At 44.1% G+C, this 129540-nt stretch overlaps 9 protein-coding genes, 1 long non-coding RNA gene and 1 pseudogene across 14 annotated transcripts; 10 read left to right on the forward strand and 1 right to left on the reverse strand.

Moving 5' to 3' along the window:
- The first annotated feature begins 21944 nt into the window (after positions 1-21944).
- Positions 21945-24180, forward strand: LOC146970129 (tripartite motif-containing protein 16-like). The gene has a single exon (XM_085804933.1). The coding sequence runs from the start codon at positions 21951-21953 to the stop codon at positions 23634-23636; it is 1686 nt and encodes a 561-aa protein (XP_085661059.1). The 5' UTR covers positions 21945-21950; the 3' UTR covers positions 23637-24180.
- A 2273-nt stretch (positions 24181-26453) lies between these two features.
- LOC146970130 (tripartite motif-containing protein 16-like) lies at positions 26454-28219 on the forward strand. Its single transcript, XM_085804929.1, has one exon. It carries the CDS (start codon positions 26454-26456, stop codon positions 28161-28163), a length of 1710 nt encoding a protein of 569 aa, XP_085661055.1. The 3' UTR covers positions 28164-28219.
- A 20679-nt stretch (positions 28220-48898) lies between these two features.
- LOC146970131 (tripartite motif-containing protein 16-like) lies at positions 48899-50681 on the forward strand. Its single transcript, XM_085804931.1, has one exon. The coding sequence runs from the start codon at positions 48899-48901 to the stop codon at positions 50588-50590; it is 1692 nt and encodes a 563-aa protein (XP_085661057.1). The 3' UTR covers positions 50591-50681.
- A 2188-nt stretch (positions 50682-52869) lies between these two features.
- LOC146970132 (tripartite motif-containing protein 16-like) lies at positions 52870-54855 on the forward strand. Its single transcript, XM_085804934.1, has one exon. It carries the CDS (start codon positions 52870-52872, stop codon positions 54532-54534), a length of 1665 nt encoding a protein of 554 aa, XP_085661060.1. The 3' UTR covers positions 54535-54855.
- A 2135-nt stretch (positions 54856-56990) lies between these two features.
- On the forward strand, positions 56991-59185 carry LOC146970133 (tripartite motif-containing protein 16-like). Its single transcript, XM_085804932.1, has one exon. The coding sequence runs from the start codon at positions 57123-57125 to the stop codon at positions 58812-58814; it is 1692 nt and encodes a 563-aa protein (XP_085661058.1). The 5' UTR covers positions 56991-57122; the 3' UTR covers positions 58815-59185.
- Positions 59186-59962: 777 nt separating this feature from the next.
- On the forward strand, positions 59963-62131 carry LOC146970134 (tripartite motif-containing protein 16-like). 4 transcript variants are annotated; one of them, XM_085804936.1, is made up of 2 exons: positions 59963-60600; positions 60814-62131. In XM_085804936.1, exons 1-2 carry the CDS (start codon positions 60304-60306, stop codon positions 61981-61983), a joined length of 1467 nt encoding a protein of 488 aa, XP_085661062.1. In that variant the 5' UTR covers positions 59963-60303; the 3' UTR covers positions 61984-62131. The 4 variants fall into 4 exon arrangements, with proteins under 4 accessions (XP_085661062.1, XP_085661063.1, XP_085661065.1 ...); XM_085804937.1 differs by having other exon boundaries at positions 59963-60560; positions 60867-62130; XM_085804939.1 differs by having other exon boundaries at positions 59963-60511; positions 60878-62129.
- A 16059-nt stretch (positions 62132-78190) lies between these two features.
- Positions 78191-80312, forward strand: LOC146970135 (tripartite motif-containing protein 16-like). The gene has a single exon (XM_085804940.1). The coding sequence runs from the start codon at positions 78191-78193 to the stop codon at positions 79880-79882; it is 1692 nt and encodes a 563-aa protein (XP_085661066.1). The 3' UTR covers positions 79883-80312.
- A 20056-nt stretch (positions 80313-100368) lies between these two features.
- Positions 100369-102402, forward strand: LOC146970136 (tripartite motif-containing protein 16-like; annotated as a pseudogene).
- Positions 102403-104508: 2106 nt separating this feature from the next.
- On the forward strand, positions 104509-114472 carry LOC146970137 (tripartite motif-containing protein 16-like). Its single transcript, XM_085804941.1, has 2 exons — positions 104509-104725; positions 112611-114472. The coding sequence occupies exon 2, from the start codon at positions 112616-112618 to the stop codon at positions 114323-114325; it is 1710 nt and encodes a 569-aa protein (XP_085661067.1). The 5' UTR covers positions 104509-104725; positions 112611-112615; the 3' UTR covers positions 114326-114472.
- LOC146970138 (tripartite motif-containing protein 16-like) lies at positions 104725-106449 on the forward strand. 2 transcript variants are annotated; one of them, XM_085804943.1, is made up of 3 exons: positions 104725-105242; positions 105315-105373; positions 105821-106449. In XM_085804943.1, exons 1-3 carry the CDS (start codon positions 104767-104769, stop codon positions 106447-106449), a joined length of 1164 nt encoding a protein of 387 aa, XP_085661069.1. In that variant the 5' UTR covers positions 104725-104766. The 2 variants fall into 2 exon arrangements, with proteins under 2 accessions (XP_085661069.1, XP_085661068.1); XM_085804942.1 differs by having other exon boundaries at positions 104725-106449.
- A 4457-nt stretch (positions 114473-118929) lies between the features above and the next one.
- On the reverse strand, positions 118930-120244 carry LOC146970139 (uncharacterized). Its single transcript, XR_015038063.1, has 3 exons — positions 120187-120244; positions 120006-120033; positions 118930-119925 (listed from the first exon to the last, which is right to left on the reverse strand). It is a non-coding gene; the product is annotated as an uncharacterized LOC146970139 (long non-coding RNA).
- Positions 120245-129540: the final 9296 nt, after the last annotated feature.

Here is a 129540-nt window from a genome sequence, read left to right on the forward strand (position 1 = left end):
CTTTTAAACTCCTGGCCTTCTGACCTCCACTTGCTTCTTCCTCACTATGCCTTCCAGGAAGCTACAGCTCAATCAACACATTCACTTATGCTACACAGTCGACAAAGGGTTAGTCTATAAGAGGAATGCATGTGATACATGCTAAAGAGGGATACATGTGGTGTACAATCAGTTCTGTGTTCACTTAGATCAGGGTCAAGTGTAGGGTAATCTCAGTGTTCTTTAATGCATTTCTAATTGTACGTGTTTCTCAATCAACGAGGTAGTATGTGTATGGCAGAACAGCAGAATAGATCAGAGGTATTGATTAATGTCTAGATTATATATCAGAGGTAATCATCAGTGTCTGAATAAGAGATCAGAGGTAGAGGTAATCATCAGTGTCTAACTAGAGGATAGATCAGAGGTAGTAATCAATGTTTGGATTATACATGTATATCAGTGGTGATCATCAAGGTCTAAATTGAATCTAACCTAACAGCTATATTACTTTATATATATATATATATATATTTAGGCCCCCCCGACGTGCGCCGCATACGTTCCGGGACCTGTGCCCGTTTCGTCATCCCTGAGCTGTCATATGTACTTTGCATTCCGGCACCTTATGATTTACAAATTAAGCACTGGGCGCATGGACACGTGCTTGGCCGCTAATGTAAACAATGTAAACAACCTGTGTCTCGGAGGAGGAGGGAGGAGGGAGGAGGGAGGAGGAGGGGGGTGGGTGGGTAAGTGGAAAGAGGAGAGGAGGAGGAGAAATAGCAATAGACTGTCAGGACAGTGATCAGATATTGATCAGTGATCAGAGAGTGAGCTGCTGTGTTGAGTGAAGTTGGTAACAAGACAACAGTGGCATAACGTAGCGAATACGTGAGGGATAATTAACAGATTAAAGACATGATGTGGAGGCGAAGAACCACCCGTCGCAAAGCGAAACTTTGGAATATAATTGTCGCATCTGTCGCATATTCGTGTCGCTGCCGGTGTGAATGGTTTTGATGCGAAATATTCTCCGCCGAATATTTCGCAATTTCGTGTCGTTTATTCGTTACGTCCGCGGTGTGAAAGGGCCTTAAAAATTTATTTTTTTATTCTTCTTTCTTCTTCTAACAGGTGACGCCGTGCCATGGATGTTCCATTAGTCCTAAGGTAAGTTCAACATGTAGGTAACACTTTCCATTGAAATTAATGTATTTCTGCAACACTTGTCCCCAGGATAAGTGTTTCCTTCCACAGGGTGTGGTACTTTGGATGAAATGATAATTTTAGTTCCCCTTAATTGACTACATCCTTATAATGCTAACAAGAAACTAACAACGATGTGTTGTGTAAGGGGATCCAGGGGAACACTTTTTCTCTCCACAGGTATTATTAAACTAATGTGAGGACCCACAGTGTATTGTCTTTCCTGTACATTTTTAAACCAGAAATACACAAGACACAATACAGCACATATAAATATATTTATTTATGAACATAACATAACGTAACATAACATTTATGAACATAACATAATGAAGTGTTGTGTAAGGGGATCCAGGGGAACACTTTTTCTCTCCACAGGTATTATTAAACTAATGTGAGGACCCACAGTGTATTGTCTTTCCTGTACATTTTTAAACCAGAAATACACAAGACACAATACAGCACATATAAATATATTTATTTATGAACATAACATAATAAAGAACGAAACTAAATCAAAATGAAAAGTGTGTTAAAATATAGAACTAAATAATATATATAACAAAACACTTTTCCATAATTTTTAGTAAAACAAAGGCACAAACACATTATATTTATTATTTAAAAACCATTAGAAATAAGTAAAAAATACAACATCATAAAGAAAATAAATAAAAATGTCACCCATCAGGGCTGGGGCGGGGAGCTGTGTCCTGGTGAAGGCCCTTCTCCGGGGTCTGACCCTCAGCCTCCTCCTTGTGGTCCTCCTCCCCCGACCCACCGCTCCGGTGTCGCCACCTGGACGGGGTGGACGACCACCACCGAGAAGTACTCATCCAGGTGGTTGATAAGGTGCCACAGCCACCCGCCGCTGTTGCCTGTCCTGGCGTAGGCGGCGGCGGGCGGCTGTGGCACGGTGGCCGACCTCCCCTGGCACCTCCTGGTCCCCCACCGGTTCCTCAAACGCATCTAAGTGCAGAGGAATTCATTATGATTTCATTAAAATTTAGGTAAATGCATTATTTTAAAACCATTTCATATTCAGCTGCAGATGCCTCACAGAGCAGAAATAAATGCAACAGCTCATAATAATAATTAAGTTAATTCAGTTCATTGCAGATTATGATTTCATTAAAATTTAGGTAAATCAGTCCCTCCAGGAACAATTAACGCAAATTCAGCCAATCCCCGCGAATTTTTACGATCTTGCAATTTTGTACAATCACCGCAACTTTTCCGCAAATTAGACCAATTGTCAGTGCTTTCCGCGAGTTTGCACAGCAGAGAGTGCGAGTCTGGACGGAGCGGTGGTTGAAAGTGAGTCCACGGAGGAACAGCGTGGCTGGGCTGATGGCAAGAAACTTGATACAACGTGCACAAAGTGACAAGTAAAAGAACACAAGCTGAGTTCAACGTGTTGAGTTTGTGAGTTGTCCTGGTTGACCACCCGAGGCTGTGCCCCCCCCCCCCCAGCACTCGCTGAGGGGGAATCCAGTGAGTGCGCCACTGCAGGGCCGGAGCGGAGCAGCCGGCGGCCAGGTGCCCCTTCCCCTATCCTAAGGCCCTGGCCCTGGACTTGAGTAGCCACCCTCCCCTTTTTATTCAAAGACTGGACTGTTTTAACGGCATTTTAAAACAGTTCTTTTACCACGATTTTTAAACAGACATTTTAATTACAAGTAAAACAACTTTCAACTCTATGTAATTTTCCTGTGCCTTTAACAAGTGGAAAATTGCTGGTATAACAGGACCTCACATTATTTTGTGACATTTCAAAATGTTCAATTTTCCTTTGATTTTTAATTATTCAGAACAAAACTGCAATTTTTTTTTTGCAACTTTCGCTGTCTCCCGCAATTTAATCCCAACAAAAGTGCGTAAAACATCGCAACACGCACCGCAATTTTTCCAATATGTGGCCGCAAAATCAGGCATTTAAAGCCGCAACAATCACAAAAAAAGCCCGCGAAATCCTGGAGGGACTGGTAAATGCATTAATTTAAAACCAATTTATATTCAGCTGCAGATGCGTCACCGAGCAGAAATAAATACAACAGTTCATAATAATAATAAAAAAGTTCATTTAGTTCATTTCAGAGGAATTCATTATGATTTTATTAAAATTTAGGTAAATGCATTATTTTAAAACCAATTTATATTCAGCTGCAGATGCCTCACAGAGCAGAAATAAATACAACAGTTCATAATAATAATAATGATAAAGTTCATTCAGTTCAGGAGGATCTGTTAAATGGTTATTTGAGAGAAACTGTTATTAATAAATGGATGTAATTATAAAATGTCTTTACCGTGAAAAGTCTCCTCTTCCTCCTGATGTTCAACAGCGTCTAAAGGCAGAGGATGTTGTTATGATGTCATGTAAAAACCTAATTGTTTGTAAAAACTACATATACAAATGAAATGTCCTTACCCACAAAGAGCTCGTCCTCATCTTCTTCCTCCTCCTCCCTCACCATGGGGTTAACCCTCTGGATTCTCATTTTCTTTCTAAGAGAACACAAGACAAACACAAAAACATAAGTGAACATATGTAATGTTAAAATAATCAACACAAATATTAAATTGTCTTATGCATTAATAATCTGTTATGGCTTATTATTGTAATTATTATTGATGGTATTATTTATCTTTTAATTGTCATTACTTTACTCACCAATCCTGTCACCTTTCCTTTAAGAAGTTCTGCAGTTGGATGAGCTTCGCAAACCATGCCAAACATTCTGTTTTACGTATTTCCGTATTGTCTTTTACAATTCCATTTAAAGAACATACACAAATTTGCGAAACAGAGGGAAGAGTGCCACTTTGGAGCTGCTGATTCATTACCTTTCCCAGTGATTCATGGACTGGAAACTTTGGCTAACAATCCTATTTTGGGGTACACTGATTCTAAAATTCGAGTTAGTTAAGCAAACCGGCCACATGGTTGCTTAACAACAGCTCAATGGGTGTAGTTTTCGATATCTGGCAGTACAGTTTGTCGGTGACTCCAAGACTGACATACATTATTAAAAATCGTAGTCGAAACTCAAATTAAAAACCCCTGCGTAAAATTAACAATGATTTATATCTGAACTCTCCCTAATGTTTCCCGTCCCCGACGTCCCCGTCTCCTGCTCATATAGTGTCAACAGTTCTATGGGTGTTGTTTTTGATATCTGGCAGTACAGTTTGTTCAGAGTCTTCCCGCTGCTCTCAATGTTTCCGTTGCGCGACTCTGCTTTGATGAGTGTCTCCAAGATTGTGCCCAGCCACAGTCTCCACGTTGCGTCTGCTTTATTATCCTGCGGGGCAAACCGGCCACAGGGTTGCTTACCAACAGCTCAATGGGTGTCGTTTTGGATATCTGGCAGTACAGTTTGTCGGTGACTCCAAGACTGACATACATTATTAAAAAACATAGTCAAAACTCAAATTAAAAACCCCTGTGAAAATGAACACTGATTTATAACCCTCCCTAATTTTTCCCGTCCCCGACGTCCCCGTCTCCTGCTCATATAGTCTCAACAGCTCTTTGGGTGTAGTTTTCGCAATCTGACATTAGAGCTTGTTCAGCGTCTTCCCGCTGCTCTCAACGTTTCCGTTGCGCGACTCTGCTTTGATCAGTGTCTCCAAGATTGTGCGCAGCCACTGGAACCATCCCTGTGGCATGTAGGGTTGGCGAGATATGGCGAGATGTGGCTTCCCCATAGACTCCCATGTTAAAATTTTGGTGCCCACAGGTGGCGCCACTGAGTGTCCAGCATGCAGCAGACCATCCAGCCAGAACATGGGACTGGTGAAGTTTAGTAAAAATGACATGTCCAGGTGTAAAAAGAAAATTAGTGAATCAAGGGATGATAAGTTCATAACTTTGGACTCTTTGGTTGTGTCCCAGTGGTGGTGTGGACTCTAGGAATTGGATCTACCCAGCTGTTCAACTACTGCCTTAACAGACAGCAGTAGATCAGCTGGGCAGAACCAATCCGCATAGTCCACACCACCACTGTGGCACAAAACTCTTTGGACTCTTTGGTTGTGTCCCAGTGGTGGTGTGGACTCTAGGAATTGGATCTACCCAGCTGGTCAACTACTGCCTTAGCAGACAGCAGTAGATCAGCTGGGCAGAACCAATTTGCAGAGTCCACACCACCACTCTGGCACAACCAAAGAGTCCAAAGGGTTCTGTGCCACAGTGGTCCTGTCGACTCTAGGGATTGGATCTACCCAGCTGGTCAACTACTGCCTTAACAGACAGCAGTAGATCAGCTGGACAGAACCAATCCGCAGAGTCAACAGGACCACCAACAGCTCTATGGGTGTAGATTTAGCTATCTGGAAGTACAGTTTGTACACTAACAGAGATTTATATATCCACCCTCCCTAATGTTTGCCGTCCCCGACGTCCCCGTCTCCTGCTCCTATAGTCTCAACAGCTCTATTCAATAAATCATTTGTTTAACATAAAATCCAACATAAATAATATATTCAAGAAGGCACAATATAACAAAACTCTAGTTTTAGCTATCTGGCAGTACAGTTTGTTGGTGACTCCAAGACTGACATACATTTTTTTTTAAAATGGAGTCGAAACTCAAATTAAAAAACCCCGCGAAAATTAACACTGATTTATATCTGAACCTTCCCTAATGTTTCCCGTCCCCGACGTCCCCGTCTCCTGCTCATATAGTGTCAACCTCTATGGGTGTAGATTTAGCTATCTGGAAGTACAGTTTGTACACTAACACTGATTTATATCCACCTTCCCTATTGTTTGCCGTCCCCGACATCCTGCTCCTATATTGTCAACCGCTATGGGTGTAGATTTAGCTATCTGGAAGTACAGTTTGTTGGCGACTCCAAGACTGACATACATTTTTAAAAAACGTAGTCGAAAATCAAATTAAAAACCCTTACGAAAATTAACAATGATTTATATCTGTACCCTCCCTAATTTTTCCAGTCCCCGACGTCCCCGTCTCCTGCTCATATAGTCTCAACAGCTCTATGGGTGTTGTTTTTGATATCTGGCAGTACAGTTTGTCGGTGACTCCAAGATTGTGCGCAGCTACAGTCTCCATGTTGCGTCTACTTTATAATCCTGCGGGGCAAACCGGCCACATGGTTGCTTAACAACAGCTCAATGGGTGTAGTTTTCGATATCTGGCAGTACAGTTTGTCGGTGACTCCAAGACTGACATACATTATTAAAAAACGTAGTCGAAACTCAAATTAAAAACCCCTGCGAAAATTAACAATGATTTATATCTGAACTCTCCCTAATGTTTCCCGTCCCCGACGTCCCCGTCTCCTGCTCATATAGTGTCAACAGTTCTATGGGTGTTGTTTTTGATATCTGGCAGTACAGTTTGTTCAGAGTCTTCCCGCTGCTCTCAATGTTTCCGTTGCGCGACTCTGCTTTGATGAGTGTCTCCAAGATTGTGCCCAGCCACAGTCTCCACGTTGCGTCTGCTTTATTATCCTGCGGGGCAAACCGGCCACAGGGTTGCTTACCAACAGCTCAATGGGTGTCGTTTTGGATATCTGGCAGTACAGTTTGTTCACAGTCTTCCCGCTGCTCTCAACGTTTCCGTTGCGCCACTCTGCTTTGATGAAAAACTCTTTGCGCTTACCAACAGCTCAATGGGTGTCGTTTTGGATATCTGGCAGTACAGTTTGTCGGTGACTCCAAGACTGACATACATTATTAAAAAACGTAGTCAAAACTCAAATTAAAAACCCCTGTGAAAATGAACACTGATTTATAACCCTCCCTAATTTTTCCCGTCCCCGATGTCCCCGTCTCCTGCTCATATAGTCTCAACAGCTCTTTGGGTGTAGTTTTCGCAATCTGACATTAGAGCTTGTTCAGCGTCTTCCCGCTGCTCTCAACGTTTCCGTTGCGCGACTCTGCTTTGATCAGTGTCTCCAAGATTGTGCGCAGCCACTGGAACCATCCCTGTGGCATGTACCGTTGGCGAGATATGGCGAGATGTGGCTTCCCCATAGACTCCCATGTTAAAATTTTTGTGTCCACAGGTGGCACCACTGAGTGTCCAGCATGCAGCAGACCATCCAGCCAGAACATGGGACTGGTGAAGTTTAGTAAAAATGACATGTCCAGGTGTAAAAAGAAAATTAGTGAATCAAGGGATGATAAGTTCATAACTTTGGACTCTTTGGTTGTGTCCCAGTGGTGGTGTGGACTCTAGGAATTGGATCTACCCAGCTGTTCAACTACTGCCTTAACAGACAGCAGTAGATCAGCTGGGCAGAACCAATCCGCAGAGTCCACACCACCACTGTGGCACAAAACTCTTTGGACTCTTTGGTTGTGTCCCAGTGGTGGTGTCGACTCTAGGAATTGGATCTACCCAGCTGGTCAACTACTGCCTTAGCAGACAGCAGTAGATCAGCTGGGCAGAACCAATCCGCAGAGTCCACACCACCACTCTGGCACAACCAAAGAGTCCAAAGGGTTCTGTGCCGCAGTGGTCCTGTCGACTCTACGGATTGCATCTACCCAGCTGTTCAACTACTGCCTTAACAGACAGCAGTAGATCAGCTGGGCAGAAACAATCCGCAGAGTCGACAGGACCACCAACAGCTCTATGTGTGTCGTTCCGGATATCTGGCAGTACAGTTTGTACGCTAACACAGATTTATATATCCACCCTCCCTAATGTTTGCCGTCCCCGACGTCCCCGTCTCCTGCTCCTATAGTCTCAACAGCTCTATTCAATAAATCATTTGTTTAACATAAAATCCAACATAAATAATATATTCAAGAAGGCACAATATAACAAAACTCTACTTTAAGCTATCTGGCAGTACAGTTTGTTGGTGACTCCAAGACTGACATACATTTTTTTTTAAATGGAGTCGAAACTCAAATTAAAAACCCCCGCGAAAATTAAACACTGATTTATATCTGAACTCTCCCTAATGTTTCCCGTCCCCGACGTCCCCGTCTCCTGCTCATATAGTGTCAACCTCTATGGGTGTAGATTTAGCTATCTGGAAGTACAGTTTGTACACTAACACTGATTTATATATCCACCTTCCCTAATGTTTGCCGTCCCCGACATCCCCGTCTCCTGCTCATATAGTCTCAACAGCTCTATGGGTGTTGTTTTTGATATCTGGCAGTACAGTTTGTCGGTGACTCCAAGATTGTGCGCAGCTACAGTCTCCACGTTGCGTCTACGGTACTTTATAATCCTGCGGGGCAAACCGGCCACATGGTTGCTTAACAACAGCTCAATGGGTGTAGTTTTCGATATCTGGCAGTACAGTTTGTCGGTGACTCCAAGACTGACATACATGATTAAAAAACGTAGTCGAAACTCAAATTAAAAACCCCCGCGAAAATTAAACACTGATTTATATCTGAACTCTCCGTAATGTTTCCCGTCCCCGACGTCCCCGTCTCCTGCTCATATAGTGTCAACAGTTCTATGGGTGTTGTTTTTGATATCTGGCAGTACAGTTTGTTCAGAGTCTTCCCGCTGCTCTCAATGTTTCCGTTGCGCGACTCTGCTTTGATGAGTGTCTCCAAGATTGTGCCCAGCCACAGTCTCCACGTTGCGTCTGCTTTATTATCCTGCTATCCGCTAATGTTTGCCGTCCCCAACATCCTGCTCCTATATTGTCAACCTCTATGGGTGTAGATTTAGCTATCTGGAAGTACAGTTTGTACACTAACACTGATTTATATATCCACCCTCCCTGATGTTACCAGTCCCCGACGTCCCCGTCTCCTGCTCATATAGTCTCAGTCCTCTTTGGGTGTAGTTTTACCGATTTGGCAGTACAGCTTGTTTGGCGTCTTCCCGCTGCTCTCAACGTTTCCGTTGTGCGACTCTGCTTTGATGAGTGTCTAGCAGCTACAGTCTCCACGTTGTGTCTGCTTTATAATCCTGCGGGGCAAACCGGCCACCGGTTTGCTTACTGTCACCTCTTTGGGTGTAGTTTTGCCAATCTGACAGTACAGCTTGTTCGGCCTCTTCCTGCTGCTCTCAACGTTTCCATTGCGCGACTCTGCTTTGTTATCCATCGGTGACTCCAAGATTGTGCGCAGCCACCGGAACCATCCCTGTGGCATGTACCGTTGGCGAGGGTTAGGGTTAAGGGTATAGAGCTAAGTGGGGGAATGTCGCAACGACATATGCGAATAACTTCCGTCAGGAAGGTCGTAGAGAGCTGAAAGTAAGAAATGAGCGCGATTCAGACAATTGACCCTTTGTCAAGGCCCCGCCCCCCACGGTTACTGTTGCTAGGTTGGACAAACAATGGTCACGGAAGGGTCAACTCCCATTGGAAACCATTGAAAATTAGGAAGATTTAAATTGCTAGTAAGGGAAATTTGAATTAACTTACATATCAGAAAAATGGTGTCCGTGATAGAAGACAGACGTACGTGGCTAAAGAGCGATTGAACGGGCATTACCTGACTTTTCCGAAAAATGGGGGAAAATCATTGTTTTGATCACTCACTAGCTAGTAGCTAACGGCGCTAGCTAAAGTTAGCTACAAGCTAATCTCCGCCGATCTCCCGTTTCTCCTCGTAAAACTTCACAAAGTTCAAAAGACATTAGTAGCTGTAATGTTACGTTTGCTAGATAACTTTGAAGGTATTAGATCTTCTCTGTTTATGAACACGACCAGAGAGTGGACTGGAGAATGAATGAGCTTCAATAGCACTTCAGTAATAGAAAACGGGCTCACTTCTCATGAGGACTGCACACAACAACAACAAACAAAACTTTGCAGTTAACCCCTGACCGGTTCCAGGGTGCCATTCCGAAGGGCTGCCACTCCGAACGCTTACTTTAATTTGTCGGAATGCCGACCCTTAATTATTTATGGGAAAAGGGTGCCATTACGAACCTGAAAGAAAGGGTGCCATTCCGAACCTGAAAAAATCTTGAATGGTTTACGGCACGGAGTAAACAAGCCTAATTGCAGTGGTAGCGTAGTGGTCAGAGCATCTGCTTTTGACGCGGTGGATCAGGGTTCGACTCCCGGGGGAGATACATATTAACTGCGATTTTATTGGCCTCTACCTAACCTTTTTACTAAACTTAACCAACTCCTTTCTACATTGCCTAAACCTAACCAAAGCACAGAGCAAGGACATTTATTTTCAGCAGGAGTGCCGCGGCTGCATCAGACCATGGATGTAATGCATCAGACTCGCACCTGGGTGAAACTTTGGAGGCGGAGGGGGAGGGGGAGGGGCCGGTCGGGCGCTGTCCCCGCGGCGCGTCGTGTCAAGCCGGGCAGGAAGTCAAACCACGAGAGAATCCGGCCAATTTTCAAAATAAAACACATTCGGAACGGCGGCCCCTTGGGAAGTTCGAAATGACGGACCTTCGGGAATTTTCGGACTGGCAGACCGTCGGAATGGCGGTCCTTCTGAATGGCGGTCGCCCCCCCCCCCTGACCTATGCCTACAGCTCCCTCCCGCTTGGACCACCCCCAAACCCTATTATTAAGCTCAACTAAATACATAACAGAAGGTTAAAGTAATATTATATACAGTACATAGGCTAAGTATGTTTATTGATGTCTTGTGTTTAGGGAATGGGATAAAAATGACTCCAATACGTTCCAGATATTGTAAGTTGCTATTGCAGGAACCCCAGGCACACATTTTAACCATATTGAAAAATTATAAAGTAGTTTTTGCCCAAATGTTGCTGTCTACCTATCTTGTTTCATAAGGTTTCATTCCAGGGTTGTCCAACCTTAGAATGTTGCGCAACACGTGACATGGGGAGAAGCGCTCTGATTGGTGGAACAGCAGACCAATCAGAAGGCCAACAAAGGGTCAATTGCCTACCTTCTATATCTCGGGACCGGAAGTAGCTAGCCGGAAGTGGGTGGTGTCCACGTGAAGGTGGGACCGAGACCTATCCATAGACAGCCGAACCATCCATGTGGGATGTACCGTTGGTGAGATAACGCGAGATGTTGTATCCCCATAGACTCCCATGTTAAATGAATGTCGCCCTTGGAAAAATGGAAAAGTGTTTTATGTATGTATGGAGTGGCGACATCCCAGAAACCACTTAGGAGCATTGGAACTTATGACAGGAGCAAAGAGAGGCTGAAAAAAGACCTTCTAAACTCCGTAAGGCAAGGCAAGGCAAGGCAATTTTATTTGTATAGCCCATTTTTACAAGCAGTTTGTCTCAAAGGGCTTTACATGGCATCGTAACAACATCCTCTGTCCTTGGACCCTCACATCTGATGTTCGTGTTCCAAGGATGAGGCCGTGTTGATAGCAAGTAACTTAGTTTAATGTCTCACGTTCTCAACAACATACATGTGGCTTCATGCAGTCTTGCTCTACCCTGTTATATGGTACGGTAAGCTGACTACTAACCAGTACTGCCGCCTAGCGGTCAAACATGTAATAACATCCAATCATAACATCCCCCCTTTTGGTAAAATGCATTAACATGAATCATCACATTAGCTGTGTCAGTTATTTCAACCATTTCTCATTCAGCATAACTCTGCAACACATAAGCAGTATAAACAGTTTATATCAGATTGCATAACTCATATCTAAGCCAACACTAGACCATTTAGAACACATTCACAACATCAATCAATATACATTTTGTTCAACATGTTTAACATGTATATTGAATTGTCTTTGTTCATAAGTTCAGTCTATCAGGCTTTCTGATTTCTCTTGTGGAACTCAGGTTCGCTTGGAGTAGGTGTGTGAGAGTCAGTGTTACAGTCCATAGCAGGTGTGGGAGATTCACCACAGGTTACACTGAGCTCACCAACAGTCCCTTGAGGAGTCTTTAATAGACTGCGACGATTGCGTCTGAGGATTTGTCCATCATCAGTTTTCACCGTGTACGATCGTGGAGCAACTTCTTGCAGGACAGTTGCTTTTGTACTCCATCCATCAGCATCCTCGATCCTGACTGCGTCGTTGGTAGTCAGTGGAGGGAGATGCTTGGTTGTTCTGTCATAGAATGACTTTTGCATCATTTTCTGTTGTCGTAGCTTATGTTCAATCTTTGAGTGATTCTTTTGCTTTAATTTGTCGTTTTGATGACTCGGCAATGTTGTTCGCAGCTTCCTCTTCATCAGCAGTTCAGCTGGTGATAGGCCGCACTGAAGAGGTGATGCTCTGTAGCTCAATAAAGCCAGATAGGGATCCGAGTCACTGTCAGCCGCTTTCTTTGGGAGTTGCTTGAGAATGTGAACTCCTTTTTCAGCTTGCCCGTTTGATTGTGCATAGTGTGGGCTTGACGCAGGGCCATAGGGAGTACCGGGAGTTTTCCCGGTGGGCCGGTCACTAATGGGCCGATAGGCGGCCGTTTTTTATTTATTTATATATTTATTTAACTTTTTTTTTCGCCATGCCTCGCCTTGCCTATTGTAACTCTCCCGGCCCGGGGAGAGAGACATGCATCGGCTCGGCCCACAGTGCTCAGCTGCAGACAGCAGAGAGGTGACGATTGGCCTAGTGGCTTGTCTACCTGGCCCAATGGCCCTATGAGAAGCTACAGAGGTCCAGGAGTCCCACCCACGCATGTTCTAGACCCCCCCTCGTCCAATCACTTTTAATGATGAGGAGTCATGACAGAGAGAGCGAGAGAGAGAAAAAACAACAACACACTAGCGCACGACAACGGAATGGTGTGGATAAACATTCATTAAAATACTGTAAATGGTCCAGAACGGTTGCTATGAACTTTACTTGACATAATAAATAGCTACAGCTAATAACTCTGATTGTGTAGTGTGTTACAGCTAAATCTAGTTATCTAAAGTATTGGAAAACAATAACTATATTCATATACTATCCTGATTAATTGATTAGTTGCTTTTATTAAAGTGCCCTCACTCAAATTTGGTCATGAAGGACATTGAGCTAACAACTTAACAAATTTTCCATATTTTTTTCAGTCAGTGTTTATGGTTTATTGTCCTTTCAACAGTTTAACATTATATAGTTAAAATTAATAAAACACTGATTAATTACTGTTACAGTAAAACATCATTCTGCATACATATTACTCATGATGCAGTACACAAATTACAAGTATTTCTTGTCATGCTTCATTGTCTATACATTATGTTGAGCTGTACTGTCTTTCTAAGATAAAATTAGTGTTTGTCCATTTTTCAGATCATTATACCATTGTTTTCCATACTTTAGCCAACTAGCCAAAGTTCTGATTGCATGCAGACTCATTATGTGCATGTAATCTTGTTCAAACGTAACCTATTCCATACTATTCCTCTACTTTGTTGTATTGTATATCGTTTAGTAGTGGTGTTATTAAGAGCTTGTGTGTTTGTATGTACAGCAACGGTGCTAGTTGGCAAAATATCCGTGTGCAGATAGTGGGCCGGCCTGGACCTAAAAGTCCAGGGCCAAATTTTTGTCCCAGTCCACCCCTGGCTTGACGTCACATGCTTGAAATCATATTGCACTGCAAACTTCTGCCATTCTTTGCTGCTGAAGCAGGGGCCATTGTCGCTCACCACGGTGTGTGGGATGCCATGCCTGGCGAAGATACTAGATTTAGCATGTGTTATGACACAAGTTGACGTTGAGCTTGTTAGTAGCGCCATCTCAGGGAAGTCTGAGTAGTAATCCATTACCACTAAATAGTCTTTACCTCTGAGATGAAACAAGTCCATTCCTACTTTGTGCCATGGTGCTGTTGGCACCTCAGCTACCACCATAGGCTCTTTGCTCTGCTTGTTCCTGTGTTTCTGACATGTTTCACATTTACTTATAAGTGTTTCAATGTCTTTGTTCAGTCCGGGCCAGAAAACCCTGTCTCTCGCCCTCCTTTTGCACTTTTCAATGCCGAGATGGCCTTCATGTATCCTGTGCAACATGTCCATTCTCAAAGCCCGTGGAATAACAATCCTGCCCTTTTTCAACAGCAGACCGTCCACAGTACTAAGCTCACCTCTGACATGGTAAAATTGTGGACACGAACCAGCTGGCCATCCCTCATCCATGTTCTTCATGACATGCTGTAGCTCAGCATCCTTTGCTGTAGCCTCAGCTATTTGTCTTGACTTTGTGTCAGACACAGGCAGTGTAGCCGACACCATGTTCACGTGACACTGTATGTCCTCGTCTGTCGCACTCACACTGTCGCCTGTAGTTTAGGTGTTTACCTGGAGTATATATCAGTTCAAAATCATACCTTTGCATCTTCATCATTAACCGCTGAATCCGTGGAGACATTTCATTCAGATTCTTTTTGATGATGGCGACCAGCGGTTGATGATCAGTTTCGACTGTGAAAGACGGCAGGCCGTACACGTAGCTATGAAACCGCTCCAAACCATACGCCAGTCCCAAACATTCTTTTTTGATCTGAGCGTATCGGCATTCAGTTTTTGTCATAGCCCGAGATGCATAGGCTACCGGTTTCCAGTGCTCACCCTCAGCCTGTAGTAGAACGGCACCAATACCATCTTTGGAAGCATCTGTAGACACTTTTATCCTCTTCGTGTGGTCATAAAATGACAACACAGGTGCTGTGGTCAGTGTGTTCTTGAGTTTTTGCCACTCATGCTCATGTTTCACTGTCCATTTAAACTCACAGTCCCTGTGCAGAAGCTCTCGTATGCATGATGTCTTTGCTGTCAGATTGGGAATGAATTTACCTATGAAATTCACCATCCCCATGATGCGTAGCACCCCTGTCTTGTCTGTGGGCCTTGGCATGTTCTGTATTGCATGTATTTTGTCTTTATCTGGTTGGACACCACGTGCAGACAGCTTGTCTCCCAGGAAGAGGATCTCTTGAACGCCAAACTCACATTTACTCTTGTTGAGTTTCAGTCCATACTTTTGTATGCGTTCCATAACTCTGTTCAGCCTCTCATTGTGCTCTTGGGCTGTGGAACCCCATATGATGATGTCATCAATGTAGACTCGAACTCCATCCAAGCCCTCGATGATCTGCTCCATCGCTCTGTGAAATATTTCAGGTGCTGACTTGATTCCAAAAGGCAGTCTGAGAAAGCAGTGTCTGCCGAAGGACGTATTAAAGGTACAGTACTTGGTGCTGCTTTCATCCAGTTTCAGCTGCCAGAAGCCTTGTGAGGCGTCAAGCTTTGTGAAGTAGTTGGCACCTGACATTTCACTGATGATCTCTTCCCGTGTAGGTATTTGATAATGTTCACGCTTCATGCTCTCATTTAAGTCTTTAGGGTCCATACATATTCTCAACTCACCATTCTTTTTCTTTGTGATGACCAGTGAGTTGACCCAGTCTGTAGGCCCATTAACCTTTTTGATCACTCCTAGCATGATCATTCTGTCGAGTTCTTTCTTTAGGCAGTCTTTCAGTGGCGCCGGAACTCTGCGTGCTGCATGCACAACTGGTTGGGCTCCTTCTTTCAACTGTATTTTATATGTGAAGGGCAAAACACCAAAACCCTTGAAAACATCTGAAAAGTTCTGAACAATTGTGTCCATAGAGTCATTTGTTGGGTTTATGGTTGGGATGATGCGATACACTCTTTTCACAAGCCCCAGTTCTTCACAGGCTCTGTCACCAAGAAGTGATTCCCATCCCTCATTCACAACAAAGAAGAATAGGTGGTGCACTTTTCCTTTAACTGTGACACTCAACCTGCATGTGCCCAAACATTTGATTGGCCGCCCATTGTAGTCTTTCAGTCCAGATTCTTTTCTTTTTATTTGTGGCTTATTTTTCATTGCCTTCACATCACACATGCTTATGAGATTTGCTTTCGCACCAGTGTCCAATCTCATGGTGACTACAGTCCCATTTATCATTGGAGGAGCTATCCACTTATCTTCTGTAGTGACATCATTTACATTGTCTGGTTTATTTATTTGTTCACTTTCACAATTCACCATTCCAACAAAGAACGTGTCACTGAGATCAGGCTCGTCTATTAAGTTTACAGTTTTTTCTTTCTTCCACTCTTTCCATTTGGAGAAGCATTGTTTAGCAAAATGATTCTTGCCTTGGCAAGTGGAGCATTGCTTACCAAATGCTGGACACTGTCTAGGCTTGTGCCGTGAGCCGCAGCGCTTGCAGTTTATCATCACGTCCTCCTGCTGTGCAGGCCGGGTCTGCGTGCGCCGTCTCCGCTGATACGACACCGCTCCAACCGCTGCCGCGCTGTCGCTCTGCGCCGAGGCGACTGCAGACATCTCGCTGAACGTCCTCACGTGCCTTTGGGACAGCTCACTGGCCTGGCAGATCTTAATGGCTCCTGCCAGCGTCAGCTCCATCTCCTAGTAGCCTCTCTCTGACCTTTTTATCCTCCACGCCGAAAACGATCTGGTCCCGTATCATGGAGTCCTTCAGCATTGCGAAGTTGCAGGACTGCGCCTTTAGCCGCAAGTCCGTCAGGAAGCTATCAAAGGGCTCATACTGCCGCTGTGTACGAGACCAAAACACGTACCTCTCGTACGTCTCGTTCTTCTTCGGAGAACAGTGAGCATCAAACTTGCTAAGCACTACATCCAACTTTTCATTATCTTCAGGACTGTCAAACACGAACGTGTTAAATACTTCTATGGCCTGTGGCCCTGCTATCGGCGCTACCTTTCTTGCTTCCGGCTTAGCCTCAAGTCCCGTAGCAGCAACATAAAGGTGAAACCGCTGTTTGAAGGTGCGCCAGTTCTCGTCGACATTCCCCGTTAGTTTCAAACTTTCCGGTGGTTTTAAATCCATGTCGCCCATTCGAGTTTACTCCTGGTACCATGTCATGTTCGTGTTCTAAGGATGAGGCCGTGTTGATAGCAAGTAACTTAGTTTAATGTCTCACGTTCTCAACAACATACATGTGGCTCCATGCAGTCTTGCTCTACCCTGTTATATGGTACGGTAAGCTGACTACTAACCAGTACTGCCGCCTAGCGGTCAAACATGTAATAACATCCAATCATAACAACATCGACTGAGGAAAAACTCCATGGAAAACCCTTTTAACAGGGAAAAATCTGAGAAACCTCAGGGTGAGCAACAGAGGAGGGATCCCTCACCCAGGACGGACAGACGTGCAATAGATGTTGTTACAGACAAGAAAACAGTTTACAGTTTATGTCACAGAATGTGCAAAATGTGGAAATGTTAGCAGGAGTTGATGAAGGCAGCCTCTGGTGAGAGGGGGGCAGGGAGAGCTGGCCAGCTCGATGGGCGGACTGGGTGTCAGACTGGTCCATGGGAAGGGAGGGGAGGCTGGTCTAACAGCAAGGGAGAGAGTGGGAGGGGGGGCGATGCAGGCAGCGGCTGGTGCAGAGAGATGGAGCTCCGGTGGATCTGCGGAAACACAGAGAGAGTGCGAGACACCAAGGCCAAACTACAAAGTACAACAGAAAATGACAGTTCAAAAATATACTGAGGAGAGGAGGGGAGGGGAGAGGAGAGGAGAGGAGGAGGAAGGAGAGGGCTGTGTGTAACCAGATGTGTCCCCAGCAGTCTAAGCCTATAGCAGCGCAGCTATAAAATGGTTCAGAGCTACTTGAACCAGCCCTAACTAAAAGCCCTGTCATAAAGGAAGGTCTTAAGTCTAGACTTAAATGTAGTTAGAGTGTCTGCCTCTTTGACCCATGGAGAGAGCTGGTTCCACAGTAAAGGAGCCCGGTAACTGAAGGCTCTACCTCCCAGTCCGTTTTTAGAGATACTGGGAGTCACTAACAGACCTGCGTTCTGGGAGCGGAGTGCTCTGGTAGGACAGTAAGGAATTATTAGTTCTTTCAGATAGGAAGGAGCTTTATCATTAAGAGCCTTATAAGTCAGCAGAAGGATTTTGAAGTATATTCTAAATCCTACAGGAAGCCAGTGGAGAGAAGCTAAAGTGGGAGAGATGTGCTCTCTCTTCCTAACTCCTGTCAAAACCCTCGCTGCGGCATTCTGGACCAGCTGGAGACTCTTTAGAGTTTTTCGGACATCCTGACAGGAGAGAGTTGCAGTAGTCTAGCCTAGAAGTGATAAATGCATGCACTAGTTTCTCAGCATCACTCTGGGAGAGGATATTCCTAATCTTAGTGATACTGCGCAGATGGAAGAAGGCGGTCCTAGTTACGTGTTTTATGTGGGAGCTGAAGGAAAGGTCCTGGTCAAACATGACTCCAAGGTTCCTCGCAGTTGTACTCGGGGTCAGGGTGATGCCATCTAGAGTAGCGATTTGATTAGAGAAAGTGTCCCTGAGATGTTTAGGTCCAAACACGATGACCTCAGTTTTATCTGAATTCAGTAGCAAGAGTAGAGTTGGTTGCCCTCTTCATAAACATTACAGTGTTTTTTATTTTTATTTTTTAAATAAAAGCCGAGCGGCTAACTAGCCGCTAGCGGCTCATTACCGATAATATAATACATCCATGCTCATTACGCTAACGGCTAGTTAGCCGCTAGCCGAGCGGCTAGTTAACCCATAAGGACCCACGGTGACACGGGTGTCACACTGCCTTCAAGTGTCCTGGAAAGCCCCTTACACATATTGATGTTGAACTTTTAACTCATGAAGTCCCTAAGTGACATCTACTCAACATCCTGGTGCAGTCACATGACTCTCTGTGAATCTCTCTATCCATGACAACATTTCCAAGATGGTGGCCAGCAGAGTTGGCACATTTCACAGAGGCAGCTACTTTTAAAAAGCTTGCTTTCTGTCAATAAAATAAGCCACCACCTATTTCACAATGCACATCCTTTTATAACATGTCCCTTGTTGTATTTAACCTGTTCTGACCTCATTTTTTGAAGAAACTCATATAAAACAACTTAAGAAAATATTGCTGTGACATATACGTCACATCGGGCCTTAGCCTTAAAAAAGTCAGGAAAAATACCATGTGACGCCTATGTCACAATCAGAAAAATGGCAAAGAACTACTCAATTAAATTAGGTGATTCAGGTATTTTGAATTAATATACTCTATGTTGTTCAATTTAAAACATAATTTAAAAATGTTGACATAAAAATAATGTCAAATTCAATCAATATTTAATAAAATGATATATCAGTCCGGAAATTGAACCACAGATTTAGCAGAGACACTCTTCTCAGTAAATGAACAAGATTTTAGTATCCCATGCTGGTCCCATATTAATGTAATTATGCTTTTTTGCTGTATTTTTTGTAACAAAATAGGATACAGTGTTCAGGATGTACTGACGATCATCAGACGCGCAATAGATGTTGTATACAGAACAACAAATACAGCAAAGAAGAATGAGAGTTTACATAAGAAAATATTAGGAAACAAATAAGAAAAGTTAACACAATCAAACAGTCATGAACCAGGTTTGAGACAAGGGTTCTGGACTGCTGTACTGATGGGAGAGAGGGTCCCATGTGGTGCATTGTGAGAGAAGGAAGATTTACCAGTTCAGTTCTGACGAATGGAATATGACCCAACAATCAGTTCTGTGAGTGGGTACCAATGTTTTGTGATTTCATAGTTAACAGAGATGATAAATAAGGAGACAATAACTGTGACAGGGCTTTAAAAATGGATAAAAACCAATGCTGTTGTCCCCTTACTGTCAGAAATGACCAGCCGACATTTTGATAAAGAGTGCCGTGATGAGTATTATATGAATCATTGGAAATGAAATGTAAGGCTGAGTGGTAAACAGCATCCAGGGGAATCAAAGTGGAACTAGCAGCTCTTCCATAGATGGCATCTCCATAGTCTAAAACTGAGAAAAAATAGTGTCTCCAATTTTTTTCCTGTGGTGAGTAGGGAAACGGTGCTTATTTCTGTATAGAAAGCCAAGTATTGTTCTTAGTTTAGCAATGAGGGTGGTGATATGGTGCTTAAAATTAAGACAACAACTGTCCATCCAGATGCCAAGGTATTTGTAGTTGCAAAGAAAATTGTGGTTGCACAGCTTTTAAGGCTTCAGTAACTGGTTAAAGCCTTCAATATGAGGCAATATTCGCATTTCTATAGTGTTTGCCCTTTTTTGTTGTGAAACTTGTCTTAAAAAGGTGTTAATAGTAACCAGCAAATTTGTAATTTTGATATATGTTATGGAAATGCAAATAAAAGGTCAAATTTGTGTTACAGAGCAAAAGAAAATGTCAAGCCCATTTATTTTCAAGTGACAATTTAAGTTACCAAAAAAGCCCGATGTGACATATATGCAACATTCCAGATCTCTGACGATAGGTGGCGCTATTTCAAAAAAAACTTCAAAAATGTGTTCCATGCATTCCACTTGGTCTGTGTTTCACCCCACTTAATTTTCCTTCAAGGATAAATGGGTCTGGGTTCTTATGGGTTAAAAAGTTATTTAAAAATTATAATTATTTTAAAAATGAAAATATAAAACACCGTAATGTTTATGAAGAGGGCAACCAACTCCACGGAGTTTAGAAGGACTTTTTTAAGCCTCTCTTTGCTCCTCATGTCTTAATTCTCCATGACTTTTCGCTAGCCGAGCGGCTAACCCTAACGGCAAATTGTGATTAATGATCTCATAATGCGATCAATGATTAATGATCACAAATACTTCGACCACTATAAAAATGCAAACGGAACCGACTATCCACCACTTTCCGGAGAATGACACTCCATTCCACCGTTACTGTATTGTTGATAGCATAGACTGGTTGATAGACATTGGCCGTGATGATTTTCATCACGTAATTTTAATGAGAACAATACGGACAAGGTTTTAGCTTTATGTCACATTTTCACATCACTATATCACCGTTGCGACTACTCTGATGTTTATGAAGTCTATAAAATGAATTGTTGAGCAAACATTTTAGCTTAGCTGGGCTAACCGTTAGCTGTTAGCCGTTAGCAGTGTCAATAAACAATAACTCAATAAACCGCCCATGAAAAAAAAAAAATTTCCAGCGGATATCCTAGTTACAACATGATTGAGCTAACCGGAGTAGTTTCATGTCATGTCCGACAACGAGAGGGTTTTGTCAGCTGACGTCCTGATGTTAATTTGCTGCTGCTGTTAGCTGTCAGCAGCAGCAAAGCTAACAACTACGACAACCATGACTGATTACAAAACGTGCACACAGAAATAGTAATGTTTGTTCAATAATTCGTTTTATAGACTTAACAAACATCAGACTTAGTCAAAACGGTTTTGGCAGCCCGGAGCCCCCACATTTGGTGCCTACACCGGTGGCTGACGCTACCAGTTAGCCCCGCTTGCTAGAATGCTACTAAAACCGGAAGTACGTCACATGAAACGCTACCAGCCACGTGTCATGACGGAAACGCCCCTGGCCGCAGCCAGACCCTTCTCAGAAATTTGGCCTTACCCCTGAATTAGTGTCTTGGGTTGTATTTGTCACCTCTAGCCTCTTTTTTCTGTAAGTATATATGTCTCCTTACTTTTAGCTCCAGAAGAGTGGAGCGGTAGACATTGGCTTTCTTGACAATGGGAATAGTTGGAACCCATTTAAAGCTGGTGATTATCATTTGTAGTTCCACCTAATTTCCCAAAACTCACCCAAAGGGTTTTCCTATATTACAAATGTATCAATGAAAGATTGGTCTTAAAAAAGGTTCTGAAATCAGAAAACTAAATAAAATCAAACTAAATAAATGATACAAACTAAATAAAGTCAAGGCTGCTGGTTCTTTTACTGGAATGTGGAAAAGCCTGACAAACTTCGTTCTTTCTTTTAATCTAGGAAAAAGCAAGGTGACTTCAGTTGGTGTATTTCCTTGTTCCGCCCTTTTAAGATTTAAAGTTAAGGCAGTGACACTCAGACAGTCGTCATTCCTGACAGGTGAAATGGCTCAGAAAGGAGTTCATCTGGACCAGGAGACCTTCTCTTGTTCCATCTGTCTGGATCTACTGAAGGATCCAGTGGCTATTCCCTGTGGACACAGCTACTGCTTCAACTGTATTAAAACCCACTGGGATGAAGAGGATGGGAAGAAAATCTACAGCTGCCCTCAGTGTAGGCAGACCTTCACACCGCGGCCTGACCTGGTGAAAAACACCATGTTAGCAGCTTTAGTGGAGCAGCTGAAGAAGACTGGACTCCAAGCTGCTCCTGCTGATCACTGCTATGCTGGACCTGAAGATGTGGCCTGTGATGTCTGCACTGGGAGAAAACTCAAAGCTGTCAAGTCCTGCCTGCAATGTCTGGCTTCCTACTGTGAGAAACACCTGCAGCCTCATTATGGAGCAGCTACATTAAAGAAACACAAGCTGGTGGAGCCATCCAAGAAGCTCCAGGAGAACATCTGCTCTGGTCATGATGAGGTGATGAAGATGTTCTGCCGCACTGATCAGCAGTGTATCTGTTATCTCTGCTCTGTGGATGAACATAAAGGCCACGACACAGTCTCAGCTGCAGCAGAAAGGACTGAGAGGCAGAGAGAGCTGGAGCTGAGTCGACAAAACATCCATCAGAGAATCCAGGACAGAGAGAGAGATGTGAAGGTGCTTCAACAGGAGGTGGAGGCCATCAATGGCTCTGCTGATAAAGCAGTGGAGGACAGTGAGAAGATCTTCACTCAGCTGATCCGTCTCATGGAGAAAAGAAGCTCTGAGCTGAAGCAGCAGATCAGATCCCAGCAGGAAACTCAAGTGAGTGGAGTCAAAGAGCTTCAGAAGAAGCTGGAGCAGGAGATCACTGAGCTGAAGAAGAAAGACGCTGAGCTGAAGCTGCTGTCACACACAGAGGATCACACCCAGTTTCTATACAACTACCCCTCACTGTCAGCACTCAGTCCATCTACACACTCATCCAGCATCAATATCCGTCCTCTCAGACACTTTGAGGATGTGACAGCAGCTGTGTCAGAGCTCAGAGACAAACTACAGGACCTTCTGAGAGACACATGGACAAACATCTCACTGACTGTGACTGAAGTGGATGTTTTACTGTCACCACCAGAGCCCAGGACCACAGCTGACTTCTTAAGATATTCACAGGAAATCACACTGGATCCAAACACAGCAAACACATGGCTGTTATTATCTGAGGGAAACAGAAAAGTAATGTTAATAAATAAAGAGCAGTCTTATTCTAGTCACCCAGACAGATTCACTACATATTATCAAGTACTGAGTAGAGAGAGTCTGACTGGACGTTGTTACTGGGAGATGGAGTGGAGAGGAGAGGAAGGAGTTTCTGTAGCAGTCGCATACAAGAATATCAGCAGAGCAGGAAATGAATGTAGATTTGGATACAGTGACAAATCCTGGGCATTAGAGTCTAACAACAACAGTTTCACATTTTGGTTCAACAAGATCCAGACTCCAGTCTCAGGTCCTCGGTCCTCCAGAGTAGGAGTGTACCTGGATCACAGAGCAGGTATTCTGTCCTTCTACAGCGTCTCTGAAACCATGACTCTCCTCCACAGAGTCCAGACCACATTCACTCAGCCTCTACATGCTGGACTTGGGTTAATTGATGACTGGGGTTGTAATAGTGGAGCCACAGCTGAGTTGTGTAAACTGAAATAGACAAAGATCATTGAAGGTGCAGTTGGTTAAAATCTGTATTTTAGTTCATCACTTTCTTTAGTCTCCATGTTTGTTGCTAAAAGCTCATTGCTGTTGTGTCTCTGCACTGCACAGAGATCAGCTGTCAATCATTAAGCATTGTGGGCGGGATTTTGACCTCTTGTCATTTCTTGTTGTGTTGATGTTTGAGTTTGTTGAGGTGGAGCTGGAGCCGTGGAGGAGATCACTGCTCATGATGTTTCTTTACTTAAACTCACATTTCTCCACATGAAAATAGAAACTTCTCTGAGCTCTAAATGTTTGTTGGATATTTGTGTTGAAATGTTTTTGTGTTGTTGTTTGGGCCTCAGCAGAGAAATCACCAGACCTTCCTTTATCACTGAGGTGTGTTCTCACTGTGGAAACTAAGAAATATAGAATCACATTGATGTTTTTGTCAGATCAAATGTTGTTGGGCCACTAATACGTTTTTTGAGGTTTAATCAAATTGTACATATAATGATAATAATCAATAAGGATATGATTGATTGATATGTATATTCATGTATTAGGGGAAACTGGGGACAGTTGCAACACTTTTTACATTTTTCTCAGTTACTCAGAGACTATTTGGACTAGGCTCACCAAACTTTTATAGATTAAACATACATTTGTCAGCTAATTAGTCATACCATTTAAAGATGGTTACATATGACACATCAATCACAATATTCATTTGAATGGAAGAATCCAGACGTTGCAACTGACCCCAAACGTGGGGACAGTTGCAACACGGATCAGGGACGGTTGCAACATATTAAACATACATTAAATTTCACTAATTAACTTTTGATTTTTGTCTCAATAAGCAAAGTATTCCTAAAATATGCATTGTCTTACAATAATTCTATAGTATTATTTAGTTATTTAGTCATATTTATCAGAGAACAGTTGGAGTTTTGTTTTGCGTAGAACATAGGCCTTGAGTCAATGTGCAGAGGTTAACAGTGGTAAAAAAAAAAAAGTCAATAGCTCAGTGTGAGACAAGAAGAATGGAACTATTTGCAATACAAGAAACTTTTATAAACATGTACTCTACTTTTGGATGATTTATTCACTGTATGACATCAAATAAATTTACTTTTCTCTAATTTTCAAAGGAAAATATATGTGGCTACGTCTGTCCCATAGAATAAGATACAACTACAAATTGCATATTTCATTATAGGAAGTTATCTGGAGAATTATTTTGAAATCTTAGTCTCTCGTGGTTTAATATAATTGGCTGTTCTATTCATCATGAGGAAAAAAATAGATATATTGTGCCTATTTTAAGCTAAAAATGATTCATTTTATACATTTGCATTTGCATAGTGCTTCCATATTCAAATGGCAGTTGTTGCAACCGTCCCCACCCTGTCAGCCATGACAAAACATCATGTACTAGCTAGACACAATGACACTGACACATGCTAACCATGTCATTTGATAGTCAACAAAACAGTGATTCAAACTAGGTAGGTTTGGATTAATCCATACAAAAGGTCAGGACAGTATGACAAAAATACAGCTCATGAAAAAAGCTACTTTCATACCCTTAAAACAACTTTGTCTCAGTACAAGCAGGAGCAGATGCTGAATATGTATTTTCTATTATTGGTGGGTAGAGGGTCTAACTGTGAATGTGCAGTGTGAGTGTCATCACTCTAGCATGTTTCTGATTGGAGAAATAAGGCTTGTTGCAACCGTCCCTTGTGGCAACTGTCCCCAGTCTCCCCTACTAAAATGTCATTGAACAGACCGTTGCTGATCAATGTGTGAACAAACTGAAGCTTCACATCATCAATAAAACTGTTTTCACCGAATAATCAATCAACTATTTTCATGTGTCTTTATTTCAGGTTCTGATTCAAAACTGACGGAGAAATGTAAAACTAATGTGAGGTTTTCCTCCTAAAACAGAAGAAATAAAGACTCAAACACTGTCAATAAATATCTGTGCGTAACCTGAAGAACAAATGGTGACAGTTTAAATGTTATTTTAGTAACTCAGACTCTTTGAAAACTGCTGACAGGTCCTGAGGAGAGAGTCTGACTACTGACTGACTGAACTGTTTTCATCCCACTTGTTCCAGGTGAGAAATCTACCTGCCTTCCTCAAACTGCTCCTGTTGTTGGAACAAATCAAAGCCTGACAGCACTTCCCTCTTCTTCTTCCTGCTCCTGTCCACATGTCTCCTCACACGTCTTCCTATTGGAGGAGTGTGACCAGGTAAATGACTCATTTACAGGTTAAACACCACAAGGAGCCACCACTGTGTTTTTATGTGGAGTCATAAGACAAACAGCTTTTCACCCAATGGGTTAATCATCAAAGGTATACTGTCTTATATCAGCTGATTAGATACTGTGTGTACTCTCAGACTACGGAGACCTTTTTTTTTATTGATATCAGGTAAATATGAAACAGCTGAGTTCAGCACAGCAGCTCTTCATCCTCAGTGGAGAACAGAGGACCAGTGTTGTCTCTGTAGAAGCTCTGGAGGAGTTTCCTCCTGGAGACATGTTGCAGTAAACACACAACGGGACACTGAAAAGAAGTAAAACACAATTTCACATGATCCAAGTCCATGCTGATAGTGCAGTTTGACTAGTGGATGATTTTCTTTTACGACGGATGATCAGTTGATCACATGGTTGTTTTGATCACATTGAAATTCATCTTATAAGCACCTGTCTTTGATGACGGGTCAGTGCACAGCAGGTGAACAAGAGCAGAAGCAGCAGAGAAGAGTTTTCCTTCAGAGGACAGAGAAAGTCAGACTGTGAGGAGGTGAAATGGCGCAGAAAGGAGTTCATCTGGACCAGGAGACCTTCTCTTGTTCCATCTGTCTGGATCTACTGAAGGATCCAGTGACTATTCCCTGTGGACACAGCTACTGCTTCAACTGTATTAATAACCACTGGGATGAAGAGGATGGGAAGAAAATTCACAGCTGCCCTCAGTGTAGGAAGGACTTCATACCGAAACCTGACCTGGTGAAAAACACCATGTTAGCAGCTTTAGTGGAGCAGCTGAAGAAGACTGGACTCCAAGCTGCTCCTGCTGATCACTGCTATGCTGGACCTGAAGATGTGGCCTGTGATGTCTGCACTGGGAGAAAACTCAAAGCTGTCAAGTCCTGTCTGACGTGTCCAGCCTCCTACTGTGAGAAACACCTGCAGCCTCATTATGGAGCAGCTCCATTAAAGAAACACAAGCTGGTGGAGCCAACCAAGAAGCTCCAGGAGAACATCTGCTCTCGTCATGATGAGGTGATGAAGATGTTCTGCCGCACTGATCAGCAGTCTATCTGTTATCTCTGTTCTGTGGATGAACATAAAGGCCACAACACAGTCTCAGCTGCAGCAGAAAGGACTGAGAGGCAGAGAGAGCTGGAGCTGAGTCGACAAAACATCCAGCAGAGAATCCAGCTCAGAGAGAAAGATGTGAAGGTGCTTCAACAGGAGGTGGAGGCCATCAATGGCTCTGCTGATAAAGCAGTGGAGGACAGTGAGAAGATCTTCACTCAGCTGATCCGTCTCATGGAGAAAAGAAGCTCTGAGCTGAAGCAGCAGATCAGATCCCAGCAGGAAACTCAAGTGAGTGGAGTCAAAGAGCTTGAGAAGAAGCTGGAGCAGGAGATCACTGAGCTGAAGAGGAAAGACGCTGAGCTGAAGCTGCTGTCACACACAGAGGATCACACCCAGTTTCTACACAACTACCCCTCACTGTCAGCACTCAGTCAATCTACACACTCATCCAGCATCAATATCCGTCCTCTCAGACACTTTGAGGATGTGACAGCAGCTGTGTCAGAGCTCAGAGACATACTACAGGACCTTCTGAGAGACACATGGACAAACATCTCACTGACTGAAGTGGATGTTTTACTGTCACCACCAGAGCCCAAGACCAGAGCTGACTTCTTCAGATATTCACAGGAAATCACACTGGATCCAAACACAGCACACACACGTCTGTTATTATCTGAGGGAAACAGAAAAGTAATATTAATGAGTGAAGAACAGTTTTATCCTAGTCACCCAGACAGATTCACTACATGTCCTCAGGTCCTGAGTAGAGAGAGTCTGACTGGACATCGTTACTGGGAGGTGGAGAGGAGAGGAGGAGTTAATGTAGCAGTCGCATACAAGAATATCAGCAGAGCAGGAAATGAATGTGGATTTGGACACAATGACAAGTCTTGGTCGTTAAGTTGTCACAACAACAGTTTTATATTTTCGCACAACAATATCAAGACTCGAGTCTCAGGTCCTCAGTCCTCCAGAGTAGGAGTGTACCTGGATCACAGAGCAGGTATTCTGTCCTTCTACAGCGTCTCTGAAACCATGACTCTCCTCCACAGAGTCCAGACCACATTCACTCAGCCTCTACATGCTGGATTTTGGTGTCCTTATCACCATGGAATCTTTTTCAATGTTGGAGCCACAGCTGAGTTGTGTAAAGTCAAATGGAAAAAGATCATTGAAGGCGTAGTTTGTTAAAATCTGTATTTTAGTTCATCACTTTCTTTAGTCTCCATGTTTGTTGCTAAAAGCTCATTGCTGTTGTGTCTCTGCTCATGATGATGTTTCTTCACCTAAACTCACATTTCTCCACATAAAAATAGAAACGTCTCTGATCTCTAAATGTTTGTTGGATATTTGTGTTGATGTGTTTGTGTGTTTTTGTTTGGGCCTTAAAGTGAAATTCCGGCGTAAGTGTAAACCATGGTCAAACACACCGTAACACCGAGTTAGACCCCCCCTCGAGAGATCAATTTGCCCGACCGCTACATTCACGAGATCCACCAACTTCAGCAAATACCGCATTATCGCCACACACGGCGCTGTCCGGATCCACTGTCTGACCGCAACCAAAACGCCACCATTTGCCCAAAATAATGCTCAGAACTGCACCAAATGTCATCAATAGTACACACAGGGTCCCAGCACGTAGTACGAGTTGTCAAACATCTGCTAGCTTTGCCTGTTTTCTTTAGCAAGGAGATGCAACTCAACTCACCTACTTCTCCTCCGGGAGCCGCTCGTTGGTGAGGAATCAATCAATCAATCAATCAATCTTTATTTATAGAGCACCTTTCATACATGGGAATGCAACACAAAGTGCTTTACACACAGAAAAATAGAAACAGAAAAACAAATTACAAGTAAAAACCCCTCCCTCCCACACCCCATACTGCACACACACACACACACACACACACCTACACACACACACACACACACACACACACACACACACACACACACACACACACACACACACACACACACACACACACACACACACACACACACACACACACACACACACACACACTCTCTCACTACTGACACTAGGGAGACATGGCATGACACTGAGGATTGAGGAAGCGCTATCTTTGGGGCCGTCCACACTGGGAGGAGTGGCAGGCCGTGCCACAGGGGGCACCAGCGCCCAGGCCCCCCGACCCCGACAGACCACAGCCAGCCGAGCCGAAGGGACCCAGGGACAGCGCCCCCAGCGGCAGCCCAGACACAGCTCCAAGCGTGGAGGACCCCCCTGAGGAAACACTGGAGTTAAAGCTAAAACTAAAAACATAAGATAGGATAAAAACATTGAAAAAATTAGTTAATAGAATAAACAGTTTAAAAAGATAAAAATATGTAAGATAATAAATAAAATAAGTAAAACAAGTAAAATTATTTAAGGTTAATAACATCTTTAAAAGCAAGATAGAAGCAGAAAAATAAGATAGAACCATAAGAAGAATTTAAGATCTAGTTAAAAGCCTGACTAAAAAGGTGTGTTTTTAACCTTCCCTTAAAAATATCAACAGTCTCTGCGGTCCTGAGGCTCTCCGGCAGGCTGTTCCACAGGTGGGGGCCATAATAGCTAAATGCCGCCTCACCATGGGTTTTGGTTCTGGGTTTTGGTATGGATAAAAGGCCGGTGCCGGAGGACCTCAGGGTCCGTGAGGGTTGATATGGTAAAAGCAGGTCAGATAAATAAGAGGGCGCAAGGCCGTTAAGACATTTAAAAACTATTAAAAGGACCTTAAAAAAAGGAAGCCCTGACGAGTCTGTAACACGTGTAACCCTTTAAAGTAAGGATAGGATTTAGATATAATAGGCCAAAAAGTCATCAGAAGCTCTAAGGTCGACTACGGAGCCCAGGATTGACCAACCGATGCACAGGAACGACACAACACAGTGTATTCTCTTTAAGAAACAATATGCTTCCCTTTTTATTACCAGGATGGGAAGACCACATTAATAACACATTAATTACAACTCTTACCCGGGTAAGTATGAAAAATAAAAAATAAAATAAAATAAAGTTCTGCAGCTGCTTTAATTTCTAGTGTTCAGTTCAGTCACTTATCACCGTATAGGTGAAATATCAGTCCCACCTCACTTGGGTGTGGGTGGTGTGTGTGTGTGTACTGGTGCAAAAGGATTCAGATTCCACGACGTCGGTTTCTCAGGATTCTCCGGGGTCTGGCTCGCCATCAACATCAACTGGCTCCAACTTCCAGGTAGGTCCGTATCTCAATGGTATCCAACGAAAAAAACCTGACCTACGATAAGTAGGATCAGAGCATTCATTGTCATTTTCTAAACTCTCAATGACTTATAGAAAATAAATCATGTTAAATCTACACTTAAACTCTACTTCAATAGAGAATAATTATTTGTACTGAATTACTGTTGTAATATGACATTACAATTATCAGTAATAAAATAAACAACATTCGAATAATCAAATTATGTCATTCATCATATTATGTTACTCATATTATTGAAATAACCTTCCAAAAACCCAATATCACATATTCTGTGCTCTTTACATGGTAATATTCACACAAACATCATTAGCCTTTAAGAAAATAAATTATATAATGTGCACAGTTGTTAAACTGTGGCTAAATGTGCTTAAAGTTCAGAAATAAAGTGCTAAACACACACAAAATACAGCTCAGTGTGCATAGAAACAGTAAACAAAAGAGAAAATAAACATCACATATGCAACCTTTAAAATATCGGATAAATGCTTCAGCATGAATGTATCTAGTGTGTCTGCACTGAAGCTAATTAGCACAGGGAGCTAGCGCTCCGACATTAGCTCGTATGCTAACGGTTAGCTCGTTCCGCTATTAGCATTAGCGATTTAGCATTTAGCATTTAGAATCGGTTGCTCACCGATGCTTTTCTCCTCCCGAGCGGCTCCTCCAACTGCACTCACGCAGGTCCTGGTCGTCCGGGGGATCTTCTCCAACAGTTTTCTCTGTGTTTTATCCGTGTTTTTTATTGTTTCCACCGTCCACAGTGTGTTTTTCGTGACTCGTGTCGGCTCGTGTTCAATGTGGCTTGCTCTCCTCCTTCCAGCAGCTTCAAGAGGAAGTGAACCTGCTCCGATCGGGTCAGTGGGAGGGAGCTTCTCCTCCGATTGGATGAAAAGATCGTCTTCCGACCAGCTCTTTCAAACTAAAACTCCACATAACTTTTGCTATTACAGTTCTGTTCTTCTTTTTAAGTGAATATTGGTATTTTAATCAATAACAAAACATTATATTTAATTAATTGATTTATCCACTATGAATTTCACTGTTTTTAGTTCAAACATCTTGGTTTTAGATATACAATGAACTAATTTACTGCTTTTAACTCAATTATGTCTGTTTTTTATACACAATAAAATACTTTTAATACACATTTTTAACCTGGGTTACACCCTCCCCTCTTGAATCTATGCACGCCTCTGTGCATGGGAACTGTTGTCCGATAACAGGTTGAAGGATGAGTTCAGGTTAGTCTGTTCGGCTTCCAATAGCACTTCGGTAAGTGCGGTGCTCAGGCCTTGAAACAGAGATTGAACAATGGATACGAGTGGACTGCCAAGACGTGAATAGTGCAGCCGTTCAGGCCTCTCTCTGTTTCTGGTTGAACGTCGCACAGTATCACTGGAATCTCCTGAGCCATTATTACTCTCTCTTTCCTTTCTTCCAACAGGGACATCCTTTCCAGCAGGAACATCTCCGGCGGATCCAGGGACATTGGTAGGTAAGTATTCACTTGATGGGTCTGTAGTCTTTACTTCTTTTTCAGGTTCTGTGCGAGACGAAGCAACAGGTAGAACTTCAGGTAGGTCTCCTGCTTCGGTGCTGCATACATCGCCACATGGATTGTCAGGTAAGTGATCGTCATTCGTTTGAGCATCAACAGGTAGGTGGTCTTCACCGACTGGAGCGTCATCAGGTAAGTGTTCTTCACCAACTGGAGCGTCAACAGGTAAGTGTTCGGATAGGTTCCTCCCCTCATTCTTTGGCGAAGGGGTCTCAAGGTGGATGTTTGGTCTAGGAACTTCATAGACAGTTGTGAATCTTGTGATTTCTTTATCAGGCTGCTCTCTGAACCACTCGTATGGAATGTCATCCTCAGAGTCGCACTGATCTTGTACATCTTCAGACTGTTCAACAGACTTTCGTGTTCGTGGTTTGCGGGGTTTTGGCAAATCTGGCCTTTCAATACTCAGTGGAAGAGAACCACAGGGAAGTACGAGGTCTCTGTGAAGGGTTCGCAAGGGGCCTTCCTTGTTCTCTGGTCTGAGGGTGTAGACTGGGAGATCTCCGGCTTGCTTCACCACCACATAGACATCCGTCTCCCACTTATCGGCAAGCTTGTGTTTGCCGCGCAGGCGGACAGCTCTCACCAACACCCTGTCGCCTGCCTCCAACTTAGAAGCAGTGACACGGCTGTCGAATCTTGCTTTGTTCCTCGCTGCTGTCTTTGCTGCGTTTTGAGTGGCTATCTTGTAACTCTCTTCCAGATGAGATTTTAGTCTTTGAACGTACTGTGAGTGGGACTTGAACTCACCGTCCTTCAAGGGTAACCCGAAGGCTAGATCGACAGGTAGCCTCGGTTGACGACCGAACATAAGTTCATACGGTGTGAACCCTGTTACATCATTCTTCGTACAGTTGTACGCGTGTACGAGAGGTTTCACAAAGTTTCGCCACTGTGATTTGTCTTTGTTGTCGAGTGTTCCCAGCATGCTCAGCAACGTTCTATTGAAACGTTCGACTGGATTCCCTCTGGGATGATAGGGTGTCGTACGGATTTTACGGATTCCAGCAATTTTGCAGAGCTCTTTGATTGTCCGTGACTCGAAGTCAGGTCCTTGGTCGCTATGCAATCGCTCCGGGATTCCATAATGGACCATGAAGTTGTCCCAAAGGCACCTGGCGACGGTCTGAGCTTTCTGATTTGGCGTTGGTATGGCAACTGCATACTTCGTAAAATGATCCGTTATCACCAGAATATCCTTCGTATTGCTTCTGTCAGGCTCCACAGACAAGAAGTCCATACAAACAAGCTCTAAAGGCCTGGTGGATGTTATGTTCACCAGCGGTGCGGCCTTTTCTGGTTGTGCTTTTCTGCGGATGCACCGTTCGCAGGTCTTGATTTTTCTTTCGACATCAGCCGCCATCTTTGGCCAGAAAAATCTGGTCCGTACCAAATCCAAGGTACGTTCGGTACCTAGGTGGCCCATATCATTGTGAAGACTCTGAAGAACAACCGTCCGGAGCTCCTCAGGTAAGACAAGTTGATATGTCACTCTGCCATTATCTTGACGTCTTCTGTACAGTACTTCATTTTGCATTTCGAGACGATTCCGCTCCCTTAAAAGGAAGGGAATGTCGGGAAGTTCTTTTCTGACCGTTGGAGGTAATTTTTCTCCACTTTCGATTTGAGCTATTACCTCTCGGAGACAGGGGTCAGCTCGCTGCACATCTCTGATTTCAACCTCGGACAGATGAGGGAGACCAGGTAAGTCACCATGCTCGACCACAAAACTGTCCGGCAGGGCTTCAGGAGAGGTTGCTAGGGATTGCACCAGCGCCATGCCTCCATCGCTGTCTCCACGATCATCTGGTGTGCCGCAAACAAGATGCCTCTCACAGATGGCGTGCACGATGTCTTGGCTCACACCACCCTCAAGTTCAGCCAAATGTGTTCGTGTGAACTGATCGATGCGCTCCTGTTCTTTCTGGGACTTCAGGTCATTCGAGAGCTCTCCGTGTGGCCTCCTAGAAAGACCGTCCGCATCACAGTTCAGTTTACCTGGCCGGTATTGGAGCGTGAAGGTGAATGTTGAGAGGGCTGCCAGCCATCTGTAACTGGTGGCGTCCAGTTTGGCACTGGTAAGGACGTATGTCAGGGGGTTACTGTCGGTTATGACAGTGAATTGGTTACCATACAGGTAATCACTAAATTTTTCGACAACAGCCCACTTTAAAGCTAGGAATTCTAGCTTGTGCGCCGGGTATCTTGACTCGCTGCGCGACAGGCCCCTGCTAGCGTACGCGATCACTCGCATGTGGCCATCTTGTTCTTGGTATAAGGCTGCCCCAAGGCCCGTCGTACTGGCGTCGGTGTGGAGGACGTACGGCACCTTGGGATCAGCGAACCCGAGAACAGGAGCTGTGGTGAGCTTCTCTATGATGGTGTTGAACGCTAGCTCACAGCTGTCGGTCCAGCGATCACCGAACGGCTTCTTTGGATCGTGGTATGTCTGGTAAGTCGGTGTCTTGTGCTTGGTGTTTTTGTGTAGTGGGGGATAACCCGATGTCAAGTCGGTGAGGGGTCTGACTATGCTGGAATAGTCTTTTATGAATCTTCTGTAGTACCCCGAAAACCCGAGAAAAGACCTTAGCTGTTTCAGGTCTTGAGGTCTTGGCCACTTTTTCAGGGCTTCCACTTTTCCGGGGTCGGTTCCCACTCCGTCCTGGGACACGATATGCCCCAAATACTTGACCGACTTTTGGAAAAACTTGCATTTCTCCGGGGAGAGCTTTAGGCCGAACTCTCGCAGACGGGTCAAAACTTTCATCAGCCTCACTTCGTGCTCTTCCAATGTTTTGGAAAAAACAATGATGTCATCCAGAAACACAAGAACTTCTTTTAGATTCATCTCCCCCATACATCTCTCCATTAGACGTTGGAACGTGCTCGGAGCGTTTGTGACGCCTTGAGGCATCCGATTAAATTCCCAAAACCCCATGGGACAGACGAAGGCGGTTTTGGGTTTATCCGCTTCTTCGACCTCTATCTGATAATAACCGGATTTCAGGTCGAGGACCGAAAACCACTTTGATCCGGTGAGTGTAGAGAAGGCTTCTTCCAGGTTTGGGAGCGCATAAGCATCCTTCACAGTCTGGAGATTGAGTTTCCTATAATCAATACAGAGACGGACGTCTCCGTTCTTCTTCCTCACCACGACTATAGGAGACGAGAATGAGGAGTCAGACTCTCTGATCACTCCAGCTTGAAGCAGTTCTTGTAGATGCTTACGGACGGCTTCCAGGTCATGGGGATGTATGGGGCGGGCTCTGTGTTTGAACGGCGTCTCATCGGAGAGCTTTATTTGATGCTTGACTTGGTCAGTTCTGCCGAAATCAAGGTCATTCTGTGCAAAAACGTCTGGCATGCTGTTCAGTTTCTTTGTGATGTGCTCTTTCCATTCGGCAGGAACGGGAGAATCACTGAAGTTGAACGTGATGTCGGACTTCTGGGGACAGTCTGATCTTGAGGTAAGTACACCATGTTCTTTTGAGAAAACTCTCTGAAAAGCACTGATCTCACCAATAATACACCTCTGAGGAACGATAACATCGTGGTCTGACTCGTTGGTAAGTATTACTGGGACTTTGCATGGCTGTTTAGTTGGCAAATCAACAAGACAGGTTTTCACCAGCAACCCACCTGGCAACGAAGATGAGGAAGGATGTTCCAGGACCACTGATTTCTCAGTAGCGAACCTACTGGCTGCAACACAACCTTCCAAGACGACGGTTTGGCCCGCTGGGACCAACTGGGGGCCTTTGCCGTGCATCTTCACCAGCCCAAGGTTTCCATCCTTACTTTGTCTCTGCCGCAGCTCAAGGACTTTGAGAACGGCTTTGTAGCCATGTGCTGTTGGTTGCTGTGTCTCAGAAGCCGTTTCACAGTACATCTCATACAATACGTCGAGCGTGTTGGTACCTATCAGCATGAGCGAATCATTGACAGCGTGAACATCTGGAACCACCAAAGCGAGTGTTGGTACCTCAATTTCCACTCCTAGGAACTCTTTGGGAAAGGTGATGTTCAGCTCAATGTATCCCAGGTAAGGTACACACTGGCCATTGGCTCCTTGAACTTCCAGTAATTCGTACAGTGGCTTTATTTCATGCTCAGAAAGGTGTTGCTGATAGAACGATTGAGGGACTGTGGTGACTTGGGAGCCAGTGTCCAATAGGGATGTCGTGAGGCTCCCTTCCACTTCCACACGTGCTGTGCTCTTTGTACCGACCAAACCTTTAGGTAGCTTGAAGGGTTGAGTTCTTGTGTGAGACTGCTTTAGCATAGCACGTTGCTTGACTTTCGGTTTGGGTTCAGTGGGACCTGGTTGACTAGTCTCAGTTCTTGTCTGTCCCGCGACAGGAACTGAACTCAGTTTAAAAGAAAAGGAGAGGTGTTCTGTGACTCCCACATCTGCTGTCGTTGTCTCAGTTCTTTTCTTTTGGCTGCTACCAGTGCAGGGTTAGCATCAGACTCACAGGTGGCAACCATGTGCCCATCCTCCCCACAGCGAAAGCAGTACCAAGGCTTTGGTTTGGAAGTTGCACTCCTATGAGAAGGTAAGTTGGTTTCTGTGGTTGCATGGTCAGGTTTTTGTTTTTCTTTCACTTTCACTTTTTCTTGGTTGGGAGATGCTGTGTTTTTCTTTTTCATGAGGGATGTTAGCTGACTCTTCAGGTCTGCAACTTGCTTCCTTAGCTCATGTATGCTACTAGCATCAGACTCAGCTTGGGTCTCACCGCAGTTGCACACAGTTTGCACGTGGGATGCAGCTTTCTGTTTTGTGGTACCCAAGTGTTGTTTCATTCTCATGACCTTGGCTTCTTGCTTTTCCTCTTCAGTGCGTAAAAGCTTTAAAAGCTCAGCAAATGATGGAGGGTTCTGTTTTTTCGGTTCTAGGTGGAGGTCAGCAAGCAGGGCGTTGTCCCAACAGCCCCTGCAAAACTGTCGGAGTAGGTGTTTGTCTCCGTCCAGTGCTGGGACACCTCCTCTGCGTACAGCGTTACCCAGGGCAACCTGAAGGCGCTGCAGGTACGTAGATGATCTTTCTCCAGAATCCTGGAATGTGCTCATGAACCGCACAAACAGTTCTTCTCCATCTTCAACCGTGGCAAACGCAGAGTCTAACAATTGCAGATAGGCCGTAGGAGGCGCTTCAGGACCGAGATGCCTGATGACATCAGAGGCTGGAACAAGAAGACTCTCAAGGATTTTACGAGTTTTATCAAGGTCAGAGACAGAAATATCTTTCATCATCAAATCAACATGGGACCTCCAAGTATCATAATCTACCTCACTGTATGGTCGAGGGATCTTCCCAGAGAAATTTCTCAGTCTCAGGGTAGAGTGAGAGTGTGGGGGTCTGTCTTCACTCCTCACGATGTGCTCCACCACTATCTTTTGCACCTCAGGTGGGTTAAGCTCACTGGGACTCAGGGTTGAAGGTGTCTTTGGGTTAAAGGTGGGAGCAGTTGTTCTATGATTAACATCAGGGGGATCAAGATCAATGAGAGGGGGAGCACCAACCAACAGCTGTGATGTAACGTCATGCTGGCTGGGCTGTGCAGGCTTCTCAGCTTCCAGTGAGTGTTGGGGGGAAGTAACAGGCTCACTAGATTCAGCACCATCGATAGATTCCTCTATTTGTGACATTACCTCCTTTAACACCTGCTCAAAATCCTTTCCACTGAGTTTGGCGATTCCTTTCAGCTTGTCCAGGTAAGTTTGTGTGACATCACTGCTTACCTTTTGTGTGTAGACACTTGCCAGGGCTCGAACATGGAAGGTGACATCAGGACTGACTGACGATGGGTGAGTACGAGGCAAAAGAGGTTCTAACGCTTGCATAGCAGTGCCATGGTTATACTCTACTATCAGGTTTGTATGAAACTCTGTAGTTGGGTCATCTATCTTCTCAGCCCTATTGATTGAACCATAGGTTTGCAAAAAGTCAAGAATCTCTTCATCTTTTTCTGATCCTGTCAACCCACTCACTATAACTGCATTTGGAACCTTAATACCTAATTTATCAATGACTTCCATTTTTTAGCAATGCGTATTATCATGAAAATAAAATGAAATGGTTTGTTCCAGGCGATCGTTTGGCAAATAACTAGGCTCCTGGCTGGCTCGCCACTTGTTGTAACACGTGTAACCCTTTAAAGTAAGGATAGGATTTAGATATAATAGGCCAAAAAGTCATCAGAAGCTCTAAGGTCGACTACGGAGCCCAGGATTGACCAACCGATGCACAGGAACGACACAACACAGTGTATTCTCTTTAAGAAACAATATGCTTCCCTTTTTATTACCAGGATGGGAAGACCACATTAATAACACATTAATTACAACTCTTACCCGGGTAAGTATGAAAAATAAAAAATAAAATAAAATAAAGTTCTGCAGCTGCTTTAATTTCTAGTGTTCAGTTCAGTCACTTATCACCGTATAGGTGAAATATCAGTCCCACCTCACTTGGGTGTGGGTGGTGTGTGTGTGTGTACTGGTGCAAAAGGATTCAGATTCCACGACGTCGGTTTCTCAGGATTCTCCGGGGTCTGGCTCGCCATCAACATCAACTGGCTCCAACTTCCAGGTAGGTCCGTATCTCAATGGTATCCAACGAAAAAAACCTGACCTACGATAAGTAGGATCAGAGCATTCATTGTCATTTTCTAAACTCTCAATGACTTATAGAAAATAAATCATGTTAAATCTACACTTAAACTCTACTTCAATAGAGAATAATTATTTGTACTGAATTACTGTTGTAATATGACATTACAATTATCAGTAATAAAATAAACAACATTCGAATAATCAAATTATGTCATTCATCATATTATGTTACTCATATTATTGAAATAACCTTCCAAAAACCCAATATCACATATTCTGTGCTCTTTACATGGTAATATTCACACAAACATCATTAGCCTTTAAGAAAATAAATTATATAATGTGCACAGTTGTTAAACTGTGGCTAAATGTGCTTAAAGTTCAGAAATAAAGTGCTAAACACACACAAAATACAGCTCAGTGTGCATAGAAACAGTAAACAAAAGAGAAAATAAACATCACATATGCAACCTTTAAAATATCGGATAAATGCTTCAGCATGAATGTATCTAGTGTGTCTGCACTGAAGCTAATTAGCACAGGGAGCTAGCGCTCCGACATTAGCTTGTATGCTAACGGTTAGCTCGTTCCGCTATTAGCATTAGCGATTTAGCATTTAGCATTTCGAATCGGTTGCTCACCGATGCTTTTCTCCTCCCGAGTGGCTCCTCCAACTGCACTCACGCAGGTCCTGGTCGTCCGGGGGATCTTCTCCAACAGTTTTCTCTGTGTTTTATCCGTGTTTTTTATTGTTTCCACCGTCCACAGTGTGTTTTTCGTGACTCGTGTCGGCTCGTACTCAATGTGGCTTGCTCTCCTCCTTCCAGCAGCTTCAAGAGGAAGTGAACCTGCTCCGATCGGGTCAGTGGGAGGGAGCTTCTCCTCCGATTGGATGAAAAGATCGTCTTCCGACCAGCTCTTTCAAACTAAAACTCCACATAACTTTTGCTATTACAGTTCTGTTCTTCTTTTTAACTGAATATCGGTATTTTAATCAATAACAAAACATTATATTTAATTAATTGATTTATCCATCTTGGTTTTAGATATACAATGAACTAATTTACTGCTTTTAACTCAATTATGTCTGTTTTTTATACACAATAAAATACTTTTAATACACATTTTTAACCTGGGTTACAAGTCGATCACCGAGTGCACCGGAGTTCCGCAGCTCTTAAAAATGCTCATTTGCGCCTATATCGTGGCCAGCACTCGATAATAATAGTTATAAAGTGATATGCAAGATAAAAAAAAAAAAAACTCTGATTGTATTTCCATGAGGTAATTGTTGATTGAGCTGCGGAACTCCGGTGCACTCGGTGATCGACTCGTCAGGGCTTCCTCACCAACGAGCGGCTCCCGGAGGAGAAGTAGGTGAGTTGAGTTGCATCTCCTTGCTAAAGAAAACAGGCAAAGCTAGCAGATGTTTGACAACTCGTACTACGTGCTGGGACCCTGTGTGTACTATTGATGACATTTGGTGCAGTTCTGAGCATTATTTTGGGCAAATGGTGGCGTTTTGGTTGCGGTCAGACAGTGGATCCGGAGAGCGCCGTGTGTGGCGATAATGCGGTATTTGCTGAAGTTGGTGGATCTCGTGAATGTAGCGGTCGGGCAAATTGATCTCTCGAGGGGGGGTCTAACTCGGTGTTATGGTGTGTTTGACCATGGTTTACACTTACGCCGGAATTTCACTTTAACAGAGAAATCACCAGACTTTCCTTTCACTATCACTGAGGTTTGTTCTCACTGTGGAAAGAGAGAAATCTAGAATCACATGTAAGATCTATGAATTTTAATAATAATTGATAATAATCAACAAGGAGATGATAGATTCAGGTGAAACAATGTGGTTGTTTAGATGAAATGAATCTGTTTATGAAATCACTGACCAAGAGTTGTTTAACAGACTTCAATGATTTAATGTGTGAAAAATGACTTAATTGTAATGACTCATATTTGTATAATTTGTCTCTTGCATGAACTCAATAAACTACCATGAATTGCAGGACCAGTGTGTTTGTTCAGTTCCTTTGTGCTCCTGTACCAGTGGCCTAACATCGCCATCTAGTGGCCTTGTTGAATGACAGCAAGCTCCTGTTAAAAAATATCTAGTCAGTGACATGAATAAATAGAAAAGGAAAACACGTTGAGTCTGAATACATTTTAACATGTTAGATTTTTTGCTCATCTTTCTGTTTTTTTTTTAAAGGCGTATGACTCTTATTAGAAAAGCTGCACTCATGTAAAAATAGGTCATTAATAGGTCATATGAATTTTTTTCCTCATTATTTCACTTTTCAGTTGAGGGAGTCTGCACAAGAAGCTTAATGAATATAGAGATAAAAATAGGTAATTTTATATATAGAAACATTTAATAAAATGTGATGCTTTTCTTTCCGTTTTCCTCTGATGATAAAAACAAAAATTTGGGGGTTTGTGACTGTATTTTGGAAAAAAATAACCCTCATGATGTCCTCCCGACAGAGTAACATTCATTGTCCTCTGGGGTCAAAATGACTCCAACTGGTTTGACTGCTAAAAAGCACAAAACATAACATTATCACACAAATTTATGTGCACATAACAGGAGAGTGAGGAAAAGTCTTCCAGGGGTCCCCGTCCTCGTCGCCACAGTCTGCTTTTCTGCATAGGCCCATCACAATCTTTACTGCAGACTCTGCTTTGCCGTTAGCCTTTGGGTGTCTTGGGGAGGACATGACATGTACGAAGCCCCACTCCCTCGCAAACACCCGAAACTCTCCACAGTCAAACTGACTTCCACAGTCGGAAATGACCCGGTCAGGGATGCCGTACCTTGCAATCTGCGCCTTGCACCTTCGGATATTCGTATTGCTGCCAGGTCTGGGAGTAGATCAATCTCCCAGAAGTCAGAATAGTGATCCACCATGAGCAGGAAGTCCTGCCTTGCGTAGCTGAACAGGTCAATGCCCATCAGCTGCCAGGGAAGCGTGGGGATCGGGTGTCTCCCAGTGTCTCCCCCTGTTGCTCATGTGCATACAGTACTCGTCGATAGCAAGTCTCACCCCCTACGTGGTTGTAGTGGATCCGTCTCAGCTTCTCAGGACGCATAGCTTTTGGAATGATGACGCGCTGGCTCCTAAAAAGCACACCGTCCTGTGCACTAATTTCATCCCTGATGGCCCAGTATTCTCTGATGGCCCTGGGACTCTCCTCTTTGTGTCCTGGCCATCCCCACAGCACAACCGACTTGAGTGTTTGAAGACACACATCCTGTGCGAGGCGTTGGCTGGTGACGGTTAGGTAGTCTGCTTGCTGAATGGCTGCCGCGTCATACTGCTCCTGCCGCATGCTGCAGACCATGTCACGTCTGTACTGAGAGTCCGTTCTCTGTGGCGGGGTGGTGGCCCTGTTGAGTGTGTCCCTGATATACATTTCAGGGCCTGGCTTATACACCCCCATATAAGTAGTAGTGGAAGCGTTGAACAAGCGAATATGATGCTCAGGCACACTTGTCGATCTGCGTGTAGTTCTGCTGCGTCTGGTTCAGCGTGCGGGAGGCAAATGCAACCGACTGTTCCCCTTGAAGCAGACAGCAGCCCACCCTGTCTGACTGGCGTCGCTCTGTATGGTGACTGGCTTGCTGAGATCATAGTACCGCAGAACTGGCACCGCCGTGACCACCGCCTTGATTTCCATTTCTGCTTATTGTGCATGTAATCTCTCAATTAAAAACTAAAAAGTATCTGCAATGCTGCTGCATCCCATCCTTGTGTGGTCACGCCCACCACCTGGCATGCAGAGCACATTCTTTTTTTTCTTTTTTTTTTTTTCTTACTTTATTTTTACAGGGACAGTGCACAATTAAGGTAATTGTACCAGAGTTAGCTGACAGCTAATTTACATCTGTTGTCCCTGGACAGGCGGACAGAAGAAACAACGACCGTCAGTACACTAAATACAATACATAAAAATGAGACAATACATAAAGTTCCATCAATGTGATCAGAGTACAGGCCTGTCAATCATAGGTGGTTACACTTTTGTGTTTCTTTTAGCCAGAGCTTTAGGCTGGACTTAAATTCTACTAGGCTTCCTGAGTCTCTTATGTGTGTAGGTATAGAATTCCACCTCCCTATGACTTTAGTGGAGAAAGCAGATTGTCCAAAAGCTGTTCTTCTGAACTGTGGCACCCAGTCACCCCGAATAGATGCTCTAGTCCTGCCAGCTCTGCCACTGCTGGGGCAGGATAGGCATTCCACGAGGGGAGGGGGTGCCAGGTTATGAATAATTTTAAACATCAGACAAACATCAGAGTAGAACATGAAATTATCAAAATCTAGAAAATCATATTTTTTAAGAATGTTACAGTGATGATAATTCTTTGGTTTTTTATCTAGTGCTTTTAAGATTGAAGTGAGTAAACAGGCTTCAGTACAGTTACACCGGCCTGTGACCAAGTTGTTATACAGTAAGACAGATGGGGAAAAATCATAGTCTGCACAAAGAGTTTTGCAGTGAATGGAAATTCTGCTCAACACACCTGCCGTCACTCGACAAGAAGAAATACAATCCAGCAGAAAAAAAAGAATGCACTACTGTTACCACTTTATCTGTGTGTAGGGTAGCTAATGCATAATCCGTAGACCAGAAAGAAGTATTTGCCTTTGGGTGGAAACATTGTACAACTTGGTCAGCTAAAACTTGACTAAAACTATCACATATAGAAATGACTAAAATTGACTATAACTAATAAGCATTTTAGTAAAGACTAAAACTAAGACTAAATCTAAAATGCCTGCCAAAAACAACACTGATAGCTTCTGCATTTTGGCCATATCAGTACTACCATGAAAGCAGACATAACAAAGCAAAAAAATAAAACCCAAAGTCACACAACTATACACACACACACAAACACACTCATTTATAGAGCTTTAAAGAAAGCAACTGAAGCGCTATCTTACTCTCAATAATTTGCCATGAGGAAACACCAGGGACTGGACAAAACCAAATAAATAAAATAAACTAAAAGTTAGCATAAGTGCAGGGACATGATAAAAATAACTAAAATTATACGATAAATAGGCTAAGACTAAATATAAATGAATAAATACAAATACAATTAAATTAAAAATAAATAAATACATACATAAATAAACAGTAAAAATCAATAAATAAAAGGAAAGCCAATAAAATAGAAGAACCTATAAGTAAAATCTAATCAAAAGCCAAGCTAAAAAGGTGTGTCTTAAATTTCCTCTTAAAAATGTCCACATTGGCAGCTGCTCTCTAGCCTCGTAAACCAGCCTCTCGCGGAAGTGCATTTCATTTCATTCTGAGGGAGAGTCTGGCCTCATCCCCATTCTAAGCGTTTGGACTGAAACCCTCAGAAGGCCGAGCCAATCAGCGTCGCCCGCTGTGATTGACACAGCACGTTGGCCAATCAGGGACCGACTGGTGCAAAGCCCCGTCACCACACCGACTTGCTGATTGGCTGAATGGGGTTGTCTGTCAACGCTACTACCAAAGATATTAAACCGTCTTTGCTACTACTCCCGCCCAGCTCCCGCCCACCCCAAACGCTTAGAGTGGGGATGAGGCCAGACTCTCCCGAGAAATAAAATGAAATGCATTTCCGCGAGAGGCTGGTTTACGAGGCTAGCTGCTCTCTGGTCTTCAGGAAGGCTGTTCCACAGTCGTGGGCCATAACAAAAGGCTGCTTCGGTTCTGACTTTAGTAAAAGGCCTCTATTTTTTTGTGACCAAAGCATGTCACAGACATGTTAAGACACTCAAGAACTATTTTAATTTGTGGAAAACGAGTATAATAGGTCCTCTTTAAGGTTACCAAAAACATACCTCTCAAAGATGACGTTTCTGGTGGGTGTCCCAGTTTGTTGAGTATCGCTCCCGCCTCTTTCTGCTCTCCCGCTGTGAGTTCCAGGTTGTGCTTGTATATGATGGCAGGCCTTCGCCTTCCCCATTAGCCTCCTGAGCGGGGTCCGCCCGCTATTCAGACATCCCGCTATTCCGACATGTCACTATTTAGACATCCCGCTATTACGACATCCCTCTATCTAGACATGCCGGTAGTCCGACACTTTTTGATACCGCTATTCCGACACGTCTTTTTTTTTTTTTTTTTTTTTTACAGCTGCGATACCCAGGCGCGTCTCTCTCTCTCTTTTCTTTTCAGCATGTCTATCACTGGTTTGATGAGGGAGTGATGTTCTTAATCTCAACAACTCAACTATCAAGCAAACAAAACTGACACATATGATAAACAAACAGAACTATGCTGCAGTTTGTTTGTCAAGTTAACCTGTGACCTTCAGCACCACGGACAGCGCCGCGGATGAGCCGCGGAGCTGCAGCTGTGAGCGTCTGGGCTCTGGGCTTAGGGCCTGGGGCCTTATTTATCAAAACTGTAAGTAAGCAGTGTAAAACTGCTGCTACTAAATCTTTTGCTTAGGCCTACGGTGAAAAGACACCCAACATATTTACACCTTTTTCAGATCTATCAAACTGTGCGTGCACAACTCTGCACCTCAACTTTGATAACTGGATCCAAGAATGGTGCGCAGTTGCGCACGTGAACACACCTCCGTCCCGGAATGCCTACACAACCATATGGTCAGCACGTGCATATTAATTAGCCATGTGCGCTCTGTGGAGCGACAACAAAGTGACAACGAAGACAACGGGCGGAGGGAGGGGGAAAGAAAGCGAGATACATGGCATCGGGCAATAAATCAGGCAAAAACCTCCCAAATCTCAACAAAAGGGAGCAGAAAAAAGAATAATCTTATGTAATCTGCCCCTTTATTCCAGACAATCTTTTTTTTCTTCTTTTACCTATGTTAAAACAATGTAAAGCAGCAGGATAAACTCAGGTGACAGAATAATAACAGTCTCAGCTCTGCAGATCAGTGTGCACTGCTGCCGGTGTTTTTAAACTTGGAGGGTATGTTTTTTCTTCTCTAATAGGCCTATGTATTTGTGTATGAGAAACAGTGTCTCAGATGAAAAAATAAAAATAAATCAGAAGGACACTCTGACTATAACGTAATCAATCAATGTCGGAAAAGAGCAATGTTTGAAAAATAGTAAAGTGCCGCTACTCCGACAATGAAAAAAAAAAATGTCGGAATAGTGGGACGCTTAAAAAATAATGTTAATGCCGCTATTCCGACAATTAGAAGTCAATGTCGAAATAGCGGCATGTCTGAATAGCAGCATGTAACCCTCCTGAGCGTTGCTGCCTGCACCAGCTTCTCTGCCTAGTCGAGCCCGGTCGCAAGCAAATAATCCTCAAACTCTGAGCGAAAGTTAACCAAGTTGCTGTGAAGACCGCCGGTCATCTTCATGGGCTCTGGTGGAAGCCATCGCCTCGACGCGATGCTAATGCTAGCAGGCTAACTGAAACTTCTAACAAAGCCTATCAAAACAAATAAACACATGCTGTTCCAGCGACAGGTAACGTCACACTCACTCTGGGTTCCAGTACAGTTTCTGACACCATGTTACAGGTGTAGGTGCATTTATAACAGACAGAGTCGAGCTGTGTCTCTCAGTAACGTGTATTCACAGGCTGTGCACATAACAAGACCGAGGCACGTTACCTGAAGCAAGTAGCCTACGTATGCATCCGTGCCACCAGGGGGAGCTGTTGGCTGCACAACACCACCCTACAACAATTCCTCTCTTGTCATGTCCATGTGAGCTTAAAAAACGGCCATAAGATTTTTCTACTAATATTACACAGTTATAAACACATAGCTACTGGATATAACTCTGCAAAAATATTTATAAACAATAAATTAAAAAGTTATTCATCAGAAATGAAATGAATGAAATCTGCATTCCTTATAAACAAGTAAACAATAACTCTGTGCCTTTTGTACAACATTTGGATCTCTTTTTGTTTTTATCTGATTCTTGAGTCTACAGTAGGCTACAGACTGTACAAGATTAAAATTGTCAATTATATTTATTAAATCCCTCACCAGGAGGTTTTCTGGACAACACACATGAATATTACAATCACCGACAATCAGGACCCGGTCACATTTCATCATGATATCTATCAAGAACACAGAAAAGTCAGATATTTGGGAGGCGGATAAACCACAGTACACAGCACTGTGTGAGAACTTCCTAGCCCTAACAAAATTAATTCAAAGCTGGCAAGAGCCGATTACTTTTTCCTCTATCTTAGATGACAATAATTCAGCTGTAAACTCATTAAACACACAAAAACGTGCAACATCGCTATTTCCAGACTTTGCTCTAATGCTGCATTAGTAAACTTCCTGAGTAGATACCATCTGTGTGTCTTTATCAGAGCACAGTGCTCTGATAAAGACACACAGATGGTGGCTGAGGGCTACTTTAACTTCAGCCACAGTTCGGTGATATTTTAAAGGAGTAGTTCAACATTGTTGGCAAATTGGCCCATTGCCATAATCGCTATAGTCATAGCAGTAGGTTCGTTACCTTTAATTGTCGGTGCAAGCTATTTTTAAAATGGTGGAGCAGCTGCTCAGAGCTATGCTATCAAACTCATCAAATACACAATCCAACAACTTCAAAACGCTAAGTTGTGACCTGCACATTCACCACGCTATGAGATAATAACGGAACATTACGAGACGGAGTTGTTTTAGAGGTGGGCCAATTTGCCAAAATGTTGAACTCTCGATTTAACAGTTATTGTTGTAGTTCACTTGCTGTTGGAAGTGTCGTCATCTCTTTTGATAAAGCTTAAATTAATATCATTGTCTCTTGTAAAGTCTTCTGCTCCATCCACATCTTTCTAATCAGACTTTCACTTTGTTGTACAATTTAGATATGTAGCCTACAGGGCCATGAGTGTTGTGCTCACATCACTGACTGTATAAAATACACAGGTTTTTATGTGCTAACATCACATCCAGGAATGTGACAGAGCCTGATCTCCCCTCCTTCCTCTGCTCTCTCACACACGGCAGATGTTTCCTCGTTCCCTCACAGATCTGACTGGACAAAGACGAACTGAAAAACCATACTCGTGATGCACTCAATGACGCAGAGAGAAAGTCTGATGGTTTTCATGTTGTTGAAGCTGCCAACCGCCGCCTGCATCGCCCCCTTCCCGCCCTTTCCCCTGCTGTTAAACCGGCCTGCCCTCCCTTCCCATGAACCAGTCTGCCATCCAGTCCTCCCATTATGCCGGCCTGCTCTCCATGCTTCTCCTCCCACCGGAAGCTGCCTCCATCAGCTCTCACATTCTGTGTTATAAACTATAAACTGTTTTCTTGTCTGTAACAACATCTATTGCACGTCTGCCTGTCCTGGGTGAGGGATCCCTCCTCTGTTGCTCACCCTGAGGTTTCTCCATTTTTTCCCTGTTAAAAGGGTTTTCCATGGAGTTTTTTCTCAGTTGATGTGAGGGTCTAAGGACAGAGGATGTTGTTATGATGCCATGTGAAGCCCTTTGAGACAAACTCTTTGAGCTTTTAGGCAAGGCAAGGCAAGGCAATTTCATTTGTATAGCCCATTTTTACAGTTATTTTTTTACATAGTGACAACCAGCGTAGATTCAAACAATATGACCCTCAATTTCGTTTCAATGAAACAAAATTACAATCGTTTCATTGTCAATGTAACGATTACAAAAAGATGCCAAAAAAAAAAAAATTATAGAGGCGTGAAAAAGTAACACAAAACGACTTAAAATTAGATTCAAAATGACCACAGGACTGTTTTCTGTTGGCTATTGAAACTGTATATATTACTGTCCAAGACTCTTGCCCACTGGCTGGAAACACTCACCAATTTTCTCAGCTGATCAGTCCGGTTCTATCCAGGGACAAAACTCTTTCCACAATTTACGACATATACAATAGAATTCATACCGCCCCCTCACCCAGTGTTCAAGATGTGATTGTTGCCTTAAATCCCCCAAAACATTTGACTGATATAGGCACGGGTTCCTCATTGTCACACTGCAGAAATTTGGCCTTTCCCCTGAAGTAGTGTCTTGGGTAAAGTTGTTGTATTTGTCACCTCTAGCCTCTTTTTGCTGTAAGTATGTTCATGTCTCCTTACTTTTAGCTCCAGCTGAGTGGAGCGGTAGACATTGGCTTTCTTGACAATGGGAATAGTTGGAACCCATTTAAAGCTGGTGATTATCATTTGTAGTTCCACCTAATTTCCCAAAACTCACCAAAAGGGTTTTCCTATATTACAGAGAGAATTATTCAAATGTATCAATGAAAGATTGGTCTTAAAATAGGTTCTGAAATCAGAAAACTAAATAAAATCAAACAAAATAAATGATACAAACTAAGTAAAGTCAAGGCAGCTGGTTCTTGTACTGGAATGTGGAAAAGCCTGACAAACCTCGTTCTTTCTTTTAATCTCAGAAAAAGCAAGGTGACTTCAGTTGTTATATTTCCTTGTTCCGCCCTTTTAAGATTTAAAGTTAAGGCAGTGACACTCAGACAGTCGTCATTCCTGAGAGGTGAAATGGCGCAGAAAGGAGTTAATCTGGACCAGGAGACCTTCTCTTGTTCCATCTGTCTGGATCTACTGAAGGATCCAGTGGCTATTCCCTGTGGACACAGCTACTGCTTCAACTGTATTAAAAACCACTGGGATGAAGAGGATGGGAAGAAAATCTACAGCTGTCCTCAATGTAGGAAGGACTTCACACCGAGACCTGACCTGGTGAAAAACACCATGTTAGCAGCTTTAGTGGAGGAGCTGAAGAAGACTGGACTCCAAGCTGCTCCTGATGATCACTACTATGCTGGACCTGAAGATGTGGCCTGTGATGTCTGCACTGGGAGAAAACTCAAAGCTGCCAAGTCCTGTCTGACGTGTCCGGCCTCCTACTGTGAGAAACACCTGCAGCCTCATTTTCAATCACCTACATTTAAAAAACACAAGCTGGTGGAGCCGTCCAAGAAGCTCCAGGAGAACATCTGCTCTCGTCATGATGAGGTGATGAAGATTTTCTGTCGCACTGACCAAAGGTGTATTTGTCAACTCTGCCTTATGGATGAACATAAAGGCCACGACACAGTCTCAGCTGCAGCAGAAAGGACTGAGAAGCAGAGAGAGCTGGAGCTGAGTCAACAAAAACTCCAGCAGAGAATCCAGGACAGAGAGAAAGATGTGAAGGTGCTTCAACAGGAGGTGGAGGCCATCAATGGCTCTGCTGATAAAGCAGTGGAGGACAGTGAGAAGATCTTCACTCAGCTGATCCGTCTCATGGAGAAAAGAAGCTCTGAGCTGAAGCAGCAGATCAGATCCCAGCAGGAAACTCAAGTGAGACGAGTCAAAGAGCTTCAGAAGAAGCTGGAGCAGGAGATCACTGAGCTGAAGAGGAAAGACGCTGAGCTGAAGCTGCTGTCACACACAGAGGATCACACCCAGTTTCTACACAACTACCCCTCACTGTCAGCACTCAGTCAATCTACACACTCATCCAGCATCAATATCCGTCCTCTCAGACACTTTGAGGATGTGACAGCAGCTGTGTCAGAGCTCAGAGACATACTACAGGACCTTCTGAGAGACACATGGACAAACGTCTCACTGACAGTGACTGAAGTGGATGTTTTACTGTCACCACCAGAGCCCAGGACCAGAGCTGGATTCTTAAGATATTCACGGGAAATCACACTGGATCCAAACACAGCAAACAACAAAGTGTTATTATCTGAGGAAAACAGAAAAGTGACATATATGTGGAAAAAACAATCTTATTCTAGTCACCCAGACAGATTCACAGGATGGTCTCAGGTCCTGAGTAGAGAGAGTCTGACTGGACGTCGTTACTGGGAGGTGGAGTGGAAAGGAGCAGTTCGTGCAGCAGTCGCATACAAGAATATCAGGAGAGCAGGGAAGTCGGATGAATGCGGATTTGGATTCAATGACAAATCTTGGTCATTACAGTGTGACAATGAGATTAATAAATTTACATTCTGCTTCAACAACATCAAGACTCCAGTCTCAGGTCCTCAGTCCTCCAGAGTAGGAGTGTACCTGGATCACAGAGCAGGTATTCTGTCCTTCTACAGCGTCTCTGAAACCATGACTCTCCTCCACAGAGTCCAGACCACATTCACTCAGCCTCTACATGCTGGACTTGGGTTTCCTTATCTCCTTAGTTTGAATGTTGGAGAGACAGCAGAGTTGTGTAAACTGGAATAGACAAAGATCATTGCAGGAGTAGTTAAACTCTTTGTTTCAGTTAATGAGTTTCTTTAGTCTCCATGTTATTTCCTAAAAGCTCATTGCTGTTGTGTCTCTACACTGCACAGAGATCACCTGTCAATCATACATTATGGGCGGGACTTTGACCTCTTGTCATTTCTTGTTGTGTTGATGTTTGAGTTTAATGAGGTGGAGCTGGAGGGGAATGACATGCAAGAAAGGGCCGTTTGATGCGGGATTCATACCGGGTGCCGCCTGCAGCGAGGACTATAGACTCAACACATGGGGCGCCTGCTCAACCTACTGAGCTAAACAACGCCCCATGATGATGTTTCTTTACCTAAACTCACATTTCTCCACATGAAATAGAAACTTCTCTGAGCTCTAAATGATTGTTGGATATTTGTGTTGATGTGTTTTTGTGTTGATGTTTGGGCCACAGACCTTCGTTTATCACTGTGGTTTGTTCTCACTGTGGAAAGAGAGAAAACTATTATTACATTTATATTCATGTGTTGTTGAGTCACAAATGAGATCAGTGATGTTTTATCAAAGTTTAAATGCCATGACAATGAAATGATTGTGCAGATGAAGTGAATCTGTTCACGAAATCATTGAACAAGAGTCATTTAAAGCAGAAGTAAGTGATATATTTGTGTTAATATAAGTCTTAAATAGTTATATCTTCCGACAGCAGTCACTTACATAGAGTGTTTGGTCTGAAACACGGGTCTCTCAGTCCCTCTGCTCTGCTCTGAGTCGAGGAGAAAACATTTATCGTATCCTACAGTTTTTATCCAATGAGGAGAGAGAACGGCATGCAGGGCTGTGTGTGCAGCCAAGGGACGCTGTGAATGTGGCGACGTAGGGACGAGGACTGTTATGGTGCGTTCAAGGAAACTCGTATTTTTCCGACCGTGAAGTAGTACCAGTTCGATCTGGTACGAGTTCACGGGTCAGAAGTTACGAGTGGTCGTTATAGTGACTTTCACCGGTAAAACAGGTCGGAAAAACACGAGTGGGTTGCCTGGAACGCTACAAAGTCGTAAGTTGTGACTTGAAGCTGTAATTTACGATTTCAAAAGCCTGCCTGGAACGCAGCATTAGAGAAAACGACCGGACCACTTACTTCTGCTTTAACATACTTTAATGATTAAATGTGTGAAAAAAAATCAATTGTAATAATCCATATTTGTATGATTTGCCTCTTGTATAAACTCAATAAACTACAATGCATTGCAGCACCAGTGTGTGTTTCAGTTCCTCTGTGCCCCTGTACCAGCCGCAGCTCTGCTCTTAAGACAAAGACTAACATTGCCATCTAGTGGCTTTGATGAAAGACAGTAAACTCCTGTTAACAGTTCATCTACTGTGTACTGTACACAGTTGACCTGGTATTTTCTAGATGTAGCCTACAATCACTTGTTAGTGGTTCTTCATTAGTCCTGAACAGCTGGGTCATCTCTTACAGGTTATAATAACGAGAAATAAGTCAACAAAAGTAAATGTTCACAATGTTAATTTCATGTATTGTCTGACACATGGTTGTTTAAGACGACGAGACACCATAAAGATAGTTTTATTTTTATGAGTTCTTATATATTCACTAATTTCTTCTATAAATGGCAGAAAGCAAACTAGAACTAAAACACCTCATTTAATAGTGTTGTAGCAAGTATTAAGTGAATGGTTACATGAATAAATAAAGATAAATATGAACATAGACAATAAGGTTGTTGATGCTGAAACGTCAGACTGTGGATTATTTGGGAAAAGATATTTATTCAAAAGGGATTAAGTAATAGTAAATGTGTTGTCCTCAGCAACATGAACTTCCTGTTTCTTTTAAATTGCAGATGAGATGTGACTGATTTTACTCATATGCTACTAATGTACAATCTGGAGAAACTTGGATTTGATTGAAAATACTATATCTGTTTTCTGCACATTTGTACTTCTCCTCCTCCTAATTATACATAGAAATACTGGACTTTTTACTACAGCGACAGCTACAGTATTCTCCCCTTTCAGGTCAAGACAACACAGACAACCCTCCCTGTTCTTCCTGCTCTCAAACACACTGAGCTGCACCCTGTTCAGGTGTTTCCTTGTTCCCTCCCCTTTAGATCTACAGTTTGAAGATGGGTGGAACCAACATGTGGTGAAGCTGACAGGCCCCGTTCACTGCAGAGACACATGTTGTTTAGATCAGAGCTCAAAGTAGTTTCACTTCTGAGGAACAGAAACTCAGACAGTCGTCGTCTGTGAGAGGTGAAATGGCTCAGCAAGGAGTTCATCTGGACCAGGAGACCTTCTCTTGTTCCATCTGTCTGGATCTACTGAAGGATCCAGTGACTATTCCCTGTGGACACAGCTACTGCTTCAACTGTATTAAAACCCACTGGGATGCAGAGGATGGGAAGAAAATCTACAGCTGTCCTCAGTGTAGGAAGGACTTCATACAGAGGCCTGACCTGGTGAAAAGCACCATGTTAGCAGCTTTAGTGGAGGAGCTGAAGAAGACTGGACTCCAAGCTGCTCCTGCTGATCACTGCTATGCTGGACCTGAAGATGTGGCCTGTGATGTCTGCACTGGGAGAAAACTCAAAGCTGTCAAGTCCTGTCTGACGTGTCCGGCCTCTTATTGTGAAAAACACCTGCAGCCTCACTATGAAGCAGCTCCATTAAAGAAACACAAGCTGGTGGAGCCCTCCAAGAAGCTCCAGGAGAACATCTGCTCTCGTCATGATGAGGTGATGAAGATGTTCTGCCGCACTGATCAGCAGTGTATCTGTCACCTCTGCCTGGATGAACATAAAGGCCACGACACAGTCTCAGCTGCAGCAGAAAGGACTGAGAGGCAGAGAGAGCTGGAGCTGAGTCGACAAAACATCCATCAGAGAATCCAGGACAGAGAGAAAGATGTGAAGGTGCTTCAACAGGAGGTGGAGGCCATCAATGGCTCTGCTGATAAAGCAGTGGAGGACAGTGAGAAGATCTTCACTCAGCTGATCCGTCTCATGGAGAAAAGAAGCTCTGAGCTGAAGCAGCAGATCAGATCCCAGCAGGAAACTCAAGTGAGTGGAGTCAAAGAGCTTGAGAAGAAGCTGGAGCAGGAGATCACTGAGCTGAAGAGGAAAGACGCTGAGCTGAAGCTGCTGTCACTCACAGAGGATCACACCCAGTTTCTACACAACTACCCCTCACTGTCAGCACTCAGTCCATCTACACACTCATCCAGCATCAATATCCGTCCTCTCAGACACTTTGAGGATGTGACAGCAGCTGTGTCAGAGCTCAGAGACAAACTACAGGACCTTCTGAGAGACACAAGGACAAACATCTCAGTGACAGTGACTGAAGTGGATGTTTTACTGTCACCACCAGAGCCCAGGACCAGAGCTGACTTCTTAACATATTCACAGGAAATCACACTGGATCCAAACACAGCAAACACATGGCTGTTATTATCTGAGGGAAACAGAAAAGCAACATTAAAGATAAAAGAACAATCAGATTGTCATCACAGCGACAAATTCACTGGATATTTTCAGGTCCTGAGTAGAGAGAGTCTGACTGGACGTTGTTATTGGGAGTTGGAGAGGAGAGGAGGAGTTTATGTAGCAGTCACATACAACAATATCAGCAGAGCAGGAAATGAATGTGGATTTGGACTCAATGATAAATCTTGGACATTACATTGTAACAACAGCAGTTATACATTTTTGCATGACAACATCCAGACTCCAGTCTCAGGTCCTCGGTCCTCCAGAGTAGGAGTGTACCTGGATCACAGAGCAGGTATTCTGTCCTTCTACAGCGTCTCTAAAACCATGACTCTCCTCCACAGAGTCCAGACCACATTCACTCAGCCTCTACGTGCTGGACTTCGTCTTTTCTGGTTTAATGGAGTCACAGCTGAGTTGTGTAAACTCAAATAGACGAAGCAGCTGAAAACAGCCAAAGACCTTCCATCCTTAGGGTCCTACAGTAGGTATTGATCACATACCACAAACCATGAGGGGAGGTAATAGGTTGAGACAACTAAACCAGCGTGAGAGCTTCTGGATTTTCAAGTTGGGAGCAACCCGCTATCCAGGTCTTAATGAAGATCTTGAATATCATAATTTTCTGTAAAGATTGTTAAGTAGATGTGCCTCATTGCCTGTCTTGTATTAATTGCTTCTCCTGTCTGTATTTGGTGCAACTGATGATTCAAATGCCTACACCCGTAACCAGACTTTTAATTGTGCCTATTTTGGTGTCAGACTACACTTCCTAACGAAGGCTCTCAGTTTTTTTTTTTTTTTTTTACAATGTTTGGCCCTTAATGCAGTAAAGGCATTTTAATATTTTTATTCAAGATGAGTGCATTGGTTTTTTCTCTCTTTTAAAGGTGCTGCTTGTTAAAATCTGTATTCTAGCTCATCAGTTTCTTAGTCTCCATCACAGTTGCTAAAAGCTCACTGCTGTCTCTGCACTGTAAACTCAAATAGACAAAGATCACTGAAGGAGTAGTTGGTTAAAATTTGTATTTTATTTAATCAGTTTCTTTAGTCTCCATGTTTGTTGCTAAAAGCTCATTGCTGTTGTGTCTCTGCACTGCACAGAGATCACCTGTCAGTCAAACATTATGGGCGGGACTTTGACCTCTTGTCATTTCTTGTTGTGTTGAGTTTGTTGCGGTGGAGCTGGAGCCGTGGAGGAGATCACTGCTCATGATTATGTTTCTTTACCTAAACTCACATTTCTCCACATGAAAATAGAAATGTCTCTGAGCTCTAAATGTTTGTTGGATATTTGTGTTGATGTGTTTGTGTTGTTGTTTGGGCCTTAACAGAGAAATCACCAGACCGTCCTTTATCATGAGGTTTGTTCTCACTGTGGAAACTAAGAAATATAGAATTACATTGTGTTTTTCAGATCAAATGTTGTTAAGTCACAAATAAGTTTTTTTGAGGTTTAATCAAAGTGTAAATATAATGATGATGATGATATAATGAATATGGGGATTATAGATTGATATATCTGGTCATGTAATCACTAAAAAGTCATTTAAAAGAATTAACTGATCAATGTATAAACAAACTAAAGCTTCACACCATCAATAAAACACTTTTTACCCCCCCCCCCCCCAAAAAAAAAAAAAAAAAAAAAATCAATCACATCTTTTCTTGTGTCTTTTGTCCAGGTTCTGATTCAAAGCTGATGCAGACATGCGAAACTACTGTGGGGGGTTTTCCTCCTAAAACAGCAGAAAACATTCTCAATAAGGATCTCTGTGTAACCCAAAGAACAAACGGTGGAAGATCAAATATTGTTCTAGTAACTCAGACTCTTTGATAACTGCTGACTGACTGATATTGTTAGTGGGAGCTGGAGAGGGTCAATGTTCAGTAGCAGCTGCATTCAATGACTGTATAGGAATTTTGAATAAATGTACATTTGCCTACAAGGAAAAATGGTGGACATAGTTGTCACACCATGTGTTCAGAGACAGAATCAGGTCTTGACTCTGTCTCAGGGAAACATGAAGAGTGTGAACAGGTGTGAAGACTCAGTGATTTCATCCCACTTGTTCCAGGTGAGAAATCTACCTGCCTTCCTCAAACTGCCCCTGTTGTTGGAACAAATCAAAGCCTGACAGCACCTCCCTCTTCTTCTTCCTGCTCCTGCCCACATGTCTCCTCACACGTCTTCCTATTGGAGGAGGAGTGTGACCAGGTAAATGACTCATTTACAGGTTAAACACCACAAGGAGCCACCACTGTGTTTTTATGTGGGGTCATAAGACAAACAGCTTTTCATCCAGTGGGTTAATCATCAATAATATATTGTTTTATATCAGATGATTAGATACTGTGTGTTCTCTGACTGTGGAGAACTTGTTCCACTGACCTCAGGTAAATGTGAAGCAGCTGAGTTTCACACAGCAACTCTTCATCCTCGGTCGAGGACAGACGACTAGTGTTTTCTCTGTAGGAAGACAGAACTGGAGGAGTTTCCTCCTGGAGACGTTGCAGTAACTGGAGACTGGAAATAAATAAATCACAAGTTCACATGATCCAAGTCCATGCTTGCTTACAATGCAGTTTAAGTAGTGGATGATTTATTTTTATGACAGATGATCAGTTGTTTAAATGGTTGTTTTGTTCTCAGGTCGTCAACAGGACTGATGAATCAATTAAGAGATCAAAGACTATAAAACATCATATTATAAGGTTTGATTTTTTCATCTTCTGTAAATATATTAATTTAGCTGGAAACATTGTAAAACATGAATAATCTGCTCAGTTGTTGTGAGTGTCTCTAGTGAAACTGTTCTAATTTACTCTGGTCATAATTTTAACTGCACATTGTAAATGACAGATAACACACCCCGTCTCTCACTGTGTCCATGTATCAAGGTTAACCTTATAAGCACCTGTCTTTGATGATAAGTCAGTGTCCAGCAAGTAAGCAAGAGCAGAAGCAGCAAAGAAGAGTTTTCCTTCAGAGGACAGAGAAAGTCAGACTGTGAGGAGGTGAAATGGCTCAGCAAGGAGTTCATCTGGACCAGGAGACGTTGACTTGTTCCATCTGTCTGGATCTACTGAAGGATCCAGTGACTATTCCCTGTGGACACAGCTACTGCTTCAACTGTATTAAAACCCACTGGGATGGAGAGGATGAGAGGAAAATCTACAGCTGCCCTCAGTGTAGGAAGCACTTCACACCGAGGCCTGTCCTGGTGAAAAACACCATGTTAGCAGCTTTAGTGGAGCAGCTGAAGAAGACTGGACTCCAAGCTGCTCCTGCTGATCACTGCTATGCTGGACCTGAAGATGTGGCCTGTGATGTCTGCACTGGGAGAAAACTCAAAGCTGTCAAGTCCTGTCTGCATTGTCTTGCCTCTTATTGTGAGAAACACCTGCAGCCTCACTATGAAGCAGCTCCATTAAAGAAACACAAGCTGGTGGAGCCCTCCAAGAAGCTCCAGGAGAACATCTGCTCTCGTCATGATGAGGTGATGAAGATGTACTGCCGCACTGATCAGCAGTGTATCTGTCACCTCTGCCTTATGGATGAACACGAAGGCCACAAAACAGTCTCAGCTGCAGCAGAAAGGACTGAGAAGCAGAGAGGGCTGGAGCTGAGTCGACAAAACATCCAGCAGAGAATCCAGGACAGAGAGAAAGATGTGAAGGTGCTTCAACAGGAGGTAAAGGCCATCAATGGCTCTGCTGATAAAGCAGTGGAGGACAGTGAGAAGATCTTCACTCAGCTGATCCGTCTCATGGAGAAAAGAAGCTCTGAGCTGAAGCAGCAGATCAGATCCCAGCAGGAAACTCAAGTGAGTGAGGTCAAAGAGCTTCAGAAGAAGCTGGAGCAGGAGATCACTGAGCTGAAGAGGAAAGACGCTGAGCTGAAGCTGCTGTCACACACAGAGGATCACACCCAGTTTCTAAACAACTACCCCTCACTGTCAGCACTCAGTCCATCTACACACTCATCCAGGATCAATATCCATCCTCTCAGTTACTTTGAGGATGTGACAGCAGCTGTGTCAGAGCTCAGAGACATACTACAGGACGTTTTGAGAGACACATGGACAAACATCTCACTGACTGTGGCTGAAGTGGATGTTTTACTGTCACCACGAGAGCCCAGGACCAGAGCTGACTTCTTAAAATATTCACAGGAAATCACACTGGATCCAAACACAGCAAACAACAAAGTGTTATTGTCTGAGGAAAACAGAAAAGTGACTTATAAGTGGAAAAAACAGTCTTATCCTAGTCACCCAGACAGATTCACAGGATGGTCTCAGGTCCTGAGTGAAGAGAGTCTGACTGGACGTCGTTACTGGGAGGTGGAGTGGAAAGGAGCAGTTCGTGCAGCAGTTGCATACAAGAATATCAGGAGAGCAGGGAGGTTGGACGAATGTGGATTTGGATTCAATGACAAATCTTGGTCATTAGAGTGTGACAATGACATTAACAGTTTCACATTTTGGTTCAACAACATCAAGACTCCAGTCTCAGGTCCTCAGTCCTCCAGAGTAGGAGTGTACCTGGATCACAGAGCAGGTATTCTGTCCTTCTACAGCGTCTCTGAAACCATGACTCTCCTCCACAGAGTCCAGACCACATTCACTCAGCCTCTACATGCTGGAGTTGGGTTTCCTTATCTCCTTAGTTTGAATGTTGGAGACACAGCTGAGTTGTGTACACTCAAATAGACAAAGATTATTGAAGAAGCAGTTGGTTAAAATCTGTATTTTAGTTCATCACTTTCTTTAGTCTCCATGTTTGTTTCTAAAAGCTCATTGCTGTTGTGTCTCTGCACTGCACAGAGATCACCTGTCAATCAAACATTGTGGGCGGGACTTTGACCTCTTGTCTTTTCTTGTTGTGTTGATGTTTGAGTTTGTTGAGGTGGAGCTGGAGCCGTGGAGGAGATCACTGCTCATGATGATGTTTCTTTACCTGAACTCACATTTCTCCACATGAAAATAGAAACTTCTCTGAGCTCTAAATGTTTGTTGGATATTTGTGTTGATGTGTTTGTGTGCTGTTGTTTGGGCCTAAACAGAGAAATCACCACCTTTATCACTGAGATTTGTTTTCACTGTGGAAACTAAGAAATTTATAATCATATGTACATTGATACTGTTGAATCACATATAAGGTCTATGAAGTTTGATCAAAGTGTAAATATCATGATAATTATCAATGAGGAGGTGATTGATTTAGGTAAAACAATGTGATTGTTTGATGTGAATCTGCATGAAATCACTGAACAAAAGTCATTTAACAAACTTTACTGATTCAATATGTGACCAAATCCATTGTAATGTTTCATATTTGTATAATTTGTCTCTTGCACGAACTCAATAAACTACAATGAATTGCAAGACCAGTGTGTTTGTTCAATTCCTCTTTGCTCCTGTAGCAGTGGCCTAACATCGCCATCTAGTGGCCTTGTTGAATGACAGCAAGCTCCTGTTAAAAATATCCAGTCAGAAGTGACATGAATAAATAGAAAAGGAAAACAAGTTGAGTCTGAATTAGTTTTAAGATATTTGATTTTTTGCTCATTTTACTGTTATAAATAAAACTCACAAGGTTAATTTATTTATTGTTTGACACAGGGTTGTGTAAGAAGATGAAACACCATGAGAATAGTTTTATTTTCATGACTTCTTATATATTCACTAATTTCCTTTATAAATGGCAAAAAGCAAAGTATAACCATAACTCCTCCTTTTATAGTGTAGTGTAAGTAATAGTAAATGTGTTGTCCTCAGCAACAACTTCCTTATTTCTTCTACGTCTTAAAGAAAATACTATATCTGTTTTCTGCACATTTGTACTTCTCCTCCTAATTATAGATAGAAATACAGGACTTTTTACTACAGCGACTGCTATTCTCCCTTTTCAGGTCAAGACAACACAGACAACCCTCCCTGTTCTTCCTGCTCTCAAACACTGAGCTCCACCCTGTTCAGATGTTTCCTTGTTCCCTCCTCTTTAGATCTACAGTTTGAAGATGGGTGGAACCAACATGTGGTGAAGAGGAAGAGCTGACAGGCCCCTTTCACTGCAGAGACACATGTTGTTTAGATCAGAGCTCAAACTAGTTTCTGTTCCAGGAAAGTGAAACTCAGACAGTCATCGTCTGTGAGAGGTGAAAGTCGGACTGTTGGACAGAGACCGTGAGGAGGTGAAATGGCTCAGAAAGGAGTTCATCTGGACCAGGAGACCTTCTCTTGTTCCATCTGTCTGGATCTACTGAAGGATCCAGTGGCTATTCCCTGTGGACACAGCTACTGCTTCAACTGTATTAAAACCCACTGGGATGCAGAGGATGGGAGGAAAATCTACAGCTGCCCTCAGTGTAGGCAGACTTTCACATCGAGACCTGTCCTGGTGAAAAGCACCATGTTAGCAGCTTTAGTGGAGGAGCTGAAGAAGACTGGCCTCCAAGCTGTTCCTGCTGATCACCGCTATGCTGGACCTGAAGATGTGGCCTGTGATGTCTGCACTGGGAGGAAACGCAAAGCTTTCAAGTCCTGTCTGACGTGTCCGGCCTCCTACTGTGAGAAACACCTGCAGCCTCATTATGGAGCAGCTCCATTAAAGAAACACAAGCTGGTGGAGCCAACCAAGAAGCTCCAGGAGAACATCTGCTCTCGTCATGATGAGGTGATGAAGATGTTCTGCCGCACTGATCAGCAGTGTATCTGTTATCTCTGCCCTGTGGATGAACATAAAGGCCACGACACAGTCTCAGCTGCAGCAGAAAGGACTGAGAGGCAGAGAGAGCTGGAGCTGAGTCGACAAAACATCCAGCAGAGAATCCAGGACAGAGAGAAAGATGTGAAGGTGCTTCAACAGGAGGTGGAGGCCATCAATGGCTCTGCTGATAAAGCAGTGGAGGACAGTGAGAAGATCTTCACTCAGCTGATCCGTCTCATGGAGAAAAGAAGCTCTGAGCTGAAGCAGCAGATCAGATCCCAGCAGGAAACTCAAGTGAGTGGAGTCAAAGAGCTTGAGAAGAAGCTGGAGCAGGAGATCACTGAGCTGAAGAGGAAAGACGCTGAGCTGAAGCTGCTGTCACACACAGAGGATCACACCCAGTTTCTATACAACTACTCCTCACTGTCAGCACTCAGTCCATCCACACACTCATCCAGCATCAATGTCCGTCCTCTCAGACACTTTGAGCATGTGACAGCAGCTGTGTCAGAGCTCAGAGACAAACTACAGGACCTTCTGAGAGACACATGGACAAACATCTCACTGACTGTGACTCAAGTGGATGTTTTACTGTCAACACCAGAGCCCAGGACCAGAGCTGACTTCTTAGGATATTCACAGGACATCACACTGGATCCAAACACAGCACACACACGGCTGTTATTATCTGATGGAAACAGGAAAGTAATGTTACGGGGTAACCCACAGTCTTATTCTAGTCACCCAGACAGATTTACTGGATGGTGTCAGGTCCTGAGTAGAGAGAGTCTGACTGGACGTTGTTACTGGGAGGTGGAGAGGAGAGAAGTACCAGTTTCTGTAGCAGTCGCATACAAGAATATCAGCAGAGCAGGAAATGAATGTAGATTTGGACACAATAACAAATCTTGGGCATTACATTGTAACAGCAACAGTTTCACATTTTTGTTCAACAACATCCAGACTCCAGTCTCAGGTCCTCGGTCCTCCAGAGTAGGAGTGTACCTGGATCACAGAGCAGGTATTCTGTCCTTCTACAGCGTCTCTGAAACCATGACTCTCCTCCACAGAGTCCTGACCACATTCACTCAGCCTCTATATGCTGGAGTTGGGTTAATTGATATTGGGGGAATCAGTGGATCAACAGCTGAGTTGTGTAAACTCAAATAGACAAAGATCATTGAAGGTGCAGTTGGTTAAAATCTGTATTTTAGTTCATCACTTTCTTTAGTCCCCATGTTTGTTGATAAAAGTTCATTGCTGTTGTGTCTCTGCACTGCACAGAGATCAGCTGTCAATCAAACATTATGGACGGGACTTTGACCTCTTGTAATTTCTTGTTGTGTTGATGTTTGAGTTTGTTGAGGTGGAGCTGGAGCCGTGGAGGAGATCACTGCTCATGATGTTTCTTTACCTAAACTCACATTTCTCCACATGAAAATAGAAACTTCTCTGAGCTCTTAATGTTTGTTGGATATTTGTGTAATGTGTTTGTGTGTTGTTGTTTGGGCCTTAAAGCAGAAGTAAGCGGAATATTTGTGTTAATATAAGTCTTAAATAGTTATATCTTCCGACAGCAATCACTTACATATAGTGTTTGGTCTGAAACACGGGTCTGTCAGTCACTCTGCTCTGCTGTAAGCCGAGGAGAAAACGTCTTGTATACTTCCTTGTATCCTACAACCTTTATCCAATGAGGAGCGAGAACGGCATGAAGGGCTGTGTGTGCAGCCAAGGGATGCGCGTGAATGTGGTGACGTAGGGACGAGGACCAATAGATCCATGACGAGGGCGGGGGCTGCTAACTAACGAAGTTAGCCAAAATGACCGGATCGCTTACTTCTGCTTTAACTGAGAAATCACCAGGCCTTCCTTTATCACTGACGTTTGTTCTCACTGTGGAAACTAAGAAATATAGAATTACATTAATGTGTTTTTCAGGTCAAATGTTGTTAAGTCACAAATAAGGTTTTTTGAGGTTTAATCAAAGTGTACATATGATAATAATCAATAAGGATATGATTGATTGATAGGCCTATATATTAGTGTAATTACTAAATTGTCATTGAACTGACCTGGCTCATGGTCGGACAAATAAAAGGAACTACGCAGGTAAAAGTAACAAAATGATAATTTATTACCCAACAAAAGGGACCAAAACGATGGCAAAGCAAACAAAGGGAACACAAAAGAAAACGAGGGGCTGCGGCACACAGCTCTCCCTCCGGAGCCAGGCGATGTCAGGAAGAGAGTGAGGCAGGAAGAAGGACCAGCTTATCACAGGTTGGGAATTGGCCACGCCCACCAGCTCATCACCTGCAGCTTGACAAGGCAAAGACAACCATACACGCACACACAGGCATACACAGGCAGGAGGCCGTCACACCCCCCTCCCTGAAAAACGGGGCCCAACCCCGAAGCCGACAATAGCTCCCTCATCATCAAACCAAAACCAATTTTTTTTTTTTTTTTTGTTAAATTTTGCAAATCTACACAGACTACTTACTGTAAAGTTTGTTTTCTTCACAAATATATACACATTCTACTTACTTTAAAGTCTTACTTTTTTTTTTTTTTTTTACATGTATAGGGTTTACCATGTTTAAGGCACACACCCAAGGGCACACACATCCGAGGACAGGAACACCAGCTGCTGTTGAAAACCACACAGCTCACCATGCGCATCTTCCACACCCCCACCTCAGCAACCTGGTACCAGTGGGAAGCAATTTAAGAGGGAAGGACGACAGAAGAGTGAACAGGAGAGCAAGAGAACATCATAACAGCAATAAAGTCTTAGCTCAAACCTCAATCCTGAGGAACGCGAGACAGTGCGTCGGCTACGACGTTTTCCGCACCCTTTATGTGCCTAATATCAAGCCAATGTGACTGTAGAAATAACGACCAACGTATCAGACGCTGGTTAGGACATTGCAGCGAGTTCAAAAACAAAAGTGGGTTGTGGTCAGTGTACACTACTACGGGTACCGCTCCAGAGCCCAAGTACACTTCAAAGTTTCTCAGAGCCCAAACTAACGCCAGTGCCTCTTTTTCAATCGTTGAATAGTTCAATTGATACGAGTTAAATTTCTTGGAAAAGAAACACACTGGTTTTTCCAACCCCAACTCATCGGCTTGCAACAAAACCCCACCTACTCCGATGTGACTAGCGTCGACTTGAAGCGCAAAAGGTCGGTCAAACCTCGGAGCGGCCAGGACCGGCGCTTCACACAGCAGAGACTTTATCCTCTCGAACGCCTGCTGACAGAGAGGAGACCACACAAATGGGACACGCATTTTAAGTAGATCAGTTAATGGTGCAACGACTTCTGAGAAGTTACGGCAAAACCCCCTGTAATACCCCACCAAACCCAGGAACCTCATCAGTTCCTTCTTAGTAGTGGGCGGAGGATAGGACTGGACAGCTCTTATTTTCTCTGCAACGGGACGGACTTTACCCTGACCCACAACCCGGCCCAGGTACGTCACCGTGGCCTGTGCAAATTCGCACTTGGCGAGGTTGATGGTCAGGCGCGCCTCAGCCAAGCGCAAGAACAACGCACGGACACGCTCCACATGAGACTGCCACGAGTCTGAAACCACCACCACGTCGTCCAAATACACAGTGCACCCCTCTAAGTCCCCCAAGACTCTGGTCATGAGCCTCTGGAACGTGGCAGGAGCGTTTCTTAAACCAAAAGGCATAACATTATACGAGAAGAGACCATTTGGTGTAATAAATGCAGACAGTTCACGTGCACGCTCGGACAGCGGAACCTGCCAATATCCTTTCAACAGGTCAAATTTACTTACAAATGCGGCGTGGCCCACCTGGTCAACGCAATCCTCCATACGAGGCAGCGGAAAAGAATCTGGTTTCGTTACAGCATTTAGCTTGCGAAAATCAGTGCAGAACCTGAATGTTTTGTCTGGCTTCGGCACTAAAATGCAGGGAGAGGCCCAACTGGAAGAGGAGGGAACAGCAATACAGTTATCCAACATATACTTCACTTCAGCATCAAGGAACACACGTTTTTCAGGACTAACGCGGTAAAACCGTTGGCGAATTGGGAGTGCATCACCTACATCTATATCATGTTCAATTACATTTGTTTGAGAAGGAGTGTCACCAAACAGAGATGGGAAGGAATTTATCACTTTAACCAGGTCTGCTTGTTGTGAATCAGACAGATGGCCCAACAGAAGATGTAAATTGTTCAAGGACTCAGAGTTTTTTAACCGACCTTGCTGCACCCCAGCATCAGCGTCGGGCAGACCATCCTCCACCCCTGCAGGCACCGACTGTGGAGGGTAAACAGCAGACACTCTACTCACAGAACACACAGGCCGCGCCGGCACAGAGGAGGCGGAGACAGCTTCACCTGGAGGGACACGTTCATAGTAAGGTTTCAATAAGTTGACATGACACATCTGGACACTCCGTCTACGATCAGGCGTAGCAATGATGTAGTTATGTTCAGACGTTTTTTTCTTTATTTCATAGGGACCTGCATACTTCGCCTGAAATGGAGAAGTAATGATGGGAAGTAACGCCAAGACCCGGTCCCCCTCACTGAACACCCGCTTCTCAGCCCTCCGGTCATACAGTGTCTTCATCTTACTCTGTGCAGTAACCAAGTTTTTCTTTGCCAATACCCCTGCAGCATACAACCTATGACGGAACCCATTTACATAATCAAGTACATTTTCTGGTGGAGCAGCATCCTTCCATTGCTCGCACAAAAGATCCAGAGGGCCGCGCACAGTGTGCCCAAACACCAAATCGTTGGGACTGAACCCTGTGCTCTCTTGGGACACCTCCCTCGCCGCTAACAGTAACCAGGGCAACCCCTCCTCCCAGTCTCCGTCCAGTTTCACACAATATGTACGTAACAACGACTTCAGAGACTGGTGAAAACGCTCCAGGGCCCCCTGACTCTGAGCGTGATATGCCGATGCTTTATTGTGTTTAACCCCCAACTGTTTCAAAACTTGTGAAAACAGGTGAGAGGTGAAGTTTGATCCGCGGTCAGTTTGAATCACCTTCGGGATACCGAATATAGCAATGAACTGTGTCAGGGCGCGCACCACAGAACGCGCTGTGATCGTGCGTAAAGGATACGCTGCCGGATAACGGGTGGTTTGGCACATGACAGTAAGCAAATAAACAGCACCCGACTTGGAACGTGGCAACGGACCCACACAGTCTATAATAAGGTGTTCAAATGGCTGACCCACAGCCGGAATCGGAAACAGAGGAGCTGGTTTAATCACCTGATTGGGCTTCCCGCAAGTTGACAGGTATGACAGGTTTTCACATACTCAGACACATCCCTCTTTAATTTAGGCCAAAAAAAATGTTTCAGCACTCGGTTGTATGTTTTTCTCACCCCCCAGTGTCCCGAGTCATCATGGGCCCGGCGAAGCACCGTCTCACGGAGCTTAGAAGGCAGGACAATCTGGAGGACGGGATCCCCTACAAAATCGTCCCCGTGAGGCACCCATTTTCTCATGAGCAATCCCTTCAACAGAAAGTAACAGTGAGAGTCGTTCTTTACCTCCGACGCAGGCAACACCATGTCAAACAGTCCCTTCAGGGACGCGTCGGCTCGCTGCTCACTCTCCAACTCTTCCTGCGTAACTGAAAGGGAAACATCAGACAGGGAGAAACACAACCCATCTACTGCCTCACCATCACCCACGCCACACTCAGGCGGCTCTGGTGGAGAATGTTGGGACATAGACCGCGTCACCGCACACGCTGTGAACACTTCAGGGAAACTTATTTCATCCTCATCAGGCTGCTTCCTCACCAGGGGAACTGAGGAAACCACTGGAGACGGGGCCACATCACCCCACACCCGCTCACCTGCAGCACCGTTACCTAGGATCAGAGTGACCCCCTCAACAGGCAGCGCCGGCCTCACACCCACAGCTATCTCGCCCTGGAAGAGATCAGAGTGTAATGTGATTTTGTGCAGAGGGACTTGTAACACATTCATTTCCATACCTACAACAGGCACCCAACAACCTGTGTGAGTCTCGGCGGAAAAAGGCAGCACAGAAGCCTGAATGAAGGAATCAAAGGCCGCTGTGTCGCGCAGTATTTTAACTGGCACCTTCAACCTGCCCCCCACCAGAGAAACATGGCCATCAGAAATGAACGGTAGAAAAGACGCCAATCCCACAGACACGGACTCAACCCGAGCTGGCACACCCACCTCACTCACCGCTGGTGCGCGAGGCAACGAGACAGCGCAGCAAGCCCCTTTTGGCTGCGCCATGGGACCCCCCTGGGGAACCCTGGGTTTAAGTGCGTAACAATCAGCTCTGAAATGACCTCTTTTATGACAATAACTGCAGGTTTTTTCAAAACCCCTCGAGTTACGTTCCCTGGCGTCGGATTTACCTGAACGACCAACATAACTCCCCAGAGCTGCCTCAGCACGCTCTGCAAACGGTCCACCACGGCTGCCACTATGCGCGCGCCACTCACCAAAAGAGCGTTTATGCGTCAACACATAGTCATCCGCCACAGAAGCAGCTTCAGACACACGTCTTACCTTGAGATCGTTAATGTGTTGTGCAATGTTTTCAGGTATGGAATTTTTGAACTGCTCCAACACAATTAACTCGGACAAATCCTCAAACGTCTCCACTTTTAACGCGGTACACCAACGCGCAAAATGACCCGTCAGGTCACGAGCAAACTCAAGGTGCGTCTGCTTCTCCATTCTCCTCCACGAACGAAAGCGCTGGCGATAAGCCTCCGGCACGAGCTCGTACACTTTCAATACAGCAGACTTTACACACTCATAATTCTGGCCATCAGCCACCGACAGAGCAGAATAAGCCTCCTGCGCACGGCCAGTCAGTGCGCACTGGAGCATCACCGTGCGGGCTGACTCAGGCCACTTCCGTGACTCAGCCACACGTTCAAACAAAGAAAAAAACGACTCTGGATCCCGCTCATTAAACTTCGGAAGTAACCTCAGATTGCCAAGCACATCAAAACACTCACCTCCGCCCCCGGGACGAACGGAGGAACTCTCCTGCGCTCCCGAGGCGGCTCCACCCGAAAATCCAGCCCTCAGCAAATCCAGCCGAGACTGCTCTACCGACAGCTTCGTTTGTTCCGTCTGGTAACGGAGTTTTTCCACTGCAATCTGCTTCTCTATTTCAACTGACTTCAACGTCTTAGCATGCTCCAACTGCAACGACAGTAACTCTTTCTGCTGCTCAAAAGTGAGCACACTCGCGCCGGCAGCCAGTGGAGCCAAACTCTCCACCCTGGCCTGGGGAGGACGCGCAGCAGCCGACAATATACCCAACTCGCATAATGCAGCAAACAAAACATTCTGAATCGTCGCGTCTTTCACTCTTCTATCTGGGATATCAATATGATAATGCTCCGCTATTTTAAACAATTGTTCCCGCGTGCATTTATCCAGCAACTCCTCCGACGGAGCCTGAACAAAAAACGCCACATCCGCCATACTCTACACACAGTAATACAACACTCCAGGACACTTACTTTTGCTGCTACTTACCAGGTAACTCCCAAACGAGGAGCTACGAAAAAAAACAAGCCGAGACACCCCAACCCCTAACTACCTACCACAATACTTACAAAACCTCACGTAGTCTTCGTCGGCTTGCCGAGCTCGAAGTGACACCAACCGCAGGATATTACCTCTGACCGAGACTGGCCAGTTGCAACAACCCAAAGCCAGCGCACCCCCTCCTCAGGGTTACCGACCAAAACAAAAAAGGCAAAATAATAAAGTGGCGAGATCTGCTCACCCGGCGGCTAACTGATCAGGATGCCCGGACAAAACAATTATCTTTAAGCAGCAACAAAAACCAAGTGACCCAGAAAAACAACACAACCATGGCCCAAAATTTACCGACGCAGTTCCCAGCTAAACCGTGGCGTACAAACCACACACACAAGCCCTCGCGACTTCCGGGTTCCCACGCTACTCGATAGTAACGCCGCCACAGCGGTTCCATTCACAAATTCCCATGAGTTCATTCACAACTCTGGCTTACTAGCGCACACGGACAACGAGACGAGCCCCCACATTTGTCACGACCTGGCTCATGGTCGGACAAATAAAAGGAACTACGCGGGTAAAAGTAACAAAATGATAATTTATTTCCCAACAAAAGGGACCAAAATGATGGCAAAGCAAACAAAGGGAACACAAACGAAAACGAGGGGCTGCGGCACACAGCTCTCCCTCCGGAGCCAGGCGATGTCAGGAAAAGACTGAGGCAGGAAGAAGGACCAGCTTATCACAGGTTGGGAATTGGCCACGCCCACCAGCTCATCACCTGCAGCTTGACAAGGCAAAGACAACCATACACGCACACACAGGCATACACAGGCAGGAGGCCGTCACACCCCCCTCCCTGAAAAACGGGGCCCAACCCCGAAGCCGACAATAGCTCCCTCATCATTAAACCAAAACCAATTTTTTTTTTTTTTTTTTTTTTTTTTTTAAATTTTGCAAATCTACACAGACTACTTACTGTAAAGTTTGTTTTCTTCACAAATATATACACATTCTACTTACTTTAAAGTCTTACTTTTTTTTTTTTTTTTACATGTATAGGGTTTACCATGTTTAAGGCACACACCCAAGGGCACACACATCCGAGGACAGGAACACCAGCTGCTGTTGAAAACCACACAGCTCACCATGCGCATCTTCCACACCCCCACCTCAGCAACCTGGTACCAGTGGGAAGCAATTTAAGAGGGAAGGACGACAGAAGAGTGAACAGGAGAGCAAGAGAACATCATAACAGCAATAAAGTCTTAGCTCAAACCTCAATCCTGAGGAACGCGAGACAGTGCGTCGGCTACGACGTTTTCCGCACCCTTTATGTGCCTAATATCAAGCCAATGTGACTGTAGAAATAACGACCAACGTATCAGACGCTGGTTAGGACATTGCAGCGAGTTCAAAAACAAAAGTGGGTTGTGGTCAGTGTACACTACTACGGGTACCGCTCCAGAGCCCAAGTACACTTCAAAGTTTCTCAGAGCCCAAACTAACGCCAGTGCCTCTTTTTCAATCGTTGAATAGTTCAATTGATACGAGTTAAATTTCTTGGAAAAGAAACACACTGGTTTTTCCAACCCCAACTCATCGGCTTGCAACAAAACCCCACCTACTCCGATGTGACTAGCGTCGACTTGAAGCGCAAAAGGTCGGTCAAACCTCGGAGCGGCCAGGACCGGCGCTTCACACAGCAGAGACTTTATCCTCTCGAACGCCTGCTGACAGAGAGGAGACCACACAAATGGGACACGCATTTTAAGTAGATCAGTTAATGGTGCAACGACTTCTGAGAAGTTACGGCAAAACCCCCTGTAATACCCCACCAAACCCAGGAACCTCATCAGTTCCTTCTTAGTAGTGGGCGGAGGATAGGACTGGACAGCTCTTATTTTCTCTGCAACGGGACGGACTTTACCCTGACCCACAACCCGGCCCAGGTACGTCACCGTGGCCTGTGCAAATTCGCACTTGGCGAGGTTGATGGTCAGGCGCGCCTCAGCCAAGCGCAAGAACAACGCACGGACACGCTCCACATGAGACTGCCACGAGTCTGAAACCACCACCACGTCGTCCAAATACACAGTGCACCCCTCTAAGTCCCCCAAGACTCTGGTCATGAGCCTCTGGAACGTGGCAGGAGCGTTTCTTAAACCAAAAGGCATAACATTATACGAGAAGAGACCATTTGGTGTAATAAATGCAGACAGTTCACGTGCACGCTCGGACAGCGGAACCTGCCAATATCCTTTCAACAGGTCAAATTTACTTACAAATGCGGCGTGGCCCACCTGGTCAACGCAATCCTCCATACGAGGCAGCGGAAAAGAATCTGGTTTCGTTACAGCATTTAGCTTGCGAAAATCAGTGCAGAACCTGAATGTTTTGTCTGGCTTCGGCACTAAAATGCAGGGAGAGGCCCAACTGGAAGAGGAGGGAACAGCAATACAGTTATCCAACATATACTTCACTTCAGCATCAAGGAACACACGTTTTTCAGGACTAACGCGGTAAAACCGTTGGCGAATTGGGAGTGCATCACCTACATCTATATCATGTTCAATTACATTTGTTTGAGAAGGAGTGTCACCAAACAGAGATGGGAAGGAATTTATCACTTTAACCAGGTCTGCTGGTTGTGAATCAGACAGATGGCCCAACAGAAGATGTAAATTGTTCAAGGACTCAGAGTTTTTTAACCGACCTTGCTGCACCCCAGCATCAGCGTCGGGCAGACCATCCTCCACCCCTGCAGGCACCGACTGTGGAGGGTAAACAGCAGACACTCTACTCACAGAACACACAGGCCGCGCCGGCACAGAGGAGGCGGAGACAGCTTCACCTGGAGGGACACGTTCATAGTAAGGTTTCAATAAGTTGACATGACACATCTGGACACTCCGTCTACGATCAGGCGTAGCAATGATGTAGTTATGTTCAGACGTTTTTTTCTTTATTTCATAGGGACCTGCATACTTCGCCTGAAATGGAGAAGTAATGATGGGAAGTAACGCCAAGACCCGGTCCCCCTCACTGAACACCCGCTTCTCAGCCCTCCGGTCATACAGTGTCTTCATCTTACTCTGTGCAGTAACCAAGTTTTTCTTTGCCAATACCCCTGCAGCATACAACCTATGACGGAACCCATTTACATAATCAAGTACATTTTCTGGTGGAGCAGCATCCTTCCATTGCTCGCACAAAAGATCCAGAGGGCCGCGCACAGTGTGCCCAAACACCAAATCGTTGGGACTGAACCCTGTGCTCTCTTGGGACACCTCCCTCGCCGCTAACAGTAACCAGGGCAACCCCTCCTCCCAGTCTCCGTCCAGTTTCACACAATATGTACGTAACAACGACTTCAGAGACTGGTGAAAACGCTCCAGGGCCCCCTGACTCTGAGCGTGATATGCCGATGCTTTATTGTGTTTAACCCCCAACTGTTTCAAAACTTGTGAAAACAGGTGAGAGGTGAAGTTTGATCCGCGGTCAGTTTGAATCACCTTCGGGATACCGAATATAGCAATGAACTGTGTCAGGGCGCGCACCACAGAACGCGCTGTGATCGTGCGTAAAGGATACGCTGCCGGATAACGGGTGGTTTGGCACATGACAGTAAGCAAATAAACAGCACCCGACTTGGAACGTGGCAACGGACCCACACAGTCTATAATAAGGTGTTCAAATGGCTGACCCACAGCCGGAATCGGAAACAGAGGAGCTGGTTTAATCACCTGATTGGGCTTCCCCGCAAGTTGACAGGTATGACAGGTTTTCACATACTCAGACACATCCCTCTTTAATTTAGGCCAAAAAAAATGTTTCAGCACTCGGTTGTATGTTTTTCTCACCCCCCAGTGTCCCGAGTCATCATGGGCCCGGCGAAGCACCGTCTCACGGAGCTTAGAAGGCAGGACAATCTGGAGGACGGGATCCCCTACAAAATCGTCCCCGTGAGGCACCCATTTTCTCATGAGCAATCCCTTCAACAGAAAGTAACAGTGAGAGTCGTTCTTTACCTCCGACGCAGGCAACACCATGTCAAACAGTCCCTTCAGGGACGCGTCGGCTCGCTGCTCACTCTCCAACTCTTCCTGCGTAACTGAAAGGGAAACATCAGACAGGGAGAAACACAACCCATCTACTGCCTCACCATCACCCACGCCACACTCAGGCGGCTCTGGTGGAGAATGTTGGGACATAGACCGCGTCACCGCACACGCTGTGAACACTTCAGGGAAACTTATTTCATCCTCATCAGGCTGCTTCCTCACCAGGGGAACTGAGGAAACCACTGGAGACGGGGCCACATCACCCCACACCCGCTCACCTGCAGCACCGTTACCTAGGATCAGAGTGACCCCCTCAACAGGCAGCGCCGGCCTCACACCCACAGCTATCTCGCCCTGGAAGAGATCAGAGTGTAATGTGATTTTGTGCAGAGGGACTTGTAACACATTCATTTCCATACCTACAACAGGCACCCAACAACCTGTGTGAGTCTCGGCGGAAAAAGGCAGCACAGAAGCCTGAATGAAGGAATCAAAGGCCGCTGTGTCGCGCAGTATTTTAACTGGCACCTTCAACCTGCCCCCCACCAGAGAAACATGGCCATCAGAAATGAACGGTAGAAAAGACGCCAATCCCACAGACACGGACTCACCCCGAGCTGGCACACCCACCTCACTCACCGCTGGTGCGCGAGGCAACGAGACAGCGCAGCAAGCACCTTTTGGCTGCGCCATGGGACCCCCCTGGGGAACCCTGGGTTTAAGTGCGTAACAATCAGCTCTGAAATGACCTCTTTTATGACAATAACTGCAGGTTTTTTCAAAACCCCTCGAGTTACGTTCCCTGGCGTCGGATTTACCTGAACGACCAACATAACTCCCCAGAGCTGCCTCAGCACGCTCTGCAAACGGTCCACCACGGCTGCCACTATGCGCGCGCCACTCACCAAAAGAGCGTTTATGCGTCAACACATAGTCATCCGCCACAGAAGCAGCTTCAGACACACGTCTTACCTTGAGATCGTTAATGTGTTGTGCAATGTTTTCAGGTATGGAATTTTTGAACTGCTCCAACACAATTAACTCGGACAAATCCTCAAACGTCTCCACTTTTAACGCGGTACACCAACGCGCAAAATGACCCGTCAGGTCACGAGCAAACTCAAGGTGCGTCTGCTTCTCCATTCTCCTCCACGAACGAAAGCGCTGGCGATAAGCCTCCGGCACGAGCTCGTACACTTTCAATACAGCAGACTTTACACACTCATAATTCTGGCCATCAGCCACCGACAGAGCAGAATAAGCCTCCTGCGCACGGCCAGTCAGTGCGCACTGGAGCATCACCGTGCGGGCTGACTCAGGCCACTTCCGTGACTCAGCCACACGTTCAAACAAAGAAAAAAACGACTCTGGATCCCGCTCATTAAACTTCGGAAGTAACCTCAGATTGCCAAGCACATCAAAACACTCACCTCCGCCCCCGGGACGAACGGAGGAACTCTCCTGCGCTCCCGAGGCGGCTCCACCCGAAAATCCAGCCCTCAGCAAATCCAGCCGAGACTGCTCTACCGACAGCTTCGTTTGTTCCGTCTGGTAACGGAGTTTTTCCACTGCAATCTGCTTCTCTATTTCAACTGACTTCAACGTCTTAGCATGCTCCAACTGCAACGACAGTAACTCTTTCTGCTGCTCAAAAGTGAGCACACTCGCGCCCGCAGCCAGTGGAGCCAAACTCTCCACCCTGGCCTGGGGAAAACGCGCAGCACTCGACAATATACCCAACTCGCATAATGCAGCAAACAAAACATTCTGAACCGTCGCGTCTTTCACTCTTCTATCTGGGATATCAATATGATAATGCTCCGCTATTTTAAACAATTGTTCCCGCGTGCATTTATCCAGCAACTCCTCCGACGGAGCCTGGACAAAAAACGCCACATCCGCCATACTCTACACACAGTAATACCACACTCCAGGACACTTACTTTTGCTGCTACTTACCAGGTAACTCCCAAACGAGGAGCTACGAAAAAAAACAAGCCGAGACACCCCAACCCCTAACTACCTACCACAATACTTACAAAACCTCACGTAGTCTTCGTCGGCTTGCCGAGCTCGAAGTGACACCAACCGCAGGATATTACCTCTGACCGAGACTGGCCAGTTGCAACAACCCAAAGCCAGCGCACCCCCTCCTCAGGGTTACCGACCAAAACAAAAAAGGCAAAATAATAAAGTGGCGAGATCTGCTCACCCGGCGGCTACCTGATCAGGATGCCCGGACAAAACAATTATCTTTAAGCAGCAACAAAAACCAAGTGACCCAGAAAAACAACACAACCATGGCCCAAAATTTACCGACGCAGTTCCCAGCTAAACCGTGGCGTACAAACCACACACACAAGCCCTCGCGACTTCCGGGTTCCCACGCTACTCGATAGTAACGCCGCCACAGCGGTTCCATTCACAAATTCCCATGAGTTCATTCACAACTCTGGCTTACTAGCGCACACGGACAACGAGACGAGCCCCCACATTTGTCACGACCTGGCTCATGGTCGGACAAATAAAAGGAACTACGCGGGTAAAAGTAACAAAATGATAATTTATTTCCCAACAAAAGGGACCAAAATGATGGCAAAGCAAACAAAGGGAACACAAACGAAAACGAGGGGCTGCGGCACACAGCTCTCCCTCCGGAGCCAGGCGATGTCAGGAAAAGACTGAGGCAGGAAGAAGGACCAGCTTATCACAGGTTGGGAATTGGCCACGCCCACCAGCTCATCACCTGCAGCTTGACAAGGCAAAGACAACCATACACGCACACACAGGCATACACAGGCAGGAGGCCGTCACAGACGGTTGCTGATTAATGTGTGAACAAACTGAAGCTTCACATCAATAATAAAACTGTTTACACTGAAGAATCAATCAACTATTCATGTGTCTTTATTTCAGGTTCTGATTCAAAGCTGATGGAGAAATGTAAAACTAATGTGAGAGGTTTTCCTCTTAAAACAGCAGAAATACAGATTCAAACACTGTCAATAAATGTCTGTGCGTAACCTGAAGAACAAATGGTTACAGATCAAATATTATTTAGAAACTCAGACTCTTTGATAACTGCTGACAGGTCCTGAGGAGAGAGTCTGACTGCTGACTGACTGAACTGTTTTCATCCCACTTGTTCCAGGTGATAAGTCGACCTGCTTTCCTCAAACTGCTCCTGTTGTTGGAACAAATCAAAGCCTGACAGCACTTCCCTCTTCTTCTTCCTGCTCCTGTCCACATGTCTCCTCACACGTCTTCCTATTGGAGGAGTGTGACCAGGTAAATGACTCATTTACAGGTTAAACACCACAAGGAGCCACCACTGTGTTTTTATGTTGGGTCATAAGACAAACAGCTTTTCACCCAATGGGTTAATCATAAATAATATATTGTTTTATATCAGATGATTAGATACTGTGTATTCTCTGACTGGGGAGAAGTTGTTCCACTGATCTCAGGTAAATGCAAGGCAAGGCAAGGCAAGGCAAGGCAAGGCAATTTTATTTGTATAGCCTGTTTTTACAAACAGTTAGTCTCAAAGGGCTTTACATGGCATCGTAACAACATCCTCTGTCCTTAGACCCTCACATCGACTGAGGAAAAACTCCATGGAAAACCCTTTTAACAGGGAAAAATCGGAGAAACCTCAGGGTGAGCAACAGAGGAGGGATCCCTCACCCAGGACGGACAGACGTGCAATAGATGTTGTTACAGACAAGAAAACAGTTTACAGTTTATGTCACAGAATGTGCGAAATATGGAAATGTTAGCAAGAGTTGATCAAGGCAGCCTCTGGTGGGGGGGGGGGGGGGGGGGGGGGGGGGGGGGGGGGGTGGAGAGAGCTGGCCAGCTCAATGAGAGGTCTGGGTGGCAGACTGGTCCATGGGAAGGGAGGGCAGGCTGGTCTAACAGCAGGGGAAGGGGTGGGGGGGGGGGGCGATGCAGGCGGCGGCTGGTGCAGAGAGATGGAGCTCCGGTGGATCTGCAGAAACACAGAGAGAGTGCGAGACACCAAGGCCAAACTACAAAGTGCAGCAGAAAATGACAGTTCAAAAATATACAGAGGAGAGGAGAGGAGAGGAGGGGAGGGGAGAGGAGAGGGGAGGAGAGGGGAGGAGAGAGGAGTGGAGAGGGGAGGAGAGGAGGGGAGGGGAGAGGAGTGGAGAGGGGAGGAGAGGAGGGGAGGGTTGGGGAGAGGAGAGGGGGAGAAAGGAGAGGGCTCTGTGTAACCAGATGTGTCCCCAGCAGTCTAAGCCTATAGCAGCGCAGCTATAAAATGGTTCAGAGCTACCTGAACCAGCCCTAACTAAAAGCCCTGTCATAAAGGAAGGTCTTAAGTCTAGACTTAAATGTAGTTAGAGTGTCTGCCTCTTTGACCCATGGAAAGTGCTGGTTCCACAGTAAAGGAGCCCGGTAACTGAAGGCTCTACCTCCCAGTCTGTTTTTAGAGATACTGGGAGTCACTAACAGACCTGCATTCTGGGAGCGGAGTGCTCTGGTAGGACAGTAAGGAATGATTACTTCTTTCAGATAGGAAGGAGCTTGATCATTAAGAGCCTTATAAGTCAGCAGAAGGATTTTGAAGTCTATTCTAAATCCTACAGGAAGCCAGTGGAGAGAAGCTAAAGTGGGAGAGATGTGCTCTCTCTTCCTAACTCCTGTGAAAACCCTCGCTGCGGCATTCTGGACCAGCTGGAGACTCTTTAGAGAGTTTTTCGGACATCCTGACAGGAGAGAGTTGCATTAGTCTAACCTAGAAGTGATAATTGCATGCACCAGTTTCTCAGCATCACTCTGGGAGAGGATATTCCTAATCTTAGTGATACTGCGCAGATGGAAGAAGGCGGTCCTAGTTACGTGTTTTATGTGGGAGCTGAAGGAAAGGTCCTGGTCAAAAATGACTCCAAGGTTCCTCGCAGTTGTACTCGGGGTCAGGGTGATGCCATCTAGAGTAGCGATCTGATTAGAGAGAGTGTCCCTGAGATGTTTAGGTCCAAACACGATGACCTCAGTTTTATCTGAATTCAGTGGCAAGAAGTTAGAGGACATCCAGGATCTAATGTCTTTCAGGCAGTCTTGCAGATTGATGAGGCCGCTTCTGTCATCTGGCTCCATGGACAAGTAGAGTTGCGTATCATCCGCATAACAGTGAAAATTGATTGAGTGCTTCCGGATGATGTCACCTAATGGAAGCTGATGTCACCTAATGGAAGGCAGAACATCTGGAGGAGTTTCCTCCCGGAGACGTTGCAGTAACTGGAAATAAATAAATCACTAGTTCACATGATTCAAGTCCATGCTGACAGTGCAGTTTAAGTAGTGGATGATTTATTTTTATGACAGATGATCAGTTGATCAAATGGACGTTTTGTTCTCAGGTCGTCAACAGGACTGATGAATCAATTAAGAGATCAAAGATTATAAAACATCATATTATAAGGTTTGATTTTTTCATCTTCTGTAAATATATTAATTTAGCTGGAAACATTGTAAAACATGAATAATCTGCTCAGTTGTTGTGAGTGTCTCTAGTGAAACTGTTCTAATTTACTCTGGTCATAATTTTAACTGCACATTGTAAATGACAGATAACACACCCCGTCTCTCACTGTGTCCATGTATCAAGGTTAACCTTATAAGCACCTGTCTTTGATGATAAGTCAGTGTCCAGCAAGTAAGCAAGAGCAGAAGCAGCAAATAAGAGTTTTCCTTCAGAGGACAGAGAAAGTCAGACTGTGAGGAGGTGAAATGGCTCAGCAAGGAGTTCATCTGGACCAGGAGACGTTGACTTGTTCCATCTGTCTGGATCTACTGAAGGATCCAGTGACTATTCCCTGTGGACACAGCTACTGCTTCAACTGTATTAAAACCCACTGGGATGGAGAGGATGAGAGGAAAATCTACAGCTGCCCTCAGTGTAGGAAGCACTTCACACCGAGGCCTGTCCTGGTGAAAAACACCATGTTAGCAGCTTTAGCGGAGCAGCTGAAGAAGACTGGACTCCAAGCTGCTCCTGCTGATCACTGCTATGCTGGACCTGAAGATGTGGCCTGTGATGTCTGCACTGGGAGGAAACTCAAAGCTGTCAAGTCCTGTTTGACATGTCTGGTCTCTTATTGTGAGAAACACCTGCAGCCTCATTATGAAGCAGCTCCATTAAAGAAACACAAGCTGGTGGAGCCCACCAAGAAGCTCCAGGAGAACATCTGCTCTCGTCATGATGAGGTGATGAAGATGTTCTGCCGCACTGATCAGCAGTGTATCTGTCACCTCTGCCTTATGGATGAGCACGAAGGCCACAAAACAGTCTCAGCTGCAGCAGAAAGGACTGAGAAGCAGAGAGAGCTGGAGCTGAGTCGACAAAAAATCCAGCAGAGAATCCAGGACAGAGAGAAAGATGTGAAGGTGCTTCAACAAGAAGTAAAGGCCATCAATGGCTCTGCTGATAAAGCAGTGGAGGACAGTGAGAAGATCTTCACTCAGCTGATCCGTCTCATGGAGAAAAGAAGCTCTGAGCTGAAGCAGCAGATCAGATCCCAGCAGGAAACTCAAGTGAGTGAAGTCAAAGAGCTTCAGAAGAAGCTGGAGCAGGAGATCACTGAGCTGAAGAGGAAAGACGCTGAGCTGAAGCTGCTGTTGCACACAGAGGATCACACCCAGTTTCTAAACAACTACCCCTCACTGTCAGCACTCAGTCCATCTACACACTCATCCAGCATCAACATCCGTCCTCTCAGACACTTTGAGGATGTGACAGCAGCTGTGGCAGAGCTCAGAGATAAACTACAGGACCTTCTGAGAGACACATGGACAAACATCTCACTGACTGTGACTGAAGTGGATGTTTTACTGTCACCACCAGAGCCCAGGACCAGAGCTGACTTCTTAGGATATTCACAGGAAATCACACTGGATCCAAACACAGCAAACACACGGCTGTTATTATCTGAGGGAAACAGAGAAGTGACATATGTGTGGAAAAAACAGTCTTGTTTAAGTCACCCAGACAGATTCACTGGAAGGTGTCAGGTCCTGAGTAGAGAGAGTCTGACTGGACGTTGTTACTGGGAGGTGGCGAGGAGAGGAGGAGGAACAGTTCGTGTAGCAGTCGCATACAAGAATATCAGGAGAGCAGGGAAGTCGGACGAATGTGGATTTGGATTCAATGACAAATCTTGGTCATTAGAGTGTCACATTAACAGTTTTATATTTTCGCACAACAACATCCAGACTCCAGTCTCAGGTCCTCTGTCCTCCAGAGTAGGAGTGTACCTGGATCACAGAGCAGGTATTCTGTCCTTCTACAGCGTCTCTGAAACCATGACTCTCCTCCACAGAGTCCAGACCACATTCACTCAGCCTCTACATGCTGGACTTGGGTTTCCTTACCTCCTTAGTTTGAATGTTGGAGGCACAGCAGAGATCTGTAAACTGGAATAGACAAAGATCATTGCAGGTACAGCTGGATAAAATCTGTGTTTTAGTTCATCACTTTCTTTAGTCTCCATGTTTGTTGCTAAAAGCTCATTGCTGTTCTGTCTCTGCACTGCAAAGAGATCACCTGTCAATCATACATTATGGGCGGGACTTTGACCTCTTGTCATTGTTTATTGTTTATTGTATCCTTTGGATCCCCATTACTCTTCATAGAAATGAAGACTATTCTTCCTGGTATCCACACAAACAATTACTACAACAATTATATCATTACAGCATAATACAAAGAATTAGATCATTCATCATCCTAAATAAATTAACATGATTATAGAAATGTAAATTAAGTAGTACAATGTAAATTTGTTAACACGATAAAGAGAAATAATATTGTTTTTTTTTTATAACAAACTTACGTGATTATAGAAGAGTATACATGAGGTAACCTGAAGCATAAAATTTACCAAGTTGTTTGTGGAGATCACTGCTCATGATGATGTTTCTTTACCTAAACTCATATTTCTCCACATGAAAATAGAAACTTCTCTGAGCTCTAAATGTTTGTTGGATATTTGTGTTGATGTATTTGTGTTGTTGTTTGAGGCTTAACAGAGAAATGATCTTCCTTCATCCCTGAGGTTTGTTCTCACTGTGGAAACTAAGAAATCTAGAATCGCATGTACATTAATGTTATTGAATCACATATAAGGTCTATGACGTTTTATCAAAGTGTAAATATCATGATAATTATCAATGAGGAGGTGATTGATTTATGTGAAACAATGTGATTGTTTCATGTGAATCTGCATGAAATCACTGAACAAAAGTCATTTAACAACCTTTACTGATTCAATATGTGACCAAATCCATTGTAATGTTTCATATTTGTATCATTTGTCTCTTGCACAAACTCAATAAACTACAATTAATTGCAGGACCAGCACTTCAATTTCTCTTTGCTTCTGTACCAGTAGCATAACATCGCCATCTAGTGGCCTTGTTGAATGACAACAATCTCCTGTTAAAAATATCCGGTCAAAAGTGACATGAATAAATAGAAAAGGAAAACACGTTGAGTCTGAATTAATTTTAAAATGTTAGATTTTTTGCTCATCTGTATTTTTTAGAGGCTTATGACTCTTATTATTAGAAAAGCTGCACTCAGGTAAAACGACATAATAGGTGATATGAATTTAACATTTTATTCCCATTATTCCAATTTCTGTTGAGACAGTCTGCACAAGAAGCTTAATGAATATAGATAAAAAGATAAAAGGATGTCATTTTATTCATCAGTAGAAACATTTTATGATAAAAATAAACATCTGGGGGTTTTTGGATTGTATTTTGGAAAAATTAAGCCATTTAATGAAACTTTCTAAGCTCATGGAAATTCATCTATAGATCAGCAAAAAATACTTATCTTTTTGCGGATCACGCTGAGAAGGAGACCTCAGATAATCAATAAACAGTTTTCATACAAGAGATACAGAAGAAGACACAGAGGCCTGAACTGATTGGAGCATTATTGTGATATAATTCACTATGTCTTATATCACAAAGAAAGTCTTTAAAAATGCAGACTAGATTTGAAGAGAAGAGTTCTCAGCCTCCGTGACAGATTAGCCACTGTGCTGGGCTGCAGTGCATGACCTCAGTAAGTGTGCTCCTCCAGTGAAGAAAAGCCTTCTAGGGGTCCTCGTCGTCAGTCTGCTTTTCTGCATAGGCCCTTCACAATCTTTACTGCAGACTCTGCTTTGCCGTTAGCCTTTGGTTGTCTTGGGGAGGACATGACATGTACGAAGCCCCACTCCCTCACAAACCCACCCAAAACTCTCCACAGTCAAACTGACATCCACAGTCGGAAATGACCCGGTCAGGGATGCCGTACCTTGCAAACTGCGCCTTGCACCTTCGGATATTCGTATTGCTGCCAGGTCTGGGAGTAGATCAATCTCCCAGAAGCAGGGCAGTTGCTAGGAATTCTGGGCCCCCTGAAAGAATATCGGTGTGGGCCCCTCTACCGTATTCATTGCCACCTTCGATTTTCTTGTTTTTCAGTGTTCTTGATGGTGTCTGGTGTAATTAACCCCTCAACAAATAGGTAGTGGATATTTTATTGTATTTAACAATCAAGCACTGATATGCAAAAAAACAAAGTGTCCTGGCTCAAGAAGTCTACAGGTAAATATGTAGCATTTAACTCAAATATATATGTATATATATATACACACATATATATATGTATATATAGATATATATATATTTAAACCATTTTTAAACCATTCAAAAGTCAGTGTAAACTGTAGCCTATTCTAAATAGTCTTTTTTTTTTTTACTTTGTTGTTGTCAGCTATTATGGTGTATTTTATTTTATATTGCTATGAAAACAAACAACAACAACAAATCTTTGAACATTTAACTTTTTTGTATTTAGGCTATTCAAATGTCCCACCATAACACATTTTACAAGACCACATTGAACACATCATGATAACGTAACTAACCTTCGTCAGATACTCATAATTACTGAGTGGAACTTGAATAATACAATTCAATGCAACCTCTGAGTGGGCGCATACTGGAGCACTGTCAGTGCCAGTGACAGTGTGAAACAAACACACAGACTGTAGTAGCCTCCAAATTAGTAACGTTTAGTTATAGCTACTCTAGGAACTGTCGCTCTACAATGAACTGCCGACTTTTTTCTTTTTTTTTTAATGAACTGGCGACTTGTCCAGAGTGTGGCGTGGCCAGGTGACAGCGAGGCTCCAGCCTGCGCCCCGTCAAAGCTAATGTTACAGACATTGAATGAACAAGTAGGCAAATTGATTCAGCCACCCTCGGTAGTTTTACTCTCACCATTCTTTTTTTTTTTTTTTTTAAACTTTTTATTGGTTTCCATCGGAAAACATAAAAACAGGACAAGAGCAGAAAGGGCTCAATAACAACAAAGCAAAAAAAAAAAAAAAAGGGAAATTATATATGTACATAAATAAAAATAAATAAATACAAAAACAAACACCAGACAAGAGAAAAATCCCCCCCTTCCCGCCCCACCCCACCCCACCCCAGGCAGCAAGGACACATCAGTTCAAGGACAGGCTCAGAACATCAGATTATACTTGGACAAAAAAAAAAAGAGAAAAAAAAACAAAACAGAGGAAACACACAACATACGAGGCTCTAAACATCAATTTGAGGGCACAAAAGGTTCTTAATTTTTTCTATTGACGAAGTCCAGGAGGTAATAGTGGCTTGCTTTGCGTTGTGCATTCTGGCTACTGACAGCTCCATGTACAGGATATCTAACAAAGAAAGTAACCAGTGAGTCCGAGAAAGAGAATGAGGAGGTTGCCAGCGAAGTGCTAGCATCTTTTTGGCAGCTGTCAGGCTAGCAAACAAAGCAGGGTAGTGGTAACTAGGTAAATTCAAAGCAGAGGTATCATTCAATAAAAACAATTTGGGACAGTACGGAATTAATACATCAAAAAAGTTTAGTCAACGTTAAGGATATCATTTCCCAAAAGGTTGTGACTTCTGGACAGTACCAGTACATATGCATGAAAGATCCAACATCACGATTTGGGCAGAGATCACAATTAGGAGAGGATACAAGTTTCATTAGATGGAGTCTTCTAGGTGTAAGATACATCCTATGTAAAAATTTGAAGTGTATCAATTTGTGATTGGGATTTTTGGAAACATGATCTAGATTACTCCAAACAGTTGTCCAACATATATCCTTCTCCGTAATATCAAGATCTCTACTCCAAATATAACCAATATTTAAAGATTTACAACCAGAATTTAAAAGAGCATAAATTTTGGATGTTAGACCTTTAGTTTTACCTCTGACATTTAATAAAGAGTAAAGTGGATGAGTTGCCAACTTTTCACCCCATGGAACGCCGTAAGTGCGCATAGCTAGTCTGAGTCTAAGATAAAAAAAAAAAGAACTCTTTGCGACATTGTACAGGGAACATATATCATCAAAAGATCTCATCCCATTTTCTTCCCAAACATCCATTAAAATGTTGATTCCCTTAGTAGACCAATGAGGGAGCTTAAAAGGAGCTCCTCCCGTGGTGAGGTCAAAATTGTTGAAAAGAGGGCTATGTGTGTGCCATTTTAAAGAAATCTGACATTGTTTCTCTATTGCTCGCCATGTTGACAATAAAAAAGACATAATAGGACCAAGTTGGCGTTGAGTACTCTTGGAAGGGAAAGCAGAGAAAACAAGGTCCTGTAACCTATGTGGGTAAGCCAAGTTTTCTTCAATTGGTCTCCAGGAGACCACCATAGATGGATCAAACCAAACAGATATTGGACGAATTATATAGGACCAAGAGTACAATTTAAAATTTGGAACATTTAAACCCCCATCCTTCTTGCTCCTTTGTAGTGTAGACAACTTGAGACGTGGTCTTTTACCACCCCATATAAAATTTGTAGTGATCTTATTCAGACTGTCCCAGTAGTTTTTGGGAGGTGCAAGAGGAATCATATTTGAATAAAAATTTATTCTTGGTAGAACATCCATTTTAATTATGGATATTCTTGCTGACATTGAAATAGGTAATTTTGTCCATCTTTCCATATCTTCCTCAACACATTTAAATATGTGTTGGAAATTTTTGGTAGAGATAACTGATAAGGTGGGATAAATATCAACACCTAGGTATTTGAAAGAATTAACCACCGGGATAAGAGATGGAAGTGTAGATAGACTAACAGATGGATTTAAGGACATTAGTTGAGACTTAGTCCAATTAATCTTGTACCCAGAGAGGTTACTAAACTGAGCAAAAGTTTCCAAAACATGGGGAATAGAAATTAAAGCGTTATTAACATATAACAAAATGTCATCAGCAAACAAAGATATGTGGTGGTGAGTATTGCAAAAGGTGATAGGTTCAATAAGTGGGTGTTGTCTAATACTCTGAGCCAGAGGTTCCAGAGAAAGAGCAAAAAGGAGTGGGGAAAGAGGACAGCCTTGGCGTGAACCTCTATAAATAGAAAAAGGAGTGGACAATATATTGTTAGCTGTAACTACAGCTGTAGGGTTAGAATATAGAACCTTAATCATTCCAACGAAACCCTGACCAAAACCAAATTTACTAAGGACCTCCCACAGGTACTGCCACTCGAGCCGATCGAAAGCTTTCTCGGCATCGAGAGACAGCACTGCGCAGGGGTCCTCAATATCTTGGGAGAAATGTATTACATGTAATAGTCTACGTATATTATCACCTGCTAGGCGGGATTTCACAAAACCGGTCTGGTCTTGGTGTATTAGTTTTTGTAAATGAGATTCAATTCTTGAGACTAATACTTTGGCATACACCTTCACTTCGGTACACAGGATACTCAAGGGCCTATAGTTATTACAAAATAAGAGATCTTTTTTAGGTTTAGGAAGAACAGTCAATAGAGCCAAATTTACATCATTAAGAAAAGAACCATTTTTAACTGACATTAATATCATATCTAACATATATTGTCCAAGTTCTTCCCAAAACATAGCATAGAATTCTGGAGGGATGCCATCCCATCCAGGGGATTTTCCTCTTTTCATATTGAGAACAGCATTTTTTAGTTCATCTAGGGTAATAGGGGATTCCAACTTAATTGCTTCCTCTTGAGTTATGGAGGGGAGATTGAGATTTTCCATGAATTCACTGCATTTTGACATATTTAATGACAACTCTGAGCTATATAGGTTAGAGTAAAAGTTGCGAAATTCTGCATTTATTTCTTGTGGGTCCGTTAATATCCCCTCCGAGGAGCTGATAGCTGTTATGTTTGAAAATTTTTCATTTTGTTTGATCTTTAAGGAAAGTAGATGACTGGGCCTAGGTCCATTAAAGTAATAATTTCTTCTAGCTCTTAACATTAAAAATTCTGCCCTTTGCCTCAGCAGTGAGTTTAGCTCAGAGCGTGTGGCATCCAGGCTCACTTTAATATCATCAGAAGGACAAACTTGATGTGTGTTTTCTAAATCAAATAATTTGGTCTCCAACTGATTAATTTTCTCTAGTCTAGTTTTATTTTGGTAGGCTGAAAATGATATTGTGGTGTTACGTATAAATCCCTTTAAAGCACCCCAAAAAAAACGTGGGTCATTAACAGAGTTTTCATTTATACTTATAAATTTTTGTAACTCATCCTTAAAGAACTGACAAAAGTCAACATTACAAAGCAAAGATGAGTTAAAACGCCACCGTATGTTTTTTTTGGGTGTGTTTTTAAGAGTTATCTTGGAAAGTACAATATTATGATCTGAAAGAGAAGTAGGTAGAATCAATGCGCTATGAATTTTACCTATCAGTGAGGCAGAAATAAAAATATAATCAATACGAGAGTATGATTTATGCCTATTAGAGTAAAAAACTATATAGAGATAATGTTGGGTTGATTGCACGAAAGGTGTCAATGAGGCTGAAGTCAGCCAAAAGCTTGGTAAGACTGTCTGAGGAAGCTTTGTTTGAGTGCTGAGTTAAATAATTTGAACGATCTATTGTAAGGTAGGTGGCATTCATATCTGCACCAAGAATTAAAGCAAAATCGTGCATGTTGGATAACAAATCTATTAAGCAAGTAAAAAAGTCTGCACTATAAACATTAGGAGCATAAATAGATAGGAATGCCACCTTTATGCCTGCTAGAATTGTTTTAACATATGTTATACGACCGTCGTCACTCCCATATTTTTCCAAGACAGTAAGTGACAGGTTGCGTTTTAGCACCACTAGGGAGCCTCTAGATTTAGATGAAAAAGAACTAGAGGCTGCTACATAGTATGTTTTATTACTAAAACGATTAACATCATTATTTCCTAAATGTGATTCCTGGATAAACGCCACATCTACTTGCTGCCGATGTAAGAGGTCTAAGCAAGCAGTGCGCTTCACAGGATTGTTTAGCCCATTGGTATTAAAGCTGGCAAATTGTAATGTTGTCATTTTAACAATATCATTTCTAAGTGCAGGAAGATATAAAGAGACCATAAGTTGTTCGAGACTTTCGAAAATAGGACACACACCTGTCTGTGTATACACCCATTAAGAAATAAACAATTCCCATCCTTGCTGCCCTCCCCTCCCAAAAAACAAAAAACAAAACAAAATAAGACAAAAAGATAACAAAACATAGCCACTAAACTAGGGAGTGGCACAAAAAAACAAACTAAAATCCTAACTACTTGGACACTTGACACTGAGAAAGTTGGCAAGGCCCAGCGGTTGATGCCCAACCCCATCATAACAATTTTTTTGCAAAATAAAAATGAAACAAAAATATTTCTCTTTGCATATTCACTAGGGTTTTTACCCCTCTTTATTTTATTAATTAATTTTTTTTTTTTTTTTTTTTTTTCTTTCCAACAACTGTCTCACCCTCTCCACCCCCCTCCTCTATTATTTCAATGATACGTGATTATCTCAAGGCGGAGAGGGGGAAGAGAAAAAAGAAAAAATAATTCAAAAAAAAAAAAAAGGAGAAAAAGAAAAAAAAAAGTTCACTCGTCCCTCTGGCATTTGCCAATATCAAGTCCGTTTCTTTCTCTTCTTTCTTCTTTCCTCCCTTAGAATCCTCTCTTCTCTTGGGTTACTTCTCTCTCCCTCTTTTTAACTCAAAATCTTCGTGACAAAAATAATAAAACAAAAACAAACAAACAAAAACAACTCACGTCTTGTCTTATAAGCAATGTGTAGTCTATCAAGAGAGGGGAAAAAACGAGGGAGAAAACCCAGTTCACCTACTCCTATCAAATGTTATCATGTAGGAGAGGATTCAACTTGACAAACAAAAGAAAACAAACAAAACAGCAACGACAAAAAGTCTGAGTGCACTTGCCTACCAGTAGATTACCCGGCGATACGCCGATTATACTCGCACTCAGTCCGCCGGGCCACCACCTCTGGATGTCGCGGCATCAGCCCCCGCTGTGTCCTCTTTCTCCAAGCCTAAAAAAATCTCGGCTTCCTTGCGGGTGTTGAAGATATAGTTGGCGGATCCTTTGATCAGCTTCAGCCTTGCGGGAAACAAAAGAAAAGCTTGGTAACTCTGCTTTCTTGCTTCATCCATAGCTGTAGAAAACTCTCGCCGCCGCGAGATGGTGAAGTTGCTGTAGTCAGCGCTGAAGGTGATCACTCTGCCGCTCTCATGCCTCGGTGGTCCTTCCTCCCCGCGTGCAGCCTCTCTGGCCGCCTGGAGAATGCGATCTCTGTCGGTGAATCTGAGCAGATAACAGATGATCGTCCTCGGTCCAGCGTCGTCCGATCTCTCCGGTCCCACTCGGTGTGCTCTCATGATCTCTGGTTTTGGACTTTTCAGCTTGGGTAGCCATTTAGGGAGAGTTTTTGAAACATACTGGCAAACATTTTCGCCCTCTGCTCCCTCCGGGACCCCCCGTATCCGTACGTTGTTCCGTCGGCTTCTGTCTTCAAGATCCGCTATTTTTTGCTCCAAATCACATATTCTCCGTCGGTTGTTGTTTGCTACTTTTTCCGTGGAGTCTGTGCGTTTGGTTATAGCTGAAGTTACCTCCTGCAATTTCGTCACCTCGTGGGTAACAGCGTCGACATCCAGTCGGATCTTGATGAGAGTGTCACTTAGTTCTTTGAATTTCTCGTCCAAATAGTCTCTGTTTCTGGCCAGAGCTTGTTCAACTGCTTCGGCGACGGTGACGGCAATAGCCCCTTGATCCATAATGCAGGCCAGGTGTGTTGAGGTGGTGGCCGGTCGATGTGTAATTAAGTTGACGCTCGTTTGTTAAGGGGGGGAAAAATAAAAAAAAATCTTGTTGCTATACTCCGGGGTTTAAAAATTAAATGTCAATGCATAGCACAAAGAGAAAAGGCAAAAAACTGAGGTTATTTAAAAAGTTTGGGGAAGCGGGCAGGAGCCTCTAGGTAGACGCAGCCATCTTTCTTTCAGGTCACGTGACTCTCTCCACTCTCACCATTCTTAAGCCGCTTTCCCACTAAAATTAGCGGGTCGACGCGGGTTTTTTAAACGCGGGTCGACCCGCTAACAATCGGCATTTGGCCCCTTTCCCATTGACCAAAATGAGCCGAGTCTGCCCCCCCGCTGAGGGATCAGACAGAGCATAAACCAGCCGCCCCGCTCTCATCCGCGGTGCAAGAGACACACACAGTCATGCCACAGCCGCCCGCCGCGGAGTGTACGTCCGCCGAGGAAGACTCTCTGGCTGGCTGACCTGGAGCACCAGGACCGCGGAGGACAGAGAGTCTGCTGCGGCCGGATGACGGACGTCCGCGGCACAACACGTCAGTTAAACAGACTGTCGCTTCTTTTCTTTTCTTTTTTTTCTATCGTTTTTGGTCAGTGTTCTCTGATATTTTGATCCCAGTCTCGGATGAGAGCAGAGCGGAGCAGAGCTTTGTTTTGGTACGTGATATGAGATGCGACCGGCGCGATGACGTGGCGTCACGTAACGTTCAGTGTCATCACGTAAATTAGCGGGGTGACGCGGGTCTGGCGTTCCCACTGCAAGCCGTTCGGAGCCGAGCCGATTAAAGGCGATTTTAACCCGCGTCGCTTGCCAAGTCGTTTGACCCGCGTCGGCTCGGTGCGCCGTTCCCACTGCCACCAAAAGCCGATTGTTAGTGGGTTTAAACGGGTTTTTTGGCCAGTGGGAAAGGGGTATTAGTAAAAAAGATTTGATATCCTGGGCCCCTGCTCTGCTGCTCCTACTCCTGGCCTCCTTCTCAACTCTTTTCTGGTGTCCAGACCTTATTTTTACAGTCTATGGTCCAGACTTATGCTTTTTAGGGGCCATCCTAACCCTGCTGGAGTTCGCTCGCGCTCACTTTTTTCCGAGGAGGAAGAACGAACCGCTGTGTGGACCAAACCATTTTTTAAGAAGGGGTCAGGAGGGTTATTGAAATGATTAAAATTAAAATATTGTATGACTTGTGGCTTTGTTTTAATTCGGATTCATTCGTATGTATATATTAGTTCAGTGTATGCATAATCATTTTGTCATAGAGGATACTGGGGGCTGTATGTGGGCCCTAGCGGGCTGTGCTGCGCTGATCAGAGCGGCGTCCCTACCTAGTGTATTTTACTTAGCAACGATCTGTTAAACAGGAATAACAGACTGTTAAATGCAAAATCAAGATGTAAATAAATATCAGAAATATCAATAAATTATTGGAATACGACATTGAATAGAGCCATGTAATAAAAAAAGGTTTATCCACTATTTTTGTGAGATTTGATGTCACAGCCATGGATGTATTAGGTCACAGCCCATAGACTGCCTTTGGAAGTCGGTACCCAAGATGGCGCTGTGACCGGCTGCGAACGCTGTGTGACGTCACGTGATATCTATCAATTACCTGTCCTGGTGCTGAAGCTTCGGGGTGCACGGAGCTCTGATTGGATGGTGAAGCTGTGGGTGTGTTCTCTACCTGGTGCACGGAGCTCTGATTGGATGGTGAAGCTGTGGGTCTGCTTTCTACCTGTCCTGGAGCTAAAGCTTCGGGGCGCACGGAGCTCTGATTGGATGGTGACGCTGTGGGTGTGTTCTCTACCTGGTGCACGGAGCTCTGATTGGATGGTGAAGCTGTGGGTCTGCTTTCTACCTGTCCTGGAGCTAAAGCTTCGGGGCGCACGGAGCTCTGATTGGATGGTGAAGCTGCGGGTCTGCTTTCTACCTGTCCTGGTGCTGAAGCTTCGGGGCGCACGGAGCTCTCCCCCTGACTGGATGGTGAAGCTGCAGGCCTGCTCTCTCCCTGTCCTGGTGCTGAAGCTGAATTTTTAACATGAGGTTAACATTTATAGTTTGTGTTTTTATTCATGAAATAGCCTATCCTGTATTTATGACTCATTTGTGGCAGTGGATAGTATATTTTTCTCTGTCTGGCTATAGCCGTTTTTGTGCCTAATAGTATAAAGACAAATTCCCCTATGGAAGCCTTGTAACGTTATATTATTATGATTCTGAAAAGAAAAAAAAAAGCATAACATAGCCTATAGGCTGGATAACTTCACACAATAAGGCTGTTTAATAAATGTTTATCTTGCCCGATAACTGTATAGCCTAGTAAACACTATCAACTATGCCAGAACCCACCTGTTAACAGACTGCATCCTTCTCCACTTCTGACAGGATTTACTGTTCCAAATAGAGTAGTGATTTTCGTAAGTTTGGCAGAAAATTCAGCAGATTTTTCTTTGTTGTGCCGTTTTCAGTGTCCAGTGGCGGACTGGGCTATATATATATATATATATATATATATATATATATATAGCTTGAAATAACAGCAATATGAATGGAAAGCATAAGGAACATCCAGATCTGGACGTTTCTTATGCTTTCCATTCATGGTATTTAGAAATCAGCTGACAGAGGGAGAGCAGCCTCGTTTGGTGATAAGAAAAACAGGTTCTTTAGGAACATGAGGAGAAAAAACATGCAGGTTCTCTGTAACATTATAAAACTGCGCCACCCCCCATCGAACAGGTGAAATGGGGAAAAAAACAAACAAAAACAATTGCTAGTCGAAGCGGTAAAAGTGTTAAAAGCATTTTGCGTTAACGCGTTAACTTTGACAGAGTGATCATAATGATGGCGAAAGAAATTTTTTTTTTTTTATTATCCAAACTCAGAGGGTTATGGAGGGATTCGATCCCACACAGGAGCAAGAGTTTTGAATACAAGGATAGGTGCTCTAACAGTTGAGCTACACACTACACTCACTCCTCACTGGCAACGGCTGAGTGACAAGTGACCTTGCACATCTATGGGCCTGCAGGCGCATTGTTGCCACCTATTGGTCTGGACATGGAACAACAGTATGATGATAAGCAAGAGAAAAACAAACAAACTGTGATGGCTGCGCAGCGGCCCAGAGCAATCGCTCTGACGTAGCCTAGCAAACCATAGACTGTATCAAACAAAGAAAACAATGGACTCAAAATACAGACAATATCATGACCTGAACCCTATGTTCCCTACCTTACCCTATGTAAAAAAAAAAAAAAAAGATAGTTGTTTTACAGGCGAGGGCGGGGCCCCCCTGACTCGCGGGGGCTGCGGGGGTGTACTTTACGGCCCAGTCTCTGACATGCTTTGGTCACAAAAAAAATAGAGGCCTTTTATTAATACCTAAAGTCAGAACCAAAACTCACAGTGAAGCAGACTTTGTTAGTAGGCTATGGCGCACGACTGTGGAACAGCCTTCCTGAAGACGAGCAGCTGCCAATGTGGACATTTATTAGATTTTGATTAGATTTCACTTATAGGTTGAGAACGGTCTGGGAAACGGTGTCAGGTGCGGTGGTACGGTGCGTCGGGGGGGGGGGGGTGCGCATATGGTCATTGTCCCCACCACTGACGCCCTTGGGCAGGAGCAGTATGATGCGGCAGCCATTCGGCAAGCAGACTACCTAACCGTCACCAGCCAACACCTCGCACAGGATGTGTGTCTTCAAACACTCAAGTCGGTTGTGCTGTGGGGATGGCCAGGACACAAAGAGGAGAGTCCCAGGGCCATCAGAGAATACTGGGCTATCAGGGATGAAATTAGCACACAGGACGGTGTGCTTTTTAGGAGCCAGCGCATCATCATTCCAAAAGCTATGCGTCCTGAGATGCTGAGACGGATCCACTACAACCACATAGGGGGTGAGGCTTGCTATCGACAAGTCCGCGATACTCTCTACTCTATGCAGGGGGAAATGAAAGACTATGTGCAGCAGTGCTCAGTGTGCAACGAGTATGCACATGAGCAACAGGAGGAGACACCGGGAGACACCCGATCCCCACGCTTCCCTGGCAGCTGATGGGCACTGACCTGTTCAGCTACGTAAGGCAGGACGTCCTGCTCATGGTGGATCGCTATTCTGACTTCTGGGCAGCGCCGTCGTATAGGGGGGAAAGGTGACAATTATTTTTTACCGTCATTAAACAGCTTGGGAGACATGTACGCCAAGGGAGGCTGCCTCACTCTACTGAGTCTGAGCGGCACGTACGTTCACGTTGCTTTCGTGAATTGTAAACACACAGACGCCCCCTCGGTTTTAGCGTCCAGCAGTTTAGCGGCTAATTCAACTGCAGTGATGGATAACTGTACCGGAGAGCCTCAACATGAGCTTCATCTGAGGAATAAACAGCAGCTTTTACCTGACGGGAGACCGACGCCTGAGCTACGGTAGCTAACAGCTAGCAGCTAGCAGGTTTTTACCTACTTTTCCTCTCTCCCTCCCTCCCTCCTTTCTTATACACGCACACACACGGCCCAGGTTGTCTGTCATATCTGTTGTAAACCTTGTAATAATAGCTTGTTGAGTACAGTTAACACTATTGTTGCCTCGGTTTGAGTGTGGATTAATTGTTAACGGTTTGTTTAATGTGAGTGGTGGTCATCGCGTCCTGATGAGTTGGGTTTTAATAACAGCTGATAACGTAACTGTGTAGATGGTGTGGATTGTGATGAGAAGGTGTTGCACATATTTTAAGACTTAAATGTGCAAACCATTGTGCAAAACCTGTTTGTTGTGACTTTTTGCGTTATAAGATGATTTGCCGAATTCTTCTTCCATTCCTGCAGCCTTTTGTCTCAATGTTAATGGTGGCAAAATGTCGAGATATTTTATTACTTTATGAAAATAAATGTCTGTGAGTTAAAAAGAAGTGGGCTACGCATTTCTGATTTGATTTGGCTTTTCGTGTATTTGGAGGAGATACAGTGAGAGCGAGCGAGAGAGAGAGAGAGAGAGACGAGGAGGTCCGCTGGGTGAGCTAGATTAACTTTTAACGGGAGAGAGAGCGGCGCACCGCGCTGTCAAAGATCGTCTCAGCAGAAATGGTGTGTGCTTTCAAGGCAAGGCCATCAAAATGAGAAATATCCATATCCAAACTACATCGGGCAGCAGTCATTTCTGGTCAGAGAGGACGTGGCTGCACTGAGCTGAATAGAGGTTAACTCAGTGTTCGGTACCCAGCATGGCGGCGGCCAGGTGGAACGCGTCGTGACGTCACCTTACTGATAAGTATCTATAGAGAGCAGACCCGCAGCTTCACCATCCAGTCAGGGGGAGAGCCCCGTGCGCCCCGAAGCTTCAGCACCAGGACATGGAGAGCATCCCGTTGCTTCAGTATCGGGGAGAGCCCAGAGTGCAGCTATCTGCAACCAGCCAGCAACACCGGACAGCAGCAGTGACATAGCCTCAGATAGCTCTGCATCTCAAATTAGCCCAGAATCAGCTTAATCTTAAATCTTACCCCAGTGACAGGGCTAATTTCCCTGTAGATATTACAGATGCAAATGTAAAAAAAAATATTTTGAGGCAGGGACCATGCAGATTTGAAGGTCCGTATCCTAGAGATACAAAAGGCAGGTGCTTTTCCAGTGAGTACTACAACAGAGTATCAAAGAAGGGTACAAAGATACCACGCAAATGGTTGTGTTACTCCCCAAAAATGGATCGTGTCTACTGTGAGCCCTGTTGGCTTTTTGGTGAGAGGAAATCAGTGTGTCATAATTTGGCCTGGACAACTGGAATTAATGACTGGCAAGGACTATCCTGAAAGATTAAAGAACACGAACATGCTCGTTCTCACATGGCAGCTTGTATAACATATGATATGTGGCAGCAAAATCTTACCATCGATGAGCAAATGTCCTCCGAATATAAAAATGAAGTCACCTTTTGGTCAGAGGTGTTGACAAGAATTGTTGGCGTTACTTTGACACTTGCATCCAGTAACTCTGCTTTCCGTGCAGGTTGTGAAAAATTGGGAGAAATAAACAACGGAAACTTTTTGTCCGTTATAGAACTTCTTAGCCGGTATGACCCTGTATTACAGAGGTTAATTACCAGTAAAAGTAACACGAAATATTTGAGCCCAAAAATTCAAAACGAAATGATCTCTATTATGGCACAAAAAGTTCAAGACTAAATTATGAAAGAAATCCATGAAGCAGAATTTTATTCTGTAATAATTGACACAACTCAAGACATTTCTAAAGTAGACCAACTGAGTCAGGTAATTCAATATGTTACCATTCCAAAAGATGAAAAGGATAATCCATTAGAGGTGAAAATACATGAAAGCTTCATGGGTTTCCACGCAGTCCATGACCAATGCGCATCTGGTTTGGAGAAAGAGGTTGTTGGACTTTTAGAGAATAAGGGAATATCTCTAAATAAATGCAGAGGACAGGGTTACGATGGCGCAGCCACAATGAGTGGCACATACTCGGGGTTGCAAAAACGAGTTTTGGACAGGGAACTTAATGCCATCTATATTCAATGTGCGTCTCACAATCTAAACCTGGTTCTGAACGACGCATGCCAAAATGTGACAAAAGTAAAAGAATACTAGGATACTGTACAGAAATTATATGTTTTTTTCGGTGGTAGTATTAAAAGATGGCAACTTCTTGAGTCACAGTTCAAAGTGACAGGGCAACCAACACTTAAACGGCTGGCCATCCAGAAATGATGCTGTGCGCTCACTCCGCTTTCGTTACCCAGATGTGATGAAAGCATATGTCTGTTGTCTAAAAAGCCAGATGAGCGTGCTGAGGCCGAGGGACTGAAACATAACATGGAAAATTTTGAATTTGTCCTTCAAACAGTGATACAGGGTAAAATTCTGGAAACTATCAACACTGTTTCACGAAGTCTCCAAAAACAAAACACAGATATTTTGCAAACAAGCAAATATCTAGCCAGTGCATCCGAGACCCTTGTGTCACTCCGAGGGGAGTTTCACAGCCTTAAAGAAACTGCCCAAAATCTTGCTCAGTCATGGGGTATTCCGCTTTCATTCCCACAAAAATGCGCAAGGCGCACCAAAAGACATTTTGATGAGTTATGCGAGGATGAAAGGCTATCGAATGCAGAGGAGCACTTCAAAGTGTCAGTGTTTTACGCAGCTCTAGATACTGCCATTGCGCAGGTAACACACAGGTTTCAGGGCATGCAAGAGGTGGCACGGAGGTTTGGGTTTTTACGCCCACAAGAACTTTTGTTAAAATCCGATGATGAACTGTATAAGTCAGCAAGTGCTTTAGCAGGCCAATACAAAGATGACTTGTCTGCGGATTTTCCAGAACAACTTTCATTCAGAAGCGCATTCGTGTCTACCATAAAAGAAATCGAGCATGGCTCAGTTCAAGATTTGGCACACACTCTATTCATAAAGCACCACTCCATATTACCAAGTGTGCCTGATGTAGCCACGGCTATTAAGCTGTTTCTCACTCTACCTGTAACTGTGGCAAGCGCTGAGAGATCCTTCTCAAAACTTAAATTAATTAAGACATATCTGAGAAGCACCATGTCACAGGAGAGACGGTCGGGGCTGGCCATACTAAGTATTGAAAATAAACGCGCGCAGTCTGGACTTGAAGAGGGTGGTATGGGAATTTGCTCATCGGTACGCTAAAAGATCAAAGCATACTCACCTGCAAGCCTGTAAGACAACATGAAGTCCTGTTGCTTAGATTAACATGGAGGCTGAAAAGTTGACGCAATTGTTATTGCTCTGTTTTGAAATGTTTCGTCTGAAAAAAATGAATTGAAGAGGGTGGTACAGGAATTTGCTCATACGCTAAAAGATCAAAGCATGTAGGCTATTCACCTGCAAGCCTGTATGACAACATGAAGTCATGTTGCTTAGATTAACATGGAGGCTGAAAAGTTGACACAGTTGTTCTTGCTCTGTTTTGAAATGTTTTCTATGAAAAAAAATGAATTGCCTGTAATGCTTGTAATTGTTATCTCCTCATAGTTCAGTTCTGTAACAATCCGAGTGAGTGGACATTTCCAGTAGCTAATGTAGCAGCCTATTGAGTATTTCATTATTAAACCTGCACTCTGCAACAATGAGTATTGTATCATGCACTATCATTATCGACGCACGGTCAGCACCTTGACGACGCCCCCCCCCCCCCCCCCCCCCTAAATATTTCTATTAGGGCCCACGAGGATAGCCGCGGGGGGGCCCTCACGTTTACGTTACGGTGCTGGTCAGAGACATGTATTTAAGACACTCAAGAACTATTTTAATTTGTGGAAAAGGAGCATACATTTTAAGATTTCCAAAAACATACCTCTCAAAGATGACGTTTCTGGTGGGTGTGTGAAGTATTGTCCCAGTTTGTTGAGTATCGCTCCCGCCTCTTTCTCTTTTGCTGTGAGTCCCAGGTTGTGCTTGTAAACACGATATGATGGCAGTCCTTCCCCATTAGCCTCCTGAGCGTTGCTGCCTGCACCAGCTTATCTGCCTAGTCGAGCCCGGTCGCAAGCAAATGATCCTCAAACTCTGAGCGAAAGTTAACTTAAGTTAAGTTAAGTTAAGTTGCTGTGAAGACCGCCGGTCATCTTCATGGGCTCTGGTGGAAGCCATCGTCTCGACGCGATGCTAATGCTAGCAGGCTAACTGAAACTTCTAACAAAGCCTATCAAAACAAATAAACACATGCTGTTCCAGCGACAGGTAACGTCACACTCACTCTGGGTTCCAGTACAGCTTCTGACACCATGTTACAGGTGTAGGTGCATTTATAACAGACAGAGTCGAGCTGTGTCTCTCAGTAACGTGTATTCACAGGCTGTGCACATAACAAGACCGAGGCACGTTACCTGAAGCAAGTAGCCTACATATGCATCCGTGCCACCAGGGGGAGCTGTTGGCTGCACAACACCACCCTACAACAATTCCTCTCTTGTCATGTCCATGTGAGCTTAAAAAACGGCCATAAGATTTTTCTACTAATATTACACAGTTATAAACACATAGCTACTGGATATAACTCTGCAAAAATATTTATAAACAATAAATTAAAAAGTTATTCATCAGAAATGAAATGAATGAAATCTGCATTCCTTATAAACAAGTAAACAATAACTCTGTGCCTTTTGTACAACATTTGGATCTCTTTTTGTTTTTATCTGATTCTTGAGTCTACAGTAGGCTACAGACTGTACAAGATTAAAATTGTCAATTATATTTATTAAATCCCTCACCAGGAGGTTTTCTGGACAACACACATGAATATTACAATCACCGACAATCAGGACCCGGTCACATTTCATCATGATATCTATCAAGAACACAGAAAAGTCAGATATTTGGGAGGCGGATAAACCACAGTACACAGCACTGTGTGAGAACTTCCTAGCCCTAACAAAATTAATTCAAAGCTGGCAAGAGCCGATTACTTTTTCCTCTATCTTAGATGACAATAATTCAGCTGTAAACTCATTAAACACACAAAAACGTGCAACATCGCTATTTCCAGACTTTGCTCTAATGCTGCATTAGTAAACTTCCTGAGTAGATACCATCTGTGTGTCTTTATCAGAGCACAGTGCTCTGATAAAGACACACAGATGGTGGCTGAGGGCTACTTTAACTTCAGCCACAGTTCGGTGATATTTTAAAGGAGTAGTTCAACATTGTTGGCAAATTGGCCCATTGCCATAATCGCTATAGTCATAGCAGTAGGTTCGTTACCTTTAATTGTCGGTGCAAGCTATTTTTAAAATGGTGGAGCAGCTGCTCAGAGCTATGCTATCAAACTCATCAAATACACAATCCAACAACTTCAAAACGCTAAGTTGTGACCTGCACATTCACCACGCTATGAGATAATAACGGAACATTACGAGACGGAGTTGTTTTAGAGGTGGGCCAATTTGCCAAAATGTTGAACTCTCGATTTAACAGTTATTGTTGTAGTTCACTTGCTGTTGGAAGTGTCGTCATCTCTTTTGATAAAGCTTAAATTAATATTTTTGTCTCTTGTAAAGTCTTCTGCTCCATCCACATCTTTCTAATCAGACTTTCACTTTGTTGTACAGTTTAGATATGTAGCCTACAGGGCCATGATTGTTGTGCTCACATCACTGACTGTATAAAATACACAGGTTTTTATGTGCAAACATCACATCCAGGAATGTGACAGAGCCTGATCTCCCCTCCTTCCTCTGCTCTCTCACACACGGCAGATGTTTCCTCGTTCCCTCACAGATCTGACTGGACAAAGACGAACTGAAAAACCATACTCGTGATGCACTCAATGACGCAGAGAGAAAGTCTGATGGTTTTCATGTTGTTGAAGCTGCCAACCGCCGCCTGCATCGCCCCCTTCCCGCCCTTTCCCCTGCTGTTAAACCGGCCTGCCCTCCCTTCCCATGAACCAGTCTGCCATCCAGTCCTCCCATTATGCCGGCCTGCTCTCCATGCTTCTCCTCCCACCGGAAGCTGCCTCCATCAGCTCTCCTTAACATTTCCATGTTTCCCACATTCTGTGTTATAAACTATAAACTGTTTTCTTGTCTGTAACAACATCTATTGCACGTCTGCCTGTCCTGGGTGAGGGATCCCTCCTCTGTTGCTCACCCTGAGGTTTCTCCATTTTTTCCCTGTTAAAAGGGTTTTCCATGGAGTTTTTTCTCAGTTGATGTGAGGGTCTAAGGACAGAGGATGTTGTTATGATGCCATGTGAAGCCCTTTGAGACAAACTCTTTGAGCTTTTAGGCAAGGCAAGGCAAGGCAATTTCATTTGTATAGCCCGTTTTTACAGTTATTTTTTTACATAGTGACAACCAGCGTAGATTCAAACAGTATGACCCTCAATTTCGTTTCAATGAAACAAAATTACAATCGTTTCATTGTCAATGTAACGATTACAAAAAGATGCCAAAAAAAAAAAAAAATTATAGAGGCGTGAAAAAGTAAAACAAAACGACTTAAAATTAGATTCAAAATTACCACAGGACTGTTTTCTGTTGGCTATTGAAACTGTATATATTACTGTCCAAGACTCTTGCCCACTGGCTGGAAACACTCACCAATTTTTCTATCCAGGGACAAAACTCTTTCCACAATTTACGACATATACAATAGAATTCATACCGCCCCCTCACCCAGTGTTCAAGATGTGATTGTTGCCTTAAATCCCCCAAAACATTTGACTGATATAGGCACGGGTTCCTCATTGTCACACTGCAGAAATTTGGCCTTTCCCCTGAAGTAGTGTCTTGGGTAAAGTTGTTGTATTTGTCACCTCTAGCCTCTTTTTGCTGTAAGTATGTTCATGTCTTCTTACTTTTAGCTCCAGCTGAGTGGAGCGGTAGACATTGGCTTTCTTGACAATGGGAATAGTTGGAACCCATTTAAAGCTGGTGATTATCATTTGTAGTTCCACCTAATTTCCCAAAACTCACCAAAAGGGTTTTCCTATATTACAGAGAGAATTATTCAAATGTATCAATGAAAGATTGGTCTTAAAATAGGTTCTGAAATCAGAAAACTAAATAAAATCAAACAAAATAAATGATACAAACTAAGTAAAGTCAAGGCAGCTGGTTCTTGTACTGGAATGTGGAAAAGCCTGACAAACCTCGTTCTTTCTTTTAATCTCAGAAAAAGCAAGGTGACTTCAGTTGTTATATTTCCTTGTTCCGCCCTTTTAAGATTTAAAGTTAAGGCAGTGACACTCAGACAGTCGTCATTCCTGAGAGGTGAAATGGCGCAGAAAGGAGTTAATCTGGACCAGGAGACCTTCTCTTGTTCCATCTGTCTGGATCTACTGAAGGATCCAGTGGCTATTCCCTGTGGACACAGCTACTGCTTCAACTGTATTAAAAACCACTGGGATGAAGAGGATGGGAAGAAAATCTACAGCTGTCCTCAATGTAGGAAGGACTTCACACCGAGACCTGTCCTGGTGAAAAACACCATGTTAGCAGCTTTAGTGGAGCAGCTGAAGAAGACTGGACTCCAAGCTGCTCCTGATGATCACTACTATGCTGGACCTGAAGATGTGGCCTGTGATGTCTGCACTGGGAGGAAACTCAAAGCTGCCAAGTCCTGTCTGACGTGTCCGGCCTCCTACTGTGAGAAACACCTGCAGCCTCATTTTCAATCACCTACATTTAAAAAACACAAGCTGGTGGAGCCGTCCAAGAAGCTCCAGGAGAACATCTGCTCTCGTCATGATGAGGTGATGAAGATTTTCTGTCGCACTGACCAAAGGTGTATTTGTCAACTCTGCCTTATGGATGAACATAAAGGCCACGACACAGTCTCAGCTGCAGCAGAAAGGACTGAGAGGCAGAGAGAGCTGGAGCTGAGTCGACAAAACATCCATCAGAGAATCCAGCTCAGAGAGAAAGATGTGAAGGTGCTTCAACAGGAGGTAAAGGCCATCAATGGCTCTGCTGATAAAGCGGTGGAGGACAGTGAGAAGATCTTCACTCAGCTGATCCGTCTCATGGAGAAAAGAAGCTCTGAGCTGAAGCAGCAGATCAGATCCCAGCAGGAAACTCAAGTGAGTGGAGTCAAAGAGCTTCAGAAGAAGCTGGAGCAGGAGATCACTGAGCTGAAGAGGAAAGACGCTGAGCTGAAGCTGCTGTCACACACAGAGGATCACACCCAGTTTCTATACAACTACCCCTCACTGTCAGCACTCAGTCCATCTACACACTCATCCAGCATCGATATCTGTCCTGTGCCGATATCTACAGGATGTTTTGACGGACTCATGGACAAACATCTCACTGACAGTGACTGAAGTGGATGTTTTACTGTCACCACCAGAGCCCAGGACCAGAGCTGACTTCTTAAGATATTCACAGGAAATCACACTGGATCCAAACACAGCAAACAACAAAGTGTTTTTATCTGAGGAAAACAGAAAAGTGACTTATAAGTGGAAGAAACAGTCTTATCCTAGTCACCCAGACAGATTCACTGGATGGTCTCAGGTCCTGAGTGAAGAGAGTCTGACTGGACGCCGTTACTGGGAGGTGGAGTGGAAAGGAGCAGTTCGTGTAGCAGTTGCATACAAGAATATCAGGAGAGCAGGGAGGTTGGACGAATGTGGATTTGGATTCAATGACAAATCTTGGTCATTAGAGTGTGACAATGACATTAACAGTTTCACATTTTGGTTCAACAACATCAAGACTCCAGTCTCAGGTCCTCAGTCCTCCAGAGTAGGAGTGTACCTGGATCAAAGAGCAGGTATTCTGTACTTCTACAGCGTCTCTGAAACCATGACTCTCCTCCACAGAGTCCAGACCACATTCACTCAGCCTCTACATGCTGGAGTTGGGTTTCCTTATGTCCTTAGTTTGAATGTTGGAGACACAGCTGAGTTGTGTACACTCAAATAGACAAAGATCATTGAAGAAGCAGTTGGTTAAAATCTGTATTTTAGTTCATCACTTTCTTTAGTCTCCATGTTTGTTTCTAAAAGCTCATTGCTGTTGTGTCTCTGCACTGCACAGAGATCACCTGTCAATCAAACATTGTGGGCGGGACTTTGACCTCTTGTCTTTTCTTGTTGTGTTGATGTTTGAGTTTGTTGAGGTGGAGCTGGAGCCGTGGAGGAGATCACTGCTCATGATGATGTTTCTTTACCTGAACTCACATTTCTCCACATGAAAATAGAAACTTCTCTGAGCTCTAAATGTTTGTTGGATATTTGTGTTGATGTGTTAGTGTGTTGTTGTTTGGGCCTTAACAGAGAAATCACCACCTTTATCACTGAGATTTGTTTTCACTGTGGAAACTAAGAAATCTATAACCATATGTACATTGATACTGTTGAATCACATAGGTCTATGAAGTTTGATCAAAGTGTAAATATCATGATAATTATCAATGAGGAGGTGATTGATTTAGGTAAAACCAGGGTTGCCAACTCTCACGCATCTGGCGTGTGTCACACGCTTTTAGGTCCTGTCTCACGCCCTCACGCCACTCAAACAATTCTCACGCCAAAATCAAGCGATTTGGCAAAAAAAAAAAAAAAAATTAAAGCAAGCTTGGCACTCATCAATAGGCTCTCTGATTGGTGTGCGCGATGCTTATCCGCGTGTCGATTGGACGGCTGCTCAAGCCTGTGATCACAGCACAGTAGGACGGGGAGTTGTCCACCAACAGCGGCACGGTGCTGAAGCCTGGACCCGACTTGGTCCGAATCCGATGGCCAAAAAAAAGAGGGAGAGAGCGAAGCCCGAGACACAACCTGACCTGACCGAGTTATGTTTTCAGACTGAATGCGGCTCGAACTGACGCCTGCGGTCGGGCTGGTTGGGCCAGTCCCTTGAAAACTGTAAAATCAAGATGCAGACTGGGTAGCACAAAAGTACAGCCAGGCAGCTCAGTCCAGAGAGCAGAGGAGAGAGAGACAGCGCAGCAACAGGTGTGTGTGTGTGTACGTCTGTGTGTACGTGTGTGCGCAACTGCGCATGCATGCACGTGTGCCATACCTGCAAACTCCGAATGGGTATGTAGAATGTTTATTACAGAAGAGAAACACACATTTCAGGACCTGACTTGTATCATCAGGCTGTAGTAGAAGACTGAAAATCACAGGACATGTCTGTTCTGTCCTTTCATATATTAATAGGCTCAATAGGCTGGTCCAGGCCAAAAGCCACAGCTCCCCACTAGACCAGTTTCATACACTCCAGCCATACAATGATAGGAACCACAGATCTGCTTTTTTCCCCTGTTATCTGAAGCAAATGTTGTGTTTTCCCTTTATTTTCTTCTCAGAGTACACCAGAATGCTTCAAATACATGTTAAAATCACAATTTTTTCTGGGGGGGTGCCCCCAGACCCCCCTAGAGGGATATACGTATTGTGTCACCTATTACACCTCTAGCCTACTCAGTTTGCAGGTATAATGTGTGTGTGTGTGTGTGTGTGTGTGTGTGTGTGTGTGTGTGTGTGTGTGTGTGTGTGTGTGTGTGTGTGTGTGTGTGTGTGTGTGTGTGAGTGAGAGAGAGAGAGAGAGAGAGAGACAGAGACAGAGAGAAAAACTAAAATAAACATAACTATTATTATTATAGATAACCCCCCCCCGCCAATAGAATCTCACTCCAGCCCAGGACCAAAAGTTGGCAACCCTGGTAAAACGATGTGATTGTTTGATGTGAATCTGCATGAAATCACTGAACAAAAGTCATTTAACAAACTTTACTGATTCAATATGTGACCAAATCCATTGTAATGTTTCATATTTGTATAATTTGTCTCTTGCACGAACTCAATAAACCACAATGCATTGCAGGACCAGTGTGTTTGTTCAATTCCTCTTTGCTCCTGTAGCAGTGGCCTAACATCGCCATCTAGTGGCCTTGTTGAATGACAGCAAGCTCCTATTAAAAATATCCAGTCAGAAGTGACATGAATAAATAGAAAAGGAAAACAAGTTGAGTCTGAACTAGTTTTAAGATATTTGATTTTTTGCTCATTTTACTGTTATAAATAAAACTCACAAGGTTAATTTATTTATTGTTTGACACAGGGTTGTATAAGAAGATGAAACACCATGAGAATAGTTTTATTTTCATGACTTCTTATATTCACTAATTTCCTTTATAAATGGCAAAAAGCAAAGTATAACCATAACTCCTCCTTTTATAGTGTAGTGTAAGTAATAGTAAATGTGTTGTCCTCAGCAACAACTTCCTTATTTCTTCTACTTCTTAAATAAAATACTATATCTGTTTTCTGCACATTTGTACTTCTCCTCCTAATTATAGATAGAAATACAGGACTTTTTACTACAGCGACTGCTATTCTCCCTTTTCAGGTCAAGACAACACAGACAACCCTCCCTGTTCTACCTCCTCTCAAACACTGAGCTCCACCCTGTTCAGATGTTTCCTTGTTCCCTCCTCTTTAGATCTACAGTTTGAAGATGGGTGGAACCAACATGTGGTGAAGAGGAAGAGCTGACAGGCCCCGTTCACTGCAGAGACACATGTTGTTTAGATCAGAGCTCAAACTAGTTTCTGTTCTAGGAAATTGAAACTCAGACAGTCGTCGTCTGTGAGAGGTGAAAGTCGGACTGTTGGACAGAGACTGTGAGGAGGTGAAATGGCTCAGAAAGGAGTTCATCTGGACCAGGAGACCTTCTCTTGTTCCATCTGTCTGGATCTACTGAAGGATCCAGTGACTATTCCCTGTGGACACAGCTACTGCTTCAACTGTATTAAAACCCACTGGGATGCAGAGGATGAGAGGAAAATCTACAGCTGCCCTCAGTGTAGGCAGACTTTCACATCGAGACCTGTCCTGGTGAAAAGCACCATGTTAGCAGCTTTAGTGGAGGAGCTGAGGAAGACTGGACTCCAAGCTGCTCCTGCTGATCACTGCTATGCTGGACCTGAAGATGTGGCCTGTGATGTCTGCACTGGGAGGAAACGCAAAGCTTTCAAGTCCTGTTTGATGTGTCCGGCCTCCTACTGTGAGAAACACCTGCAGCCTCATTATGGAGCAGCTCCATTAAAGAAACACAAGCTGGTGGAGCCATCCAAGAAGCTCCAGGAGAACATCTGCTCTCGTCATGATGAGGTGATGAAGATGTTCTGCCGCACTGATCAGCAGTGTATCTGTTATCTCTGCCCTGTGGATGAACATAAAGGCCACGACACAGTCTCAGCTGCAGCAGAAAGGACTGAGAAGCAGAGAGAGCTGGAGCTGAGTCGACAAAACATCCAGCAGAGAATCCAGGACAGAGAGAAAGATGTGAAGGTGCTTCAACAGGAGGTGGAGGCCATCAATGGCTCTGCTGATAAAGCAGTGGAGGACAGTGAGAAGATCTTCACTCAGCTGATCCGTCTCATGGAGAAAAGAAGCTCTGAGCTGAAGCAGCAGATCAGATCCCAGCAGGAAACTCAAGTGAGTGGAGTCAAAGAGCTTCAGAAGAAGCTGGAGCAGGAGATCACTGAGATGAAGAGGAAAGACGCTGAGCTGAAGCTGCTGCCACACACAGAGGATCACACCCAGTTTCTAAACAACTACCCCTCACTGTCAGCACTCAGTCCATCTACGCACTCATCCAGCATCAATATCCGTCCTCTCAGACACTTTGAGGATGTGACAGCAGCTGTGTCAGAGCTCAGAGACAAACTACAGGACCTTCTGAGAGACACATGGACAAACATCTCACTGACTGTGACTCAAGTGGATGTTTTACTGTCAACACCAGAGCCCAGGACCAGAGCTGACTTCTTAGGATATTCACAGGACATCACACTGGACCCAAACACAGCACACACACGGCTGTTATTATCTGATGGAAACAGGAAAGTAATGTTACGGGGTAACCCACAGTCTTATTCTAGTCACCCAGACAGATTTACTGGATGGTGTCAGGTCCTGAGTAGAGAAAGTCTGACTGGACGTTGTTACTGGGAGGTGGAGAGGAGAGGAGAAGTACCAGTTTCTGTAGCAGTCGCATACAACAATATCAGCAGAGCAGGAAATGAATGTAGATTTGGACACAATAACAAATCTTGGGCATTACATTGTAACAGCAACAGTTTCACATTTTTGTTCAACAACACCCAGACTCCAGTCTCAGGTCCTCGGTCCTCCAGAGTAGGAGTGTACCTGGATCACAGAGCAGGTATTCTGTCCTTCTACAGCGTCTCTGAAACCATGACTCTCCTCCACAGAGTCCTGACCACATTCACTCAGCCTCTACATGCTGGAGTTGGGTTATATGATATTGGGGGAATCATTGGATCAACAGCTGAGTTGTGTAAACTCAAATAGACAAAGATCATTGAAGGTGAAGTTGGTTAAAATCTGTATTTTAGTTCATCACTTTCCTTAGTCCCCATGTTTGTTGATAAAAGCTCATTGCTGTTGTGTCTCTGCACTTCACAGAGATCAGCTGTCAATCAAACATTGTGGGCGGGACTTTGACCTCTTGTCATTTCTTGTTGTGTTGATGTTTGAGTTTGTTGAGGTGGAGCTGGAGCCGTGGAGGAGATCACTGCTCATGATGTTTCTTTACTTAAACTCACATTTCTCCACATGAAAATAGAAACTTCTCTGAGCTCTAAATGTTTGTTGGATATTTGTGTTGATGTGTTTGTGTGTTGATGTTTGGGCCTCAACAGAGAAATCACCAGACCTTCCTTTAACATGAGGTTTGTTCTCACTGTGGAAAGAGAGAAATCTATAATTACATTGACATCTTTGCCAGATCAAATGTTGCTGAGTTACAAATAAGGTTTTTGTGGTTTAATCAATGTGTACTAAATATCATGATAATAATCAATGTGTAGATGGATGATTGATATATATATTCATGTAATTACTAAAATGTCATTGAACAGACCGTTGCTGATCAATGTGTGAACAAACCGAATATTCACCTCAACAATAAAACTGTTTTCACTGAATAATAAATCAACTATTTTTATGTGTCTTTATTTCAGGTTCTGATTCAAAGCTGATGGAGAAATGTAAAACTAATGTGAGGTTTTCCTCCTAAAACAGAAGAAATATAGATTCAAACACTGTCAATAAATATCTGTGCGTAACCTGAAGAACAAACGGTGACAGTTTAAATGTTATTTTAGTAACTCAGACTCTTTGAAAACTGCTGACAGGTCCTGAGGAGTGTTATGATTGGATGTTATTACATGTTTGACCGCTAGGCGGCAGTACTGGTTAGTAGTCAGCTTACCATACCATATAACAGAGTAGAGCAAGACTGCATGGAGCCACATGTATGTTGTTGAGAACGTGAGACATTAAACTAAGTTACTTGCTATCAACACGGCCTCATCCTTGGAACACGAACATGACATGGTACCAGGAGTAAACTCGAATGAACAACATGGATTTAAAACCACCGGAAAGTTTGAAACTAACGGGGAATGTCGACGAGAACTGGCGCACCTTCAAACAACAGTTTCACCTGTATGTTTCGGCTACGGGACTCGAGGCTAAGCCAGAAGCAAGAAAAGTAGCGCTGCTGCTAACAATAGCAGGGCCACAGGCCATAGAAGTATTTAACACGTTCGTGTTTGACAGTCCTGAAGATAATGAAAAGTTGGATGTAGTGCTTAGCAAGTTTGATGCTCACTGTTCTCCGAAGAAGAACGAGACGTACGAGCGGTACGTGTTTCGGTCTCGTACACAGCGCCAGCATGAGCCTTTTGATAGCTTCCTGACGGACTTGCGGCTAAAGGCGCAGTCGTGCAACTTTGCTACGCTGACGGACTCCATGGTCCGGGACCAGATTGTCTACGGCGTGGAGGATAAAAAGGTCAGAGAGAAGCTACTACGGGAGATGGAGCTGACGCTGGCAGGAGCCATTAAGATCTGCCAGGCCAGTGAGCTGTCCCAAAGGCACGTGAGGACGTTCAGCGAGGTGTCTGCAGTCGCCTCGGCGCAGAGCGACAGCGCGGCAGCGGTTGGAGCAGTGTCGTATCAGCGGAGACGGCGCACACAGACCCGGCCTGCACAGCAGGAGGACGTGATGATAAACTGCAAGCGCTGCGGCTCACAGCACAAGCCTAGACAGTGTCCAGTGTTTGGTAAGCAATGCTCCAGTTGCCAAGGCAAGAATCATTATGCTAAACAATGCTTCTCCAAACGGAAAGAGGGGAAGAAAGAAAAAACTGTAAACTTAATAGACGAGCCTGATCTCAGTGACACGTTCTTTGTTGGAATGGTGAATTGTGAAAGTGAACAAATAAATAAACCAGACAATGTAAATGATGTCACTACAGAAGATAAGTGGATAGCTCCTCTAATGATAAATGGGACTGTAGTCACCATGAGATTGGACACTGGTGCAAAAGCAAATCTCATAAGCATGTGTGATGTGAAGGCAATGAAAAATAAGCCACAAATAAAAAGAAAAGAATCTGGACTGAAAGACTACAATGGGCGGCCAATCAAATGTTTGGGCACATGCAGGTTGAGTGTCACAGTTAAAGGAAAAGTGCACCACCTATTCTTCTTTGTGGTGAATGAGGGACGTGAATCACTTCTTGGTGACAGAGCCTGTGAAGAACTGGGGCTTGTGAAAAGAGTGTATCGCATCATCCCAACCATAAACCCAACAAATGACTCTATGGACACAATTGTTCAGAACTTTTCAGATGTTTTCAAGGGTTTTGGTGTTTTGCCCTTCACATATAAAATACAGTTGAAAGAAGGAGCCCAACCAGTTGTGCATGCAGCACGCAGAGTTCCGGCGCCACTGAAAGACTGCCTAAAGAAAGAACTCAACAGAATGATCATGCTAGGAGTGATCAAAAAGGTTAATGAGCCTACAGACTGGGTCAACTCATTGGTCATCACAAAGAAAAAGAATGGTGAGTTGAGAATATGTATGGACCCTAAAGACCTAAATGAGAGCATAAAGCGTGAACATTATCAAATACCTACACGTGAAGAGATCCTCAGTGAAATGTCAGGTGCCAAATACTTCACAAAGCTTGACGCCTCACAAGGCTTCTGGCAGCTGAAACTGGATGAAAGCAGCACCAAGTACTGTACCTTTAATACGCCCTTCGGCAGACACTGCTTTCTCAGACTGCCTTTTGGAATCAAGTCAGCACCTGAAATATTTCACAGAGCGATGGAGCAGATCATCGAGGGCTTGGATGGAGTTCGAGTCTACATTGATGACATCATCATATGGGGTTCCACAGCCCAAGAGCACAATGAGAGGCTGAACAGAGTTATGGAACGCATACAAAAGTATGGACTGAAACTCAACAAGAGTAAATGTGAGTTTGGCGTTCAAGAGATCCTCTTCCTGGGAGACAAGCTGTCTGCACGTGGTGTTCAACCAGATAAAGACAAAATACATGCAATACAGAACATGCCAAGGCCCACAGACAAGACAGGGGTGCTACGCATCATGGGGATGGTGAATTTCATAGGTAAATTCATTCCCAATCTGACAGCAAAGACATCATGCATACGAGAGCTTCTGCACAGGGACTGTGAGTTTAAATGGACAGTGAAACATGAGCATGAGTGGCAGAAACTCAAGGACACACTGAGCACAGCACCTGTGTTGTCATTTTATGACCACACGAAGAGGATAAAAGTGTCTACAGATGCTTCCAAAGATGGTATTGGTGCTGTTCTACTCCAGGCTGAGGGTGAGCACTGGAAACCGGTAGCCTATGCATCTCGGGCTATGACAAAAACTGAATGCCGATACGCTCAGATCGAAAAAGAATGTTTGGGACTGGCGTATGGTTTGGAGCGGTTTCATAGCTACGTGTACGGCCTGCCGTCTTTCACAGTCGAAACTAATCATCGACCGCTGGTTGCCATCATCAAAAAGAATCTGAATGAAATGTCTCCACGGATTCAGCGGTTAATGATGAAGATGCAAAGGTATGATTTTGAACTGATATATACTCCAGGTAAACACCTAGTCCTTGCTGATGCCCTATCCAGAGCAACTACAGGCGACAGTGTGAGTGCGACAGACGAGGACATACAGTGTCACGTGAACATGGTGTCGGCTACACTGCCTGTGTCTGACACAAAGTCAAGACAAATAGCGGAGGCTACAGCAAAGGATGCTGAGCTACAGCATGTCATGAAGAACATGGATGAGGGATGGCCAGCTGGTTCATGTCCACAATTTTACCATGTCAGAGGTGAGCTTAGTACTGTGGATGGTCTGCTGTTGAAAGAGGGCAGGATTGTTATTCCACGGGCTTTGAGAATGGACAGGTTGCACAGGATACATGAAGGCCATCTCGGCATCGAAAAGTGCAAAAGGAGGGCGAGAGACACGGTTTTCTGGCCTGGACTGAACAAAGACATTGAAACACTTATAAGTAAATGTGAAACATGCCAGAAACACAGGAACAAGCAGAGCAAAGAGCCTATGGTGGTAGCTGAGGTGCCAACAGCACCATGGCACAAAGTAGGAATGGACTTGTTTCATCTCAGAGGTAAAGACTATTTAGTGGTAATGGATTACTACTCAAACTTCCCTGAGATGGCGCTACTAGCAAGCTCAACGTCAACTTGTGTCATAACACATGCTAAATCTATCTTCGCCAGGCATGGCATCCCACAAACCGTGGTGAGCGACAATGGCCCCTGCTTCAGCAGCAAAGAATGGCAGAAGTTTGCAGAGCAATATGATTTCAAGCATGTGACGTCAAGCCCACACTATGCACAGTCAAACGGGCAAGGTGAAAAAGGAGTTCACATTCTCAAGCAACTACTAAAGAAAGCAGCTGACAGCGACTCGGATCCCTATCTGGCTTTATTGAGCTACAGAGCATCACCTCTTCAGTGCGGCCTGTCACCAGCTGAACTGCTGATGAAGAGGAAGCTACGAACAACATTGCCGAGTCATCAAAACGACAAATTAAAGCAAAAGAATCACTCAAAGATTGAACATAAGCTACGACAACAGAAAATGATGCAAAAGTCATTCTATGACAGAACAACCAAGCATCTCCCTCCACTGACTACCAACAATACAGTCAGGATTGAGGATGCTGATGGATGGAGTACAAAAGCAACTGTCCTGCAAGAAGTTGCTCCACGATCGTACACGGTGAAAACTGATGATGGACAAATCCTCAGACGCAATCGTCGCAGTCTATTAAAGACTCCTCAAGGGACTGTTGGTGAGCTCAGTGTAACCTGTGGTGAATCTCAGGTAACTCCCACACCTGCTATGGACTGTAACACTGACTCTCACACACCTACTCCAAGCGAACCTGAGTTAAGAAGGTCCACAAGAGAAATCAGAAAGCCTGATAGACTGAATTTATGAACAAAGACAATTCAATATACATGTTAAACATGTTGAACCAAATGTATATTGATTGATGTGGTGAATGTGTTCTAAATGGTCTAGTGTTGGCTTAGATATGAGTTATGCAATCTGATATAAACTGTTTATACTGCTTATGTGTTGCAGAGTTATGCTGAATGAGAAATGGTTGAAATAACTGACACAGCTAATGTGATGATTCATGTTAATGCATTTTACCTTAGAAAAGGGGGGATGTTATGATTGGATGTTATTACATGTTTGACCGCTAGGCGGCAGTACTGGTTAGTAGTCAGCTTACCATACCATATAACAGAGTAGAGCAAGACTGCATGGAGCCACATGTATGTTGTTGAGAACATGAGACATTAAACTAAGTTACTTGCTATCAACACGGCCTCATCCTTGGAACACGAACATGACAAGGAGAGAGTCTGACTACTGACTGACTGAACTGTTTTCATCCCACTTGTCCCTTCCTCAAACTGCTCCTGTTGGAACAAATCAAAGCCTGACAGCACTTCCCTCTTCTTCTTCCTGCTCCTGTCCACATGTCTCCTCACACGTCTTCCTATTGGAGGAGTGTGACCAGGTAAATGACTCATTTACAGATGAAACACCACAAGGAGCCACCACTGTGTTTTTATGTGGGGTCATAAGACAAACAGCTTTTCATCCAGTGGGTTAATCATCAATAATATATTGTTTTATATCAGATGATTAGATACTGTATGTTCTCTGACTGTGGAGAACTTTTTTTTATTGATATCAGGTAAATATGAAACAGCTGAGTTCAGCACAGCAGCTCTTCATCCTCAGTGGAGAACAGAGGACCAGTGTTGTCTCTGTAGAAGCTCTGGAGGAGTTTCCTCCTGGAGACATGTTGCAGTAAACACACAACGGGACACTGAAAAGAAGTAAAACACAATTTCACATGATCCAAGTCCATGCTGATAGTGCAGTTTGACTAGTGGATGATTTTCTTTTACGACGGATGATCAGTTGATCACATGGTTGTTTTGATCACATTGAAATTCATCTTATAAGCACCTGTCTTTGATGACGGGTCAGTGCACAGCAGGTGAACAAGAGCAGAAGCAGCAGAGAAGAGTTTTCCTTCAGAGGACAGAGAAAGTCAGACTGTGAGGAGGTGAAATGGCGCAGAAAGGAGTTCATCTGGACCAGGAGACCTTCTCTTGTTCCATCTGTCTGGATCTACTGAAGGATCCAGTGACTATTCCCTGTGGACACAGCTACTGCTTCAACTGTATTAATAACCACTGGGATGAAGAGGATGGGAAGAAAATTCACAGCTGCCCTCAGTGTAGGAAGGACTTCATACCGAAACCTGACCTGGTGAAAAACACCATGTTAGCAGCTTTAGTGGAGCAGCTGAAGAAGACTGGACTCCAAGCTGCTCCTGCTGATCACTGCTATGCTGGACCTGAAGATGTGGCCTGTGATGTCTGCACTGGGAGAAAACTCAAAGCTGTCAAGTCCTGTCTGACGTGTCCAGCCTCCTACTGTGAGAAACACCTGCAGCCTCATTATGGAGCAGCTCCATTAAAGAAACACAAGCTGGTGGAGCCAACCAAGAAGCTCCAGGAGAACATCTGCTCTCGTCATGATGAGGTGATGAAGATGTTCTGCCGCACTGATCAGCAGTCTATCTGTTATCTCTGTTCTGTGGATGAACATAAAGGCCACAACACAGTCTCAGCTGCAGCAGAAAGGACTGAGAGGCAGAGAGAGCTGGAGCTGAGTCGACAAAACATCCAGCAGAGAATCCAGCTCAGAGAGAAAGATGTGAAGGTGCTTCAACAGCAGGTGGAGGCCATCAATGGCTCTGCTGATAAAGCAGTGGAGGACAGTGAGAAGATCTTCACTCAGCTGATCCGTCTCATGGAGAAAAGAAGCTCTGAGCTGAAGCAGCAGATCAGATCCCAGCAGGAAACTCAAGTGAGTGGAGTCAAAGAGCTTGAGAAGAAGCTGGAGCAGGAGATCACTGAGCTGAAGAGGAAAGACGCTGAGCTGAAGCTGCTGTCACACACAGAGGATCACACCCAGTTTCTACACAACTACCCCTCACTGTCAGCACTCAGTCCATCTACACACTCATCCAGCATCAATATCCGTCCTCTCAGACACTTTGAGGATGTGACAGCAGCTGTGTCAGAGCTCAGAGACATACTACAGGACCTTCTGAGAGACACATGGACAAACATCTCACTGACTGAAGTGGATGTTTTACTGTCACCACCAGAGCCCAAGACCAGAGCTGACTTCTTCAGATATTCACAGGAAATCACACTGGATCCAAACACAGCACACACACGTCTGTTATTATCTGAGGGAAACAGAAAAGTAATATTAATGAGTGAAGAACAGTTTTATCCTAGTCACCCAGACAGATTCACTACATGTCCTCAGGTCCTGAGTAGAGAGAGTCTGACTGGACATCGTTACTGGGAGGTGGAGAGGAGAGGAGGAGTTAATGTAGCAGTCGCATACAAGAATATCAGCAGAGCAGGAAATGAATGTGGATTTGGACACAATGACAAGTCTTGGTCGTTAAGTTGTCACAACAACAGTTTTATATTTTCGCACAACAACATCAAGACTCGAGTCTCAGGTCCTCAGTCCTCCAGAGTAGGAGTGTACCTGGATCACAGAGCAGGTATTCTGTCCTTCTACAGCGTCTCTGAAACCATGACTCTCCTCCACAGAGTCCAGACCACATTCACTCAGCCTCTACATGCTGGATTTTGGTGTCCTTATCACCATGGAATCTTTTTCAATGTTGGAGCCACAGCTGAGTTGTGTAAAGTCAAATGGAAAAAGATCATTGAAGGCGTAGTTTGTTAAAATCTGTATTTTAGTTCATCACTTTCTTTAGTCTCCATGTTTGTTGCTAAAAGCTCATTGCTGTTGTGTCTCTGCTCATGATGATGTTTCTTCACCTAAACTCACATTTCTCCACTTAAAAATAGAAACGTCTCTTATCTCTAAATGTTTGTTGGATATTTGTGTTGATGTGTTTGTGTGTTTTTGTTTGGGCCTTAACAGAGAAATCACCAGACTTTCCTTTCACTATCACTGAGGTTTGTTCTCACTGTGGAAAGAGAGAAATCTAGAATCACATGTAAGATCTATGAATTTTAATAATAATTGATAATAATCAACGAGGAGATGATAGATTCAGGTGAAACAATGTGGTTGTTTAGATGAAATGAATCTGTTTATGAAATCACTGACCAAGAGTTGTTTAACAGACTTCAGTGATTTAATGTGTGAAAAATGACTTAATTGTAATGATTCATATTTGTATAATTTGTCTCTTGCATGAACTCAATAAACTACAATGGATTGCAGGACCAGTGTGTTTGTTTAATTCCTCTTTGCTCCTGTACCAGTGGCCTAACATCACCATCTAGTGGCCTTGTTGAATGACAGCAAGCTTCTGCTAAAAATATATAGTCAGTGACATGAATAAATAGAAAAGGAAAACACGTTGAGTCTGAATACATTTTAACATGTTAGATTTTTTGCTCATCTTTCTGTTTTTTTTTTAAAGGCGTATGACTCTTATTAGAAAAGCTGCACTCATGTAAAAATAGGTCATTAATAGGTCATATGAATTTTTTTCCTCATTATTTCACTTTTCAGTTGAGGGAGTCTGCACAAGAAGCTTAATGAATATAGAGATAAAAATAGGTAATTTTATATATAGAAACATTTAATAAAATGTGATGCTTTTCTTTCCGTTTTCCTCTGATGATAAAAACAAAAATTTGGGGGTTTGTGACTGTATTTTGGAAAAAAATAACCCTCATGATGTCCTCCCGACAGAGTAACATTCATTGTCCTCTGGGGTCAAAATGACTCCAACTGGTTTGACTGCTAAAAAGCACAAAACATAACATTATCACACAAATTTATGTGCACATAACAGGAGAGTGAGGAAAAGTCTTCCAGGGGTCCCCGTCCTCGTCGCCACAGTCTGCTTTTCTGCATAGGCCCATCACAATCTTTACTGCAGACTCTGCTTTGCCGTTAGCCTTTGGGTGTCTTGGGGAGGACATGACATGTACGAAGCCCCACTCCCTCGCAAACACCCGAAACTCTCCACAGTCAAACTGACTTCCACAGTCGGAAATGACCCGGTCAGGGATGCCGTACCTTGCAATCTGCGCCTTGCACCTTCGGATATTCGTATTGCTGCCAGGTCTGGGAGTAGATCAATCTCCCAGAAGTCAGAATAGTGATCCACCATGAGCAGGAAGTCCTGCCTTGCGTAGCTGAACAGGTCAATGCCCATCAGCTGCCAGGGAAGCGTGGGGATCGGGTGTCTCCCAGTGTCTCCCCCTGTTGCTCATGTGCATACAGTACTCGTCGATAGCAAGTCTCACCCCCTACGTGGTTGTAGTGGATCCGTCTCAGCTTCTCAGGACGCATAGCTTTTGGAATGATGACGCGCTGGCTCCTAAAAAGCACACCGTCCTGTGCACTAATTTCATCCCTGATGGCCCAGTATTCTCTGATGGCCCTGGGACTCTCCTCTTTGTGTCCTGGCCATCCCCACAGCACAACCGACTTGAGTGTTTGAAGACACACATCCTGTGCGAGGCGTTGGCTGGTGACGGTTAGGTAGTCTGCTTGCTGAATGGCTGCCGCGTCATACTGCTCCTGCCGCATGCTGCAGACCATGTCACGTCTGTACTGAGAGTCCGTTCTCTGTGGCGGGGTGGTGGCCCTGTTGAGTGTGTCCCTGATATACATTTCAGGGCCTGGCTTATACACCCCCATATAAGTAGTAGTGGAAGCGTTGAACAAGCGAATATGATGCTCAGGCACACTTGTCGATCTGCGTGTAGTTCTGCTGCGTCTGGTTCAGCGTGCGGGAGGCAAATGCAACCGACTGTTCCCCTTGAAGCAGAGAGCAGCCCACCCTGTCTGACTGGCGTCGCTCTGTATGGTGACTGGCTTGCTGAGATCATAGTACCGCAGAACTGGCACCGCCGTGACCACCGCCTTGATTTCCATTTCTGCTTATTGTGCATGTAATCTCTCAATTAAAAACTAAAAAGTATCTGCAATGCTGCTGCATCCCATCCTTGTGTGGTCACGCCCACCACCTGGCATGCAGAGCACATTCTTTTTTTTTTTTTTTTTTTTCTTACTTTATTTTTACAGGGACAGTGCACAATTAAGGTAATTGTACCAGAGTTAGCTGACAGCTAATTTACATCTGTTGTCCCTGGACAGGCAGACAGAAGAAACAACGACCGTCAGTACACTAAATACAATACATAAAAATGAGACAATACATAAAGTTCCATCAATGTGATCAGAGTACAGGCCTGTCAATCATAGGTGGTTACACTTTTGTGTTTCTTTTAGCCAGAGCTTTAGGCTGGACTTAAATTCTACTAGGCTTCCTGAGTCTCTTATGTGTGTAGGTATAGAATTCCACCTCCCTATGACTTTAGTGGAGAAAGCAGATTGTCCAAAAGCTGTTCTTCTGAACTGTGGCACCCAGTCACCCCGAATAGATGCTCTAGTCCTGCCAGCTCTGCCACTGCTGGGGCAGGATAGGCATTCCACGAGGGGAGGGGGTGCCAGGTTATGAATAATTTTAAACATCAGACAAACATCAGAGTAGAACATGAAATTATCAAAATCTAGAAAATCATATTTTTTAAGAATGTTACAGTGATGATAATCCTTTGGTTTTTTATCTAGTGCTTTTAAGATTTGTTTATAAAGTGAGTAAACAGGCTTCAGTACAGTACTTGTTAGGCCAAAACCAAGTTAGGGGGGCGCTACGTGAGTGAGCGACTCCTGACAGGCTCCGTGTGTGTGGGAATGAAAGTGTGTCTTTTCGGTACTTCTAGTGCCTGTTTTTGTACGTCTTTTGGAGGGCATCATGTTAATAGCAACAGTTTTTTCCCTGGCCTATCTTTGGCTTTTGATCACCGGTCCAAGGCATGTAAACGGACTTTACCGACCGCCGTTCGCAGTCAGCCCAGAGAGGCTCGCCTATTCGCGGGAATACCTGCTGGAGCTGGGCCGCCGTGAGCCACTGACGGCCGCTCAAATATCCCCCCCTCACAGACAATATACCTCTTGAATTACTCCATGGACACAAAAGGAGACGGATACGGAGGAAAAGGGGGTCAAGAGGAGGGATACGGAACAGGCTGAGGAGGAGAGGGAGCCGTCTACCTTTACCTGCAATAACGCTGTCAAACGTAAGATCGCTGCGGAATAAGACGGAGGAGCTCTCCACGCTCATCCAGTTTGACCAGGATTACCGGCAAACTAGTCTCTTCTGTTTCACGGAGACATGGCTGACGGAGGACACGGAGTTCTATCTGGATAGTTTTAAAATCATCCGCTTTGACAGAGATGCAGCGAGAACACGGAAGTCAATTGGGGGCGGGCTCTGTATGGCTGTCAGTAACAGCTGGGCAACAAACGTCACAGTGAGAGAGACTGTCTGCTGCAAACACTATGAACTGATGACTGTGTCGTTCAGACCACACTATTTACCACGAGAATTTTCCCAGATCACTGTCATTTTAGCATATGTTCCAGGCCCTGATTTTAACCTTGCTGCTGAACATTTATCTGACTACTATAACAGAGCAGTCAACCAAACTGGAAAACAACCTGTATTTCTACTGGGGGATTTCAACCGGTGTGATGTCACCACACATCTGCCAGATCTAGAGCAGTATGTTACGACCCCCACCAGAAAACAGAGTATATTGGATATGTGCTATGGCAACATTCCTGGTGCATATATCTCAAAACCACGACCCCCACTTGGCCGTTCTGACCATAATGTTATTTTATTGCTTCCCACATACAGATCAAAGCTAAAGACAGGTGAAACCATCACAAAAACAATAAGAGTCTGGAATGATGAAACAACTGAAGCACTGAAAGGCAGCTTTGAATTGACAGACTGGGACTTGTTTTTTGATACCTGTGGCAATGATCTCAACATGCTTACTGATGTGTTAACCTCCTATTTTTCTTTTTGTGAGGACACAGTGACACAGACTAAACAGATAACTATTCACCCAAATAATAAAAAATGGGTTACAAGGGACATGAAAATCTGCCTAGTCCAAAAGAAAGCAGCATTCCTGCAAGGGGACACACTCAGAGTGAGGGAGTTGGAGAAAGAGTTCAGAAGGATGGCTAGGCTTTCAAAAATCAGCTACAAGAACAAGGTGGAGCAAAAATTAACATCTGGAAATGCAAGGGAAGCATGGCAGGGTCTAAATATTATGATGGACAGAGTTGCCAAACCCGTAGTGGCCAGCCGTCCGGACCCCGCCCCCTTTGCAGAACAACTCAACATCTTCTTCGGCCGGTTCAACAACAACTCTCCATCCGACTTTGACTGCTCAACCACCATCTCCCCCCACCCAGCCATCACCATCAACGAGCAGCAGGTAACCTCCATCCTTCGCCGGGTCAAACCACATAAAGCCTCTGGCCCTGACAAGCTCAGAGGCAGGGTACTTAAGGACTGCTCTGCTCAGCTAGGTGGAGTGGTCACAAGACTGTTTCAGTGCCTTTTGGATTCGGGAAACGTTCCTAATAATTGGAAGGAATCCACCATAATTCCCATCCCCAAAAAAACACCAGCTAAGGAGCTGAAAGACTACAGACCAGTGGCCCTGACCTCCGTGCTGTGCAAGTGCATGGAGAGAGTCCTGTGTGACCTCCTGGCTAAAATGCTGTCACACAAAATGGATCCTTTTCAGTTTGCCTACAGGGCAAAAAGGGGTGTCGAGGACGCAAGTCTCACATTGCTGAATACTGTCACTAAACATCTGGACTCTCCACACCCTCACACCAGGATCTTATTTATGGACTTCTCCTCTGCTTTTAATACTGTGCACATAGACACCCTGCTGTATGCTCTTTTAGATCTCCAAGTTCATCCCACACTGGTTTTATGGATCAAGAATTTTCTAAATGACAGGCCACAACAGGTGCTTTTAAATGGTTTTAAATCAAAGAAGCTGATTTTAAACACAGGTGTTCCCCAGGGTTGTGTTTTATCTCCTGTTCTCTTCTCTGTGTACACAAACAACATCACCTGTAACAGCGAGGGGATCAGCCTTTTTAAATATGCGGATGACATGGCCCTGGTGGCTCACCTGACCGACACCACTGCTCTGGACCGGTATCAGCAGGCTGTTGAAAACCTGGCACAGACTTTTAACCAGCTTTGTCTTGAGCTAAATGTCCAGAAGACCAAAGAGCTGTGCTGTGGGGGCAGAAGGGAGTCAGCAACTGCTTTTTTTAAACCACTCAGCATCCAGGGTCAGCTGGTGGAGCAGGTTGAGTCTTTTAAATACCTTGGAACTGACCTGGACAACTGCCTCTCCTTCTCTCAGCATGCAGACACCATTTTTAAAAAATCACAACAGCGCCTCTACCTGCTGAGGAAATTAAGGACTTTCAACGTCAGCACACATGTTTTAACTCTGGTCTACCAGTCCCTCATTGAATCCCTACTCACCTTCAACATCTCTTCCTGGTACAGCCTCCTCTCATCCAAACACAAGATCAAACTTTCCCGCACAGTTAACCAGGCCAGCAAAATCATTGGAGCACCACAAACCCCCCTCTCAGAACTGTATAGCCGGTCTGTGATCAGGAAGGCCACCCTGATCACAGAAGACTCCTCCCACCCCCTTCACCACTGCTTCCAGCTGCTGCCATCAGGCAAACGCCATAAGGTCCCACTGGCCAGGAAAAACATCTACAAAAAATCCTTCATCCCCTCTGCAATAACCATCCTGAACAATAAGAAATGAACATTCTGCTGCTTTTAACAGCCCCCCCCCTCCTCTTTTTAGAATGATTGCACAACATTGTTGTTTTTAATGTCTGTTTGTTTCTTAGTGTTTTTATTGAGCCTGTCAAAGATGAATTTCTGTCACTCGTGACTATCATCTATCTATCTATCTATCTATCTATCTATCTAGTTACACCGGCCTGTGACCAAGTTGTTATACAGTAAGACAGATGGGGAAAAATCATAGTCTGCACAAAGAGTTTTGCAGTGAATGGAAATTCTGCTCCAAGGCCACTCTTCAAACCCTCCGAGAGGTGGTATATTGGCCTGCAATGGCCCAAGATACCACACTTTATGTCCAGAGCTGCCTGATCTGCTGCCAATTCCAACCTTCTCGGCCCATAAACCGAGCCCCCTCCAAAGAAAAGGGGTCACTTTCCCATGGTCCCACCTTCAAGTGGATTGGATTGGGCCTGTCCCGAAATCCTCACGGGGTAATAAATACCTTCTCACCGTTACTTGTTCACTCACCAAATGGGTTGAGTGCCTTCCCGCTCCCAACGACACCGCCGTCACGACTGCAGTTCTTCTGCTGGACCATGTGTTCAGCCGCTGGGGCCTCCCTCTTTCAGTCGATTCAGACAGAGGTACCCATTTCACGTCCAGTGTCATGACTGCCCTGTATGATATGCTGGGAGTTGAGGTTAAATTCCATGTGGCCTACCACCCCCAATCATCCGGGCAGGTGGAAAGGGCCAACCGCACCATCACTCACATGCTCAGGAAGTATGTTGGTAGTGGTGGCAAGGACTGGGACATAAAACTCCCTCTAGTGCTCATGGCCATTAGGTCCACCCCTCATCGTTCCACGGGGGTCACCCCCTTTGAGATGATGACTGGGCGAGAGATGACCTTGCCACTTCACCTCCTATACCATCCTGAGGATGTCAGTGTCGCTACCGCCTACACAGCTCACCAGTATGTGACTGACTTGAAGGAACACCTTCAAACTACTTTCTCCTGGGCCCAAAAGAATTTGGAATCCAGTGCAAAGGGGGCCAAAGCCTATTACGATCGAACCGCGTCCCACCGAGAGTACGAGGTCGGCAATAAGGTGTTCTACTTCAAGTTTGCTCAGCCGACCGGCGTCTCCAAAAAGTTTCTTCCACACTGGTCGGGCCCGTACGAGATTGTGCGCAAGCTATCCCCGGTGGCCTATCAGATCAAGGTCCCGAAGCCTAGGCAGCCCCCCACTTGGTCCACTGGGTCCACGCGAATCAGATCAAGCCATCTCGACCAGCCACTGACCTAAAACAAAAGACTCCTCCTGAACCTGACGAGGGGGAGGAGCCCTAGTTTCAGAAACGGGATTCCCCGCTAGGGTAGAATAATTGCATGCAGCTCACCCCCACGCATGCACTAACCCTACCAATACGCCCCTCCCGTATAGTAACCATAACTCTAATCTGTTTTCAGGATGAACCTCCTTTGGGTCTTGAGTGGACTCGTCAGCATGCAAGTTCTGCTTGCAACTGAGATGGTTGACCCCGGACCCCCAACCGGCATCGTACTGCAGGGGTCACCAGGACTCCTTCTCACCCACTGTAGTCTCATCACCCATCGTGTCTATGCGCGCTTAGATCCTTGGGACGCGTACCGTAACCACATACGCCTCCCCCTGAAGATAACAGAGGGTAGACTAAGCAGGACTCAGATCCACAACACCATAGAACATGCCGAACAAGCAACGGCCCATATTCTGGAACAGTTGGACAAATTCTTGGTAACGGAAAAAGATCTGAGTGAAAAGAAGCGACCAAAACGATTTCTTGGGGCTCTGCTCTCTGCAGCGGCAGGAATCGGCTCTCTGTTTTCCATTGGCCTCTCAGCCGCCAACTCAGTCAGTCTGGGAACACTCCGAAGACATGTGAGTGAACTCGAGGAAGAAATGCCTGAGATTCAAGAGAAGCTCGGCCGCCAACAGGGACAACTGCAAGGTATGGGGAAAACCCTTCAGGGGACTATAGTGAAAGTCAACCTGCACTCAGCTCTACTTAACAACACTTGGCATGCGTTAGATGCGCTAACAACCATCGTCCAGGATGATATAACCCATGTACGCGTAGTCAGAGATTTTATGCAAGACCTCCTCAGAGAGATTAGCTCCTCCATAAATAGCCTTAGTGCAGGCAGAATCCTGCCCTACTTGGTCCCGCTGACCACGGTAGAGCAGATTCTTAGGGCTGCCAGTACCACAACCGTGCAGCCCTCCCAAGTACACCTGGCGTATAACCTTGGCAGTGCTATCCCAATCTCAGTCAACCCACAGAGCTTAGAGTTGGGGTTCATTTTAAACTTACCAGTCATTGAGCAGCAGAACATCTATAGATTGAAATCGGTTTTGAATGTTGGGTTCTGGGAAAGAGATACACATGTACACCTTAACACACCACCAATCATTGCCTATCACGATGACAATCCATCACTGTACCTTGTCCCCAATCTAAACATGTGCACAAAAATGAAGGACATCCACTGGGTTTGCCCTAGCAACCCTTTTATCAGAGATGTCACCAACTACCTGTGTGGGCTCAGACCCGACGCCCCGGAGCAAAAGTGTCAAGGCAGCATGTCTACCAGAGACAATGGTGCCGAGACTAGAGTAGAGAGAGCCGGTAATAAATGGCTCATCAGTACACCTGCCTCCCAGGTGGTGGTCTCTTATGACCGTCACAATACGGCCACTAAGTTAACCCTGCCAAACCAAACAGTATTCCTAACTGTCCCAGAGGGAGCCACAGTACACATTGACGATATAATTCTCCATCATCTCAGTCCAGACAGGTACGACACTGAAATTGAAATCATGGATGCATTTGTCGGACACAATTTGACCATCGGTGACATCCTCCAACATGAGCTACTGATCGAAGGCACCAAACTGATAAAATTCAACTTAAAACCTGAAGGGCTCACGGCCATGTTGCCTAAGCATTTGCCTGGGCGATCTTACCAAGATCACCCAATCAGTATTGGCTGATGGTGCTTTGGTGCTTCTGCTTAGTGGGTGGATTATCACCGCGGTGATCGCATACATCATGTACAAATACATCCAGAAGCTACAGGCCAGATTAGATTCTATTCTAGTGGTGTCACCTCCTTGAACTGTTGGACTGTTGAGGACTTTCTCCACGCAGGAAACATGCGGATTATTCAGCCCTTCTGTTGCTCCAAAGACTGGACTCTAACCCACTCTTCGGACCAAAGGGGGGATGTTGGGACCTCACCCACATGTTCTCAAACAAAGGACCATAAACCCAGCAGGGGACAAGGAATGCGCGACAGCAGACAACGGCCGTTAAATCACATCTAGGTGTGATTCCACCCAGACGTTCAAACTCTGGCCTCCCATTGGTCAGTACCTGGCGGAAACCCCAGAAATCCCCGTGACGTCACCGAAGGTTTAAGTGCTGCGGCGATGCGCCGCTCCAGGCTTTTTCCCGTGTAACAAAGTACCGCAAGGAGCTCCAGCTTCGCGCAACTAGTTACTCTTAAGGGGGCACAACAAACGTTTGAACTCAAGACCTGGGCCGCCGTTAGCTTGCTGGACGAGCATACTGCCCCAAGTTTCTTCTGAACCACCTGGATCCTGGGGAAGACCTCCGAGCAATCGCCGCTCCCTCTTCCCCACATCTGCCGCAGTCGTGAGAGCCGCCTTTCTTCACGAGACGACGTCGGACTCCGCCGTCACCAGAGTTAACTCCACCGGTCCTCCTCTCTGCCACCCTTCCAGAGGACGACTCGTTTGTTCCGCTGTAGGACGCTACAGCCGCCCCGCACGCCATCAGATCGACGGATCTATCGCGTCGGCAAGCACGCTTCTATTCAAAGTAAGAGAGCTTTTGTCTGGGCAGAGACTAGAACTAGCGTGAATTTGTGTTGCATATCTTTGAGGACCGCCGCGTCCGGTTATGTTGATTATGTTGATTTTGCTGTATGTTCATTAGTTATTATAACTAGACTGTTAGTCACGTATGAACACAACTCTCCATATCAGCGCCAGAGAATCAGTGAGGACACCTGGGCGCCAGTTCTGTTGCCTTCACTGTGGTGCTGCATGTGGGATTGAGTTCATCTTAGACTAACGGGACCAATCGGTCCCCTTTTGCCGTCGTTATCCTTTCTCTCTCTCTCCTTTTTCTCTCCCTACTAACTTACACACACGCGCACGTACGCAGACACACCACACACACACACACAGACATATACCCACCTACATAACACAGCGGGCCTCCTTTAGGGACCCCGCCATAAACACGAGCGTTTCGACACGAGGGTCGTATTAGAGTGATTTGTGTGAGCGACGTGGCCGTAGCCATTGTGTATATACCTGAGAAACACGTGGGGACAGCCACACCGTGTCCATTGTTTCACTCAAACGAGCGCGCCACTCGCGACGCCATCCGACGTCACTCGACGCCTCCCCCTTTTCCTCTTAGGCCACACACACACACACACACACACACGCCCACACACCCATACACACACACACACACACACCTAGACCACACTCACACACACACACATACACACACACACACACACACACACACCTAGCCTACACACCCGCATAGCCTGTACACACACACATACACTTACCATATGCGCCTCCTAAGCCATTAAGAGTGTATGTCTGCTGGATTGTTTATTCTTCTGAATTCCTATAACTTGAGTGTGTCCCTCTTAGGCTACACCCACACACACACACACACACACACACACACACACACACATACACACGCATACTCTATACACACACATACACACACACCCACACACACTCCCATAGCCTACACATACGCATAGCCTACACATACACATAGCCTACACACACACACACACACACACACATACACCCCACCATATGCTCATTCTAAGTTGTTTAGAGTGTATGTCTGGACTGTTTATTGTTCTGAATTCCTATGACTTTAGTGTGTACTATCTATGATTTTCTTTTAATAAATATCCTTGAACTAAAGTAGTTGTTCTGTGGTTGTTTGTGTGCATTCTATTGTGACGCTAAAGCTGGTTATCAGGGTTTGTGCTCGACTTTACGCCTTCGTATTTAATTGATTATTATACTCCATAAGAGATTTCTATAATCGAGACTAATTGTTTGGTCATTGATCCCTGATTTCAGGGTGGTGCCCCGCAGTTATTATTAATTAATTCACTTTAGTTAATAACAATAACTATTCTTCCTTCTAGTAATTATTAGTTAATACCGTTAATCCTAATGTTATTAGTTTCTCTATTAAACTTGATAATTAATACTCAGTTAACCTGCTTATTAATTATTAACGTTTAATAATTATTGTCAATTACCAAACCCCTATGTAAATCCCCTACAACGTGCTATATGGCGCTCTGGGGGTGGAGTAAGAGGTGTGTTCACGTGTGCACCATTCTTGGGTCCGGTGTGATTTATCAAAGGGAAATTGCGGAGAGTTGTGCGTACGCACAGTTTGATTGATCTGAAAAAGGTGTAAATATTTTGGGTGTACGCCATTTTCGTCTTTTCGCCGTACGCAAAAATTTAGTAGCAGTTTTACACCCTGTGGATACACCTTTTTTTACGCCATTTTCCCCTCGTTTTGTGCGTACGCACTTTTCTCCGCCAAATTTGGGATCTATCAAGCCAAAACCTGACGGGGAAAAGTGCGGACATTTACACCCATTTTGACCCTGGCGTACGCCTTTTTTGAGGAACAGGAGGAATTGGCGACACCGTTGCTGAGTCAGAGAACTGCAGTGTGAGAGGGAGAGAGGAGCGGAGTACATTTAGAAGAGCACAGAGGATTTTTTTGAAGTAATTGTGGTAGTGGTGGACCGTTGATGCTGGCAATCCAACCTGCTCTATAATAACACTAGGCTCTATGTTCATTGATAAACAGAGCGGATTGTGGATTTTGCTTTTTTGATTAGGCTGTGTGACGTCCGACAAGGATCAAACCATCCAAGTTTAAAAACACACCGGCAGCAGCGCCACTGATCTGCAGCTACTGAGACTGTTATTATTCTGTCACCTGAGTTAACGAGGTGCACGTGTGTTTGGAGCTGACGAGAGGAGAGAATAAAGAGTGAGACAACGCGGCTCTGAGGAGGAACTGTGAAGCTGTAGCCTAATGGAAAATGACCTAAACCGAGTCCAGTAGAGCTGTAACTGTGTAGAAATGCAAAGTAATGGTAACTATCGTCCTGCTTCCTACATTGTTTTAACATCTAGATAAAAAGAAAAAAAAAAAAAAAAAAAAGATTTTCTGGGATAAAGGGGCAGATTACATAAGATTATTCTTCTTTCTGCTCCCTTTTGTTGAGATTTGGGAGGTTTTTGTTTTTATTGTAGCTTATTAAAATGCAAGATCATTTTTCTGACTGATTTATTGCCCGTGTATCTGCTTTCGGAGAAGCGGAGAAGTTCCGCTTCTTTCCCCCGTCCTCCGCCCGTTGTCTCCGTTGTCACTTTGTTGTCACAAAAGTTGCTGCTCCACAGAGAGCACATGGCTAATTAAATATGCACGTGCTGACCATATATAGTTGTATATAGGCGTTCTGGGGGTGGAGTAAGAGGTGTGTTCACGTGTGCACCATTCTTGAGTCCTGTGTGATTAATTGCGGAGAGTTGTGCATACGCACAGTTTGATTGATCTGAAAAAGGTGTAAATATTTAGGGTGTACGCCATTTTCGTCTTTTCGCCGTACGCAAATATTTAGTAGCAGTTTTACACCCTCTTTGATAAATGAGGCCCCTGGTCTGTTCACTGTAGGACTATAAGTATGGACTGGGCTTTAAAAGAAAATGTGAGTACTTGTAACTTGGTTGTGATTATTGATTGTTACTCATTGTTAAGTGAACAAAGGATTGACACATTAATTGTCATTTCAGAGAAGGCGTTGATGACACGTTTCTGTGGAGTGCCTCAACTGGCAGTAGTTGACTCTTATGCTCATGTTATGATCAATGAGCTGCAGTGAAAGAACTTGAACCTCCCTCTGCTGTCCGTCCATCTTTAAAGAATATCATAAGATTAATACAACAGTCAAATGACTTGTGACTTGAGCACTTTGTGACTTGGTGTTAGACGAAGAAGCACATCTTCCTTCACCTCCCCCACATCACATGTGTCTTTGATTCAGCCACTTGATCACAGTTTCTTAGGGCCTGTCCCAATGTGCACAATCAATTCTATTCTATATCTGTCTGCTGTTGGTTGTATGTTATGTTAAACTGTGTTTTTCTTAAAGGGACAACAAGGAGTTTTGGAAAAGCGAAGCATTTTCACACTACATTTATGAGCCTCCGTGCGCACGGTAAAATTCTTTGACCGGCGCAAGACAGACTCATGTTTTCATTCATCAAGAATTAAAGTCAGAGGTTGGAAGACGATCACAAACCGTCGTAGTTCCGACCATAAACGGCGATTCGGCTGCGTTATTCTCATGACTCGCCACGAAACCGAAAGTAAAGAAACGCTGGTCGGCTCGACCAGCATTTCCGCCACCACTAATAATAACAAAATAACGATAGAGACAAAACAATATATTTATCTAAAATGGGCCCATTAACAAGTGTGGGTAACGTAGATTCATCCACATTAACGTGAGACTTTTTTATAACCAAATAGAAACTCCTCGTTGTCCCTTTAACTTAGGTTTCTTTTATGCACACATCAAAGAATAATTTCCACTTCTTTTTGTAGGGGACAACTAAGGTTTTCTGATTCTGATTCACACTTAGAGGCTTGGGCATTTGGCGTGTGCGTTCATGGGCTCAGTGTAAGTGTGCAAGTGTGTCCCATTTCTCCAACAACCAAAAGTGCAGCACGCTTGAAAGACCGCATCGGAGCAGTATAAATCCCACAATGCACCAGAAGTCTGCAGTCGCCACGGGAACCACAAGCCACAAATGCCATTGAATAAATTTCAATACAATGAATTTTACTTTTTAATCTCATATTTTATATTCTTTTATCTCATATTTTTTTTCAATTTCAGTTGTTGTCTTTAAGCTAAAATTTTACTTTTACATCTGATCATTTTTTACCTGTTATCACATAATTATGAATGTTCTCTATTGATTATAACTTATGTGAATATTTTTCATCACGCTCTGTTTAATCCTATGTGTTTTCTTTTTTTCTTTTCTTTTTCTTTTTTTACTTACAATTTGAATCTTATGCATAGAGACACTTTTGGAGTGGATGAGACTGTGATCCAGCAGCACTGTTTATTTATCCTTCAACTTCGTCTGCTATTGATGAGGTAATTTTGGTGATACTTATTAAATAAATTATTAATCAAGGTTTCAAGTTAATAGTTAGTATACTTCTATGAAACTTATTTGGTAAATTGGACAACTAGTGCCCCGAGGTGGATTTGATGTAAATGAAATCACACTACTTTTTGTACATTTTTATAACATTCACTCAGTAGTGCACCACAAATAGTGTCCGACATTAACAACACAGGGCTGAGTGACAGTTCTGAAATTTAACTTCTACTTAATATTTATGATCCAGACCTCCATTATTATTGATCTATCATCAATATCAGTTTATCAGACAGTGTCCATGTCTTATCTGCAGCCTTTACACAGACCAGCAGTCCCAGTATCACAAAGACAGACTTCATGTTTTCTGGCTTCTCTCAGACCAAACTGAACCAGTGTGACGTAGTGGTGGATTGTTATACATGAGATAGAGTCGCCCTTCCTGTCAATGTCACATTTAGATTAATAATCTCCATATCAAACTGAACTCCTCGATTCAAACTTCCTCTTTAAGATCTGTTTCATGGATCTTCATCAGTGTCTGTGATCGTCTTCTGCTGAAACCATTAGATATTATCTGGTTACTTCCTGTGATTTTTGTCATGCATATTTTTGTACAGCATTTTGGTCAACACTGTTGTTTGAAAATGTGCTATATAAATAAATTTGTATTTTACTCTATTTTTATTAATTTGTGAGGATTAAGTTGCTGGAGGCATTTAATGCAATGATCTAAAATCCAATAGAAAAATCCCATTGACTGAATTAATTTCTCTGCAACAGAGACTCAGTTTTTAAAGATGTCAAAACCAAATTCATAGATATTCATAATTCATCAGTGTTCGTTATCAGCGGAAAACACGAGATATTATCTGGTTACTTCCTGTGATTTTGTCATGCTTATTTTGTGCAGCACTTTGGCCAATG

Source organism: Trachurus japonicus, chromosome 17, assembly GCF_045865225.1.
Source record: "Trachurus japonicus isolate A0001 chromosome 17, Traja_1.0".
Classification (NCBI taxonomy): domain Eukaryota; kingdom Metazoa; phylum Chordata; class Actinopteri; order Carangiformes; family Carangidae; genus Trachurus; species Trachurus japonicus.

Bases quoted from the DNA above. Each gene is read 5' to 3' on its own strand.
- LOC146970129 (XM_085804933.1), top strand. From the start codon at position 21,951: ATGGCTCAGAAAGGAGTTCATCTGGACCAGGAGACCTTCTCTTGTTCC.
- LOC146970130 (XM_085804929.1), top strand. From the start codon at position 26,454: ATGGCGCAGAAAGGAGTTCATCTGGACCAGGAGACCTTCTCTTGTTCC.
- LOC146970131 (XM_085804931.1), top strand. From the start codon at position 48,899: ATGGCGCAGAAAGGAGTTAATCTGGACCAGGAGACCTTCTCTTGTTCC.
- LOC146970132 (XM_085804934.1), top strand. From the start codon at position 52,870: ATGGCTCAGCAAGGAGTTCATCTGGACCAGGAGACCTTCTCTTGTTCC.
- LOC146970133 (XM_085804932.1), top strand. From the start codon at position 57,123: ATGGCTCAGCAAGGAGTTCATCTGGACCAGGAGACGTTGACTTGTTCC.
- LOC146970134 (XM_085804935.1), top strand. From the start codon at position 60,304: ATGGCTCAGAAAGGAGTTCATCTGGACCAGGAGACCTTCTCTTGTTCC.
- LOC146970135 (XM_085804940.1), top strand. From the start codon at position 78,191: ATGGCTCAGCAAGGAGTTCATCTGGACCAGGAGACGTTGACTTGTTCC.
- LOC146970138 (XM_085804942.1), top strand. From the start codon at position 104,767: ATGGCTCAGAAAGGAGTTCATCTGGACCAGGAGACCTTCTCTTGTTCC.
- LOC146970137 (XM_085804941.1), top strand. From the start codon at position 112,616: ATGGCGCAGAAAGGAGTTCATCTGGACCAGGAGACCTTCTCTTGTTCC.